Source organism: Larimichthys crocea, chromosome IV (assembly GCF_000972845.2).
Source record: "Larimichthys crocea isolate SSNF chromosome IV, L_crocea_2.0, whole genome shotgun sequence".
Lineage (NCBI taxonomy): Eukaryota > Metazoa > Chordata > Actinopteri > Sciaenidae > Larimichthys > Larimichthys crocea.
The window spans coordinates 3,332,815-3,470,738 of NC_040014.1; the positions used below are offsets into that span (position 1 = coordinate 3,332,815).

At 38.7% G+C, this 137,924-nt stretch overlaps 3 protein-coding genes across 8 annotated transcripts; 1 reads left to right on the plus strand and 2 right to left on the minus strand.

The window, feature by feature from the left end:
- Positions 1-40,856: 40,856 nt before the first annotated feature.
- igsf9a (immunoglobulin superfamily, member 9a) lies at positions 40,857-96,763 on the minus strand. Of its 2 annotated transcripts, none has more exons than XM_027278644.1 (21): positions 96,541-96,763; positions 87,460-87,554; positions 87,141-87,341; positions 77,317-77,463; positions 73,564-73,712; positions 72,734-72,845; positions 69,318-69,459; positions 63,805-63,950; positions 61,788-61,930; positions 60,459-60,599; positions 59,888-60,004; positions 58,580-58,730; positions 58,201-58,312; positions 56,416-56,606; positions 54,033-54,250; positions 53,589-53,673; positions 52,496-52,666; positions 52,075-52,111; positions 49,450-51,747; positions 48,996-49,069; positions 40,857-47,391 (listed from the first exon to the last, which is right to left on the minus strand). In XM_027278644.1, exons 2-21 carry the CDS (start codon positions 87,518-87,520, stop codon positions 47,228-47,230), a joined length of 4,860 nt encoding a protein of 1,619 aa, XP_027134445.1. In that variant the 5' UTR covers positions 87,521-87,554; positions 96,541-96,763; the 3' UTR covers positions 40,857-47,227. The 2 variants fall into 2 exon arrangements, with proteins under 2 accessions (XP_027134445.1, XP_019123635.2); XM_019268090.2 differs by having other exon boundaries at positions 96,475-96,763.
- Positions 96,764-97,273: 510 nt separating this feature from the next.
- tmem230a (transmembrane protein 230a) lies at positions 97,274-103,766 on the minus strand. Of its 3 annotated transcripts, none has more exons than XM_010736752.3 (4): positions 103,626-103,766; positions 101,082-101,199; positions 100,632-100,754; positions 97,274-98,383 (listed from the first exon to the last, which is right to left on the minus strand). In XM_010736752.3, exons 2-4 carry the CDS (start codon positions 101,181-101,183, stop codon positions 98,243-98,245), a joined length of 366 nt encoding a protein of 121 aa, XP_010735054.1. In that variant the 5' UTR covers positions 101,184-101,199; positions 103,626-103,766; the 3' UTR covers positions 97,274-98,242. The 3 variants fall into 3 exon arrangements, with proteins under 3 accessions (XP_010735054.1, XP_010735053.1, XP_010735055.1); XM_010736751.3 differs by having other exon boundaries at positions 101,082-101,196; positions 103,626-103,762; XM_010736753.3 differs by lacking the exon at positions 103,626-103,766 and adding an exon at positions 103,420-103,591 and having other exon boundaries at positions 101,082-101,196.
- Positions 103,767-115,707: 11,941 nt separating this feature from the next.
- adra1ab (adrenoceptor alpha 1Ab) lies at positions 115,708-129,105 on the plus strand. Of its 3 annotated transcripts, XM_027278564.1 has the most exons (6): positions 115,708-115,848; positions 118,166-118,206; positions 118,285-118,357; positions 120,013-120,888; positions 120,976-122,273; positions 127,512-129,105. In XM_027278564.1, exons 5-6 carry the CDS (start codon positions 121,355-121,357, stop codon positions 127,985-127,987), a joined length of 1,395 nt encoding a protein of 464 aa, XP_027134365.1. In that variant the 5' UTR covers positions 115,708-115,848; positions 118,166-118,206; positions 118,285-118,357; positions 120,013-120,888; positions 120,976-121,354; the 3' UTR covers positions 127,988-129,105. The 3 variants fall into 3 exon arrangements, with proteins under 3 accessions (XP_027134365.1, XP_027134366.1, XP_027134364.1); XM_027278565.1 differs by lacking the exons at positions 118,285-118,357; positions 120,013-120,888; XM_027278563.1 differs by lacking the exons at positions 118,166-118,206; positions 118,285-118,357; positions 120,013-120,888.
- Positions 129,106-137,924: the final 8,819 nt, after the last annotated feature.

Sequence of the window (137,924 nt, forward strand, 5' to 3'; positions counted from 1 at the left end):
CCAACATCGGTCAATCCAGCAATCGCCCAATCAAACTGCTCTATAGACTGCAAGCCAGACACAAATGTAGAACCAAGTAATGACACAACTGCAGGAGTGTCATAGTTTAGTATCACAATCCATAAACTCCACCCGGTGGAGTGTGACATTTGAAAGCTGAGCTTTTTATTTGTTGTGGCAGTGACAAGAATGTGAAGGTTTCCTTTTGTTTCTTGCATGCTGCTTTTATTTGTTTTATAGGTAGACTGCTGGTCAGAGAAAACATGTCATTCGAACCACAAAACTGACATAATGCAATAAAGAATAACTGAATAATTAATAAATAATATAATTAGTTAAAGGATCAGTGAGTAAGATTTGGTGGCATCGAGCAGTGGATAGAAAGCTTAACCTCTGCTCATAACTATTACGACTAATGGTCACAGCTGTTAGTGTTAATAATAATCATAACATAATCATAATCATAACAATTAATCAGCTTAACCATTTAATCAGTCTTCTATAAAATCTTTAACCAACTTTAAGAACTGGCTTGGATTACTGTCAAAATCTCTGTTGACTGAGTTAAACACAGTTATTGCAACCCTGAAAAAGAATGATTTAAAAGACCAGTGTGTAAAATTGTGTACCATCTAGCAGTGTCGTTGCTGTAATTCTCTCACTTTTGTTTTTCAGCTCTGGTTGTAAATTGGCATGGATGACCACATAGTTCACTCTGCTGTCACTTATCCTCGACTCCCACTTGATATGAATTTTCTCACGGTCCACTCTTACTTGTATTTCTAACCTTCTTTTAGATGGATTCGGGTCCACTGTCCATCTATTATCTCAGTGCAGATGTTTCAAAGGATAAGCCCCCCCGTGATACAAACTAGAGTTGTTATCAACAAAAGATGACATTTGCCAAAGTAGTGGCAACACCAGAAAATGACTGTGGAGAGTGTTTATTTTTGCTTTTATTATGACAAATACAGCAATACAGCAACAGCTGCCTGACATTTGCCGCTGAGGCCTTTCTGCTGTGTAAATAAATTGACATATTCAAACCCATTTATTTACTTGTCTTGGTGAGACAACTTGAAACATTAATCTGTCTAACCAAACCTTGAGCGTTGCTCTGTAAGATGAACCAAAGTTGACTGATTGTTGACTTTTAGATTGTTTAGCCAGTTGTTCTGCAGAATGCTGCCAATCCATAAAGACATTTAAAAAGGTGAATAGACGCTTAAAGAATCTCCCAGGCTTTTTGGCGGAACAAAGCTCTGGGGGATGCACTGTGAGCTGTTTGCGTAAGTACTCTTTCAGCTAACAGCTTTTTTAGCCGTTCAAGTGGCAAAGCTCAAGAGATAGCACTGTAGGTCTGTCTGTCTGTCTGTTTGTATGCGTGTCAGTCCACCCACTTTGGTCCAGACTATTTCAGCTGTTGGAATACCTCAACAGCTGCTGGATGATTGACGTGTTATTTTGTAGAGACCTTCATGGGACCCAGAATGTTTTTATCCTGTGAAATATCTCAACAGATACTGAATGGATTGGCACAAAAGAATTTGGTACAGCCATCCATAGTACCAGGATGATGAATCCTCCAGACTTTTTCATAGCAACACCATGAGGTTGACATTTGTGGTTTTCTGTGAAATGACTGAATAAATGTCAGATGGATTGAACTTTGGTAAACACATTCATGTACATGGGGATTAACTGTCAAGTACCATCAGGACAAAATATCTGTATGTTTGTCCAACACTCTGATTTATGACCCATAAAGCCTAGTGAATGTCCTGCCATCAGAGTGACGTCATGAACATGTTACCATTAATTTAGCTCACAGAATTGCTAGAATTACCCTAGACTTTAACTTGGATGTGAAAATGGGACTTAATGACAGCCAGCTCTCTCCTTTTCTGTCTTGTTTTACTGTACCATTACTTAACATTCATCCCAGGCAGGATGGTGTTACCCACAGTACACACAAAGAAACACTGTACAATAGGTCTTAGAATACCGAATAAATCGAGTATTGAACAAGCAGTCAGGCATGAAGTACTGTATGAAATTCTTGTCAAGACAAAACTATAACTCAGTGTCAATGACAGTGCAAGTGACAATGAAATATTTAATACCATTTAATGTTGAATAGAGTCCTGTGAGGGTTGGGAGATGAGACTTCAAATGTAGCACTCACAAGATTCTTCTGTGCATGGGGAAAATTCCCAGTGCATGGTGGAAGAAGTGGATGAAAGGATAGGAAACATAAACACTGCATGTTTCTAAGGATGGCTCAGTGTATGAGAAAACAGTTATAATCTCAGACATCAGTGTTAGATGCTGTCAAAAAAACTGGCACAGGGAGACGTGTGGATGAGCATAGCCTCTTCCATTTGATGCTAGATATAGCACTGTCTAGTTGCTGAAAGCTTTTGGCTGTTGTTATGGTTACCATATAATCTACAGCATTATACTGTTCGGGAACTGAACACTTTTGTTTATAACACGAACAGTTAGAGCATGATCGTCATACTACTGAGATTTAGTTGCTGTATGTGAAAAGGGGTGACAGACCTTTTGAAATGTGAAATGCAATTACCAGAAGAAGTAAAAGAAAGATAAAAAAAGAAAAGAAGCTTGCATTATTTTTTTCAAATCAAATTACTTAATTTCTTTAAACATGTAAGTTATTACTAATGTCAGAGAGAATTTACATATTTACTGTATAGTTTAATCTTTTTTTCCAATGCTGCTCATGTGTGTTTATATATATACACACATATACAACAGGTAGCTGTTTACACAAAACAAGTTGGAAAAAAAAAACACTATAATACCTGCATAGCAATAAATTAGCTCCCACTTGGTGTAGTTGGTGGAGACCAATACTGAGCTAAAAACGAGAGCAAATTTTGGACTTGCATTCAACAGCCAGCAAGCAAAACTATTCAGAAGAAATGATAATTATGTTCTGTCTCTACCGGAAAAGGAAAGGATATAGAATATGTTGGTAGCTATGTATCTGTCAGCTTGTTTTGATGATTTTCTGGCCCCTGGTTAAAAAAAGAATCTGTTTTGTAGTTTTACTGCTGAGTTTGCAACACAAAAAAAAAGACAATGAATGACAGACAGGGAGCACCGGTAGTGAGGAATGAAGTTGTTTTCTGATTGTTTTATAGTAGTAAACAGTTAAAGACTCCAAACATATATTTCCTGCTTTATAAAATGTGAGAATTTATTCCTTTATCAATTTTATTTAATCATAAATTCATTGTTTTAGACAGCTAGTCAGACAAAACAAGTCACAAGAAACTTAATAAAACTATAGTTGCAGACATTATTTAATGAATGATACACATTTGATGTCTTTGATGTTCAACTATAGTTTCCTAACAAGTCTGTTAGGCTGCCACATGCCACCATTATCATAAGAGGAATTATTAGCTAATATTAACACCAGAATGAGACATGTGTTTGCGAATTGTACATTAAGTGCTACAGTTTTCGCCCAGGATAATGTAACCATGGCACCCACTGCTTAAACCAACTCCTTTTCTATTACTTTAGTTTCAACAAAAATGTTGAAAAAAAATCTGTAAAAGAAATTACAGATTTTGATAAAAAACTGATGACCTTATATCAGAAATCTTTCATTGAGTCTGTTTTAAGCCTTGGTCTTACAGTCTGGTATGACTGACATTGATAAAAGTAAGACTATTCACCCTCTCTTGCCAGCCGTTATACAAAGAGTTAAAGATGCATCCTTCAGGGCGGAGGTACCAGGACCAGATTTAAACTCTCCTTTTTAGCATGTGCAGCCTTTGTGTTTACCAAAAAGAAAATTCTTGTCTTATTCTTTTGTTTGTTTTCTTTTTGTCTTAAAATAATCCATTCACAGTCACCCACCTAATGACTCAGTAGGTTTTGGAAACAATTTTTAATTTAACGGTGTCTGACTGCACAGTAGAACGAGCTGTTTCCTGCCTTGGCTTACTCAAATTAAATAAATTCCTCAGGTTATCATTACAACCATAAGGTGTAGAGATGGGCCGATTAAACCAACATTTAAAAGGATACATTTTAAAGGAACTGCCTCAAGCAGTGGATTGACTTACAGAGGGAAAGAGAAAGTGTTTGGCTTTAATGAACTTTGGCATCCAAATCTGCAATGTTAAAACCGAGTGCAAACCACCTTGACATTGTTGACCTTTGAGGAAACTGAGAGACCTAGCTGTGTTATTGGACCCAAAACCTTTTCCGGTACCACCTCTTCCGCAAACTATGCATCAATCACTTCCACTTTCTGCTGTGGCTGCCAACTAGCACAGTCCTGCCCTGTTTTTAAATCTTAAGAATGGATACACACATGGCAAAACAATGCCCTTTAGTATCACTTAAAAAAGTAGCTAGTTGAACACGCTACTGCAAACAAACCAGAGTGGAATATGACGATTGATTCTGCAAACCAGTGTTGTTGTTGTTGAAACAGAATTATAGGCGAAGAAGTTACTACTTCTACGCCACTCTGGTCCTGTATGAGTGCACAATCTTCCAGCTGCTGAAAAAGTAATGAATCTTGAGTGCATTGTCTTGTTGTGCCGCTGGTAAATCGATGCTCTTAAATCATTCATTTGGAATAAATCTGGTCTCCTGTTTGTTTCTCTCAAGCAGCATCAACAATAACATTCACATGTTGACAGAATATACACCTCCCATCCTGCTACTTTATTTTTATGTGTGCATCTAATCCCCCGATACCGAATTACCATTCATACTGTTCCTTCTCCCCAATTCCCACAGACACACGTACTGCCTTTCAAATCAAAGCCATTACCACAATCAAGCAGTGAATAATAAATTACAGTTAAAGTTACTGTGTGGTTAGAAGTTGGTCGTCTTGTATTGTACCGTGATGTCAATACTATGGAGAAAACATCCACAACAAAACACACTCACCCTGTGATTGCCTCTTCATTAACATGCTTCTCAATTCTGATTATAATTTCCTAAGTGGTAGATGGGCCTTCAGGATTCAGTGATTCAACATGCACAACTTGAGCATGCTTTGCCTGACGTACACTCCGTGAGACTGATGCCTCTAATTACTGAATGAAATGTGTTTTTTTAAATAGCTATTGAAAAGGACTTCTGAGTGTGGGCATGGTTACTTTATTCAAGGAGAAATTAAACAAATTATATTTTCCATAAATCAACAAAAATAGTACAGTTGTATGATACATAACCTTTTTTTTTCTTTAACAATATCGAGCAAATTAGTAGATTTGCTAAACAATGATGCACTGGTGCCTCTTCTTCTAAATATGAATTACTATTTATTTCTCTCTTCCATCCTTCTTTTGTTGTTTTTTGTTTTTTTGTTTTTGCAAGGATGGCCTATTCATTCAATATTTCCTACTCTTGGACACAGAGTCACTCCAAGGTTATGGGAGACGGCCTGCAATGTCCTTTCAGGTACTTTCTTCTTTAAAACATTCAGTTTTGCAGTTTACACACATAAAAAAAAAAAAAAATGAGAGAGGTCCTAAAAGGTAATGCTTTATCCCGTACGTTTTATAAATATTAATGGCTTAAGGACTATTTACATTCAGTTTAAACCACATACATAAACCTGGAAAGCCACAATAAAAAGCATAATTCTCAAAAATGCCAAAAACTAGTACTTATGTTTGTGGGCAATAATGCACATTATGAATTTGCTGTCAGTTCACTGGCCCGCTGTTGTGTCCAGAAAGCAGGCAACAGCCCCCAGGGGTCCTTTGTTCACTTAGATGTTAGTGCTGTATAAACATTAGGTTTGCTAACAAGCTTTATAGAGACAAAACAAAAGGCGAGAGGCTCTTTGCATGCAGGAATCATATCTGCTACACACATTTGAGATGACACACGGGTAAATACATGCATCTAAACAAAGCACACGCACATGTGCACAGTTACTGTAGCTCTCGCTGTGCGCGTGTTTTTTTCATTTTGACAGAAACTAACAGGGGACAGAGGAACTCCTGGTAGCCTGAGGGGAGTCGGAGGAGGGGTGTTGGTGTTGGGCACAGCTTAACACAACGGATTTCTTAGCCAAGGAAGAGTGCCTCCTGCCAAAATAGCGATGCATTTCAAGCTAAGGGACACCACAGGACACATTTCATGTTTTGATCTTTTTTTGTAATCCGCTTGTGTTCAAAGATGATGAAGCTAACTCGGTGACTCACGTCATAATGAAGCTGTCAGGGTTGGCATGAAATGTAAACTCCAACACAGTTTTTTTTCTGTTCACAGGCCCAGATTGCATCACCTCCTCATAAATTTAGAAGTGCTTCTTAGAATGTGTGATTACCTCCATCAGAGTTCTTCAGAGCTGTTTGCAAACTGACTCTGAGGTTACTATTATAGCTCAATTATAGATATTATTGCTATATAAACAATGGATTAAATGTGTATGTGTAATGTAACATGATGACACACAGTAAAATACTACCTGTGGTTTAAAAAGTTTTTTCGTTTTTTCGGTTCACCCTCACTGCCCCTCATTTCCAGCAGAAGCAGGCAGCTCCTGTGGGTAAATAAAGCTCTGATAATCCCACCGATACTACCTGCCCAGCACCAAACACACAGATAAAGTCATCGACTAAATGGGGAAGGTAGATGAACATTTAGCTGCTAAATAGCTGAAATCATCCTGCAGGGATTTCTAAAAGGAGAGTGAAGTCTACTTACATTTGTCTGGTGGCTACCGAATACTAATGTTGCTCCTGGAAGTGTAAATACACAAAATCTTTGCAAGATGATAATATGTCAGTGTCATAGGTTTATTATAATATATAATATATAGCAAAATATACAACACCCACACAGACACACACACACTTTTGTTACTTTTTTTTTTTTTACGTGTGAAGGAAGTTGGCAACACAATGCATTTTGTTTGGGAATTATTTATTAAAAATGGTAATTGGGTAGACGTACCTGCCAGGTTAGATTCGAGCAATAAGCAAAAGGAAAGAGTGTGTTTGCTTTGATTTTAGAAAAGTTCAAAGGTTTTGAAAATCCATGCAAAGTAGCTTTTATGAAATACCCCACAGTGAGCGAGAGAGATTGAGAGAGAGACAGAGAGAGAGAGAGAGAGAGAGAGAGAGATATACACATTTTTATCATTTTTTAAATTTATTTATTTCTGTAATGAATACAGCCCTGCCGTGAACCTGACCTGTCCAGAGCTTTTAAGGCTTATTTTCCATCTTTTCCATTTTATGTAATTTTATGTAGAGTATGTGAAACACTTAACATACTAGTGCAGACAATAGTATTTTGGTGATTAAATTGAGGACTAAACAAGAGCAAACTGATTATATTTATTCGATATGATATATATATATATATATCGTATATAGATATAAGATATATATATATAGATATAGAGAGATAAAATGCATTGGGAGCGATGAAGAAGAAATAATAGGACAATATTTAATAGACACAGAAACAGTGAATTTTTTCCCCAGTTGACTACAAATTTTCTTTGCATTACAAATGTAATTTAATTTTATGTTTTATATGCAAATGAGGCATTATCTAATTAAAAATACATATACTTTTACAGAAAGTGTTCTGTAAAAGTATATGTATTTTTAATTAGATTTTGAAGCCAGGTCCAGACACATCAGGCTAATCAGGTATATCATAACTGGCTGTACTTTGTGGCAGACACAGACACAAATTATAGGTTACTACAGATTTCTGTAGCAAATGTTTTATTTTTGAAATTCAACACAGCACAGACACTGCTGTGACCTTTCACGACATTAGATTTATGACTGAAGTGTTGAATTGATTTGTGCTGTCATATCGGCCTAAAAATGTCTTCACCATTTATTTATTTTTTAACATTTATTTCTGTCATCATTGTACTCATTAACTGTAAAAATCCAAAAAAACTAACAAACATCTGCCTGTGAGTGCTGTGTGTTTATTTAGTACCACTCAGGAATATCCAGTCAGTGTATTTCTATTAAATGAGCCATTGTTGAGATATTGTAGAGATTTTATGTAAAGGAGAAAACAGAGAATTGTCAAGGCTACTTGCTTTTACTTGACTTGCTCATCTATAAGTGAGGTCGCAAGTTGAGCAACTATATTGAGAGATGTGCAGCTAGTTTGTGATTTTTAGGGCTTCTCTTTCTCCTGTATCTTCACATGCATTTTCACTTTTAATAAAAATTAAGAACTAAGCTCGTGAGTTTAGTCATGACTACCGCAAATATAATTTCCAAAAGGAACAGATTGTGAGAAAATTCAGTTCATGGAATTTAATTATTTATTTATTTCATATTCAGATGTGGAAACAACAAAAAATCAGACAACCAAACAGTTTGGCATCTGCCTTTCTCAGTCGACCAGTGTGCGGTAAATGAAACCACAGTACCATTTCCCTCCATCCTGTTACACATGCACCACAAAATGTGTCGGCGACTAATATGTGTTAATCAGCGGTTATTGTTGCCGATTGAAAATACCTGTCATGTTGTGTTTGTGATACCAAGAAGATAAAAATAGCAGAAAGCTGGCATGTGGTTGGCTCAATTCACTGCACAGTGTCTGAAAGAAGGCAGATGCTAACATGTTGAGCTGTGGGTGTTTTGTTTTTTTTCCTGTGTGTTTGTTTGTCTTGGACACGTTTTTAACGTGGCAATGATGAAAAAAAATTATGAAGAATGGGCGACTGCGAAAAATTAATTCAAAGACAGAATCACAGTTGAGGCTGCACTGCTTTCACCTCAGCTTGACTTGGTCGCCTCCGCTTTTGAGTGGATTAGTTGTAGTTCATGAAAATGGCTATGGATTTTTTTCCCTTTTAACCTCTGAACAAACATCAAATTTCAGTCAGTGGCTTGGCCCTCTCACCTCTGTGTCTGCACAGACTTCTAAATTTAAAAGGCATTTTAAGAGAAGAATAATCTCAACAACTTTAAAGGTCATTTCATGACCTGACTTTAACCATTCTTTGAGATATCAACAAAGTGACTGTGCATATGTTTTTGAAATTTTTATTCTTTTCATGCTCCGCAAGCATAGGCAAACATTTCAATAATACCCTCAGTACTGTAAAGTAGGTGTAATGTGACAGAAGTAGCAACAAAGCACATTTGGAAATCATGGAGGAACCAGGAAGGGAAACAAGGAGGAGGCCTGATATAAGGGTGGTTTTGGTTTTTCAAATAGAAGTGGTGTTGCTACTGTATTTCCCAATCTAATCTTAAGGTGCTTAAGTGCTAATTAGCTAATATCGCACACCATAGGTTATGGTGGTCAAGCTTAGGCCACAAATGTTTTGCACAAGAGACATAGTGTGTGAATATACATAACATGATAGCCAGTCAAAATCAATAAAAAGAGTATCAATAAACCACATTAATTATATGTGTTGATATTTCTCAGAAAATCCAAAGCAGATACTCACATACAGTATAACACACAAACAATAGAGACATGGCAGACTGCAGTTTTTACAAACTATATGTGTATTGCACAAACACATACAACATACAATAATATGTTGCTAGGCAACAGAGTAATTTTTTTCTCCTCTAGTGTGAGAGTTATATGTCCACTCCTGTTTGAACGTCATTCTGCGTGTCTTACCCTCTTACTTAGTTCACTCGGCCTCTCTGTAGTCACACCAGGAGTTAATGACACAAACTCAGTGAAGGTGTTCTGGTCTTGGTTTTATGTTACTTCCTCATACCCCTTTTCCTGGTCGTAACATACCCGCAGCTGGATGTTTCTATTCAGAGAAGTAAGTGCATGGCAACACCTTCTCACTCCCACAGCAGCGCTTCAAACTACAGTAGAGTGTGCACATTTTGCATGTGCAGGGATCTTTGCTCAAGTTGGCAACAATTACTATGCAACATCCAGTTAGCTTGATGAGAAAATTTGCGAGTGAGTTCAAATGGTTGCAGTATGATTAAGTTTTGCACAAAGATAACTTTTGGGGTTAACTAAGTACGTGGTGAAATGTGGGGAATTTAACAGAACATATGGAAGTGTTAAGTGTGTACAGTATGTAATGGAATTAAGATTGTCTTCTTGTTTCACACTGACATGAACAGCAGTCAGCAGAAGTGTAAGTCCTTTGTTTGACCCAGCATGCATCTGTTGCCATTAAAACAGTGAATACTTAAGGTAGACGTGCTGTGTTTTTAACCATGCTGAGGTATAATAATATTAACCTTTTTTTTATTAATTTATTGCATTGTCGTTCTTTAACTACTTGTCCTGGTCCAGGATTTTTCTTGTGCCTTTTCTTTTTTACTCTAACGCCCAAACCCCAAGGGGTCATCATCAGTACGAGTAATATGCGGCCATTATAGTCAATGTTTTAAACCCCACCGGCTCCGCATTAGTCCTTTCAGACACGTTCTAGAAGCGTCTCTACGCTCGGGTACGCATGAATTATGTGTCTATTCTATTTTTGATGCTTGAGGAATGAAATAGGAATGAGCTAATAACTAATGAATCGTTATTAGGTAATAATGACACCACAACTGCCATAGCTTTTTAATGACAGTCTTGTGATTTCAAATTTCTGTCAGCAGCAACTAAAAGAAATATAGTCTAGATAATAAACAAATAAATAATCCAACATGCCATGCGTAAAAAAAGAAAATATAGGACCAATGTCTACTGAATAAGAAGGCTTGGGGTAAATAAAGTATTACCCAGCTAACAAACCTTTTTCATTTAAAAGGAAATGAAAAATGTCCTGCTTGTTATCACTTCATGGAGTTGTCTGATGACAGAATCAAACAAATATGCATGTCAGATGTATGATATGATCTTCTGTATTGAACGATGAAATAAGAGGGAGCTGGATATTGTAGTGTTAGTCTGTTACAGTAGCTGTGTTGAGAGACATTTATGATTTAGTAGACGGACAATTAACAGGTAAATTACCATGTGTGTTGTTCTTACCATTTCCTTGTTCAGGGGCCCCTGTTGCCAGTGTGTTGCTGTGTCTGACACCTCAGAGGCTGCCGCAATCTGCCCGGGCTGTCCTTGCGTGGTGTTTGCTGCTTGCCCTGCTGAAGCGACTTGGGAGCTTGGAGGTCTGAAAAGTTGTCTTATCTCACTTTCCGCCGACCTGTGAACAACGTTAGGTACAGACGAGCCTGTCCTCTGTCGCTCAAAAGAGGACAAAGATGTGACGGTTTCCCACGATGATAAAATATGTCTTATACCGATGACTTGTTGCAGTGCTCGTTTTTCCTCTCCACCATTTTTGATGTGTGTGACATAAATGTAACCCGGCACGAGCTTCTCAGCCAATCACAACACGAGAAATGAGCTGCCTTCCGTTTCATCTATACTCTAGTTCTCACATACATATATTCTCGACAGACAAATATATGAACGTGAGAGTGAGAATATATGTAAATAAGAGATAAAATATATATATGTAAGAGGAGAATATATGTGTATGAGAGGGCCAGAATGAATAATGTCTTGAGAGAAATGTGAACTACTTGCTTGACTTATTCGTCTTGAAGTAAGGACACGTGTTGATCAGCTTCATTAGGAGATGTTGACAGTTGATGGACAGTTGTAGTTGTGCGTGATTGAAGTATATATGGTAATCTTCTCATGCAAAAAATGACGAACAAAAAAATAAATAAATCAGAATTATGATATGACTATAAGCTGATGGTTGGCTGTTGTTTCTGATTAGCTACTTAGATGGTTTGAGTTACATTGATATATGGTCAATGTTAGGGACCTTTTTCATCAATAATACCCACATAGTTTGTAGTTGAGGCACTCTTTCTATGATAATAAAATATAATATAGATATTATATATATATAATATAATATATATATATATATATATATAGAAGATTATAATATGACATGACATGCTCCTTAATTAAGTCTGCTTGTTACTTGAACGTCAAGAGGAGACACCCAATTACAATATACACAGGGCTGTAATTTATTTGAGTCTGAGGCAAGTCTGTCTCAGACTAAAGGCTGCAATATTTCCAGTTTGATTCCAGGCGACCTTTGTTGTATACCATACCTCTCTCTCTCTCTCTGTCTCACACCCACTCTCTTCCTTTCTCCCCTGTTTCCTTTCTGTCTTTTTTTTTATTGTCACTTAATGCTCTTGCAAAAAATGTGAACAAGCCACGTGCAGTACTGTATGTCGCAGTCTGCTGTGAGAGAGCAGCCAGTCAAGGCAAAAACAAGGCTGACCAAAGATTGTAAAAGGGCAAGAGTAGTGGCAGTAATACAAGTCCAGGAGAAAATACAGTGTAAATACATAACAGCTCATGTAACAAGTATGCACAAGACACCAATAAATGCTGAAGCAGGCATGGATGGTTCTGCAAGATGTTGCTAAACGTTTTCATTGACTGTCACACAGTGCTGTATGAAGCATTGTTTTAATTGAAGCACTGCAGTAGTGATGACATATGTCTCCTCTTAAAGGTAAATATTGTACATGTGGTTTTTGACAGTACAAGGTGAACAATGGCATAAGTTGCATGTTGTTAATTCCCTGCCAGCATTGAGAACGTCTCTCCAGCCCTTTACACCTGAAGAATCAAAAGAAAAAGAAAAAAAAAGCAGAGTCAGCAGATCCTGAAGTGGGTGACAGCGAGTTAAGCCTGGGGCTTTGCTTGCACTGTCATTAGCAAAAAAACATGTACACGCATTCATGAACTAATGATATGCAGCAAGATCTGTCAATGCTCGTGAATACACCCGCCCATGCTGAGCAGAATATAATGAAGTACATTCCACGTTTTTACCTAAATTAATGGTTTGATGTCAACACAGGTGTCGTGACAGTCTGTCATCAGTAAAAGCCTGAGTCTCAAGTCACATGGAACACTGTCATCAAATATTACCGGGGTAAAGAAAAGGACTCTAGAGGTCGTTTCAAAGGCATCAATCTATTTCCATTGTTAAAGGGCTGAGGCGGAGTCCAGCTTTGAATCCCCCTGAGGGAAGCGCACAATCATCTCGTAGAGTGATTTCACTCCCACTCTGGCAAACTACACGATGTCATATGCAAATGAAACAAGGATTACATAAATGTTTCTAAATTCAAAGGCATTTCCCCTACAAAAACAATTTTACAGTATCGCCCCACAACACAGCGCCTGACAGCTTGCAATAATAAGCTACAGGAGAATATGGGAGCTGTTGTTTTAGCTCGTGCCTATCTGAGGGCCTGCTAATTTAATTTTAATGCATCCATCTGTGCATTAATAGAAAATAAGGATGCAAACAAAGGACAAACAAATAAGGTGTGGACAATCATAGAGTTTATAATTGCCTATTTATGATAATGTGTTTATGAATATGTAAGAAATAGTTGAAGAAGAGGGTGCAAAACAGGAGTACAACAAAGAGAATTTATAGATCAAAATGTTTAACCTGAGGTAGGAAATGAACAAAACAAAAACAATATTTTTTTCTCTGCTCTAAAGGCAGTTATTAGGAGTACTGCTTTTCGATTCTGTTTGATCCATTCTGCAGTAGATACTGTAGTTTGCCAAGTCCTGCACTGTATTGACTCTTATAAATACCAAAACAGGTTCCTTTTAGCAACGGGGGAAGAAATCATTTTAATGATAATCCTGTCAGCACCACAGGGATCTAAAGGAGCAAACAAGAAAGTACAAAAAAAGGGCATAGACGTCGGTGAAGTTGCAGCCACAGTTAGCTGCTAACTTTCACAAGCGAAACTCTTGTTCATAAGATGATAGAAACTTTATATATGACCAACTTATTAATGTGCTATTTAAAGTTTGGCTTGTGGTGGCAAAGACAGACAGTTCTTTCCGTTGGGAATGTGATAAAGGAAGAAAAGTTTGAGGAATGCATTTGCTATTTAAATGAATATTTATTTTATCTTAATATTATTTCAAACAAATCCTCTGAAGAGACTAATATGAACAGTGTAGGCTATCTGCAGTCATTAGCATCCAAAACTTCATAATAAAAGACACAAAGAGCCACGCTGCGCAGGGTGATAAATTCCTCGATGGGCATGGCTCATTACCAAAAACGCACTTTATCCTTTAAGGACCAGCGTGGCAAGTGCAGTTTACAGTAGTTGCTGACTACAGTCCCCTCTCCACCCTTTCCTTACTAGTGTGAGAAACTACAGTGGTGATGAATGTCTTTTCTGGGCTACAGTACATAGTTCATGGTTCATGGTGTACTCTGGTGGACTCTGTGGAAGACGATGTGTGATGTCTGTACATGTAAAATGCTCAATCCAAGGTTACACAATGACAAAATTTCTGATACTAAGTGATTACACACTAATGAAAACATAGTTATGCATAATATATTATTTTCCATTCATTTTTTAGCGCCCCCTATATCTTACGCTTTTCACCTTTAAAGTCTGTAGCCTGAAGTTTTGCAATTATTTCTTAATTTCTTCCATTTTTTTCCCCTAAATTTAATCAAGTTTAATATTTTCCAGTCCTTGCGCAAGTACTTTTACTTCCCTAAAGACAACCAGGAATACCTTAATTATGCAAATCAAACATGTTGCCAGCAAACATTTTGCTGATAAGATTAAATACATTCCACGAATGCAAAGTAGTTGTATATAAATGTCATTTTTATAAGAAAAATGGTTGCATGGCTGAAATATGCATGTGTGGTATGATGAATGGATGAATGGGAAATGGCTTCTTTTTTTAAAATGCATTTGCAGTGGAACTGTAAAGGCACAGTCACGTGGACAACAGCTTGGGGTGATTTGATTGACAGAGAAAAAAGGAAACTCAATCTTAAAATGACAAATTGACTACTATTAAAAAAATCTTATTTGACTGGTGTACAGCACACATTCACCCCAACAGTAAGATTACAGTACATAGATTTGCTATGCCTGGCAATAAAGAAGGATGGGTATTATGTGTAGGCAGGAGTATTATTCACGAAAGACCATAAACAAACATGACTCTACCCATCATTGCTCAGATTTCCAACCACTCTTGCCAATTTAGCAACTTTGTCATCAGACTTAGCGACTTTTCAGGCTCCGTTCAGTGTCTAAACATCACACAAGAGCCAAAAAACAACGTGACAATTTTAGTTTCTTGTCTTTGATCACAGATCTTATATGATGCTGCTGACTCAAATAACATTTTTGTTATGATATGCAAAGAGTTGGCAGATTAGGCCAATCAGAAGCATGGCTGGAACATGAATGAGACGCTCCTCCAAAATAAACAGGAAAGAAACACTGAGGTTATATATCTTGTGGAGGATGATACCAAGTTCACCTTGAGCCTTTTCATGAGCTGATTCCACAGAGAAGTGTACAATAACATGATAAAACTGATGATAAGATTGATGATAAAAACTCTATTTCAGCATGCCATGGCACTGTACTGATGCTCACTGATCCAAACAAACCCAGGACACACTTTGTTTTCCCTTTCTGTTTCCTCCTGATCTCAAATGGGCTTCAGCTTTTCAAATATATATATGTATATATATGTGTGTCTGAAACTGTAACCAAACAATCAATTAAATCAATAAATCATGTTGATTTAAGTTGATTATGTTAATTATATGTTGTATGTACAGTGTAAATGAATAATAAAAATCATCAACTAGTTAAAATGTGGATAATGAGTAATAATCTAATGCTTTAATACAGTCATAGTATAGCAACAGTCAATTACTCTGCATGTGAAATATACTCAAATACTTTTACTTAAGTAACATTTTCGTTGTCAGAATTTTACTTGCAATGGGGTCTTTTTGATTATCTGATATTAATATATTTACATCTCAGTTATTGAAAATACAGGGTGAATTTATCTGAAAAAGGAAAGGTCATATTGAAGTACTGTTCAACAGCAATAAAGAATATATTTCTATGTGAAGTATGTATTGTCACATTTTATTTGATTTATGTTGTGCAGAACAGAAGTTATTGCAAGACACTTTCCATATAGAGCGAGTCTAGACTGTACTGTAAGTTTTCAAGCAGTTTTTCGTTTTAGACATCATTCCAGGTATGAATCCCCACATCAGCGATAGCAACAAACATATAACATAATGCGTACTTTAACTAAGACGTGAAAAATAGGTTCAGTTGTTTCCATCTTTCTCTCTCTTTCTACTTTTTCAGATTCAGATTCTTTTCTTCCCTCTAAGCTGCTCTCATCATTTACTTTTAATTTGAAACAGACTCTGAAAATGGGATGCACAACCTTTCACATCTTGCTCCTTAAACTATGCCTTGATTCAAATATGTTGATAATAAATCTGTCAGTAGCATCGACTGTGTAACAGTTAACTTAATTAAATGTGACACAGTGAACTGAAACTGAAACTCCTATGCAATTACCAGAAAAGAACTAGACTGTCTCTTTTCAGTTTTCACCTGGTGAGTAAACTGTGATCCTCACTGTGTTGCACCAGTGCACTGAAGGAGCTGCAGCTTGAGCATGAAACCTTATCAGAACTGTCTTAGGATGATGTGATCCTCTGTTGAGCTCTGGAAATCCTTTTATCGCTTGCCCCTCCGCAGATGGGCCAGTGCTACAGAAACATTCAGTAACTTGAAGGACAGTACAGCTTCTGTGTTGACTGCTAGGACAGTAAATAAATGAAAATTGTTTTAAGTCTTACTTGGTGACATTCAGGAGGTGCATCTTTGAATTATACTGGATTCACTAACAAGGACCACGGCAATAGATTCAAGTTTGGATGGGTTTATTGCAAGTGATGCAAGTGTGTGCTGGGATGATGACTTATACTGTAGGAGAGAAGAAGGGATGAAGGGTCGAAGGTATGGAGGTATGAAGAATCGATGGTATGGAGGGTCAGAGGTATGGAGAGTCAGAGGTGTGAGGCGCTGAGGGCTGGAGGTGTTGAAGGTGCGAAGGGATGAGCAGATGCAGGGATGTTGGTTGGAGGGAGGAGAGAATGCTGGGCTGAATGTGAGACCTTTTTCCGTGAGCATAAGACATCAGAGGCTCCTGAATACTTTCTTCCCTCCTGACCTCACCATTGACCTTTAACTTCAGCAATTTCTCCACAACAGGGTAGAGGGGATTGGGGAAGGAGGTATGAGGGGATGAGGGAGACGTCTCCATGATTTGGGCCTCAAGGGAGAACTTGAGACTTTGGAAGTCGGATCGGAGGCTGGAGCAGAGTGTTTTGGGTTTCTTGGATTTCCGGATGTGCAATGCTCAAATGATGAATTGGTACTGTGCTGGAACCAGGGTGAGCCGTTGTGGACTGCATGATGTCGAGGCAGTGGGGCTGTCCTTTATTGGTTTCTGCTGCTGCGCTGTTGTCAGAGTAGGGTGCGGTGGTTTTCTTGGACCATTTGACCCTAAAGCGGGAAGAGAAACACTGGCAACTTATGGGTTAGGGTTGACTTGGCTGAATGTGCCACTGTTGGTCGTTGTCAAGGGTGCTGTCCGGGAGATGGCCGTGGCCTGGATGATGGCTCGAGGAGCTGAGGTTGCTGTGGATGATGAAAATAGGAAGGCTAGAAGGGGATGGATGCTGAGATGGTGGGATGCGTGTGCCATTAGAGAAGCTTGGGGGAAGCGTGACGCTGTAATGGCAGGTGTGGGGTTTGATACAACCTGGCCCTTTGTCAGGGCTGGGGGAGGGGGCTGGCCTCTGGCTGTAGGATTTGTGTTGTGTTGTTGTAGGAGTTGTGTTGATGGTCCGTAAGAAGAAAAGTTCTGTTTTGTTGTCGGTGGAAGGGGATGTGTTGTTGTGCGAGGGACTGTATGTGGCTGGCGACTGTCCAGTGGACCTTGAACGGGTCGGAGAGGGGTGTCTGGAGTCGGCAGCGTCCCTCAGGACCCGGGGATGGGATCTTCCCATCGAGCTGCTTGGTGGTGAAGGCCCGGCGATGTTGGAGCTGTTTGATAGAGGTGGCCGCGAGCGTTGGGGGATATGAACGACTAAAGCGAGACTTCAGGAGTCTGCACTGTCGGGGTTCGTGTGAAAACGGCATTGAAGAAGGAGTGAACAGATGAGGCATGTTTAAGTACATGTGAAATGGAAATGGGATGAATCCAAGGTGTGGACCTTGTTCCTAAACCTAGTTATAAAACTTCATCAAATGTGCATTACAATTATGATGGACACATATTGAACATCACTCAGAGAAAATAACTTGTGTAAATCCTTAAACCTACAATATCTGATTGTATGACCACATGAGGGCAGTAGAAACAAGTTACAAACATAATTTCGACTGATTTGTTGAACAGCAAACTGTTACCTATTTACACATCCCACTGTTACAGAGTAACATTAGCATTCATGCAGTCATATCTCTGTAAATCTGATGTAATATAAGTCCAATATTCACTTACCTTTTAGCTCTGTTTTGGTCTCCACCAACTGCAAACATCTTGTCCTTCAGGTGTCAAATGTTCCACAATGTTTACCAACTATACCTCTATACTACCAACTATACTCTACCTAACTAAACATGTGAGCGTCCAACTATTGCATAACATCAGATGTGTTCTGTCTACACTGAATCTGTTAAATATGCACTCAATCTAAACACACCACATAGCTATCAGCTGTGTGCTCTTGATCAGACTAGAAGGTTGTTATTAATGATTTTTGTTTTCTTACAAGAAATGTCCCACTCCCTGGCAATCTTTTTAAATGAGTAGCTATTGCAGAGATAACTCCTCATTTCAACCTTATTAAACAAACCAAGACGAAGAAGGTTTCATCTTTCTTTTTCTGATCTTGAATTGGCAGTGGCATTACAAGGTCACAGTATGAATGATCTCCACTGGCACACATCTTGTACATATCCTGTTAGTGCTAAAGAGAAAAGAACATTGATTTCTATAGCAACTGGAAATACTAGCATATACTATACCCTACGAATTAGGTCTAAATTACCTGAGATGACACACCTGTAGTCAAACCCTTATTAACAAATGAGGGGTTGAGTGTCTTGCTCTAGGACACACAAGAAGGATATATAAACACATTGATTATCGAATCAAACCCTCAAAAAACAACTCCTCACCACCAACTGTCATAGCCACAAGGCAGATTGAGTCTGAAGATAGCGCTCATACCGCTTTTACCAGATGTAATTAACATCATTGACCCTGCAGTGATTTCATTTTCATTCATTTTGCACAGATTTATTTTCATGAAGACTTTCCTGAAGCTGCTGTGCTGTGCTGACGAAGTGTATATGCTGCATTTTCCTGCATTGCTGCGTTTGTGACTGCGAGATGTGATACAAAAGGAAAAGAGAAGTTGCCAGAACATGTTGGATGCCAGCTGTCGAAAAATCAGCTTGAACTATATGTCAAAGTTCATCTCTTTGCAGTAAATGGACACTACAGCAATGTCAATAAATATATAGCCTACAGTGCATACTGTGTGAGAGAAAGTAACCTCCAGAACAAAGCACAGAGAGCTAAAAAATCACTTCCACAAATAGGATATAGTCTTTTTTCATAAGCATTAGCAGTACCAAGGGAAATGAACACACTCTTGTAAACACATAAGTGCACTATGGCAGCACATTTGTATTAGAAACTCACTGTGAGGGATTGAGTTAAAGTAGTTTAAAATATAATAAATCAAAAATGTTTTTTTTTACATCTAAACAGCATTTAAAATCACATTTTTATATTATGAAGCAGCATAAATAAAATATTATAGTTTTATAAGAGTCCTTCTAAAAAGCATTTTAAAATGAAGACAAACCAGAATGTTTTATGGGTAATGCAAAGGCAAATATACCTACTGTTATCTTCCGCTGAAAGCTCTTCTCGCTAAGATTTCCTTGGACTGCAATGTGCTTGCTCTGCATTTTTCTTGATTTAGGCCCAGCTTATCTTAAGCTTATACAGATGTCAGCAAAAAACCTCTTTTAATAGCGCAAGGCTCTTAATTCATTACCAAATGTAAACTTTGCTGCAGAGTAGAGCAAGATGGGCTGGGGGTAAATTAGAGGGTGTATTCTACTCAACTAATTACTCTGTAAATTCAAGCCCCCCTTGGGAGAAGAAAAAGAATCAAAACACTCAGACATTTCTGTCCGCATTTATTAAATCTATTTACCCAAAGGGTGTAATTTCCCTTATTTTAAAGGCCATTTAATATAGTTGTTTTTTTTTTCTATAACTGAAAAGCGCCTTTTGTTTTTGCCTTTCTTCAGTTAACAAGAACCAAAAAAAAGAAAGAAGTTAGAATAATAATCAGCTTTCAATACCATTGCCTCTGCCTTAAACCACCCTGCCATAAGCCAACCACAAGACACAGAAAGAGTTCAGGGTTGTTAGCATAGCTGTGCAGCATTGTGCATATGCATCCAACCAAACATCAGCTATCAAGAGATGCTGCCTCCTGACAGGTCTATTGCTTAATGATGTTGCTTTGGTCACAAAGAGGAAATATTCAGCCTCTTGTCTCAGGAAACTACGATGATCAAACCCTTTGATGTAGAGCTGTCACCCTGTGAGGCTAAAGGCTGATGTAGGAGAGCACAAGAATCCTGGGAAACTGGTCATTTAACAGCAGGCATCACAGAGCTGAGGATAAGCCAGACCAAGCACTGTGCTCCCTGTCTGGAGTGCTCCTCAGCCATCTTATCATGCCTCAAGGAACGGATTTCAAGGTCAGCTGGTGACCCCTCAACTGTCCACGCTGTCACACTGTATGCCTCGCTCTCACACAGACACACACACACACACACGCACGCAGACATACACCCACGCTATACAATTACCCAAGTAGGACACATTTTGCTCTCAGTGTCACAGTTTTTGTAATGGAAGGCTATCTGATGGCCTTTAAAGACCCCAGTGTAATGGAGACTGACTTACCAAAATGCAGTGAATCTTAAGGAACACTCTGTTGGAAATCTATATTTTTAGTATCAAACACTCACCAAATCTATGCTTAAAAAATGGTTCTGAAAAATATTGTGCACCTTTTGGCAGCAGTAGTCTGCCTCAAATCCATACAATGAATCCCAATCAAAATGTTTATGCAAATATCTCAAAGCCCTCCCGCAGCATAATCCATTACTCTACTGTTGATGCGTATGTTCTGCATGTTCTAAACACTTCAAGCTTCTTTGCATTTTTGCATTTAGCGGTTCTTGAGGGGAGCATTACTTGCCGACAGAGATCTTTCTTTTCTTTTCTTTTCTTTTCCCCAGTGAAACCCCCTTTGGTAAACCCATGCCTGAATGTAAATTTGCTAATTTTTAGCTATAGGGAAGTATGATTTGAGGGATGGCAGCACTCTGTCACCCCTGGATCCCACAAGGGATCTGTGACTGTGCACTGTTTTAGTCCATTCCACACACAACTTCATACCCAGTTTTGCCAGCCAGATTCGCTCAGAGTTCATTCTTTGGTTTATTCGCCTCTACTATGAGTAGGTAGACTGTGTAGTTGAATATAGAAACTTGTGATGAAATGTACATAGTTTTTATGTTTATCTGTCAAGCTCCTTGTTTCTTTTAGATGTATTAATGTCTATATATGTATGTACACTGACTACGTGTCTGTGCTGCTAGATGCAACATATGTCAAAAGTAGAAAAGCTACGTGTTTTCCGTGGAGCAGAGTGAAGAGCTGCTTCTGGGACGCTTCTGGGATGTGCCATGGCGCTTCTGGAGGGATTATAAACATTGTCTAGAATAGCCACAAAAGCTCCAGCAGCCGTGGCGCTTTCCCAGTTGTTCAGGATTAAAATGTTGTACAGACAGTCATGGTTCCCAGAGGATGTATCCTAATGAGTTTATTTATCTTGTGCCGAAGTATTAATCCATCTCATACTTTGGTTGATGACAAAATACTTGGAAAATGATATTCCCATCAACCACAGCTGCACTTTGTTTTGAGCGTTAATTAGCAAATATTAGCATAATAACATGCAAATCTAAGATGGTGAACTTGAATGGTTATGCAAACTCCATCATTTAGTTCAGAGACTGACAGAGTAAGTATAATGTTTTGAAAAGAGCGTTCGACAGCACTAATTACATTTCTAAGTAACCCTGAACTTGTCTTCATAACTTCTTACAAAATTCAAATAAAAAAGATCTTTTAAAATGCATGGTGACATAATTATTGCTTATTATGTTTCCACAGGGCTTTTTGCAGAAAGGAATGGGTAAACATGAGTGTATGAGTGCATGTTATCACCCTGCTCTGCTTATCTGTGTGTTAGGATCTGAACAGAGACCCAAACTGCAGTGTATTTTTGGTCTGCTTGTCATGGGTGGGATGAGGAGTTTGTATTCACTGTATTTTGCCCTTAAATTTTTATTGCATACTGGGAATGTAGAAAGGCAGACTATACTTGTACACTCTAGATAGATATAGTAAAGGAGGGATTGATAAGAGACTGTACTGTTGTCATTAGATACAATAAAGTACAGCATGGTGTAGGAATCAGAATATTGAAAACAATGGTGTTGCGGTGAACATTTTCATTGATGCTGATTTCCAATGGCCTTGCATCTACACATGCACCAACACTCCTCATCATATTCCAGAAATTTATGTATTTCACATTCGTACTAAGGGCTGTCTGTGAACATAAAACACAAAACTGACAACATTCTTTTTAGTTAACTTCCTAAACGCTACCTGCTGTGACATCAGCCACTTCAAACTCATGCTGTGCAGCAAAATTTTCCACAGAACCTAATTTTAAATACTAGTTGAGATTCCAAAAGTTTCCAAAGATACCGAATATGTCAGTGTCTGAATTTGTGTGATACGTGTATAAAATGATGCACAAAAAAATCATTTTGATGCAGTTTGAAATATTGCATTCAGCATAAACAACATCCGGCTTCAATGAAGATGTATGTTGATGATGCTAAACATTGTCACTCTTTCCAAAGAGCAAAGGCAAAAGTCAGGTTTCAAGTTGAAACTTCTTCATTTGTTATTGACACAGTTACAATAAAGCAGTTGTTTGCAGTTGATTCTCAGGCTCCCTCCAACAATACTCTATGGACAAAAGAGAAAAACAGAGACATACTGTATGACATGTAACTTGAAGTAATGCAGTAGTTCAGTATTCATTATAGGAATAAGTATAATATTATGGAATATAATACTGTGGTAGACTGGTACAGCACTGATAGAACAAATAAACTGGCTGGCTCTGTAAACAACAGTAAACATACAGTATACAAACACATATACATGCTTTACTTTGCATGTATATATAGGGTGAAGTGTACTGTCGAGGATTAAAATGGTTTACAAAACTGTGTAGTCACAATCAATTACGTCATTTAAAATGATCAAGCATCACTTTAATACAAAATGTTCTCAGGCCACCACCTTTAAACAAGTTGATTGGATTTGATTTAATTGACTGATTCTCTGAGTCTCATAAAATACACTAAACTATTCATTTGGAACTGATTAATAATTAGATTAATAACTACAATCAAAATAAGGTTAATCAGGTTGGCAGCATTAAAAATCAGCATGTGTATCTATTAAAAGATGATAAAAGCAAAACACACAACCTGACTACATGTACTAACCTAAAGAAAAAAAGCATGTACGCATTTCTGGGTGCCAGAGGGAATGTGTCTCTGTTTTATCTACAAACTGTGTTAAGCATAATGTTAAAAATGGATGACCAAAACAAAAACCCTCAATGAATAACACATTAGTACATGTACATTAACAGAATTAAGCAGTTCTGCTTTGTTGTCAAGCTGTTATTTTTAGCTACATTATGGCCACATGCAGCTGTGTCTACTGGCCGTGAGGTCTTATTCCTGTCATGAATGCCGTTGATCGCGTCCAGGTATTGGTTGGTGACAGCATGTGATGGAATATACACTCCTGTGTTGATAACCAATGAGGCAGACACATCGTCCCTTGTTCAATCCCCTGTAGGGACAATGGCAAAATCTTAGGAACGAGACTCTCTCTGAAATCCATAAGATTACAGTTCCTAGTGTCCCATTGAAAAGCCGTCCTGAGTCCATACAGTTTATCCTCCAGTGACTAGATAGTTGCAAGAATAATACTCAAATCCAGTTTTCTCTTTTCTCCAGTGTCCTCAGCATGACCATGAACCAGCCCATGACTTTGTTTCCAGGCCATTGATATTGTTTGTTGAATGTGGTAAAAAAACAAAACAACCCAACAATCTCATGTGCAAAAGTTGTCTTCTATCATATTGTAAAACTGGACCTACTTGGGTGGTGTGCACATTGCAAAAAAGACATAAATACAAATACTAGCAAAAACCCCAATACAGTTGAGCAGCTCAAAATATAGCAGCCGTCTCCAGTGCCCTGTTCTTTCTTTTAAAGGTCAATCCTCCCTGATTTAAACTAAATTAAATGTGACTATGCTTACAGACTGTATAAAACTGTTTTTACTTCCATTTTACAATATGAGCAATATAGTTATTCTATACAGGCCTGCCACAGGAAAAATAACCACATCACACATATACAAAAGTTCAAAAGTGTATGCATATACAATTCTGTGTTTATACGAAATGCATATTCAGTTTCATGGCCATTGAAGCAGTGAGTGGATTAGAGTGAGTGTTTGCATTGAAACACCAAGTCAGTGCTTAGTAATCCAATATTCAGTCAAACTAAAAGTAACCTACATACAATTAGCATGCACAGCCATTAGTATAGATTGGGTTACTCCTCCTTGAATAACAAAGACCTTAATGCTTTGCCTTGACAGCCCAAGGAATCTATTTAATTGCCTTCCTTGGAGCAATATTTGGCAATGCATGCAGAGACTGATAATCTAGAGGAAAATGGTTGATAAAATACAGTTCCATACAGACCCATTCAGTGGCACAGGAGACAAGAAGACAAGAAGACAAGAAATTAATCTGTGAATCATTTTTATTTAAGAAACAAGACGAGCATGCAATTGTCAAAGTTTGCTTTTGTAGACTTCCTTCCTTTCAGTAGTGTGCTTTCTTCAGTGCAGGATTGGATTGATTTTGTTTTGCAAAGGTGTAAATCTACCAAATAATGGTATTTATCACAGTATAGACAAACGTTTTTATTCAAACAAGTGAAAAGTGTACAAAGAATGGGACAGAATTTCGAACCACTTTTTTAGTAGGTCTATTATGTACATGGGTCATAGTATCAAGTATTGAAAACTGACAAATGCTGAAAGCTCGCATTCCAACCATCTTTAATAATCCTTTTGCTCCTTTTCATCTTTTTTTCTTTTGTTCGATTCTATCTGCAGGAAGGTCTCTCTTCCCTATCTTGCATGTTTTGTCAGGCTGATCGTTATTTGGAGAGCTTTGACTGTGCGCTTTTCCTCATGCGTCTCAGTGCATGGAGACCTGGTTTCTCTCCTACTATGCTGGACTCTTACCATGGTCTCTGCTTCTCACAGCAGTACGTTTTATGTTGCTTCACAGTTTCATTCCCTCATGGTGAATATCAGGTATTCTACTGTCTGTGCCATCTGTGCACATATGACGTACTGTAAAATACTACTGCTTCGCCTGGCTACAGTCACTGATGGCATGATTACTGGAGAATCTGAGCATGATGTGCCTTGATTACCACCAACTCTCTGAAGACAAAATACTGTAACTCTATGTGGCTATTATCACTGGTGTTTGTGATCTGGTATCTTTTGCAACAAGGGGCCAATTTGGGCCAAATGTATGCAGATTTTCTATACTGTATGTGCAAATATGTTCAGACACCACTGGATCACTGGGACACAATTTTCTCAGCAGAGCCCCCCTTGCGATGCTTTGAAAATTACAGAATTTGTTTATCTAATTTGTGCAGGCAGCAGCCATATTTATAGCCATATTTTATATGGCAGCAGCCATTTATAGCAGCCATATTTATTTATATTTTCATTGTACTGTCATACATTTGTCATAGTACATATATTTTCCTGATTGGGGCTGGCTATACAGTCTTGAAAAAAAAAAGATGTTAAGTAGTAGGAATATTTCAACCTGTTGAATGCAATTCATCCATCCATTTTCCATAACTCTTCTTCCTGGAGGCTGGAGCCTATCAGAACCAATTACGCTCTAATTCAGACCTCTGAATAACTTAGAGTTACTAATTAATCTGCAGGAAGGAAGCTGGAGTACCCAAAGAGAACATGCACACACAAGGACAAGCGAACTCCAAAATGAAAAGGCTTCGAATCAGGAACCTTCTTGTTGTGAGGCAGCCATTGAATCCAATTCAACTTGTACTTCCTAAAATCAATCTGTCTTTGTTTATTCTAATGGAGAAACCTGAACAATTCTTTCTAGAACACATGTTGATTTCTATTTCTATTCTACACTTTACAATAATACTTCTGCACTGGGTCATTTTTCACTTGTTGGAAGACAACTTGATTTTTAAAGGGGTCAGTTAAAGAAAGGACATAATAAGATGGTGATTTTTGCAGTGAAAGTTCAAATGCATTTTGATGAAAGGAAATCAGAGCCGCAGGTGGTGAAACTGACAGAGAATCGGAGGAAAAGTGCAGCAGAGTGAAATGAAGGTTATTTGTTGAAGCACGTCTGTGTGACAGTGAATGTTCATACTCACTGCCAACTTTCAGCTTCCTTAATTCTCCTCCTTGCGACTGTTGCACTGGCTTTCTCTCTGTACTATGCAATATGTTTTCTGTCATTATTTCTTTAGAATTAGTTAACAAATCCAAACTTGTGCCATGATATGCCGGATGATGACAATTAATTATTGCCTGTGAAGAGTATATAGATTATGCTCTGAATATGTGGCTTTATTTTCTGCAGTATTATCACTGATATGGTGAGTCATATTGCATGTGGAGCATATAAAGCTGCTGTAGAGAAGGGAAAAAGAGAGAGACAGAGGAAGGGAAGGGGTGGGGGGGGGCAGGGGGTTATTGGGAAGGAAGAACAAAGCATTATCTTACTGATAGGAGCAAAGATGCCTTGTCTGGAGTAAATTACCAGCTGCTACAAGGAGAAGTAGCCTGTGTAGACGGGGATTGAGATGTGAAATCACTCCAGCGGTTTGTTGCCTGCAGGGAACCGTGTGGAGACAGGAGCAGGGCAGTGAGCGATGAGTGGCAAACAAACAGTTCACTGAGTGACATGCAGCGTACGCAGCATGGACAACCCGGGTTGGAGGTTAAAACAGCAAGAGCAGTGAACTCTCCAGGGTGGCAGGAGAATGAGCGAGACAGAGCAAGAGGGAGTATGTGTATGTGTCAGACGTGTATGTGTCAGACGTGTGTGTGAGAGAGAGTGTGTGTGTGTGTGTGTGTGTGTGTGTGTGTGTGTGTGTGTGTGTGTGTGTGTGTGTGTGAGAGAGTGTGTGTGCAGAGGAGGAGAAAGAAGAACAGTGGTGGAAAAAAGTAATTGATGTATTCCCTAATTATGTGATACTTTTGTTTTTGATTAGGTGACATAAATAATCTCTGATTTGTTAGACTACTGGTGGATTAGTTGTGAATAATTATAATTAGAGATAATTGCACATAATCACATGGGAAAAAAGTCTTTCAAAAAATACTATTATTATAACATCTATTTGGAATTGTATAAAGTACTTAATGTGTATCTAATGTTTTAAACACTATTTAACTATTATTACAGTAGAAGTAGAAGTAGTGTCATCAGCATTGCTATGAAAATGTATGCCATGTGTCCTGATGACCTGGCAGCATATGAAGGTTAAAAAAAGAAGGACCTAAAATTGAACTATGTGGAACACCACAATGCATTTTATAGCTTTTCGATGAACATTCACCTATACAGTACCTGAGAGGACAATCAGACTGTGAAGTCTTCCTAAAAGAGGTGAGTGGTCTATTATATCAAAGCCTGCTATTAAATCCAGTTGTACTAGTTTTTTTTTTTTCATATCTATTTGGCATCTGATATTGTTTACAACCTGGACTTGTGCCATCTCAATGCTGTATTTCCAAATTGAAAACCAGAGAGGTTTAACCATGGCGGACTTGAAGCTTGTAGGAAAAATACCTATCTAAAAAGAGTAGTAACAGTAAGTAAATGTTCCTCCAAAAAGCTACAAACTGTTTTAAAAAGCATTGAGGATTTTTGTGATATTGCTGTAAATACGTTATACACTAAAGTGAATGATCTTCAGCCAGCGTTTCTGTTTGAAGGGTTCCCTGAGGTGACATGATGAATGTTGACATTAGATGTGCATTTTGGGTGTGTTATAACAAAATGCCTGCCATACTGTGCTCTTTATAGCCATTTTGACTTTCTGCTCACAAACACTAGTGAAGAAAAATGGACAAATGGAGTGACTGAAATTGACTCTCAGATTGCTGTACCTTATTGATTTATGTGTTCCTTTAAGTGCACATACCTGTTTTGGTTTTGGGGGGTTTTCACAATCTTTTTCGACTATTGGGTATCTAGGTCAGTGGTGCACATGGATAGTCACATGACATGGTCATATGACTAACAGGTAGTCAGGAAGTGAAAAAACCTCTCTTAGCAGAGAGCCCTTTGTCTTTTTGCTTGGTGTTGTGATTGCCCCTCGTGCAGCAAACGGATTTCTGTGGCATCATTTGTAACGGGTCTCACAAGGGTGACAGCCGGATATCTTGTCCTTCATGGAGGGAACTGGAACAAATTGAAGGCAATGGCCAGAGTAGCTTAAGCCCTATTGTGTGCCCTATGCTTAAAATAGTTTTGGCTAGTGCTGTGCCTTTTTGTTTGTGTTTCACTCACGTATGTGTGCTGCTAATGCATGCAATATCTTCCAGTATTAGGCCAAGATTTATGTGCTAATCACCATGTCCATGTTATCATACTGCCTTGTTTCGATTTGTAACTTAATTGTCTTGGTAATTTACCTCATGCCACTGGTTTGATATATTTTATGTATTCTTCTTCTTCTTCTTCTTCTTCTTTTTCTTCTTCTTCTTCTTCTTCTTCTTCTTCTTCTTCTTCTTCTTATTATTATTATTATTAATAATAATAATAATAATTAACTCAGGGAAGCTACAGTTGGTCCTACAAATATTAATAATAAAGGGTTTAAGGATTCCTTCTGTCTCTTAGTAACAGGTGGCATTGTCAGATATGGAAAGATTACATTTTTTAATTGTAAAAACTCATCACAGCACTTTTGAATATTCTGGTTTGATTGAAATGACTCCTCAGCTCACAGAGTTAGATGTGAAAATATTCTGGTAAAATGTTTCAGTCAAAAGAGTCTTGTCTGGTGGCTTTGAACAGGGCACAGATAACAGCTTCAGTTCCCCGTTGCAAACAGCTGTCTGACAAGTGAAGCTGAGAAAATATATTTGAATGTACCCTACATTTAAACTGATATTAAATTTCTCTGTGGCTAAAATAAGTTTTGCTGCTGTCTCCTGTCCATAGCAGTACATTTTTAGCTCCTGTGCAGGCATTCCTGAGGGAGATGTCAATCAAAATTTGATCTGCCCCACCAACACAGTCTAGAGAAAGTCTGAACAGCAAAATCATGTTTTTGAAATAGGCTTTCTATAAACGTTTACTTTCACTCAGATTTTTTTTTTTCATGTTAAATGAGATGGCAAACTTGTATATGATATATGCATTTTAACAATTTCAGACAACATAGTTAGGTGGGGACATTATTCCATGAGAACCTTGCCACATTGTATTTCCCATGCTGTGGTGTAAAGAAAATCTCTGGGTTCTTTCTTTATGTGCTCACTTTTTATGCTCTCTCAATTGAAAATGACCTAAGAAAATGTTTTCTGCCAATGATGTTCTGTCAGAGTAGTAGATCGATAATGAATGTGACATATAGGACAATGTGCGTCTCAGGCTGAGAAGAATGTTGAGGACCCTTCCATCAGCCTTAAACATGCTCATGTACTTTTTATTGTTGTAGGGTAAAAAGGATGTTTACATGTTTCATACTGATGCTCTGATGATGATGGTCTGTGTTTGAAATGGTCTGACCCCAAACGTCATACAGTACATGTTGCTAAAAATATGGCAACCGCACATGGAATTTAAAGCAAGGCTGGCAGCTTTGGGGCCTATTGACTGATACGTTGTTAAAATGTGTCTCTTGTGAAATGGCACAATTTCCATTCTGTCAAAACTGTCACTCAAACATGGAACTGTTAATTAAACATGTAACTCTTTGAAATTGTTTGTTTGGATTGTGTTTTCTTTCTTTAGTCTCCCTGTCATGGGGTGGGGGTTGGTCGGTGGGTGGGAGAGCAGAGAAAGCTGTGTACCATTGTACAATGAATCCTGAATTAAAATGATTTTCTGAAGGTTTAAATGGCTGTGATCAAATTCAAGCATAAAGGTAAATGCGAAGATACAGTAACATTGTCAGTGAAACAATAAAACTGGGATTCTGTATTTTATTAGTTACATCTCTATTGCTAGTTAAGCATACAACTTCATTATAATTATGTGACCTTCTGTCCACCTACTGTCATTCACATGTCCGCTGTGATGCTAGAAATACCATTGTGCGTGAGGTGTCTGATTGCAGCCATTGTGGATTCAAGTCACCTCATGAGTACAGTTTTACCAGGAAACACCTCAAGGCTCAGGCACCCTTAACAGCACCAACTCATTCCAAAATATTTTACATAATGAAACTTAACCTTAAAAACATTAAAGGCACCTTTCAGGTGTTTAGCATTGCATTTTCAAAGGGCTGTGGGCACACAAGCAGGGCCAGCCACTAGCATAAGCGGACAATGTGGTTGCTGTTACGAGAATTTTTAAGGAAGAACCCTTCAATAGGAGGACTGGATTCAAAGTATCAAAGTTAAAGTTGAATTTATTATTCTTGTACAAGAAGGAGCATTTAACAGTGCAACACACAAGAGAGGTTACAGAGGAAAGGCTCCCTGAAGAGCCCTATCAGTTGGTTCTTATACAATTTTCTCAGGATGGGCTGTCTCTCTTGTCCTTGGACTAGTTTTTTAAAAATTATTTCTCTGTGCCAGCCTCAGTGAATACCTGGCAGATAAGGGGAGCGGATGAAATATGCAAAGAACGAAAAACACACACACTCCCTATAAGACTTAAAACATCTGAACCCCAGTATACGCCTAATTTTTATAACAGTTTCTTGCTCCTCACTTTTTACAGTGTTAAACTGACTGACTCGCTCAGGCACTGCCAACTCTAACACAATGACCGACGGACTGGCTCATTTTGAGATGCGGTTTGTTAAGTTTTGTGAGAGCACGTCTGACAAAACATCTGCCGCTCTTCTGGCAGCAACACAGCATCTCTACCTCCATTCTAGCACCGTGAGTTACTATGTAAATGTAGCCTGATTGTTCCTCAATGCTCAAATCTTCATAAGTGCACATGACAAACGGGAAGCCAAATAAAAGGGAAAATATTATGTATATTAAATTGTCCTGTGTGCAAATCATCATCATGTTTTAGCTCTTATTGATCAGACAGGACCTCTGGTTAGTCTTCATTTAGCTGTAACATCTAGTTCTTTGTTTTCTGGACAAAATGATCCTCCATGATCTCTGATGTTGAATGATTTGACCATCTCTGTTGTGTGCACATGTGTGCGATTTGTTGACCACACTAGGGCCACAAACAAAATCTTGCTTAGGGCGACTAAATGCCTAGGGCCAGCCCTGCACACAATTTTTAAAAGGGGTGGTCAAAATGGAAGCAGCAGAGGACAAAACAATTGACTTTTAGTGTTTGGTGTAGGTCAAGCCTTAAAAACACACAATTTCCATCATGCAACACTGTAGCATGTTTTTTTAGGCGCTCTATAGCTGGTAAATGCCCACGTCAATCAAACACAATAAGCGTTAATCAGTTACTACACCAGAACTTGGAAAACTCATTTCACAGTTGTAGAAAACCTAATGTAACTGTTTTTACAGGCTGAGTCAGACTCCCCATGACAAGTAAACTGACCTTTGTGTAACATCATTGGAATGTCTCTTTTTTTATATAAAGTATGACCCAATACCATCATCACAAATGATTGCAACCTTTAGAACAGTTCAGCATGTCCTTCAAGCCTATTCTACTGCATTATACAGGATTGTCTTTTTACCTGGTCACTGAATTTACAGTAGGTATGACAAATTTAATCAGAACTGTGCTTCCTTTTCAGACAGGCACAAGAAAAAAGGGTTTCTGATATATCAGAAAACTCAGGACAGGTTGCAGCCTAAAATGGATACTTCATTCATTGAAGTTCCCCTAGTCTAGAAAGTAGTGTTCAAACTTCTCCCCACACTCTAACAAGATGTTATGTCTGTCTTCTGTCTCACTAGGTGATTTTTGTGGTAAGCAAAAAAAAAAAGTATCACAAGTCAAGTCAGGCCTGTCGTAACCTCAGGCATGTAGTGAATGTCATTCTCAAGCTCCAAATCACTTGATTTCTTGCCCTGTGTTGCTCTGAGTTTAGTTTGCAGAGGTCTCTAAGGTCTGAGATAAATTAAATCCCTATCCTCCATCTCTGGGAGGGTCCTCACATCCTTCCACAGTCCCAGCAGTGTTTCCACAACCTTCCTGCTAAATAACCACCTAAGCACACCAGTAGAACAAGAGGTGCTCACGCTCTACCTTCAGTCATTCTTAGAGAGGCTAAGCTAGGAATTTACCATAGCTTAATATTTGGTCTCTCTTGAAAACTTAAATTCTGGCTTCTGGCAACATCAAAGCACTTTAAAGGCTCTACATTTATCTTAAATTTCAAAAACTTGTGTTGCTTCTGAATCTAAATATGGCCATTAATACAGTTACTATATATATATATATATATATATATATATATATAATATATATATACACTTGTTAAATATACTTATACTATAAATTCCAAAGGCTATGTCCTCAGTCATAACTAGAGAAGGAGCCCTTTTGTTGAGTAACCTTGGAGTCCCACAGGGTTTAATACTTGGGCTTCTGGTATATATCCTTTATAACATGGCTAAGAAGGTTTCTTCTGGCTATCCAATTAGAAAATCATTAAACAAGCTACCTAAACATAGTTTTCGATGTGGGCAATTCATTTTAACCCAGAGTGCCCATTCTATGATTTACTGTAGCGCCCATAGGCGTGTATCAAAACAGGAAAACAAATCCTAGACTTATTATTTATTTTTATATTATATGAAAAGATTACATTTTTTACATATTTATATTTTTTTATGTATTTTGAATCGTCTGTTGCCACCGTGGGTGCTCAAGCAATGGACACGACTGACAGACAGGTTACAGTGTCCAAATTCCTTTTATTGTAACACAGTTTTACACACATCGGCCTATTGCAAGCTTCACTGTGGACGCTGTTGCTCGGCGTACTCTTTCACAGAGCCTGCCATCCAGATGTGCCGTGTTCTCTCTGCTCTCCAAAACCTCTCTTGGTCTAGCACACTGCTGTGTTAAGAAGGGGGAGTGATTAGCTAACTGGATGCAGGTGTGTTAATCACTCTCACCTGACGCTGCTCTCCAGATCCCTCTCCACACCTCTCTCTCTCTCTCTTCTACACCTGTTTTAGTGTAGGCCATGGGTATGTGTGTTTCTTGTGCTATGTTCTCTTATGTAGGACCAAGGTGGCTGCCGGTGCCTGATTGCCCCAGGAGTCAGAGGCGGGGTCACGTCAGTGATGCAGCACCTGGATGTGCAGGGCCGGGATTGGCGGAGCATACTCCACGTACCACCAATCAGAGGACCCTATGATCAGCATCCTGATTTTTTAAACTGGGAGCACCGCAGCATCGGGGCGGCTTGTTTTTTTTTTTGTGTCTTGTGAGCTCACCTTGGTTGGATTGATTGTGAGAACTCGTTCGATAAATGTGGAGATTTGTTTTGTGTGCTTCGGGGACTGGGCAAGATTTAGTTTTGTTATAGCACTGATTGCATGGAGAATACTTTTGTTAGATACACTAGTTTAGGGGTGCTGTTTAGTGATGTGTTTTTCGTTATTGCTAAGTAAGTTAGATAGTGAGGTTTTTCTTTCTCATTTTGTTTCAACTTAGATAGCATAGGCTCTGTTTAGAGTTCTCTTATTGTTATGTTTGTTTGTTATTTTAAACAGCATCCGCTCACCCTTTGTTCCCTTAGCTCCTCACCTCCTTTTGTTAAAAACAATTTGAACTTAATAACTTATAAACTTAAAACTTAACTTAAATAATAAATACCTTAAAAAATACCTTTGTTTATTAAGCACAAGACCTTGGTTACTTACGCACTACCAGATTATTATTGACTGGATTGGACTGGGTGTTTCTGTTTTATTTTGAAAACCTATTGTTATGTTGTCATTTTATATTTTATTTATTTGATTTCTGCTGGATTTTAAAAACAGAGAATAATTCTGTTTGGGAATAAGACAGAACGATTCAAAGTTATTTTCAGCCTTCATGTTCAGGTTGTGAATAGTTAGTTACTATGTTGCAAACTTTAAGATTTAATGGTGTCACATTGTTGTGGCTTCTAGTTGGTCCTTGAATGCTTTGGTGTAGTAAAAGGTGGAGATGAATGCTTTTCAACTGGTATTGAATACAGCATCTAATAAGTATTTTATTATAATGTGTGTATTGTCTTATGCCTTTTACAAAGATGCACCAGCTTAATAATTAACTCACTTAGAAGTAACATATCTTCTCATGTTACTTCTTATTAAAAAAAAGCCAAAATATCATGAGGTTATCTCTTCCTATTACGAGCAAGTAGAGCAGAGTTGTTAGTGATTTATAATTTCAAACAATATATTGTATAGTGATCATTTTTAACAGTGCACTACATTTGCATTGAATTTTTTTTCAGATGCAGCATTGTTGTGAAGCATCCTAAACTGCCCAACAGCCTCTATTTTTGAATTTAAATTGACACACTTGAAGTTTCGCAGACAACCTGCCAAGTTCACAGAAATGTACTTACATCCACCATTAGCTGAGAGATTGTTTGTCTAGTGATTTGAATACCTTAAAATGGCATTTTTGTTGATTTCTGAACAGCTGAAATGCTCCTGTAGAGCCTCAGCAGCGTGTAATACATCATGCACTGGCTGGCACACGTTGGTTCTCTAAATGCTAAACAGAAGAAGGTGGTGAGTATTGACAAAACTAGCCTATTACTGTAAATTTAGCAACGCCGTTATTGTGGGCTGACTTACTTGTCCTTTGCTGAAGTGTTTTTGTGTGAACCCCTCTGAGAATCCTTGAAAAGATTGTTTCCCTTTGTACTCACACTGTGGCTGTTCTGTGAAGATGCATATTTTTTAGGTTATTACACAGTGAAAATTACCTTCACAAATCACATACTATAGCTTTTTTGTGTTTAGCATTGTAAGACTGTCATAACATAAAAGAGGAATTTCTTTTCATCATGTTGGCAAGCTGAAATGTTTCTATCGTTAACAGTAGTGTCTTGTCAGACACATTTACACACTGTAAACTTAGCTGGTTTTAAATTTCTGAATTTGATTTTCCTGTTCTTGTGAGTGATGGCCTGTTGCACTCAAGCAGCGGTGAAGTGAAGCCAATGCAGAACTTCCAAAACTGCAGTTCCTCGAATGGCCACTTGAGGCTGGCTACAGAACAAGTCTCCATAAGACCCCATATTAAAATGTCCAACTTCACAGCAGGAATAAACATGTTCACAACCTGGTACAAAAAACTGTTTTGGTCTCCGTAGCTAATTTCGTCATTCACAATAACTGTACTGAGCCTGAATTTCTACATACTCAGCTGTTCAAGTTATATTAGGTCTTAAAGTTATGCATAATTAACAGGCTGCTTTGATTGACAAGTGGGTTTGGTTACTGATGGCTAGTATTAGCACCCAACCAATGATTCATGTCTTTTGTCCATTCTTAGATTGGCGGAGACAGGTGGTGGAGACAAGACTGCCAACGTGGTTCTGGCCAGAGTCACTACACTCTGCTTCACAACTGCTCTCTAGGAGCCTACTACATCCATACTTTATACTGTCAGTGGTCACTATGATATTTATTATTATACTTTCCATGTTGAATTTTTGCCACCGACAACAGAGCATGAAGATTTCCTGTAATTATCTATTGTACATTAATACCTAACAATTCACTGTGCTTTCTTGTGATTTTAAAGGCACACTGAAATACCCATGGTTTCTATAAATTACATAATTGTGGATTGTTGATTGTTGTCTCAACAGTACACGTAATTATTGCAGGTTTACTTTCTTTGCATTTTGTGTTTCAGAGAAAAGCAGTTATGCACTCTGCTCTCCAGACACGCTTTCTCTGCATCACGTCATAATTGTGACTGTGATTGCTCAAGGACATTCTTGAAAATAGCCGTGAAGAAGACTTGTGGTCAATTTCATTAGTGGTTCCTGGTTTAATCCTGTAGCACTATACTATATAAATTATCTACCAGTGGTGCCAAATGGCCTTTGTCCCTGTTTTCAGCCAGCAGAGTAGTGCCAGCTATAGTGCAGACGAGGACAACCATGAAAAACTTTGTCTAGTAAAGATTTTACAAACTTTTAGTTACACCACTCACAGCGACTTTCATTCAGGATATCCACTTTGATGTTACATTCATTCCAAAACAGTGATGATGTAATCTGATTTAAGATTTTACAGCAGAAACTGGTCTCTGCATCTTTTTTTGATGCCCTTAACTGTGATGGAATGTATCTAGCATCTGTAGTCTTTTCTGTTTGACACAAGTTATGGACAAGTGCAAATGCCCCAAGTGATTTGAAAGACAGAAGTGATAGGCTAACGTGAGCGATGATGGACATACTCAGATGTAATGCACAAATGCCTGTGGTAACACAGTACAGTAAATCGGTGACAAATGTCAGACAAGATATTATATCAATAAACGTGTAAATGCAGATGACAATGAACTAATATATGGTATAAAATATGAAATCATGTTGGAATAAATTAAACTCACTCTATAGATCTCAGCACACCAGACTGATTGCATTCACTTTTATCTAATTTGTTGTTTGGCCGACACAGTCGACCTCACTAAGCCATTTGTAATCAATTTGACTAATGGAATAATCAATTTGTCTGAAACAGTGAACATTCATTGTGTAAAATAGCCTATTGACAGCAGTATTTAGAGGTGAAAACAGACAATTTACATTGTTATCATCACGGTCTATACTTCAGGCCTTGGGCTGTGCATCAAAAAAAGTCTCATGGAAATCACAGAAAATATTAAAGGATGATGCACTGACATCCCCAGACTATCAATTATAAAGTATGAGGCAACAAGCAAACTGTGCCTTTGTGCATTCCTACAGCACAACTGGCTTGTTGTTAGTATCTTTATGACATCTTGCGCTGACAGCACTTTTGGCAACACTTAAATCTGCCATTCTTATCTTTGAAGTGTTTTGTCTGCGGTAAGCATGTTGTTGACCAAAAGACGCTAGCAACTAACAGGTTCCATTTCATTACACAGTATGGATATCACAGGCAAGGTCATGCGACTTATCAAGGACGGTCTCTTTACTCATGGTTCTTGTCTGAGGCGTTCGGAGGGATCTGGAAGACAGAACAAATCAACAGGTGTAATATTGAGATTGTGTGGACGTGATGTTGTGCAGCTGCTCTGAATGTAATGAACAGCTGCAGGCAGCATCCATCTCATCTGATTGAGGACAAACTGTCATGGGAGCGACAGTCAGGAGGGATCACAGCAAACACCGTAAACTGGGAAGAGACCATAGGATTATTTAAACCTGTGAACACCGACCATACCCACATATGACTATTTATTTCTATTGTACATATAAACATATGCATATAGAGTTTGTGTTATCCATTTATACTGAAATTTGCAAAAAAAAGTAAGTTAAAGCAACATTTTTGTGTGATAGTCCTTCAGAGGCCAAAGGGAGGACGTCGGGTTAGGGTTAGGTTTTGGCTGTTGAACATGCACTGAAGACCGGCATGTGTGTAACGTGTGCTGTGTTTGAATTGTAAAACCAGGTTTTTTACCATTCTGAGATGCTGTATCAAACTTCAGGACAAAGTTGTTGAGACATTACTCTTGAAGCAAGAATATCAAGCTCCTGGTGGCTTTAAGTTCATCCCAAAGTATGGCACGACAATCCATCTAGTAGCTGTTGAGATGTTTTAGTCACCAAAGTGCTGACCGAGTGACATGCAGACTAACATTTTCATCTATAGAGGCAGAAAAATAAAAATAAATAGATACTGTACATATGACTCATGTTTTAGTTGAGAACTGGCAACTTGTGCAGGGATTACCGCACCTCTCGCCCGAAGTCAGCTAGGATGGATGGATGGATGTTTTAGTTGACAGTAGTGTGACCTGTGGATACCTTATGATTAATGTTATATAATGTTTATTATATAGATTTAAAAATAAAAATAAAAATCTGGAAATCAGATTTTGGCAGCATGAAGTGTCTGACATCTGAGTGTGGTGAACTTCTGCTGAGTTGTGCCTCTGCAATGAAATCTGAATGACAGCACAAGTGATTCAACTGATCATGGTGTGACAATACAGCACAACATTTTTTTTTTTTTTAGCAACTACACTGCAAATGCAACAGAATCTTATAAATATGGCTTTGTCAGTCACTACCAAGACACTACCACAACCACTACCAAGGCAAGTATTTAGACAAACATGTCCAACTATTGTATGTTCATTCTTAGGATTAGTTACCTTGACTTAAATCTTTTTTTTTTTTTTTTTGTATAAAAGAAACAGCAGTCAGCTCCCCCCACTGTCCTCTTGCATTATTGTCTGACAGTGCTATAATTAAACTGACACATTTGCCTCTTTGCCTACTCTAATTACTGAGGAAGTGTGAAAATGCCCACTCAACTACACTACACTGGTAGTGTAGGTATTTATGCAATTCAATTTGTCCTTTGTTTTCTTTCTTTCTTTTATTCATTGTGTGTGGTTTCTCTGTTGAAGGAGGGGGGTCCATGTTGGAAACGCATGACTTCAAATTCATGATGTGAAAATGACAGGCTAAATAACCCTTTTTTATAATTTGCCATTTCAATTCTCGGATTACTTGATAGACCCGTGAGAGCTCGGCGCTGATTTCGAGAATGACAAAGAGGTTTTGTCAGGCGCCACATGGAGTACAATAACTGACGAGCACTGCTGAGAGAGGCTTATTGCACATCACTGTAGTGAAATTAAAAAAACTGTTGACACGCTAAAAGTAATGCTCAATTACTTTTCACTAATCCATAACACCTTTTTTTTTTAGTTTGTGGAGCTATAGAGCTGTCACAGACTAATACATACATTTAATATAAATGGTGTTTATCACTTAGTTTATCACTTAGATCTTATTAATTATTGCTGTGGTTACAGGTGTGTACTGTATATAGGTGTGTGTGTTTAATAAATATTCAGTACAACTAAATACAGCCTGTTGGTACTGAGAATATTTAATATCCTCCTCAAACACTATAATACACACAATATGTCTCAGACTCCAGGTTGTCCATGAGTGGCTGGAGGGGAGACTGCAGGTAGTCTTCATAGCCCTTAGCGAAGATCACATAAGGATTTGGTGTATGCTAGTTCTGGTTGAGGGATTTCATGTACTGCAGGCAGAATCAAAAGTCCTTCTCAGTGTCAGTCCATCTTGAAAAGAAGGATGCTAATATGCAAATGAGTGTTTGACAAAACAAGTAAGTGTGGGTGCTTTTATTAGACCCTGTATATTTTTTCCATTAGACCTTGCCTGCTGACATAGTGGAACTATTCTTTTTTCCAATAGTGAGCTATGATAATCACACTTGGTTTTCATCTGACTTTCTCCATCTCATTTAGATGGTGATCATGACTATCACCTTTAAAACTTTTAAAGATTTTCTTGTGAGGATCTGCAAACTGAAGGCTACAGCTTCTCACCTTGTTCATACATTTGTTCTATAGTTTGAAAATAAACTTTGGTGATTCATTCCTATGCCAGTGAGCACTTACTCCTAAAATAGCTCCATTTTTCAACGGGGTTTGGATCAACAAAGTTCAATTGATTGTGAAAGTATTTGCGTATGCAAAACCGCCAAAATGAGCAAAGGGGAATACCAATGAGTTTAAGTTTTATTATTTTTCTGGTGTAAGAGAGGATAATCGATCATTGTTTCTTTTTTGCGATCACCTTTTATTCCAGAGTTTGATAAACAATGTAATGTAAAGAAGCTAGAAGTCACTCAAGAAAAAACAACTGAGGCTGGGCAAAATAACAGTACAGGTTTATTTATTAATACAAAAATTAATTACATACAGTACAGTGCTTCTGTTCAAATTTAAACTAATTTGATTTGCGTAGGCAGTAAAAGACAGAGGATCATTAAAGTCTACACATATATCATGCATATATTCACTGTATGTGAATTCTTTAAATTATTTTACAATATTGCATTTTTATTTGAAACCCTGATTCAGGGATTTCATATAAGTAATGTCTACCAAACAAATCAAACTTAGAAAACTTGGACAAACTATAGTTGTCCAAATAAAACAAAATATATATAAATCTTTTATTGTGACATTAGGAACGCACATTTTAAAAGTAGGCCAATGTCTATAATAATAAAGTATAAAAAACTAAAATGTCTTTGTCCAAACACAAACACGATTATCTCCTAATAGAAAACCAGATGTACTGAATAAATCAAAACATTTTGACATAACTAGTACTAATTTACAAAAGCAACCAGTGCACACAAATATAGGCTGGATTGATTTTTCATAATAATGTGTATATATATATATAGTTTCTTATATTTTTAATATAACTGTATATATTTTCTGTACAGTAAAAAATGTGTCCCCCAAGTTTAAAGCTAAAAGTTTTTTTTGTGTTTTTTTTTTTACAGTTATTTCACTTGATGAAAACAGAGTCAAATATTGGTCAAAAAGTAAATTGCTCCGCAATGTCAACCGGCATTTTGAGAAACTGGGTTCAATTATCTGTTTAGTGTGAGTGGATTTTCATGCTACAACTATCCATTATAGTAAGGTCATCAATTCTGCAACACGTGTTTGTTATCAATGAGAGAATAGGAAATACTTAATGTAAGGTTACTTCCCTTGGGATATCAAGAACACAGATGTTTTTTCAAAAAGTAAGGTCTCTTAGGCGAACAGCTAATTAAAGTGAAATAGGGGTTAAGAAAGATTCTGCTGTACTATAAATAAAATACAACAGAGGAAAAGTCATTTTGTCCCTGGTGCTATTATTCCACACTCTGCTGGGAGGCATTCAGTGAGGTAATTAACTTCACTGACATGTTGTGAATTCTCGCCTCCCAGACTGAATGCTGGATGTGCAGATAGACTGATTGAAAAACTCCCACTTAGGTTTCAATCTTTAAATGATCCACGTCCGACCATATTTCTATGGCAATATTGCTGATAATCACACTAATTTTACACTTGGCAGGAGATAATAGTCGCGGCTTATTCTCAGAAACAAGCACTAATTGCCATCCTCATTCTTTCTGTCATGAAAATTAAAATACCTGCTGTAGTCCACTTGAAGTTGAAAAGAAAACACAAAAATAATAATTGCCTGCAAGGTTAAATGAATCACGAATACCCTCATAACAGTGGAACACTATATGACAATGTCACTGCACTGCAGCTAGAAAGTGATCTTATCTGGATTGAATGTACAATTTCTATATTACAGTAACCCCTCAGTGTAATACAAGAAGTTCGATATAGCTCACAATGTGGCCAGATTTATTATTTTGCTTTTACTTTTTACTGCAGGTCTGTTTTAAGATCCTAAATGACTCATAAGTTGTTCCTGTACCTGGGGCTCATAATTTCATCACTGATTAATCTATCAAGTACTTCCTTCAATAAAATCTGAAATAAAATAGTATAAACAGTAAAAAAAAAAACAAAAAAAACTCCTTTAGAATATATTAAATTGCTTGTTTAATTTAACTAAGATTCCATAACTGACTTAACAAAACTGAAAAAACTGAAAATCCTCATTTGATAAAGTGAAACCAGTTCTTCGCTTAATTTTCTGTCAAAGATGACACGAGTTGACGTGAGTCATAATTTAGTGAGCATGGATTTTATGTTGACAAATTTTGGTATTTTAAATGAATAAATTAAAGTTATAAACTCATTGAACTTGGAAACACAGCAAAGATTCCGCTGAAGAGATTAGTACAGATTGTCAACTTTTAATTCAGCGCATGCTGCAGGCCTCCAGGTATCTGTCAGTAATCGTGCTTTGAAGTTTGCAAGAGCAAATGACTTGAGATAATGGAACAAATCTACATTCAAGGAGAGTTTGACTTAAGACATGTGAATGTAACTTTCTGATCTTTTCTGAATCGTATAATCCTTCAGATTTTCATGAAATGAAGTATCACATTAGAATTTTTTTTCTTTTCCTAAATTTTAAAATTACAAAAAAAACTTGAGCGCGTTTTTGCCTTTTTCAAAAGAGTTGATGGGAGATGGAAACACTTAAAAAATAAGTTCTGACATACTGAACATTTAACTGACATGACTGAACAGCTGTTTCTGATCTGAAAGAAAGGAACGCTCAGAAAATAAATCACAGGATCAAATAAACGTCTTCAATGAAAAATAACACTTCACAGACAACCAGTCACTGGTGGGTTGTCAGCTACAGATTGAGCTAAGAAATAACCTAAATCCCAGAACATACAGCTGATAAACTAACATCATGTGCATGGACTGAAAAACAAAAAATGTTACTGTCTGTTTTGTCATATGAATTTCACAAGGGTACCTGTGCTCAGACTGAACTTGTACACATTCATTACTGCTTCCTTTGTTTACTCAACTCCACAGCTACAGACAAGAAATATGTGTTTGTCCCACCTCATAATCCCTGATGTCAAAGTGATATAATAGACTAAATAAATGGAATTGCAGAGCATTAAAACGATGACTGTGACATTACCTCCCATCATTTCGTCGGGATGAGGCTTGTCTGGTGCTGCAGTGCTAATACCATTAGTTTAATTGGAAGTTGGTTCCAGTGTAAGACAAGTATTTTATCAGTCAATGAAGTCAGCTGCCCACTCGGTGTCAAAAGAGCAGAATCAAGCTGTATATCTGAAAACTATCACAGACCGTTTGTCTTCCTGAAGCTGTGTGATGTGTGCTGGAAAATCACTTGTCTTAATCAAGCTGCAACCTCCGGGGCTGTGAAGTGAAGCCAATGCAAAGTGCCAAAAAACTGCAGTTCCTCGAACGGCCACTTGAGGCTGGCTACAGAAATATGTTTACAATCTGGTACAAAAACGGTTTTGGACTCTAGAGGTAATTCACCTGTTCACGACAACTGTACTGAGGTGAATTTTTATAACCCAAATACATTATACTGCAGCTTAAAGTTATGCATAATTAACAACATGGCTGCCTTAATTAACAGGTGAGTGCTGGTACAGGTGGCTTACTTGAGCTCCACATCTTTGTCCACAACTCTTCAGAAACCTACAGGTTATGTCACAGTTACGACATGTATATTTATACTGACTATGATCTTAATATCATACGGCAACAAGAATATGTGTGATTATCTGTACAGCCCCAAAATAATTTAGTGTGGACTTTAAAGAGGAGCAATGGGGTTGTAACAAACTATTTTCAGCCACATTACAAAAGCTTTGGTTATTCCACTTAGAAATATGTGACGTCACATAGTGCCGTGCACCAATCAGGTTGCATCTGAATCAGAATCTAAAGACAGCAGGTGGTTTAGGTTCTGTTTGGTCGTTGTTAATTACATCTAATCAAATGTGGGAATACATCAGTGTTTTAAATTTCCAAAATGGTGTGTAAGTCTGAATTTAAAAAAACAAACAATTTACTCTAACATCACTGTGGCACATAATCAGCAGCTTATTTGCATTTCACTTCATTTCAACTAGCATCCTTTGCTTGCAGCAGAAACAACAACCCCAGATCATTTTAAATTGGTCTGCTAACAGTTAAAATAATTCTAGGTGCTTTTCTGGTATAAACTGGTACACATGAAAATGATGAGCCTTAAAGCCACTATATATAGAACGTGACCCCCAATCCTCCCAACCGCCCATACACTGCTTAAAAAAGACACAAAGGCAGACAGCATGTTCTCACTGGGACTCGGAATGAAGTGTTTTGAAAAATGCTATAATCACGCAGTTAATTTAAATAGAGAGAATCCAGTCTGGGATGCTGATATTCACCTGAGGGACTCAAGTTACTCACTAATTACCGTGAGTTTAGAAATGTACTGAGGTAACATGAGCATCATTTGGTCACACTTCAGTTTCTATATGACATTTCTCCTCATTTCATAAGACCTTGATTGGTTTCAAGCGTCGAGAGTCACTTCCCGGCATTTGCGCATGATTCATTCACTGCTTAACGGGCATAATAAAAGAGTGCTTGCTTTAAAGCTAATCCCCCTAAGTACACACAATAACTGAAAAAGGTAGCGGTATAACAATGCGGTTTATGAGCCCTCGCTGTTGTCCACGTCTCTTTGTGAGCAGGTTTCACTGATGCTTTCTTCTTGTGTGTGGTTGTGTTCTGACTGAGTCTGTTTATCCACATTAATAATAACATATAGCCAGTGGCCTGTGTACATTTATTGCAAGAACATTTCATGATTGAATCCTCAAAAGCACTCAGCATACAACATGCAGTAGTTCCCTGTATGATGACGCTATAAAAGTTTTAGTCCCAAATATCAAAAATGGAAATAATTATTTCTTTTAATATAGAATAACTAGCACATGGGTTATTTTCAGTGTTGGAAGCACAACATTTGGATTCAATTTCAAAAACGTAGGCAAAAAAAGTAGTGCTGACTACAAATCCCCAGAGCGGCACGTGGGGTTTGATCATTTATGGACTTGAGGTACAATATGTGCACACCAGAAAATGAAAATGTTCAACAGAAGTGAAACATTGATTCACAGTAAATGCAGCCTCTATGAGTGAATTCCAATTATAGGATGGATACCCCACAATGCTCTGGTACATGGTGGAGTTCTGAGTTAATTATTTGGTTGACTAATGTAAAGGCCTTGAGCAAAAGCACCAAGCAGGGCATAGTTTTTTTTTCTTTTTCCTCCATTGTTCATGACAAAAAGAGAGCACAGGGCATGGGTATGTTTCTCTCAGCTGGTTTAGTGCAGCTGTGGAAAAATTTGCTAGTTTGACCCCTGTGAACTCGGTATGCAAACTATGCCATGGTTTTCAGGAGAGCTTGTTTTACGCTAATTGCAAAGAAAGATTCATGGCTGCAATCATGTAAATCTACTTGCTTTTTGTCAGCACATCTAGTACGTAATATGCCATGGCATACATACAAAAATAGCCTAATTTTACGCATGATCCCGCATGATAAAGATTTAGAAAAATAGAAATATATGGCAAACCCACCATATTATTAGGATTATAGAGGAGCGGAGCTCATGTCTTATTAAGAGGAGTCAAGCTCCCCCATCGCTATCCATTAGAACTAACAAAACTCTTTCTACACATCTAACACACAAGGTCATACTAAGGTTGTATGTAAAGTACATTTAGGGTTTATCTTTGCTAGTTTTTAAAGTGACTTTACCCCAGTGTCTGGATCCTCTCTATTAATGATACTTCAGATTTAGGTTCATAGTGATGAGACAATTGCAGCTTGAAAAATAATAATATAATAATGAGAATATTGCAAAAGTTAGTTAGAGTCAGTTATGTTTAACTTTACTTTGTATACGTATATGCTTTGGTTACGTAATGGCGTCATACGATATGACTTGCAAATTAACGCATGACACCATCTAGTGATATCTTCTTAATTTTCAAACAGGCTTCAGCTACTTACTGAAAATAGTTAGCAACACTTTTTCAGGTGCTTCCATATTTAACACCAAGTCATATATCATCAATGTCTGATGGAAACCACACATCTCCGCTCTTGGTGATTTTGACTTTTTTTCTATACCTGGAATTTTCAAAACTACTAAGCACAGTAACTTATATATAAACAAGGATCCATAGAGTATCCTCTGAACTTGGGTCTGAAGCTGTGCTGTTCTAAATACTGAAGGGACTGAAAAAGAATTAAATAACTATTTTGGTTAATTTCCAATTATAGTATCTTAGTTAATCTTAATTTGGACCACAAAACAATAATGTTGAATTGTCACAGAGCCCTATGAGGATGTGTTCAGTACTTGCTGTTGGTGTGCCCTCAAACAAGGCTTTTAACCACTAAACTGGTGCCACTTATTAGCACCACTGTTGGTGTGTTAATGTGTATTATCATGCGAGAGTAAAGCAGGTGTTGCTGGGACAAAAAAACAAAACAAAGTCAACCTTGAACCTTGGTAAATTAAAGTCAAAATAAAATCTGCTTTTACGTCTATAATAAATAAACAAGGACACAAGTTGACTTGACCCTCTCCAATTACAGCCCATAATTAGAGGTCTTGCTTCAGTGAACAGGCAGACAGCCCGGGGAGAAAACTAATGCTTTCATCCAGACTGAATTTTTGGAATCCAAAAATCTACTCAGAGTATTTTAAAGGGCAGAAAAAGCAGATAATGATGTCTGTTGGGAAATTACACTTTTAGAATATGTTAAACTAAAACAGTGGAGCAAGGGAAAAAAAACATTTATATACCATTTATCTCCCTTATTGACAATTCATAAACACCTCTTTTGTTAAACTCAAAAGGTGATGGATGATATCTAAAGCGCATTCATCTCCGGCATAAACCACTTACTCAACGATGATTGAGATTGTTTTGTCCCTCACGTGACCACTGAGTCGTCCCTGGATGATGCATGCTTATCAAACTACACACAGAGTACGTGGTGAATCTATGAGCACTGTAAATGCTTTGATACTGGCTGATTGGCAGACTGTCTCAGAAGAAAACGTAAAGAGCGTGGTGTCATAAAGCTCTGTATAAAAGTAGAGGTGATTCATGTCTTAATTACTATAACTGAGACCTATATTGTTGAAACCCTTTTTTTTTTAAGTGGGAGTTTTACAAAGAGACCAAACAAAACAGCCCCCAAAAAGCTATTCTGTACTTTGGCCTTTTTTGGGTTTAAAAAAGACAATTGAATTGAATTGATGAGACAAAAGCTCAGACTTTGCCACATGCACCTTTTGTCGCCTTGTGATGCGAGTCAATAAGTGAAAGGACACACTAGGTGAGATTAGCCGAAGGCTGGCGCTGTCAGAACAGCACGGTGTCTGGTTCTGGCTCAGTAGAGCAGCTGCTTCGATGCCCCGGGAGCAAAGAGAGCTGAGCGCAATTTTTCAGTGCCTTAGTGGAGCACTGCATGCTAGGAAGGCTACAGCACCGCGCGGGCTTCGGTAGATTCAATGAAGGAAGCAGGCCTGTGGGTAAAAAAGAAACATGTGAAATGATCTTTCCTGAGTTACCTAATATTTTACTGCAGATGTTATTTCATTAAATGTCATGGCAACTGTTGGTTTTGTCCCCTCTATCCCAAACACTCAAAGGTCAGGTTGTATGTTAAATATTGGCTTCCGTGTGCGGTTAAGCTTGCAAGTTAATTGGAGTGAGCCAAAGAGTGAAAACATGTGTGACCTATCTCTTAATTTGTTCCTGAAACTACACTAACAAATGTCACCCAGATCACATTGAAAATCGCTAAGTGTTACAGTAATGGTCTGTTAAATGTTGCTGTCATGCTTTACTGCACTGCAAGCCACTGAATTAAAGTCTGCAGATGAAATAAAATCATGACAACATGCGTATGCCCTCTGGCTTTACATGTGAGCCACTAGGGAACAGTATGCTAAATATAAATCATATCCAATTACATATCAAAGTAAATACAGAATATCTACCGTATACCGTCAGCAGAAAATTGAGTCATCAAAAAGTTCATGTTAAATTCCAAATATGTATCAATTAATTGGAACAACTTTTCCTGGAGCCATTTAAGGAACTTTAACTTGCACTTTGCCCAGAGGAACCAGGCTCAAGATTTTCTCCCTCGACTATCATAACCGCTGGTGTGAGTCTCTGCTCCAGGGGTTGTACTTTATGTGTACTATGTGTCTATAATGTGTCAGGAACTATCAGGGCAGAGTTTGCAGTGCTTAACGTTGCAGCTGCTAGAAAAAAATAAAGGAAAAAAAGTGTACAGCTTCATTCACACAGCACCGGGTGCCACTCATTAGAGCAGGGAATGACATTTCTTTGTCTTGCTACCTAGTAAAACAAAACAATGCATCTAATAGCATTGTCAGAGGTTCAGAAGTTCAGTTCTTCAGATGTGGCGGGAACTCAATAGGAAATCAGATGGTACATATATTTCTACTTTTGTTCCTGTGGCTTCATAATTCCTGGAACTATGTGGTCTGAAGAAGGGGTAATTGATGTTCACTGCTCAGAATAGCTTGAACGCTGAAGACTGTAAGTCATTACTGACTGGCCATTTGCTATAGCCATGGCCAATTTAGCTCACGTACTGATGCTGATGCAAGAGTTGCTGACTGACATCATTTCCCTCCCCAGAATGCCACTAATAGGCAGGTGTGCTAGGGCTAGAAGTGTTTTTATGAAGGCATACTTGTCAACTTCTCTTTGGAGGGAAGGCATGGTGAGAAAAGTCTGCAAGACCCCTCTAATGGTATTAATAAGCTAAAAACAGTTCCCTTTCTCAGCTACAATATCAGAGAAAAAAATGTTTATTGTTGTTCCACTCTATAACCCCTGAAAGATCAAATACCCCACTGCACCAAATGCGATGTCCCACCCCAGTCCAGTGCCAATTTCTCCATCTCCAGAAAGACATTCTCCTTACTCATGTCCTGATTTGCCTAATAAACTGAGCTTACCATTAGATAACCCAACATATCATTTTATTTTGCTTTGGCACTGAAGACAAATATATCTCCTTTTTTTTTTTTTTTACCAGTGTTTGTACCAAAACCTGAACAGCATATTATTAAGAAAGAAAACTCCTTACCATCATGGTCTCCAGGCTGTGAGCAGAAATCAGCAGCATCCCACTCATAATTCTCATCGACTGAGACCTTTCTCCTGGAGAAGTCACAAAAGATCACTTGGTAAATAAACACAGTTTGGATGTTTAATGCACACATTAACACCCATCAATGTCTACGAATGGAAAAACACAGAAACGTCCACATCAGGCCGACATTAGAGACTCTTCTCTCAAATAATTACGTTTTTTCTTCTAGGCAAATATTTGAACGTTTGCTGAACCGAGCAGATTGTCTGCACTCTTCTAACAGAGCAATAGATTTTTCTTTATTAAATCTTTGTTTATTTACACTGAAATCTAAAACTTCTCAAACTTATGAGACACTTGTTACTCTGTTCAAACATTCACACTATATTACTTGTCATAGCATGATGTATAGATGCTTCAGTGTGGTTTGTACAGACTTCCTTAATACCTTTGGCTTGGTTCCATTTGGTGACTGTCCTCTGTGCTCTCTTCTACAGTCTCAGGTGAGTTGGTGAAGACTGGGGAAAGGTGGCACATGGACAGGCGTCCATTAGCAGGCTCCATGCTGCCTCGTCCACTGCTGGCGTAACTGCTGTAGCTGCTCCCAGACTCTGGCACTCCCTCATAGCATCCTGTCTCCACTTCTAATACATCTTGATCATTGTCGCCGGGCGGTAAGCATCTGGAGGCCTCCTTCATAGCCTCCAAGGAACCTACTGCCTCTTTCATGGCCTCTTGGTAGGCAATCGGCCATTTGGCAGCGTTATGAAAGATAGGTGCCGCTCTTCTTGGCTCATAGTGGCAAGGATTTGATATGGGCCTCTCTGGATTGCTCCTTAGAGATAAAGGATCCACAGCAGGAGGTGAACGGGAGGCAGCTTTGGTAGCAGGAGGAGAATTTGCAGGCGATTTGGAGATCTTCCTTGGAAGAGAAGTCTTCTGCGGTTCCCAGAACAAAGATTCTGGACGACGGGAAGATGCAACAGAGCAGTTCTCCTGGCTGAGAGAGTCTATCCACGCATCAGGAGGCAGGAAATTACTTTCTTTCCGTCTCCTTGAGTCAAGGCTCTGACTTCGCCGCTTAGAGTCCCAGGTTTTAGAGCCCTGGGACACAGCTCTCCAGAGCTCTGGTTGTGGAGGTCGCGAAGAATCTGGGACCCTGATGATATCATCCACAGAGGCAGGACTGCGGCAGTTAAAGCTTGCACTCCCTCTACTCGTGTCTTCATACCTGCCGCTGCGAGTCAGCGAGTGCCCTCGTTGAACATGGGAGGCAATTCTGTGGTGCAGCATGGGCTTTGTAGGTCGCATTACACATACCTCCAACTCTGGCTCATCCACACTCATCTCCACGCACACATCTTCATCAGTGGGATTGGAGAACACGACCTCCACTTTTGAAGAGACTGGTGCCGAATCGAGAGCTGAATTAGATCTTTCAGGATATTTATTGCTACGGAGGGACAACGTTGAAAGGCTGCCATGACTAAGATTGTTCTGTCTCCGTGCCTCAGAGCATGAATCATTCGTTTGCATTTCTAAGAGTGTGGATTGTGGTGAATTATCATAGCCCTCTGGTGCTGCTTCCACCCTTTCATGTCTCTGGTGCTTTGAAGGGAGATGAGGGGGAGTTAATCTGTCTTTAGAAAAACTGCCCGCCTCCTCAGGTTGAAGGGGTGTTTGTTTGGTGAATGATGGAGCAGGATGATGGTTGAAGGACTTGAAACAAGACGGACTCGCAGGTGAAGACGCACTGACACAGGTGCCGTCCGGGATCAGGGTAGATGGAGAGACAAAAGGACGGTCTTCCCAGTGCACAGAAGATAATGAGAAAGGGCTCGGTGACAGATCAAAGCTCTCCTTTTTGCCCTGGGGGTATCTGTGTGGCAAGGTGCTGCTCTTATATTCCCACAAAAGCTCACCACCACCAGCCTCTCTCTCCTCTAAGCCTGAATGTTCCCTCCTCATTTCTCTCATGGAGCTTCTTTCCAGAGTGTACTTCCGGAGCTCCCTCTCTATCTCCTCCCTCTCCTGAGCCAGTTTTAGGCAATGACTCAGATTCCCCCTCTCCCGCTCGTGCTCCATTTGGAGAACCAGAGCGCTGGCAGTCGTAGATGGCTGACCTAGGCTGGATCGGATATGTGGGAGAACTGGAAATGTGAGAGTTTCTCTCTTTTGATTAGGAATGGTGGCCAAACTACTGTTTGAACACATGCTGCTGAAGTCAGGAAAGCCATCATAGCTCGCCTTCTGATCCAAGATGTAAGGGCTGCGATGGGGCAGGCGCTGGGCCATGTCGCAAATTTGGCGCCTTGAATTGTCCTCTGCTGCTTTGCAAGGTGGCAGATCGACAGAGAGCACAAATGCCTCTTTCCTGTCTTCCCTTTCCGAGTGCAGTGATAAAGACCTTCGGATTTTAGCAGGTTGGTCGTACCTTATGCTTTTCTTGCTGTGCAAACTCAGCGTGTCATTGTCATACGGTGGGATTAGAAAGCGTCCATCTGGACCTCTAGAGATCAATTCAATTGGAGGAGAAATCGGTGAAGAAGTTGTCCTGGTAAGGCGACCCCTGCTGTAATTGGACAAAATATGCTTCCGCCGCTGATGATTTTCAGTGCTGAAGGAGGAACATTCTGTCTGCGAGGAGGAGGAGGTGTCGGTAGAGGAAGTGGTGGGATAGAGGATGCTGGCTGGAAGTAGACTTTTCTTCAACACACTGTCTGGACTGCCGGTGCCTGAAGTCCTTCTGTACGAGAGAGAAAGAGAGAGAGAGAGGAAGAGGGGGAGGGCGAGGTGAAAGAAGAAGATTGTAAGAAAAACCGGAGGTGTAAGAGACAGTGAAAATAAGACAGAAAATAAGATTGAGTGAGAGTGAAAATGGGGGTGGAAGAGTGGTAGACAGAGAGAGAACAAAACAGCAGCAGAAGCAATAGATGATGATGAGGAAGAAAAAAAAGATATGAAATAGAAAACAACCGAAGTGCTGGCATTTCCAACACATTTTAGATTGTAAGGGATGCAGAGGGAAAGGTCAATGGGAGGTATAATAATGAAATGATAAAGGGGTACTTACATTGATGGGGAGTATTTATAGATGGCAGGAGGGTGCTCTGAAAGGAAGGGAGAGGGGCATGATGGTATCTGACTCATTAGGATACAACCACCCTGACCAAGAAGTAAAAACATGATCAACCCCAATAAGAGCCCATTAAAGGGCCTCAGGCACCCAGGCTTGTCCAAAAAGTTAATTACACTTACATTTATCAGCCACTAATAAAAAATTACCCTAATTAGCAAGTAATGTAAATGACATCAATAACTTTTACAACTAAATGGACGAGCAGGGTACAAGATGAGCGCCAAATCCATGCAGGCTATGATTTATATAATGGATTGAAAGTGCCTTCAATATTTTATTGAATAAATGATGATATTCATGATGCAGTTCATCAAAGTGAGTGTCTGCTGAGTCTCTGGAGTGAGGGGTATTTTACCATCCTTCTTTTTTCTGCGTCGTCTGTCCCTCTGGTAGCTGATGACACAGGCGGACCCCAGCAGCAAGACCAGTGCCAAACACATGAAGCCGACCCCGCCCAGAATGCCGGCCAGTAATGGCTCCGGGACGAACTCCAGGAGTTGGGATGTGGCAGGGTAGATCTCCATCCCTGTGACATCGTTTCATCAGTGATATATGTTAGTAAATAAAAATAAAAGCAGGCCAGGTGGGACTATAGTGTCAGCAATAGCCATAAAAAAACTGCAAAATAATTAAATTAAAGAACAAGAAAAAAAACACTTGCCATAGTAGTAACACTCACCACAGCAAGAGTGTAACACACACGCATTTATTAATTTATATACATATTTCAAAATGTTATATTTGTCTATTTTTAGCACATTTATAACTTAATTTATAATTTTCACATTAAGTTAAAATTTCCTTAAATGCATAAACTATAAATGTATAAATCATTATAGTTTGAAATATTAAAACAAAGCTATCTTTGTCAAGCTGTACATTTGAAATATTAAAACAAAGCTATCTTTGTCAAGCTGTACAATCATTTCAACTACAAAAACTTAATTAACATGGACTTTGACTTGAACATAATACACGATTGCTATGAGGGTTGGTATTAATAGTTTTAATCTTCAAGCCTTAAAGAGCAGCAAATCATAAATTTGATTGTTTTGCACAATTCGTACAGTCAGACTCAAAGAGCGGAGTTGTATTAAACAGTATACACTCCTTGAGTGATGCCAGTGGGCATTGGAGATCAGACTGTTTGATATCTCTGTACCATATCTACTAAAATATTCATGTCACATTCACATAAGAATCAGAAAAGACGAGCGCAAATTCTATCTCTAACTCTTTCGAGAAGTTATTAGTGGAGCTATTTCTATCATTCAGGCTTCTAATGGACAGCATTCCCCGGGGCCCTGCTCTAATTTTGGTGGGACACTGGGACCAGAAGAAATAAAGAGGAAACAGTTATAAAAGAAGACTGAGAGAGGAGGATGTGTTGAAACAAGAAGGTGGGGCGGGAATGTGTAGGGGAGCAAGGTTGCTCTTGAAACACCTACCCACGGTGGAGACATTGACTGATGGACTGGGCTCGCTCAGCAACTCCCCGCGACGAGATAGCAGCCGCAGCTCGTACACACAGTCCTGAGACCAGCATCCGCACGCACACACACACACACACACACACACACACACACACACAGGATGAAACCACACTTTGTCAACACAGGACTGTGCCTGCAATGCTAATGAAGTTCATTTGAATTCGTGTAGGCCTATACAGGAGAGAAAAAGAAGGATGAAAGGGGCAGGGAGACGCACAGACAGGGCACACAGATTGAAGGATGACAGAAAAGTGATGGCTGCCATGTAGTGTGCATTATTGAAAGTCTATATAAGTAAAACAACGGAGGTGTAGCCTAGATAAAAAATCTCCAAGGAATTCAACAAGCAGCATAGACTGATTAGTCTCAGAGGGAGCGGTGCAACTGGCTTGTTGTTACCTTGCGCAGACCCGGAACGACTATCTCGCTCATGTTGGCACTGATGTCCTCGTCCAAAGTAAACCACTCCCCTTGCTCGGTGCGGGCTTGGAGAACAAAGCCAGTGATGGGAGGGAGCTGAGCTTCAGAAAGGGACCATTGCAGAACAACACCTGCTGAGCCCTGATTAGCTGACAGTGACGCCGGAGGGTTCAGTTTACTTATCATCGGCGGAGGATCTGATGCAGAGGGAATAAGAAAGACCTTCAGTCGATCAGCCAGATACGCTGTGGCAGAAAAAATGTAATTACAGCACAGGAAATTTCTACTGTCAACCATGAGAGTTTGTGGAGAGCAGTTCTTTGGAGTTCATAAGATGCAATATGGAGTTTACTGAGCAGTGTATTAGGTTTGATCAAACCTAAGGCAAACATGGCACGAGTTCTATTTATTTTTCCGTTCTAATAGTAATACTTCAGAAAGTCTGATTAAAATGGTGATAGTACAGATAACCGTGACATTTTTGGCCACGACAGCAGCATAAAGACTGAAATAAAAAGTGTAACTTACTTTGGCACAACCTTTTTTTTTTTTTTTACAAGCTACTTGCTCCAAATGCTGGAGTTTCAAATTCACACACTATTAGGTTGGAATATTAATTATGACTGATTATGCACCAAAATAAACTGTACATCAAACTAAGAAGAAAACAAGGAAACATTAGTGGAAACATTAGATTTGAATGTTGCATTCTCCCCATGGCGAATCTTTGATCTTTCTGTGAAGCTTGTAGATGTCCGTAAGATCACGAAAATCGTGCCCCCCTGCTGGACAGGTAAAATAAGACAAAGTGTCTACTCACTCTGTGAAGCCTCACTTTAAACTGGCATAGTGGTACTTTAAAGTGAATGTTAACATAGTCTGGCAATGCTAACACTGATCTTTAGCAGTTATCTTTAGTTGTCTCAGCAGCCATCACTTCTTAGCACCCAAATTAATTTTTTTTTTTTTTTAGATTTCTTGTGTCACTGATATTTAAATGTTGCTGTTGTAGTCAGGACTAGAAGCAGACAATGTTAAATCCTGTGCTGAACGACATTTGTTTTTGTTTTTTTTTGACACAATGGCAAAGCAAATTACGTTGTTTGACTGAGGTGAACCTCAACCAACCTGTCAACATTGCAAACAAATGTGAAATTTAATCAACTTTGAAAAGGGAAATATTGGATGACCAAGCAGCAAGTGACTTGCTGGATACATTTTTTAATGGCATCTGTGAAAAATCTGACAAAAGCTGCACTAATGGTCTTTGTATACCAGGAATTGAGGGTAGACAGGATAACTGATAACATTGGGATGACAAGTCTGTAGAGGTTGCAGACAAAACACAAACTACAAAGGTGGTTGGTTACTGTAATAAAGCTTTTAAATACAGTCGTCCCTCGCTATAACACGGTTCACTTTTCGTTGACTCGCTGTTTCGCGGATTTTTTTAGTGTAATTTTGCATGCTTTTTTTGTTTACAGCGTACTGTACAGTATGAATGTGCATTGTGTTCTGCGTCCTAAATTGGCTAAGGGAGAACCACACAAGTGTTCTGCGTCCTGATTAACTAAAGGAGTACTGTACAAAATGGGTTTTAAAAGGTGTATAAAAGTGTGTGGTTAGGGGTTTTACGGCCTTAAAACATGTATAATAATTGTAAAACTTACTTCGCGGATTTCGTTTATTGCGGGTTATTCACGTATCCCCTGCGATAAACGAGGGACCACTGTACTCCCTTTTTGTCACATTTTCATAAATAAGATGACTTATGACTGCACAGTATTTCAATTACTTAAAAAAGCCAACTGTATTTTCAGTTTCAGAAACCATGGTTGCCAGCTTGGCAACCACCAAAAGGTTTTTATTAAGCACTGAAGTCTGCACATATTGAATGTTAATCCATCCAACAGTTGTTCAGAAATCTAAGTTTGGCTAGTGTTATGTTTAGGTTTGTGTTGAGAAAGCTGGCCACCAAATAGTTGAGTAATGTACAGACTTCTTAGCCACAAAGTAGATTTTTTTGCATTTTGTTTGATCTTTGGGCAGTTTACTCAGGGAATCAACTTTAACTTGCTACAGATGATATTTGCTGCTGCTGGCAGCATTTTGTTATTTCAGTTGGTGAAAAGTGACAGTCACCATGGGCTAAAAATGAAAAAGCTGCTAGCTGAACGTTTTATTCACATTCCGAAATGAAAAAGAGTGAGGAAATCCAACACTTGTCTTGAATTCAACACTAGATATTTGTTTCCTTCAGGGGATCAGAGTATTTTCCAAATCTACAACTGGATCCAACTTTAAGCCGGCTGTTGGAAAGCACCACTTCAACAGGGGGGAAAAAAGTGGGAATGATACTGACCCAAAGTCCGGGTGGTGGTAATCTCACTGAAGGGTCCTGTGCCCATTTTATTGATAGACAGGATGCTGAACTGATAGTCGGTGGCAGGGGAGAGGCCTGTCACCTGCAGAGTGGTGCCAGATGAAGGGGGCACGGACACGGAGAACCAGTCCCGCTTCCCATCATTATCACTTGCTGAAATCTTCTTCACCCTGCAGTGAGATGGAGAGAACAGCAGTGAGAACAAAAGGGCGGCGGGGAATTCTGGGAGTTTTATGAAACATGACAGAAAAGTAGGTTTCATTAATCATTCATACTCATCATCAGCTCCGGATTTTGTGGCAGAGACAGCAATGATGTATCCCAGCAATTGTACAGAGAGCTTGCAACTCCAATTATGCTGATTTTTATGCTCCTACCGGAGCAGAGGTTCTGCATGTATTTTTTTATACAGAGCAAATTACTTGACCTGAGGCAGGGAAACATACCTATCCACCCATTCAAAACAGGGGGAACCTTTTATTATTAATGTCAGTCTGAGCATTCAGGGTTTTTTTGTTGTTGTTTTTTTTGTTTTTGAAGATGGTAGCTTTGTCCCAACAGAAGAGTTCTTTTAAAAAACAGCAAAAGAATATTACTCACATCAATATCAACACGGTGTGGATAATTGTGAGGTCCTAGTCCGTCACACACTTGAGTATAAAGTGGCTTACATACACATGTTGTTTTAGTGCTTACAGCAGGTCACAGCATATAATATTGTTGTTGGAGATTATTGTGTCTAAGAGCAAATCATGAGGATACTTTTTCTGTTCTGTAGTACTTGATTTTCTATGTGGATATTTTCCCATGGAGCTTGCACCACTGCCAAACAAAGGCACATATTAATATTGGAAATCACAGTGGAAGTGCCTGCTGTTTTTATTTTCAGGCTTCATGAGAAAAAACATGAAGATTAAAGTTGAAATGTGAGAAAATATAAGAAAACTTTCACAATACACAGTGTTGACATTCTTTAAGTGGGAGAAAAAATGCAAAGAAAAAAAAAGCAACAAAAACATGATCGTTTGTTTCTTTCCTACTAGAGAGTTCGAGAGACTCGAGAGATTTCATAATCTATGGTCATAATATCTCAGAGGCTCACTTCAGGAGGTTTTATATGCTGATTGGCTGATCTGTTTTAATAGTTTCCATGTCATGTATATTTATGTCTATGCTGTTACTTGGTTGTTGTTGGGTTTTTTTTTGTTTTTTTGCTGCAGCGATGACCCAGTTCCCTCTTAAGGATTAAGACAGCTCATCTCACCCTCATCTGATCTGTACTGCTCCCAGGTTACAATGTGATTAAGATAAGCATTAGACGAAAAGGTTTTCTGTATGTTCACTGAAAGAAAAAAAAACACACCCAAAAATAGAAAGTTTCCATTCACTGAACTAAATGAACCTGCTTTTTGCATTCTAACTCTAATACAGGGACTATTTGGTGTGCTCTTATCTTGAAAAGAGAACACATCCAAAACAATATAATTATGGTTTATTTTTGTCGAACTGGCTGCGATTTTAAAAGTGCCGATTCATAAGAAACAATTGTATTATGCTCTCTTTTGTTAGTAACCTCCTATTGTAGCCAGCACGGTCACTATATTATAAAAGCTATGCTCTGCAGCAGTGTTTTTTATTGTAGCTGCCAAGTAGTGATAACAGATAAATGAACTCCTCATTCCAGAGATCAATAGAGTAATACCAACGCTGTCGATGGCTGCTATGGTTACAGCCCGAGAAGAAAGTGGGAGGCTTTACACCCACCAAACTGAAAATGTCTGTGCTGATCCTCCATCAAAGCCTGCCTCCCAGGATATGTTGGCCTCCTTCACCCCGGGAGAGACGGACAGGGAGGTAGCCGCATGGGGACTGGTTCCTGTAATGGAGGTAAGGGAGAGGAGTTGATGGAAATGGGCCAGCACTTCAACTCAACAACTACCTGAAGTTTAGAGGCCATCTCTAGATGTACCACATTTATCCGTTGGAGGCGGATTGGAGGCACAGGCATCTGGGTGTAATAGAGGTTTACGCAGGTTTAAAGAAAACAGTTTAAAAGAAGGAATTTCAATGTGGACAACTCACATAACAAGAAGCTTTACTTTTTTTATGGTTCTCTGGTAGAAATGTTCGTGTTTCTACTCACCCAGGACAAAAACTTCAGTGCTGGTTTTCACTGAGGCTACACGGTTAGTAACGCAGCACTCCCACGTGCCCTGGTGCTCCTTGGTGAGAGGCTGCAGGAGCAGAGAACCGTTGGGTTCTGTGGAGTGAGATGCACGACGAGCCAAGTCGACCTAGCGAGGACACAAAGACAGTTCACACATGGAACCACACTCTTTGGATTGAGAAGAGATGGATTATGTTTTAGACCAATCCAAAAGGTGTCTAATTACATTTCATAACACATGATTATCAAGGTCATTATCAACTCACAAAGTCCATAGCAGCTGCTCACTAAGGAGGAAAAAGCATTGATGTACTGCATGGGCTGTGCATAGAGCATATCGCAACCAAATAAAGGGCAGCACAATCAGAAAGTTCAGCACTGGTACAATGACTGACTCCTTCGAGTTATAGAGAAATGGCAGCTAGAGTAATTTTTCCTCCTTCAAATGTGCCGTGTTACAGTGAGACAGCGTGTGTGGATTGAGTAGTCTTACAAGAGGGATTTGATCAAATCCTTCAGAATTGATTGGATCACTAAAAAGTGGTCTGGCTTAGCGAATAAAGTACAACATATTGAAGAGATGTAGAGGACTGCTGGCGTCCATCCACACCTCCTTCGTTAGATCACGAGCAGGAGGTAGAAATGAATAAATTAGACCTAAATCACGCTGCTTTGGAAATCGAAACAAAGTTTTTGCCAACTGACACACACCTCCCACATGATATCACTTTGCCAGCTATTATGACAAAGTGTCATTTCACATGATGTAGGTTATCGCAGCGCCCTGAGAGATGGAGTCTGACAGAGAAACACTGTGCTGACATGTTTTTTCTACATGCATGTGGTGTGTACCAGGAGAACAGTTAAGAAATTGACATTAGATTACAAATAGAAAATGTATTTTTTTTTATTCATGGTGTCTTTGATGATGCGAACATCCATACTGGATGAATACTGTAGAAATTATAAGCCATTTTATATACCTCTTTCCCCACGGTTTTGAATAATGCAACAACCATAAGACAAAACAACAGACAATTTGTCACTGTCCAAACACGTCTGGACTGCTCCGCATGTTTTAGTATGTGCACGTTTTTGTAAGCATTTTTCCTCATAAATACTGCATGTGAAATCGCTTCTTTGTGGATTACACACAAGTCACTCTGGGTAAAGATTTTTCAACCTTGTTCACTGGAAAACGAGAAAAACAACTGCCCTTCTAAACACTTGCCATGAATAAATCAGGACTGTTTGCTTACTGAATAACCTTACAGGATTATTTACCTTGCTCCAGGTCACTTTATTTGTCGGGTCTTCGTTTCCTTGACATGGGATGATCAGGGTACTGCCAGCTTCCTGTTTGTACTGCTTCTCTGGAGTGACGCTGAATGATGGGGGGTCCTGTAAATTACCAAAGCAATATAGCTGAATCAAGGAGAATGCAGCAAGTGGCAACAATGGATTTTAAGACTGGATTACTGCTGCTTTGGACAAGATTATCTTAATAACAAAAGGATTAGCCAGACAATTAACTCCCCAATAGCGTGGCCATTGTAGTGAGTTTGAGTTGACTTCTATTAATGCCAGAGGGCTCACACGTCGGCGTGAAAAGGTCAATAAAATGTAATTTCTGTTAAGTTTTTAATTCGCTGTGACAGATGCAGTAGTGGCTAATTAAAATACACATAGAGTGGTGTAGATAGATAGATAGACAGTTTAGCAGAGCAGGAAAGACAGATTCAGTGGCAGTTTCTGAGCTTCCCCGCCAGGACTGACTGACAGTTTGTTCATGGAGGAAGAAATGTAGTCAGCCTTACAAAAGATACTAATGATTGTATCTGGAATGCATACTAACCTGTAGAATTACATTCGTTGGCCCAGATGAACCCATGCTGCCATAACTGTTGTATGGAGTACACGTGTACACGCCTGCTGTATCATCATTGACTGTTGCCATAAACAAAGAGCCCTCTGGTGTCAAGGTCCATCCTGGATACTGGAAGAATGAAAGAAATACACTTTGCTCTCACATCAACTCTTTTACATTCAAACAGACAATTGTCAGAAAGAAAAAGGAGTTAGCACGTGCCTGAATGATACATAGCATGAATGGAAGAAAAAGAAAAAAGTTAGAAGTGTGGAGTGAGCTTAAAGAGCTAAAAGGCATCAAAATCGGTAACCACTCCAAAGCCACGTATGAGCTCCTCGCCAGCATTTGGAGGATTTACAGTAATAATTTTTTGATATCTGCCTGCCACATTCCTGCAGTGGTTAAGTACTTAAGTCCCCAGTGGGCAGATTAATTCAGAGCTTCTCTAAAAGTGTGCGTTATTTATTAATGCCATAACCGCTTTTGCAAGATCTAAAGATCTAAACATGTAAAAGATCTTCTGTTCTTCTAATTTTAAAAACTATTTTTATTATATATATATTTCTTTGATCATTTCTTGGGTGAATCCAAACACAGGCAACAGAAATGGGCTTTTAAAATGACTTTTTTAAGAATTACATTTTCATGTCTTTTTTTCTTTTTCTATTAAGCCATAGCAGTGCGTGTTGCGCAAAAGATTCCCGCTCAGACTTAATTAAGTCAAAACTGCTATCATGCTCTCCAGAATAAGGCTGCGAGGCTGTATAACTATGGGTAGGAGAGCTTGTGACATCCAGGGTGGAAGTGGAATAATTGGCAGAAAAACAGCATGACACCAACGCCCATGTCTCACATTGGGGGAATCTATCACATTTCCCGTGGTGCGGAGTCTCATCCACCGACATGTCCATCGCTCAGACCAAAGTGTTGAGGGGGGTGGGGTCAACTCAGCATGTGAAGGCGTAGGAGGAAGAGGAAGAAGTGGGTGGATCTTTAGCGCGCAAAACAAAGAAAATGGTTTTAAAAGCTGCTATTCTGTGCTCTTATTGTAAAGGAAATCAACTGGTTTTTCCTTTTTTGAAAGGTTAAGGTTTAAAATGTTGTTTTAAATTACAGTCACACCCCCAGCCCCTCATCCATAAAGGTCCTTATGCCCATCCCTCAGAAGGAGCGAGATTGAAATGGAAGTGAAAAAAAAAAAGAAAGAGCAAGGGGCAGTAAGGGGTTCCTCTGGGATTGCTTCAAAAGCTTTTAAGATTGAACATATCCTCTCCGGGGTCTGCTCCTCTACCTCAAAGTGATTATTTTTATTACCAAGGACAAGTCAAGTGGTTCTCCATCCTTTGTCCAATCCACATAGAGCAGAGGAGGCTGAGCAGCCACTGGGCAGGTGATCACACCATCCATACCTGTGGGAAGGTACGTTTGCTGGGGCATTTTAAGAGCCTGGGCCGGATCTGCACGGAGGAAAGGAATGAAAGTTGTTAACTTTATAATAACTACTGCAACACAGACACACCTCACTGTTTCAAAACCGTGGGAAACAGCAGCATAATCCATTTTGAGACAGGGTTTGTTTTTTGAATTTTATATCAGCCTATGTTTTATAGTGCTTTAGAGTGCTGTTCCTTGGATTTACAGCTGACTGAATATGCCTGAAGGATTTTACAGGTCTGAAGACAACAGTTAAATCTTCAGACCAAACGTGATTTTAACTGTTAATGAGTTCATTAAGAATCATTTACAAGCACATACATTACAAAGGTCCACCACCAAGATACAAAACACTGGATTGGAAGATCTACTTGAAGGTTAAACAGATGAACAGGCTTCTATTTTCATCAGTGGTTAGTTGACAAACACTAAATGCTTTTTCTCATGTGTATCTCAACATCAATTAATATACCTGTAATTAATACTGTCAGAAAAATAAACAACATAGTTTAGTTTAGGAAATGTAATCTCTGATAAACTTGTTAACATTTTAAAGTGAACTTATCAAAAATCTCTAAATATTGTTAGAGATGACTGCATACCCAGCATCCTGCCTCACTACGGAAGCGCCCTCTGGAACATGTGACTCTTGAATGGTAAAATTATGGCGCTTCAAGGTACCAGTTGCTCTTTGTTTATCGTTTATTTACAAAAAGTCATTGGAATGGGAATAAAGCTGAAAATCTTTTACTGGTTTAAATTTCATTCATGCTGCAGTGATGAAGAAATGTACTTTACACAACATCGATTGCATGTCTGTCCGTCCCTATACAATTGCTCCTCCTGAGCTTTCTTCCATTATTTCCACGTTTTGTGGAGTCTTATCTGAATTGAGGGTATGAAGAAGAATAGCGGGTGTTTTAGGCTGCACAGCAAATGGTTGATATTGGAATATACTGTAGAAATTAAACTGATTTGTCTTGAGAGTGACTGCTGGCAGTGAAACATTACTTCTGAGACTGTATTAAGTTACCCTTTATTACTGACTATAATCTATCCCAGTGTTCTGATTTTTTATTTTTTTTTCCACTGCCAACCACTTCAGGAAATAGACTCTCCAAGCACTGCCATTGTTACAGACATTCAAAAAAAGAGTATGAACCCTATTCAGCTATGGACAGTTCACACAAAGGGCAGGTTTATTCTTAATAAGACTATTGTTCAATCCTAAATGGAACTGGTTCAAAATGCAGAGCTAATTAGGTGGATGAGGGGTACTGATGATCTGCTCTTCTCTTCACAGCCAAGATTACAGTGTTTTTGAACCATTAATTTAACCTCTGCTTACTATTTTGCTGTCACATGGTGGATGTATCCATGCCGTGTGAATTGACACAAAATATTACAGTAAATGTAAACGATATTTTAAATGACATTACAGTGAGGATATAGTTTATATTCATTTGAAATGTTGTAGTATTTTGAAAGAATAATATGTTTTTATTTTTATTGAATTAAAATATGGATATATATACAGTACTATAGAGATTTCTCTACATACCACTAAAGGGAGGTTGCGTGCTCCCAGTGGTACACGTACCATAGTTTGAGAACCGGTGATCTAGCCTATGCTAATTTTGAAAACACAATGGTGTATGTAATAATTCAACAGTTAACAGTAGTTAACAATAACATCAGAGGATTTGTGTTGATCAATAATCATATGTCGATATTTTAATATGTAGTTAGTGTAAAACATAAAAAAAAATATTTGGTTGTCTTCAGAAACTCAGAAGAAACTGTAAAAAAAAAAGAAAAAGAAAGGAAAAATAGAAAAAAAAAAAGGCATGATGTCTCATGAGGACTGATCAGAGATAGACTCCACACAGAAACGTACGCATCACTGTGAGGTTTGCAGAGGCTGTGGGCGGGGTCAGCAGGCCATTGGTTGGCATGCAGGTGTAGGTCCCAGAATCCTCTGGGATGAGCCTGGAGACGAGAAGAGTCCCATCCACCACGATCTTCACTCGTGACTTCATAGACCTTGAGAAAAAAAATAAATTAGACCGGAGCATGTAAGACAACCATCACAGAATAACAGCGAGAGGTAATTCAGCTCTTCCAGTCAAACAGACTCTCACAGAATCAGTGGTGTAGGCGGGTGTTTTTTTTGTTGTTGTTTTTTTTATGTTATTCACCACTGTTTTATTTCATTTCAGTTAAGAGTGGGAAGGGAAGTACCCACTCGTTTTTATACATTCTTACATCTACAGAGAAACTAGAGAGAAAAGCTGAGGAGTCTAGCACGCTGCAACACTGTACAACAGGTTACATATGCACGCTGGTGATACGTGTCCGTGGGACGACTCACACTCACACATTTGGGTTAATTACCATAAAGGGGAAGATGACTCAATGCACTGTAACCTGAATGTTTCACTACTCTTTGCATTGATAAATGTCAACCTGTGTTACTGAAGGCTGTTTTTATTTATGTTCCAATTACCAGGATTTTTTTTATATATATATACACAGTATTAATAATGAATCTAATGACTAATGTGAAAGGGGTCAGTCGCAGTGACAAACTGTAAATGAACTGTGCAGCTCTACAGAGCTTTTTGGGTACTTTTAGCACAATGACTTGGTTTTATGGCTCATTTACTGTGTTTTTCAGTCTCAGTGTTTCCAGCAGCCGCAGTCAAACAGCAAACAAGCTCCCACAGTACATTACCGCCCAGCACCAGAGCAGCTAAAGAGCCGAATGTTTTCCTCAGGACAAACCAGAAGATTTGACTTACATGAATCAGCTGGACACAAGTGTAACTCTTAACGATGCTCCTTGTTTGGTAAATAAAATATTGTCAGACTAAAAGAGCCTGAGCCCAAAATGAATCTACAAATAGTTTGTTTACTCGACCAAATCCTGAACATCTAAGAAAGTGGAAATAGATAATAGTTTATATTTTTAGCAAGGCTAGTGATTTTCTATAGAAGGGGATGTCAGTGTGCCAGTCAGTCCGGACTTGGCTTGCCATGATATTTGGTCTAGATGTTCAGGATCTGGAGTATAATCCATATTATATTAGGATAACTTTACATCAAGTGCCATCATGAGGTCAAAGTTCTTGGCATATAATCAAATACCTGCAAAATTTACATCAACCTTAAGATGCACTTTCTGTTGAGTGCTAACAGTGTTGAGTCAGATTACTTTGAAACAAAGTCAGTTACTGAATATAAATTATAATGGAATTTTCTTTGTAATTAGTGACATCAATTGTATTATATCAATTAGGGATGCACCGAATATTCGGCAACCGAAAGTATTCGGCCGAATATTGCAAAAAATGCCACATTCGGCTTTCGGTGAAGTGGCCGAATAGTAAGGCCGAATAGTGGCGTGAGGCAATTGATGCAATAAAACAACGTGCGCAGTGATCTGGCCACGGTTGCTGATTCTTTTCTTCTTTTCACACACAATAAACCCACAATGCAGGATATAGGAAAAACACAGGCAAGAAATACATCATACACTGCTCTTTAGCGAAGCTATAAACTTCTCTCTAAACTATGTCTCACACATGCGAGGTGCGTTTATTGACCATCGGAATGACTATGATGCCTTCATGAACGTGGGAAAAATGGAAATTCACTGGAAATATAATAAAACTAAATAATATTTCTTTCAAGAACAAATTAACAGTGATTAAAACAACATGGGCTTTCTAACAAAATAAATGAAATAATAATTATACTAACTGGAAATTCTACTGGAATATTTGAAGGATATTAAATAAACATTTACTTTCTTTGAAAAAACATGTCTACAAATTTATTCTAGGCTATTTATGCAATAGTAAAAAAAATTGTGAAAAATTTAACAACCGCATTTCATATTCGGTTTCGGTATTCGGCCAACCACTTAATTTTTATTCCGTTTCGGCTGAAAATTTTCATTTCGGTGCATCCCTAATATCAATCAATACAAATACAATGCACTCCATCATGACTTGTCACAGTTCTTTTTGTCGCACCAAGTAGCACTAAACCCTAAGCAGTAAATGTACGGCGAGTTAATTGAGCACTGGTTCATCATGAAAGAAGCTGAATTATTTAGAAATTACCATATTTTAAAGTAATCAAGTAACCCTTAACGAAGTAAATATAATCTAATTACAAATTTTTTCACATGTAATCTGGGCAGATTATAGTGGATGATTATAGTCACTTCTCTTTTGTAATCTGATTATACTACTACCCAACCCTGAGTGCTAATTAGCAAATGTTAACATGCTCACATGCTAACATTTCATATCATGGTAAATATTACATCTGCTCAAGCGTGTTAGCAAGCTGATGTTAGCATTTACTGTAGCTCAAAGCTCAACTGTAATTTATTACAGCCTCACAGTGCTGCTAGCAGGGCTGTAGCAATAATAACCCAGCTTGCCAACTTTTAAAACAATTTTCTTTTACATGCAATAATTGCACCCACTTCCAGCAGCTAGCGTTTTGTAGGCTCTTAGTCTTGATGCTTAAAAAATAACTGTAAATGGTGCAAATGGAGAAAAATGGAACTGAAAGTATTCAAAGAGCACCTGACTATTTTTAACCCAGCTATTACAAAAGAGCTTAGTTCCCAAAATTTGTCACATATAATCAGAATGTGTGTTCTCTACTTAGCTGTTAACAGCATTATATATTGGCTCTGAAAAAGCCTCTCTGAAACTTTTTCCCTCATCAAAATCGGTTTGAGTATTGATCTGAGTGTAACAGTAATTTACATCAGTGTGTTAGTGATGGGATAGAGGAATGTTCAGGAGTAATAATGCAAATGAAGTCTTCCACCTGCTCAACTGCTCCTGTCCTAGCCACTGTTTTCTAAGAGTGTTCAATATTCTGGTGAATGATGTGCAGGCAATCATGAACCATTCCCCGATCTTCTCCTGACCACTGAGCACTGCTATTGTAAAACCTCTCCTACAGAAAAGCTCATTCGATGCCTCACAGTGTCATGACAATTTTATTTTTCCTTGTTAAAGTACTGTGACTGAAGCTTTTATTGAAACTGTCTATGAATTTTGTATTTTAAGCGTGTCTTTGACAGAGACAATTACACATTGTCTGCTTTCATTTATTTTTAGGCTGTCATTTTTGGGAAAAGGAAGTCAATAAGCAATCTAACATGTACGCCTGGTATATTATTATCATATAAAGTTATTCTGCCTAATGTTTCAGAAAACATTTGCCTTACACATCCAGCAGACATGGAGCAACATTAGCATTCATTTGGAGTCGTGTGTCTGTCTCCACCTTATGTAAGTGTGATATTCATCCTCCTTTTATGTCTGGCTTTGTCTCTCACTAACTCCAGAGAAAAATATCTGGATTGTTCCTTGTTCAACTTTCTTCACCAGTGACAATTTGGTCTACAGTTTGAGCGCCCAGTGGGGTAAATGAGAGGGTACCACACAGTAAATGTGCCATAACAACAAAACAATGAGTTAAAAACACTGACCACTGCTGCAACTTAGCTTTGGAGCTACTTTGTAGTAGTATGTTTTTCTGAGTGGTATATCATAGGTATAAATATGTGTATTTGTATTTGTATTGCTCCATTGTGGTCAATATTTATATATATAGTTGTATTTTTGCATCAATGCAGTGATTTACCTATACTTGATTTTTCAAGTATCTGACCTGGCGAGTTAGCCGAAAACCAACACTCCTGTCTGGTTTATTTTTTTCCATAAAAACAACACATTTTCCAACTTTTCTACAACTTTACTATATAAAAATTTTAGACATTAATATCACAGATCAATAACAATGCACTTCTGGCTTCATACATATATGATGTGATGCTGAAATCATATCACCTTATGGGTGGTACTGCAGTTCCTGCATCTGAACAGACATAACACTGAGATTCAAAACACTGCACCAAAAAAAAAAAAAAAAAAAAAAAAAAAAAAAAAAAAAAAAAAAAAAAAGTTACACTAACTTTAAATCACTGGCAAAATGTCAAGCCCCGAGCAAGTAACCTTAGTGTGTGTTTTTTAATGCGGATTTAAATTTCACATAAGAAGTAGTCAAAAAAAATAAAAAAAATCTACCTTTTATCATCTCAGGAATATTGCAGATGTACAACTTTCTCTCTCTTTTATTCTTTCTCCTGGGCAGATACTGGAAGAATAAAAGCCTTCTTTCATCACTAGTAGGCTTGATTACCGAAAAGCCCTTTTTCTCTGCCGGTCTACTGAAGAAAGCTCTCTAATGCGGCGCTACTTTGTGTGTTGGCTTCTAAAAACATTATCTGCAGCCAAAGTTAACTCTATGCAAGGAAAAAAAAAGAAAACTCATAAATGACCTCATTGTTCATTTTGATGAATACAGTTCTGTTTATGTCCCTTAAAATGCTTTACCGGTAGCTGCATACTGTGACAACAAAAGCAAGAATCTCCCAGGGGACAGACACACCACTCTGTCTTCATAAATGCCAAAAACACATTATGAGTGGTGTGTACTTCTACTTGGTGTAGCACTATCAGGGTTGTATAGTTGCTAGTGTTGCTATTTTAGTGCAAGCCGAAGTTAGTTGGCAAACTAACAAGAGTTTCATAAGCTGACTTTTTTTTTATACCTGACTGGGTTCTGGGTACATAATAAATTACTGACTAATAATAACACATTGAATTGATCAGATTATGGTAAATTTCATCCATCTAATGCAGTGCAGGTTGTCCAAGCTGACTGTCGGTCACCAAAACTTTGAGAAGTTCTATTCAGAATATAGCAACACCTGTGCAAGACCTAAAGCAAAACAGGCATTGCATCTCTTTTTGAAATCGCTCCACTTACTCCATGTCAGTTTTTGTGGAAAATTCAAAAGTTGTCATCAAATTATTCAGTGGACCGGCACATGAGCACGTCAGACAGGCTTTTAAGTAATGTTGCTTTCTTGGTCTAGTCCAATAATACTGGCTTTCATGTATTGCAACTCCATGGGCGAGAACACACCTCTGTGTGGAGGTGGATTTCAGTTTCTATCGTTGATGAAGCAGATTTTAGTGTTTATGAACACAAAGATGCACATTTAGTCTCTATATATCTAGAAATGCCAGAGCACTTTGAGTGAAAGTGGTTGCCAAATGCGTTTTGTTTATATAATATTTCCAATTTTTCTTTTGGACGATTTATTTTCAGTCTTCTCTGTGAAACGTTTTTGTTTTGCAATCTTCCATTAAAAGTTGATTTGAATTTCTGGACTCCCACGCATTTCAACAATGATGAAAAAAAAAAAAACCACACCCACAAAGATAACATTTTACTCCACAAGTTCACTATGTTAAACACTGAAAGGGTACAAAATGGACTGCTCCGGAACAGAGTAATGAGTGCACTCACTCCACGTGATAGACGTTCTCTCCATTTTTCTGCCACACATACGTCATGTTTGGGGGGTCGGCCACCGCCTGGCATGTGAGAGAAGCATCCTTGGACATGTTGAGAGAGGTACTTTTGGGAGGAATGACAATGACAGGCGGACCTGCAGGGAGGCAGATTACCAAAAAAAAAACAATCACAGTTTCACAAAAATGGCTACAATTATTATTTACAGAATTACAGAAAATAACTTGAAAATGTCAGTCACAATTCCATCGGGACTGTTGTGCCCATTTTTCTGAGACACTGGTTTCACACAAACAACAAAACATGTTATTTTTTTCATGTAATTGGCGTTCACTCACTCAAAATATTTCGTTTAACTTGCGTCAGAATGACTTAACTTCATCTTTGAGTGCATGACTGCTTCACAAGAGGTGTCCCTTAATCATTGCTTATATCAAGACAGATGCCTGAGGAACTGCATCAGTGTTTCTCATTGAGACGTCAATGCAGTAACCCAATTAAAAGCCAAACTCCAATTTCAGTAGTCTATTCGCAGATTTTTCACTGTCAGTGTTTACCTTTCTTGCCCCCTGTTCAAAGCACCTCATTTACGTTAACCGCAAGCGCATTAGGAAAGAAATGGGAAGATCTTTGTAAGAGCCACACAGGTGAAAAATGGGAAAAGATATTAAAAGTGTCACAATCGATTCATATAAACACAAGACATGCATCAACTGTACCCTTCAGTCTTTTCTAAATGTCCGAAATGCAATAAAGAGGATGCAGATTTGTTTTCATGAGAGATTGGAGAGCTTTTATAGCAGACACCAATACATCAACAGCTCAGTAACATACTACATAGAGTCTTTAGCTGACGCTCTTTTGGGGAATTGTGATATGTTGTCCTGCAGCGGTTTAGATCTGTCTTAATTGCTATGGCAGCAGCTGAGAATTATATGGTGCTGCGATGGAAGTCTGACTAACCCACCACACAACAGCAACTTTATGTTCACGCTGTACCTCCAAGAAAATCATGTACAGTGTGAAGGAGATGATGGAAATATTCTGATAGAATGAGGTTTCTGTGATATTCCAACATCTGATGTAAATTAGGGGTTAAAAGTATACAGTAAGTCGTGTCAGATCAAAGCTGGGTAAATGATGGAGGGGGTTACATAGGTTATAGTGAATGAAAATGAATCAAGAAAGGGAAAGAAATGTATCAAATATCAAAGACAACAAATGCATGCAAATTAGGAACCATTTAAATGAAAATGTAAATGCCCCTCAGCACCTCTTTTGCTAACCAAACACCCCTGCTCACACCATTTTTTAATCAAAATTGTCACACACAGTCTATTTTTACATACATGCAAGCCCTGGTGGCCCTCTCTGATGTCTGTCAGGATCAGTGGATGGTATACATAGAGTTACCTAGTATAAGCTTCTTATTTTACAGTCTGCATTTGGTGTATGCACATCTAAACCCTCTTTAATGCATATCATTCATTCATTTTTTTCATTAGGATTCGCTAGTTTCCATTTGTGGGTCAGTATTGGGTCAAAATCTGGACCTCTTCTGTGGTTAATGTTGATTTCGCAATGATCCTTAATCCCTGTAGTCAAGCAGCAGAACTTAAAGGTCTGGTGTGTAGGATTTATTGGCTTCCAGCGGTGTAGTTACTGATTGCAGCACACTGCCTCACCTTCTCCTTCCTAGTGTGAATGAAAAACTACAATGGCTGCGTGTGTGTGCAAAAATGTGAATAGAACTAGTTTGTCTGTTGTGGGCTACTGTAGAAACATGGTAGTTCAACATGGCAGACTACGCCTCTGGAAGAGGACCCACGGCTAAGGTTACAAAAACATAACGGTTCCTATTTTCAGGTGATTATACACTAATAAAAACATAGTTGCACATTATATTCCATTTCTGAGCCACCTAAATATCTTACACACTTTAGCTAGTGCTACTGACTATTGGTCCATTTTTTGGTGAACCAGCTACACACTCACCTGTTTTCAGTTCCTGTGGCCTGAAGATAATTCTAGGTTATTGTAAATATAAAACAATTTTCTGTTTGAAAGGTTATGATGGCTGGGCTGGATACGATGAGCATGTTGATGAATGTGCATCAGAGCAAGACAGAAGAAGAAGAAAAGTCAATACATCACTGGGTTAAGTGAGGAGAAACACATATAGTTTTGTGAGAAAACAAGCGGTGGATTTGAGAATAGTGTGTCGAGAATCATGGTTTTCTTTTGCCTATTATACCACAGTAACTAAGGAGAGACGTCAATATCCTTGAGGTGTTGTGCTGTCAACTATGCCAATGTAAATTCCTTGGACAATAATTGCATTCAGCTACTCTATTTGCAAAGAGCTAATAAGTAAGGATTGACGTGCCATATGTCTCGTATTATAAATAACCACATGATCTCTGCAGAAGTCATTACTGATCAACTTTAATTGCTCGATGGATATATGGGCGAGTGACAGTTTAGAGTTTATTAGAGCTTTCAGGCTGACTTCATCCAGATCAGCCCTTAGTCTACTATAATCCATCCATGTGGCAACGGTGCAGAAAAACGCAGCCAGAGCTCAGATAATGTGAGTTAGGCTGAACAGTATTGGGCTCATGGTGATTATTATCCAAAATGTAGCCAGTGTCACTGTGAGATTTGAAAATGATTTGAAAACTCAGGGAGACATTATGCCAAAGCAAAATATTTCCCCATGCACGACGCTTCAGACGAGTCCTGTTTTCTCCGGAGAGAATCAGCAGTAGGAGGAGTACGAGTAGGAGTATAGGGAGAAGTCAGAAATAAATTCCACAATGTATTATGCAGTGCTGTGTCGGTGTAATCCAATGATACACAGTAGCATATTTGCATAATTCTACATGTATTTGTCCTTATAGTGGACTGTAAATTTAGAAATCTGTAACCTGAAAACATCTGTGGATCTGTTATGGGTGTATTAGTACCTGGAAATATCGAAAACATTCAATCTCGTGACATATTTTTGACCACATTCATCCATGAATATTTTTAGAGAAAAAAAATCATATTAATAATTTGATGACCAGACAGAGATATTTCCACTCAGCTACAGCAGCCTAACAAGCTCAGAAACCCTGTCACGTCTCGTGGTGCAAAAGACAAATCACGATAAAGCAACGCCCCCAAAATCCCAAATGATATGCTGTCTCATATCATGACATCAGTGTTATCTTCACAGGAACAGAGTAAGAGTTGAATTCAGTTTGGGTTTCTGTTACCACTCAAATGATGCAAGAGGGAGAAACAGAAATGTAAATTACGGTGACTCCAAGCCAGTCAGGCACACAGACATCACAGAGAGTGAAGGAACTGGCAGGCAGACAGGCAGACAGACAGACAGACAGACAAACCGTCGGGCAACAACTGACCTTTGATCTTCACTTTCGTCACGCGAGTCACGTTTCCCTCAGAGTTGGAGGCGTGGCAGGTGTACTGGCCTCCTGACTGCATGCTCACTGCTCGCAGAGATAATGCTCCTTCCTGGTAATAAATAAGAAATGATAGATAAACTAAGACCATCATGGATAAAATAGTACATACAGATACATATAATAGATAGACAGACTATAAGGTGATAGATAGATGTAGATTTTATTTGGCTTTAGTTCCTTTGCAGATTATAAATCATAAAGATTACAGCAATGTTTTCTGATGTTTTTGGCAGTGTGTAGCTTCTCGTCATATTTCAGGTTTCTCCGAGTTGTTACAGCAGCGCTTGGCAGTGATTTCCCCCCTCGCACTTTTCAAACAATTTCATTAAAATAACTGTTTAAATGATTCAATACTTCACAAAAAAGAAAAGATTAGAAAAAAAGTTTTTTTTTTAAAGTGAATAAGGAATATTTTTTTCCTTATTTCCTCACACATAACACATTTCAAGACCCCTCATGACCCTATGGAGGGTGCCCAGGGCCAAGGATCGCTGGACTAAACAACCTATGTGGATATTAAAATTAGCTCCATCTCGACCTGCTGTAGCAGTAAAATGCTGTTTATGTACTGATAGGTGATGACACCAATCAGAGGGGTCATGTTTGTGCAGAGCAAGAGTAAGTGTGATTGTCATCAATACTTACTTTAATACACTTTGTGGTTGATACTTCTAATCTTGATTTTATTTTAAATGCAGGGCTTTAACTTGTTAATGGTATAGGTAGTTAGGTATGTAGGTAGGTAGGTAAATGTACACTAAACATACCTGATAATTTATGCCTTGAATCGCACTTCCATCTTTTAGCCAGGTGATGGTTGGAGTAGGGTTGCCATTAGCAACACAGGCAAGAGAGAGGTGACTTCCAACCAGAGCCTCCACCGCAGGAGGCGGGGCTTTGGTGAAACTGGGTGGGGCTATAGAACAAAAAGATGACAGTTAACATTTAACTATTCACATCTACATAATGAGTAAATCACCTATATGATATGATATATGAGAATTTCTGTAAAAAATAAATAAATAAATAAAAATAAAATAAATCGGGAAAAGAAGGAGTTCTTCAGAGAGATTCACGTTCGTTCAGGTGAATGAAACTCCTAATGTCAGATTTGGACATTTCACTGACTTCAACAGCAGCAACAAGGGAAAACAGCAAAGAGAAAAGCTGGACTAGCAGATAGTAAATCTGGTGTCCCTCGTTGTTTTTTTTATCAGTTTATATACAGTATGACAGCAGCTCGGCAGCTTGTGTGCAGTTCAATGACTCAAGTTACATTATTATTACACATTTATAGAAGTAAAACTGTCAGTTACGCTGCCTTTTAGATCTGCAATCCTGAGCATTTTGTTGCCACGTTACGTCTCAGCTTTCATCATCAGAGAATAGAAAGCTTTTCTTTTTTCTTTTGGCGCCTGCAAACGCTCCAAACAAACAAACCATTTGCAACTTCTGCAGTTTATTCACGATTTCTCACATTCATACCGGTACCTTAGTATATCAACAAACAGAGATGTTTTTTAGTTTGAAAATGGCTTCATTATTTTCCTTTTTAAGAGAAGAAGAATTATTTTTCTTTTCTGAGTCACAGGTTGAAATGTTTGTTTCAGTATCTGTACACAGAGGGACCTGGCGAAACTCTCATCTATAATTACAAAAAACACACACGCCAAATACTTTCTCTAGCTCCCTAGAAAAAAATAAGCATTTGCATGTAAGTAGTCTTAGTCGCACACAACAGGAGTGTTCATTTAGCTCTGCATTCCCTATCACTATCTAAACTGTTGATACAGAGTGCAGACAAGAGGATGCAGAGCGTGTATCTGCAGTGCACATCACTGAAGTTACATTCACGGCCTCAAGTGCACAGTCACAATCTATTATGACTCTCATCTGTAACCTGACGCTCACACAGACCAGCTCGGTGAAACTTTCACACTTGGCTTTGATCTGTGGCGTGCTGATGCTTTTTGTTCTGTGTATTTGTGCATGGAGTGATAGCAAAGGTTTTCTCAAATCCAGATAAACTTCAAAAGAACAAAAATAATGATGCGTATTTCATATTTAGATGTATTATTCAAAGCTATCAATAAGTATGATGATAAGTCTTGTCACGAGATGATTCGTTCCAAAACCTGCGTGAAGTCAAAAGTTATCCAACATACCTGATCTGTTTGGAAAGCTTTTAAAAAGTATGTTTTTGAAAAGTTATTCTGATTTGAAGTTCAAAGAAGTTTTTAGACATATAGACCTGTAAAGAACTCTTGTTTAAGCAGTGCTTTGCAGAATAAAGAAAAGAAAAGAAGATGGGGTAAATATTTTTAGTTAAAGGTTCAGTAAGACTCAGGGGGCTCTGGAATATGGTAGAAATGGAATATAAATATTCAGAAGTATGTTTTTATTAGTGTACAATCACCTGAAAAGAATAATAAATACTTGTTATGTTTGTATATTTAAAAAAAGACTTCAGACTATATCTACAGATGTTGAACCACCAGGTTTCTACAGTAGCCCACAATCAAACTATACACTGGCTCTGTATAGCTCTGTAAAAGGGTCTTTCACCTTTTTTGTGTTCCTTCACTCAAGAAAGGAGAGTGAAAAGAGAGGGTTGCAATTTGCAACAACACCGCGAGACGCAACTAAGTCCTATACATTGCTCCTTCGAAAGCATGCATTCAATTAGACTTAACTAAACTAATCTGACAAACAAAAGATCTACATATATTGACAATTTACTGATTTACATTATTTTGGCCAATATATGGAAAATTGCTGAAACTGTATTACAGGAAAATTTTTGTAGCACCCAGAAACTGTACCTTCAAATCCTGTATCTTGTCGATGTTTGCCCTCTCCCTTCTACCTCCTTATCCTTGATTTTGTCCCTCGCTACTCCCCCTAAACTGACTGCTGTCTGTCTTTGTCCTCTTAGATTATCAGGGGGTTTTTTTTCCTCTGTTTATTTCCATGTAACATGCAGGGGGTGACTCAGTCTCATCCTCCTTATTCAAGGAGAGTAGTTCCTTAAATTTAAAAAGATAAAATAAAATAAAAACACTGCCAAAACACTGTTTTTTGGCAGACCTTTAATGTCATCTCTTGCTGCTTAGCTGAGTTAAATACTGAGCTGAAACTAAAATTAATCTCACTAAAAAAGTTTCACCTGCAGTGACAGCATCCCCTTAGATAAGTGTTTTCCAGAGCACTTGAATTTTTGGTTCTGACTGATTGGTATAATAATAATAACAATAACAATAACAATAACAATAACAATACTACTTAATATATTTGTCAGGGTGGTCAGTAAAATAGTTCTATCACAGTGGTTACACAGGCCACACAGGCAGTTAACCAGCACTGGTTGCTATTGTCTAGCCATTGTTAGATGTTGTCTCATCTGTGAGTTCAGCACTCCCGGCATTAATCTTTATGATTCAGATCACTGAGTGCAGAAGTTACAGGACCCAATGCTGAGACAGTCTGACCATTTGCAATCTCCACAAATGGACCCAGGGGCCAACTCAGGCTGCATTCAGTGAAGCACCAATGCACAGAAAATGGTGATGCATTTATGTTGAATTCCAAACCAAAAAGGTTTTGGCCATTTAGAGGCAGGTAGAGGACTACTGATTTTCTAGCATGTGGGGTTGCCTAACACGGCACAGTGTTTTCTCCATTGAGAAGGACCTGCAAGAGAAGGTTTTCTTGCACATTGAACATGGGTGCACCAGTGAGGTGACCCATGAAATAGAGAAAGCTAACACTTGCTAAGCCCTCCTCGCGAGCTTAACCATGTTCCTCCGAAACACAACACTGTGTGAGAACTGCCGCTGACTCAGCAGCTGAAAAAATCCGTGCTCACGCTACCATGCTAGGATAACTAAGTTCCACTTAGTGCGAAATGCAAAAAAAAAAGCACAGATGGTTCCCTGTGGGTTTAATGTTGTAAAAAGAAACTTGCTGCAGCGCGATGGCGCACTTCAGTCGGCAGTGCATCGCGGCAGCATCTCCTAGCAACACTGGCCTTTGGATGTCAGTCAATCACTCACCATCAGAAACATCCAACCAAGAGGTTTGAAGATTAGACACTGTTTGCACAAACATATTGAAATATAGTATCATCTTTCTGTGGTAGTATGCACTAGCAGCTATACAAGAGCTTTGTCAACGCAGAATCCAGTCTAAATTATGATTTCAATCAGTATTTAATCAAAGAATAAGGAACATTATGAACCTGACCAGGTATTACTACCACCTTTGACCACATTTCAGATGGTAACAAAAATGATTATAGCTCAATATCCAGCTCTATTCAGCAGCATGCCTACATGAGGATGGCTTTTTTTATTGTGGAATTTACACTGAACATCAAAAGTAATCCATTCTGACTTCCTGTGTACCACACAACGGGGCCAAACCTTTGGTTTTACCTCAGGAAAGTTGAATATAATCTACTTTCAGCCATACAGATATGAAAACAAACAAACAAACAATATTTCACATACACGACTACTCACCTGCTACAGAAAGCAGAGTCCAGGTGCCGTTTTGCAGCTCATCTGTGGGTTCATTCAGTAAGAGTATTCGACATTCATATGAGCCCTGGTCATCGAGGTGCAGGCCCTCCAGCCTCAGGGCAGTGATCCGGACTAGAGACACTCGCCCTGCAGAAACAGAATGCAGTGTAAAAAGGTGAGGGGGTATAAGACAAGCAAGAGCGTGCGTGATGCTGATTTCACTTGTCATTTGTCAGGTCTGAGCTCTGTGTAACTGTTAGGAGTGTAAGGCTTTGTTGTTCTGCTCTCCAATGTAGCCTAGAACAGCTACACCGACACATGCACAAACGCACACAAACAACACCTAACGCGAGCACACGCAAACATTGACATGTGATCCTCCTGGTTGCCAGGTGACGGATCCCTCGAGCCAGAGAGTAGCTTGCCACATCAACCTCTTTTCCAGTCTGCAGCCCACATTCTCCGGTGTCCATCTAGTTTTTACACTTTATCAGACAGACACATGCCCTAATGGCAGCATGGCTGAAGAGAAGCTGTCAGTGAAAGCATTAAGGTATGGCACCGAGTCTTATTTCTGTACCATCTCAAAAATAAAAACACTTTAAAGCACACATACTGCAGTGTGAAAGCCTCGGTGCTGCTGGGATGACTGTGCTGTGATGGTAATTATTAACAGAGGCTCTGATTTCCGGTGACTGTGGCAGGGAGGGACAGTCCTGACAGTCAAAAAGAACCAGGAAGTTGAAGTTAGGTATGTTGGCAGTGATAACACGCCTTATTTACTTTTCCAAGCTGCCAAAAGGGACTAAATCCACAGGGGAAAATATGGGAGGGGGGGTTAAAGTAGAGCAAAATACACATCGGCACACAGTCAAGGGATTAGTGCATTTCAAAATCCTACCCTTTGACCCCTGGCAGTTTTTTTTTTCCCTCCTGTTTCATGTTTACTGGTTGAGCGTGATATAGGTCAACATAGCACCTTAGAGGAAAGGTTGTGCTGAGCCAGGGATGTCGTAGGACCGTGACTGGGAGTTGTCAGATAAAAGGGAAGGGGAAGGGTGGAGATCAAATAAGAGCATGACCAACGCCACTACTGCTGCGGCTGCTGCCATTTGAAAATGCATGATTGCAAGAGATTTGAATGCAAGGTAAATTGAGTGTGTGGCCAGATGAGACAGAGAGAGAGCAGAGAGAGGCCGATACATAAAAGGGAAATTTCTTTGTCTCTTAACAAAGTGAGTGTGGTAGGTAAATTTTAACCTTGGACTTGTTTCTGGCAATAAAACAACATTTCAGTGTTCTTCCTTGCACTCTGAGCCATTAAAGAAAACAGTTATGTATGAGGTAATCCATCAGAATCATTTAGAACTCTTTATCATATCAGTCATGAAGAAAAATCTTTAATAAATATCATTATTATTATGAAAATAAAAGAATGGGGAATAGTAAGTAATAGCATTGGTGCATATTGTTTTTGTTGGCAATTACTGATTGCAGGATACACTGTGTTGCTGATACTGTTTTTTTTTTTCCATTTATATATTTAGTTGATTTAATTCCCCAATGAATGATTTATTTTCAGATATCGTTTGTTCTCCTGTTTTTCTTTTGTCTCAAATTATACAACCAGATGAATGTGGCTGTTAGGCCCGTTAGCAAGGCCGGCTGCTGGCACAAACAGTCTACACGCTGTTTAGGGCCACAGCTGCTACGGGGGAGCCACGCATCCACTGTGACTTTCTATGTTGCTCCCTCCTCACTCTGGACAGTGTTAAATTGATTGACTTGCTTTCACACAGTGAGCAGGAGACTCATATAATTAACCCTTTCCACATGCTCTCACACCACACGTCCATTAACCTACTGCTGCGCGGTGCTGCTCGTCTGTCTGCGTGCTGTCCACAGCGTAATGCTGTGTCGTAGAACTGTTTGACATTTTGAGACTGGGTTTTGTCATCAAAACGTGCCGAGAACACGTCTGACTCGGACAATCTCCTGTCGTGTCCTACACGTGAAATAACGACTTTGTCTGGAGTATATATGTAAAAAACGGCTTTATTCAGCGTCTCTTCCTCCCCTCTGTCAGCGTGAGTTACTATGGTTACAGGGGAAGTCACAAAGCATCTCCCTCATAAAAAAAAAAATAAAAAATAGAATGTTAAGTTGTCCTGTGTGCAAATCATCATCATCATAATTTGGCATTTATCCTTACTCTTACTGATCAGACAGGACCTCTGGTTAATATCTTCATTTAGCTGCAAACTGTCAGAAGATTAATTGTCTTTGTAGTATTCACTTAACATGTGTGACCACAGCACCTCTGACATAATACATGAGAAAAATCTGGTTGTGTTTTGGGGCTACAAACAAAACCTTGTTTAGGACCACCAGAAGCCTAGGGCTGGCCGTGCCCATTATTGCTAATGAGGAGAAATATTAAAAAGGTCCAGTGTGTAACTTTGGGGACATGGAATGTAATATTCATAATCATGCATGTATAATCACCTGAAATAAGTATCTTTTTAAATGTTGTTACTTTAAATTATCCTTTTATATCTACAGTGGGAGCGGGTCATGTTGACAGCCTCCATGGAAGCCTTTCAATTTTTGTTTTTGTCCTTTATACTAGGAAAGTGAGAGTGAGGTGAGGAAAGAGCAGTGTAGTGATGACACTGCTAGATTTAACTAAATTCTACACACTGGACCTTTAATGCTATAATGACAATATTTTTATTTTATTTTAGACTGTTTCTCAATCTATGGTACAGGTACCACTGGAGGTATGCAGCTTTCCTGTAGTTTCCAGCAGGAATACCTGAAATACTGTTTAAAATTAAAATAAAATAATTGACGAAGCAGCACGGTGGTCCAAAGACATGAATTCATTAGATTAACTGGTGTCTAAATTTCCTGTAAGTGTGAATGTGAGTGTGAATAACTGTGCCCTGTGATAACTTGGCGACTAGGGTGTACTCGCCTCCGCCTCTCACTCTAAGTCAGCTGGGATAGGCTCCAGCTCCACCGTGACCTGATGAGGATAAGTGGTTGGAGATAATTAATAATTACAAACCATATTATATTTCATTTGCTTTGCTTTGTTATCAGGCTGCTTTGTAGCCACGCTCATGCATGTAGTGTTTAGCAAGTGCAAACATCTGTGAATAGTTACTCAAATGTAATGGTAAGTTAGTAATTGGGGGTGAAACACTGCTACCATGGTTTCAAATATTAGGAAGTGAAGTGTGGATCAGTACAACCCCTAACAAATTAATTCTTGAATCAGTCAACAGTCAACAATAAATGTTCTTTGTAGGAATAAACCTGTCTCCTGCCTAAATGATCTGAAGCTGGGTCGGCTTCCACTGCTGTATTTTCATGTTCATCATAATAAGGGTACTTGGAGAGACTAAGACTTTTCAGACGTGGTACCCAGGGTAAAGAAATTCTAAGAAAACCTGTATTAGACAGCGGTCTGGGTTAGACCCTTTCCTGACATGATAATAACACTAAACCAGCAGCATATAGATTGATTTTTAGTGTGGAAGAAGATGACTGGCCCACACAGAGCTCTGACCTCAAGTACCATCTAACACCTTTAGAATGAACTAGAACACTTCCTGTGAGCCAGATCTGATCACTGTTGGACATCTAATGCTATTGTGGCTGACTTAGAGCAAATCCCTGCAGGTCAGTTTCCAAAATCTTTTGAGAAGCCTAAAACCAGGAAAGTGAAGGCTGTTTAAGCAGCGGATTAATGGCCGTGGTTTTGGAATGAGGTGTCCAACCAACACGTATGTGGGTGTAGAAGTGTCCACACATACAGTGTACTTGTACTGCTCTAGGGATCACAGCAAGACTAGTTGTTATTGCTGTTGAGCGTTTAAGGGGATCTAAATAAATTGAAGAAATAAACTTCCCTGCTGGTGATTGTCTCAATCTTTCAGGCATTAGGTGTCTTTATGGTTCTGCTGTGAGATATTAACTTCAGTAACTGTAAATGAGAAAAAGCTCTGCTGAGACGGAGACTAAAATGATCCCACAGATCCCAGGACAGGTAACTAAATAAGAGTGCTCCAGCAGGGACTGAAAATGATACTGACAATAGGTAGAATCTCCACCCCCACCAACAACACTGCTCATCTCCCCATCTGCTCACTACATCAGCCAAAGAAGAGCTTTAGGTCTGGCCCAAGTTAAACAATAACCCTCCCATCAGTTCATTTGATGTCACAATACACACAGTTTTCCCCATGCATTTATTTGCTGTAATTACTGTTTCTAACTCAAGTCCCCCAAAGGCCCCCGTCTATCAATACTCTCTCAGGTGACAGAGAAACACTAAACCATTCAGCGGTGTCATGAAATACAAGTCTTTACAAATGAAAAGCCTGCCGACTCTGCTGCCTTTCAGAACAGAGGAGATTATTGAATGAGGCAGTTATTATCTTTAAGACAATTGCTTTCAAAAATGAGAATAAAAAAAATATATGCATTCATGCTGAAATGCTAATTAAAGACCTTTGTGTGAAGTGGTTAGAGATGGATGAAAGAGCATTGTGAAGTGAGATCCTTTGCGAAAATGTATGCAAGAGACCAGCTTTTGTTTTACAGTTGCTTTGACTTTTATGATACTCCTGCTTTACCATTAAGTTGCTTTCATTCCTGCTTTTTGTTTTTCTTCTCATTTCTTAATTGTCTCTTGTAAAGCACTGAGAATCACGAAATGGGTCGAGCGTCAAACTCCAATAACTTCAAAATGTCTCATTTCACACAAAATCAACTTGTTCTGAAGGTTTCAGATGCTTTATACATACTCATAGAGAAGCAAGCTGTTCACTGACAAAAAGGGAACACTTTAAAAAGGCCACAGAGTGTGTTTTCTTTGCTCTCTGTTTTATTGAGAGTGAAGGATGCCCCACAGATATTGATTTTCCTTCTTCTAAAATGGATATGTAACATTTTGGGAATTAAGTTTTTAAAGGATTAAAAAAAAAAAAAAAAAGTCTTTTGCGAAACCATCAGGGATAGTGTCTTGTTTGGTTGGACAGGTCTCTGTATGAAAAATTATCTAAATTCAATACCACTTCGCACAACACAGACGTTTTATGTTCCTGAAAATGTGATATTCACGGGCAGGAGGCCCACATCATCCATAAGAGATGTCGTCAGCTCTTGGCACGCCGTGCACAGCCATTCAGGTTTTCGGTTAGAGAAAGAGGCAGATAAGGTTTCACTCCACGCTGCTTGTTGCTCCATTGAGCTCTTCTGTTCTTGAAATTCGAATTGAGAGCCTTTCTCGCTATCAGAACTGCTGCAACGAACATGAGTAATCCCAGTGTAAACTCTCATGTTTGTGCATGCGGGAATGGGAAGCGTATGAACCATGTTAACTGTGTGTAATGTGTTGTGTCTGCACACAGTCTGCTCCTGCTGATTGTGATGGGATTCACATAGAAAGAGCAGTATATTTATACAGCTGTATTTTTATAGAGTCAGCAACTGTACTGTACAGCTGAGGGACTTCCTGTCCTCTTCACAGAGTAGCTACTAATTCATTGATCTTAACTGCTCAATTACAACAAATACATTTAAACCCTTTTAGCTCTTAACACCCTCAGGGGAACAATCCGAAGGAAATCTAATGTATCTCACACTTTGTGAAGCTACACACACAGTGAAACACAGAGAGTATTGATGGAGAAGGCGACCTGCAATCAGAAAAGTTCAAATTTGATCCTTTTAAGGTGGTGTAGAGAGGGAGGGATGGTAGAGGAAATTGAGCCTCAGCAGAGTGAATCACTCGCCTTAACCGAAAGAATCAGAAACAGCTAAACAACAGTTGGAGTCCGGGTACTGAAGCCTAGCTGTTGAGAAACCAGAGAACATTCAGGACCTGAGGAGGTGAAATCCACACCGGTCGTTCCATCTCTAAAGCATTAGTTTCCCATGCTACACCTGTTACTCCCACACAGGCCAGCACCTGTGAGAAAGCCCAAGCTCAGCATCAGATTGGACAAAGCATCTTTTTCAAACCTTTTGTATCCGTTAAGAACAGCAGCTCTCTGTTTGTCACCGGAGAGGCATGTGATTAGCATACCAGTCCTGTTTATAGAAGGTGCTTTTCTGCACAGGATGTTTTATGGTAGAACTAATTATGCAAAAAGTGCAATTCATGTGGCAAAGGGTATGCCAACATTCTTTTTCTAATAGTATATTGCCCTGCTGCTTCTGAAACGAACATCCAGTGTAATGAAGTGTGACATCAGTGTATGCTGAAGGATCATCTTCAGAGTCAGCGACAAAAGGCTACTGTCTTTTATGAGCCTGGTCTGGAATTAAAGGCTGCACTGCTCCCACTTACGATAATTCATCAGCCAAGGTTCACCCTGACTTTATTGCTATGTAAATGTCTATATCGTATTTCCTGCTCGGGATGGGTGAGGGAGTGGCATTCAACTCAAATGAGAAAGTCCTTTGCTCAATTGAATGCAGGTTCTTATCCTTTGACAAACACGCTCATAAACGCGATGATTACTCTTTACCGTGTGTCCGAAGATTTTACTAATATAGAACCCTAAGAGATAAAGCTTGAAATATTCTATACTTTTCTTAATGTCAACAAATCCAAAAACCAATTAATCCTAGTATGTTCAGTCAAGTCTGGCATAGCATATCCCTCTGTGCCATAGAGCTACATATGTTTCTTCATCACGATGAACATGGGCACTGAAGTTTGTGTTGACTCATAAGGTTTGCTCATGACATATACTGTTCTGGTGCTGTAAATCCTACAGTAAAGCACCAAATGTGTATTAATTTACAGCTGAGAATAGTTTCCAACAAAGTCACTGTGTGTAATGTAACTAAAGACTACAGTGTAATTTAGGAAGGTAAACTACACATCCTTGAGGCAGTTTTAGTAGGTGCTTGAGGCCGAGAGCTGCAGGTAGGATAGTGAAGTAGGTGAACTAAAGCATTGTTCTTTTAAAGCACCATTGTGTAACTTCTCTGCCATTTAATAACACATTTTAAATCGATTTGATGCTACAAAGTGATGTGTAATCAGGTAAAAGTGAAGTAAACTGCTGTGAACTATAGCTGCTGTTAGCTCATGTTAGCTCAGTTTGTTAGTGGACTGGGAGCTCAGCGCACCAGGGGAGGGTTCTTGTTTATACCACAGTGTTTGGGAACAATGGGAAGAGGAGGTTTTCAGGTGTGGGAATGCTGACTGAAGGCTAGTAGCTGGTGCCTTATGCCAGAATCATAGTTGGGCAAGCGGGCAGTGTAACCCGAGTCAGCAGCCTCTATGGATATAATGACAGAGGTGAAGAGGACGTTGAAGGAGGAAGCTATTAAGAGGAAAGGAAATAGTGGCCTAGCCAAGAGTAAATATAGGACTGACTTTTAGTCATTATAGCTTATAAATGTAGTCAGTTGTTTTCATCATTTATTTTTTTCATTAACCCTTCAACACCCACCCCCCTGGAGACACCATATTTTTCTCTTCCCTGCAACACTGGAAAGTTAATCCTTGCGCAATGCGCTGCAATCTTTTGGAAAATTACCATTTTACATTCTCCTAGTATGCCATGCACAGGGGAGCATTGGGTGGTAAAAGAAATAAATTGATAAACTGATGTAAACTGATGAATTGCTTGGCTTAGATTTGTCAGAAAATAACAACAAACGTCCATTTTAAGGTCCCATGAGCCTAGGTGGTTTGTGTGCTCTTAATTGCATATTTTGTATTTAAGTTAAAAACCCAAAGGCAATCAGTTTATAATGATATGAGATGAGAAAGTTTTCTAAATATTCTCATTGGAGAGACTTTAATCTAGAAATATGTGCCATTTTTATTTCATCATGTTAGTTAAACTGTAAATTACACCCTTTTATTTCCACTTAAGGTGCTATACAGTTCACATTCCACACAGTATCACATACTGTATTAGCTTGTTCCAACTCCTCATTGAGGCTGGATGATGTTTATACTAAACGAAACGCCATCAAATGGGAATATTCTGAATGTTTTGTGCATCATTTTATACACATTTCCCCAAAATTCCATCTGACATGTTTGGCATCTTTAGAAACTTTAAGAATCTCCACTAGAATTTTAAATTAAGTTTTGTGAGTTTGAACAATGTTTAGCTGCACCGCATGAATTTGAAATGAGTGATGCAACAGCAAGTAAGCCACATTTATGAGGTTAAATCTCTAATTGTTACATTGTTATATGAAATGTTGATATGTACTGTTCAAGTCGCTAAAATTAAATGACAAGTTGTAGGTAGCTGCAAGTGAAATGGAATGAAATCAACATGCCTGTTTAGGCTACCTAAAGCTGCATTTTGTTCAAATATCACATGGGGCTCAAACAGAAATTCAAAATAGTCGATAAAAGGTCAGTAGTTTGAATTTCTTTTCAGGCAGCTTGATGGAAAAGAAAACAACTCTGACAAAAGGAAGATCTGAGCCACCCAGACATGCTTTACCTTTTGTCCACACTAGTCCCATTGTTTGTGACTTTAAAGGATAACAGGAGCTACATACAGGTATTCTTGGTCCATTGAGGATCTTTTTTCCCCACAGACTCCCATTGTTCTCTGAGCTGTGGGCAGAAAGCGAACAATAGATGATGATGCAATGTGAGAGTTTCAGCTCCTTTAAAAAGCAGCTCCCACTAAGGCTAGTTTGAAAGGCCATCAAGGTGTGGTACTGAATATACTTTGAGACCCAGATACTGGTTACATTCTCCCAGTGGGACTCTCATAACCATCCTCATTGTAATCTATTTCAACTTGGGATCCTTTAGTTACTTACCATCACAGTATACGTATATGTACTACTTGCAAGCAACTGTACTGAAACCCCACTCCCAGAAAAAATGCTGGGCTTTGAAGCCAATTAAAGTGGCCAAAAAAAAAAAAGAAAGTGGCCAAACCATGTAATTGCAGCAATGTCACATGATGCACACTGACCCAAAAAGACTCGGTATTTGGTATTTGGTATTTGGAAAGACTAGAAAAGCCACAGGATTAGATTATTTCATCCCAAGGGAAGCAAAGGGTTAGACAGGCTAAACTGGACGTTAGTGGGTCGGTTGGTGGAAGTCTCTCATATGCATGGTTCTATGGACTGCACAAAGCAAAAGCGTATGTGGAAGATCCCGGTAATTTGGAGAACTTTTTGCCTTCATGCCCTATTGAGCAGCTTCCATACGAATGAATGGATTCCTGCCTTTAAGACTGTATCCATGACTCTTCTTGACTCTTTTCAAAATGTCAACATATCAACACTAGCAGCATGCTACATATAACCTTATAACGTTTGGAAATTCTAGAGAAAGCCATGTGATTAGATCATTTTATCCCAAAGGTAGCAGAGGGCTAAACTAGAAGTTGGTGGCTCAGATGATGGAAGTCTCTAGTGTGCATGTTTTATGGCCCACACAAAGTAGAAGATTATGCTATATGAATAAGACCTGTAATTTGGTGAACTTTTTTGGCTTCATGAACGAAAGGAGTGCCGTCTTCAACATTGAGTTATCCTTAATGCATTCAAGGCATGTCTTTCATGACATGAACAAAAGCAGCAAGTTATGTAAAAAAAAAAAAAAAAAAAAGTTAGTGCGTGAAGCACATAAAAGGTTTGCTCACGAGCAAACAATATATAAAACAATGGCCATGTTAAAAATAACCAGATTAAACTTTACATGTAGAGTAGTTGTATGATACCACAATATGCTTTTTCAATGTCAGTAAGGATACATATGACATTGCAGAGTTCAGTTGGATTACATGATCATTTCCACAGATGCTCACCCTCATATTGCGGATGGACACGAGGAGCGTAGGATCCAAATTTGATCAGGATGGGGATGTCGAGTCCCTGCCGAACCCATTCCACCACGTGCAGGGACGCTGAAGACACAGCAGTTGGGTCTGATGCAGGAAAATTACACTCCAACTCCACCGCACCTCCAACCTTTCCACGTACCTCTGGCCCTGCACCTTCAGTGGTCACTGTTTGTCAGAAGTAAAACAGCAATTTCTTGTAATTAGTTTATTTTACAAGGAAGGATGATTATGGACACATATTAGGAAATAAAAATATCTTGCACATCAAATACTTGATACTTACAAAGTAGGCAAAAAATGGCCACCAAAGTGAAAGTCTGCAAATATGATCTCGTTGACCCCATATCTGTCAGTCATACAACCTGCAGCATGTTCAATCTGTTGGCAAAAGAGACACAATTGTCACAATCACATTACTTCCTTGGCTGCACACAAGAAGACAGCCATCTGTGACAGATTTCCAAACTATAAAGGCTACAGCAGAGCTGTTGCTTCTGTCATAATTTCACAGACAGGGGGAGAGGAGTGCTCAGATTTTTATACAGCGTTCCAATAACTGGAATTCATCCCATATCATTACACAAATGGGCAGAGCTCGCCCTGCTGCCAGAAAACTCCCAGGCCCTATATCCGTTTCTGAAAGTAAATGTCATAAATGTCACATAAATCTTTGGAGAGTCACGTGCGGAGCAACATCTAAGTGTTTTATTTACGTTTGGCTGGAGCTACAGGAAGACTCAGCACTCAAGGGCAGAGATAAACTGAGCTGATGGGCTCTGACCCTACAGCAAGGCTTCAAGGAGTGCAAGGTAATGTCAAGATGCAGCAACCTATTCAATCCAGTCTAAATGACCACGTGCTTGAATGTTGAAAAACCAGAGTGAGGAAATCAACATGATAAGTCAGATTTATGATACACACACTAGAAGTCATCTATCATTTTACCATCAAGCACCTTCTATGGTAGAAACTACCAGCTGTGTGAAATCCTTCCTAAATTACTTAACACCACACATGCTGTTGCGAGGTCCTCCCTTCTACACATTTGTCCTGGTAGGTAGTCCACAGGCCACTTACAGTGTGCCATAGTTGCTGCCGATTAAGGTCAGATTTGACAGGAAATGGGTTCACATAAAGTCTATCCAGACACCAGTCCAGCCGTGCTTGCTTTGGCCCACATGTAGAACAACATCTCATTAAGCTAAGTTAATTACACTATACCCATGCAAAGAGCAATGGCTAATTAACACGTCTACACACTCACAAAGGCAAACATCAAGAAGTGTCCCAGATAAGAACGGGCTCTCTGTTCCACATGGTTCCATCACACCGGCACAGTTGTGAAGCAATTATTCAAATTCTTTGCTCAGAGTGAGACTAGGTTATTTGTGTTATCTTCAAATGAGAATTGCTGGATGATGCTAAATGCAAAACTGTCAAGTATTTGGCTAAAATGTTAAGGTATTGTAAAAGTAGCACAAATGTTTAAAATGACTCAGCAATGTTTGTTACACAGCTATATTTCCTTAGGTTTGCTACCTTTAGCCACCATAAGCTACTGGTCAAATACCAAACCAAATAAGGCTGTGGCAGCCAACGTGTTTTATTGCATTTCATTGCATCACAACTGCACTATTGCTTCTGTCAGAAGGTTACATAGCCATATTTATAGCAATGTAGAAATCCTCCATTACAAATATATATAATTTTACATATTTATAGACTGATTGTATCTTTTCTGAAAATAAACTTTTTCAGAAATAACTTTAGTTCTAAATGTATGTAAAAACTTAAGTAAATGTGCTGTTTTTGTCAGTGTGGTTATGGAAAGTAACCCCAAAACTGATGAAATTAAGTGCACTCACTGCCAATTGTCCATATTGTGGTGTCAAAGGACCTCAATGTAAGGCCCAGCAGAGGTTAAGGAGCGACAGGAGAGTAATGTCGGTGGAGGTGCATCAGCTCAATCACAGCTCATAAAACAGGAACCAACAAAAAAACAAAACAGAAGGCACATATTCCTTGTGGTAAAAAATAACTCACTATTAATGAAGAGAGAAATCAGAAGTTACAGTTTGATTGACAGCAAGTGGCTTGCATCATTTCGGACTGTTGCAAATGGTATCATTCATTAATTTCTTGAATTCTACCACAAAATGCAATGTCAACATTAGCACATAGAGTACTTGTCCTCCATAATGGGAAATTTGTCATTGAATACACATACAACCAAAAAAGTAGCCAAAGTACCAAACTGTGCTATACACTCACCGGCCACTTTATTAGGTACACCTTGCTAGTTTAACCTCCTACTGACTTCAGAAATGCCTTAATTCTTTGTGGCATAGATTTAACAAGATGCTGGAAACATTCCTCCTTTGATGAATGAAAGCATCACACAGTTGTTGCATATCCATGATGCAAATCTCCCATTCCACCACACCCCAAAGGTGCTCTTTTGTATTGAGATCTGCTGACTGTGGAGGTGAACTCCACAATGGTGAACTCATTGTCATGTTCAAGAAACCAGTTTGGGATGATTTGAGCTTTGTGACATGCTGCATTATCCTGCTAGGAGTAGCCAAGATGAGTATGCTATGGTCATAAAGGGATGGATATGCAACAATCAGTCAGCAACAATACTAAGGTAGGCTGTGGTATTTAAACAATGCTCAGTTGGTACCCAAAGGGTGTCAAGAAAATATCCCCCACACCATTACACCAACACCACCATCAGCCTGAACTGTTGATACAAGACAGGATAGATCCATCATGCTGTTTATGCCAAGTTCCGACCCCTCCATCCCAATGCTGCAATAGAAATTGGGACTCTCTATACTCAAATGGTTATTTGAGTTTTGTTGCATTGAGAACTGCCTCTCACTGGATATTTTCTCTTTTTTGGGACATTCTTTGTAAATCTTAGAGATGGTTCTACGTGAAAATTCCGACAGATCAGCAGTTTCTGAAATACTCAGACCAGCCGGCTGGCAAAACAACCATCTGTCTACAAGCCTACATGTATTGAGTGGCTGCTATGTGATTGGATATTTGCTCTAAGAAGCGTTGAAGTAGCTGGTGAGTGTGTCCTTAAATCCTTTTTTACGCATAGTTTCTATGGTTACATGGATGTGTTTAAAACACTCTGTATACATGATAAAAGCCCCATTATAATGTCAAGGTTGATGTATGTACTGTGAAATGAATGACATCACTGTCGTCTGGAGTGATCTCTATACTTCCAATGTATGAGTGAACACACCCTTATCTCAGCAGAAGCTCTGCCCATATCCATGAGGCTTTTATAGGCTTCTTCATTTCATAGTGGGGGCAAAGTCTGATCTGGTGAAAAACAATTATCCTGGCTGTCAACAACTGCAGCACTTGTTCCAATACACTCCCATGCTTCAGCAAACAGCACAGAATACACAGATTTTCCAGAAGAATCACAGTCAAAGTCAAAAAGAAATTCTCAATCTGCGACGCATATGCTGATCGCTGTCTGCTGGAAAGTCAACAGACTTCTCTCACCTTCACCCACATGGCTTCATGCAAAGAAGCAGAACAGAGAGTTTATCCTGAACTTATTGCATTTGAATCAGGTTTTGAGTGTTTGCTTAGACTGAGACAGGCGAGGAGGTAAAACTTCATTATGAAATGTGCTGCTACTCATGTTTTGACAGTGCGGGAACATGAAAGAACGGCACACACACACACACACACACACACACACACACACACACTAAGACTTCCTGGTTGCCATGACTAAGCAGCAGCAACTCTTCCCCGTTTGTCTCATAACGAAAAGATGCTCAGCATCTTCTCCTTATTCTTCATCGTCTGCCCTCTTGTTAACTCATAATAAGAATAGGAATGATCAGGATCAGGCATCTAAATGCAGCTACAGCTACACAGATTAATAAAATGTATTGTTTTTGTTTTATTGCTCTAACAAGATAAGGCTTATTTGCATGTCTACCAAAACAGTGACAAAACAAAAAATGCCATGGAGAGAAGGGGAGCAGGAAAAGTATGGCAAACGCAGCAAGACTAAGGATGAGAGGCGAAAGAAAATCTCGTTAAGCTGCAGGACATTTTCTGTCATTAAATCTGAACCTAAAACTCAGGGCTGACAAACAAAGCAGCCTGCACAGGTGAAATGCTCAGCCATGGTAACACAGTTGGTCTCTAGATATTTCCCTCAGACATATTCTTCCTTCCTTTGACATTGAGGACGTGCATAAACATAAGCACAGTGACAGCGCAGTAGTGTCGCAGTAATGTTTAAAGCTATAATAAATGATCCAATTGCTTACAAAAGACAGTGCCCTGTCTCATGCAGATTTATCGGCTGACAGAAATAGAAATGTCAGTGACAGGCATGCTGTTGAAATTCTGTGTTGTTGTCGTTTTAATATACACGTGGAGAGAAATGGCTGATTAATCGTGACCGAGCCATAGCAACAGATTTATCAGCAGTTCTGCCTCAATACACTTGAAACCAGAAGATAAAAAGGACTCTTCCACATTTGTTTTCAGATCCAATTCCATTTCTTTCACATGGCCATGGCCCAGGTTTGTTTGTGTGTATGCTCAAAACAATACCCCAGGTATTGATTTGGATAGCTGCAGGTACTGTATTCTTTGGGGAATGCAAAACAGAATATTTGTTCAGTGGGTGAGAAGGGTTTCAAGGCTGTTCGTATCTGCCAGCAGGTTTAATTGGACATTAACCTCTGACCAAAGTGTGAGTAGTGGGAAAACACAAGTCAAATTCTTAATGTGCTGTGATCTAAAAGGGATAGACATTGTCCGACTTACAACGGACAGTTTTAAAAAAAAACAAAAAGGATCAAAATCGATACAACAGAACCGGATTTATTTCTTTTAACTAGACAGGCCTAAGAGGAGAGCAACTCAAGCCATGACAGCTCATGTTTTTGTTCTCGGAGCACCAAAGCAACACAGAGAAGCTCCAAACTGCTGCGAAAGCAAGCTATCCCTCTGCAGGAGGCACTTCTTAGCCAGCCAGGAAGTCATGCTCGCACCCCTGGAGCTCTCTCAAGAGACAGGTTTTTGTAGAGAAAAGGCTTTTATTTCCCTGTTGACGGTTGTTTCGTCTTAAAAATATCACACAACACAAATGTACATAATAAAGTTTTTGCTCCCATAGCACCAAAGCAGCAGAGAGAAGCTCCACAAACAAGCGCAGTGGGAAGCTGCCGCCTGCAGAGGTTGCTTGCAAGCCAGACGGTCAGTCAACCTCCCAGGTCAACAAACAGGCAAGAGGGAAATAAAAGCTTCTTGTCTATGAAACTGGTGGAGTGGTGAAGTAACCCAATGCAGGGGATGTTTCTAGTTTCTGAAGCTTCTCTCTGCTGCTTTGGTGCTACATGAACAAAAAATGTATAATGGCCATTTGTGTTTCTGGAGCTCCTAGCATAACAAATACCAGCTCAGCTAGTTGCACACCAAAAGCTCTGACAGCAGAAACTAAACTGACTCTACTAACGGGGTCAAATTCTGGCTCCAAATGACATCACCAGATCACAGCATCTACAGTATATTGAGGAGTGGAGATGTGTCGACCATCTTATATATCCATCCATATATCATAATGATCTGTTGTCCTCAGTCTGCTGACACCGACTCAAGTGACATCACTCAAGGTAATTAATCTGATTTTGTGAAGCTTCCTCTGGAGCAGCAAAAGTTTTGTACGAATGCAGCAACAGTCTTCAATTAGCTTATATATATATATATATAATATATATATATATATATATATATATATTATATATATATATATAATCTATATATATCTACCATAATACATATACATATATACATATACACACACACACACACACCAACCCAAGATATCCAATTTACAATCACAAGACTCATTACAGTCACAAGTCCCATTTGAGAAGCCAAAACCAGAGTATGTTTTGCATTGTTGCTTAAAAGATGACTTATTAAAACACTTATTTAAAAAAAATAATTGTTCTGTGGATAGCCTGATCAATCAATGATCAATGACTAATGGTTTCAGCTCTATTGTAGAGTGTGACACAGACCGCAAAACCAGAGTTCATTAAACTGTTCTCACACAGCTATGTGTGATGGCTCCCCACAGACTTAAAATCAAAAATCTCAAATGGTGAGAAATATGAATATTTATTGAGTATTATATTTATTTGAATATTTATTCATGCCCCCATATTTAAAGGGAATTAATTAGGATAATGAAACATGATCAACCATAAATGAAATTCAGCATTCTCAGAGACTTCGTCATGAAATCTACTCATGAAAGCCTTTGAAACTCAACCTGGACAGTGACTGAACATCACGTTTATGTAACATTCCAATAATTCCAGCTTTACACATGGCTCTTCTTTGCTTTTCATATTTGTTATATTATATTTATCTGAGTTCTTCTTGACATGGTAGACATGTCGCTTTTTCTTATACCAGTTCTTTGTTGCTCTCTGTTAGCCGACATGCTTCAAAAAACACACGTCGCAGACAGTACTGTTTGCCAGTCGTCACTCGTGGCTGAAAAATGCTGCTCATTGGCATTCAACCTGCTGTAACCCACTGCTGCAGCAGTAATCATTATTCTGATTTAGTTACTTAAGAGCTTAAGCTCTTCTCCATGAGGTGCTTACATTATTTTGTCTTTGCCCGTGTAAATGTATATTTTATTTTTTTGGTAGCTTGCACATGGCTTAGAAAAGCCTATTTTCAAATTCTACCACATGCTTTCCATCACAATATGAAAACTGTGCCTGGCTCAGTTTGATGTGCACTTAAAAGAAAATAGCACAGATTGAAAGGGTAAGGGAAAAAAAAGACAAATAAAGAGGTTTCCGCTGTGTGGGTATTGCATTTCTACGCTAGTACAAACATTAGGTATCTTTTCTATGAATCACAGAGCAGGCAGGCAAATCCAGATGAAAGGAACAATCTTTTTGTTGATTTAATCCATGACTTATACTTCAGTCATATGCAGAAAAGAGAAGACGTCAGGGGTTAAAAGCAGTGAGCAGGCAAAGTCACTGTCATGGCTATAAAGTCATGTCTAAGTCCTAAACTTTGTGCCATTATAAACTCTTCACAAAATTATTTTTGAAATTTGCATTTTTTTTTCTTTTCATTAAACTATTTCTATGCAATTATCTGTCGTTTCTGAGCAGAACGTTTTGCATGTAGCCATCTGTTTATTGTGGGGGTTTTGTTGGCAAAGGCAGTCTTTACGTCTCAATCTGATAATCAGAGGTATCGTCTGTTGTCTGTGTGCCGGTGCCAAACACACCTTTCCCTTTCCCTTCCAAAACGATTGGCTGCTGTTAAACTGATTCAAAGCATATCTGTTGTCAGGAAAATGGAGCACTTTTAGCACACAGTCCACAAACTCTGGTTAAAAATTGTGATTTTTCTCTAAGACCAACCTTGACTTTAACTCAAAAGTGTGTCTTTGGAAATGTCTCATTTGAATAATACAGCCCTTAAACAAAAATGCATTTAATTCTGTACCTTTAAAGAAGAGCCCTGAAAGACTTTTTAAATTTTTTTCCCCAATCAACTTCTTACTGAGTTATGAGGTCTGACATGACCTTTTCTCACAAAGCTGTAAAAGTTTTGGTCGTTTTACATTGGCAATTTCTGTTTTCCTTTTTTTTCTCATGCTGGTTTCGAGTGGGTAGGGCTCAGCTAGAAAAAGGATGATGTCATATATTTGTCCACCAATGAGCAGGTAGCAACATTTGACTCAGAACCTGATGATAGTTGATCTGCTCAAACTGCACCCACCCAACACAAATGAAGCAGATAGAGTTGCTAAAAAGTTAATAAATAATATCCACAAGAATCTTTTTTATTTGCTTTTTGATTACTCAGTAGTAGTCATCACTATCAGTCTCATGAGGAAACACTCGGAACTTTCGAATACCGGCTCTCTGGTGGCAGGACCAGCTGGTTTTACATTACTGCCAGCTTTAATTACGTGTTCAGTTGCTGGTTTCCATTCATGTCATTTACTGTTTTGCAGAGAATTTCTGGGCCCGGATAATTCACCACAGTGATCACTATGTCTCCTTTAATGTTTGTCAAAGTTGCATTATTGTCAAGTGGCAATTCGGTGAATAGCTTTCAAATGAATCTCCTCTCAAACTACACTCTAAATCAGCATTTCAGCCAGCTTTTGAGTGATGAGTAATGCACTGGGATAGGCTTAAGTATGCAAAAACACTGCCATGGGCTTAATAGTGTTTTGCATGCTTTAAGTATTAGAGCTCAAGTGTTTACTGCATCCATACATTTCATGTGGTGTGAAACAAGTTGTCATTGACAAAAAAAAATATATATAAATGAATTTCCTCTCACATTCCTATTATTGTGTGAGCTTAGATTACGGGAAACTGCACCCATCTGGCACTTTAACACACTCAATCAAACCAGAAATAGAATGTGAAATGATTAAATGAGCCCAGCCTGGAGAAGTTATGAGAATATTTCTCCCATTAATGGCGAAATGAAGACAGACTCTGGTCTCAAAAATCAAACAAAATCAACAGAAAGATGAGATTTCATATTCTATCTCTGGCTCTATATATTTCTATAGAGAGTAGAGTAGAGTTCTACATGTATCCATGTAAGAAATGATGTCTAGCTACCTGTTAAATGTAGTAAAGCTGTGAAACAATGAAAGGCACAAGCTCAACCACGACCCTTTGAAAATACATTCATCTGAATGAAAAGACGCTTTCAAACAATATATTAAAGTTTAAAAAGAATCCACAAAAACCTCCATAAATATGAATGAAGACGACAGGCAGCAAAGTTTCAAGTTTTCCAAGATCTATCTACCATTTTTACCCTGTTTTATTGGGTTCAAAACTCTGTTACAAAGGTTGCCACACCATTAAAGCACAATTAAAACCATAAATGTCTGAGGGGAGTTGGTGGAAAACAACAGAGAGACAGTATGAATTATTAACACAGACTCAGTTGGTATTTTAAGGACGTGAACAGCTCATGAAAAGGGACTGAATGCTGAGTTCAAGCTCCACAAACTTTCTGTTCAGTTTCCCATTTGCTACTATAATGACAAGCCCCCATACAAACTTCATTACTGACTTTCAAATGCATGCCACAGTTCAAGGCATTTGAGAGGAAATTTTCGCACCCCCTCCAGCAAGAGCTCAGAGCATTAATTTCTCATCCTTTCAAAGCTGCTGGGTGTCAGAAACACTTTCAGAATCATTAACTGCTGTTTCTTTACTTTTCCTACCTGTAGCTCTGATACTGGCAGCCGTTCACGTACTTCCTTTTTTAAAAACACATCCTTGTTATGTACCTCTTGGTCCAGCTTGTGCCTCAGTTTGCTCCGTGTGGAGATCAGGTCACTGTCTAAGTAGACTAAAGCCAGGCCCTGTTCCTTTGTGGCGTTGCAAACTACCTGAAATATGAGCGTTGTCTTTTTTTAAAACCCGCCGGCAACAGGTGTTCATTTCACGTACAGGTGACAGTGAAGCATCGCCGCACTTTGCTGCTCCCTGGCTGAGCTCCTCAAAGTCCAACCCCCCCCTCTCCCGTCCTCCCCTCCCCCGCTGCTCTCTTGTTGTGTTCAAAGGAGTCAAACCACATCAAACGTGAGTTACAGCCACAGACATTTAAGCTCCTTTAATGTTTAAGCCAATGCAGATTTAATTTTTTAAAAAAAGAGTTTGTTTGTGAAGTCAGTAGATGAAAAGGAGAATTTTGTTTTAGCTCTTAATCCCCTGATGGCACCCAGTTTAGTGGTAACCACAAGAGGGTGTCCTTTACCTGATGTTGGAGGCCAAACCAGGACAAAAAGTTTAGTTTTTTTTTACTTTAATATCTGGTCTGTCTTCTTGTTTTTAAAATGAAGACAAATTACATCATAAAATAAGAAAGTTCTGGATCTATTTATTATCTTTTGGTGTTTTGTGTGTGTTCCCAGAGCCTAAAGTCTAGAGTAAAGTCTAAGTATCATTATGTTTCTTTATTTTCTTTAATGGTTTAATTCACAAAGAACTTGGCTGGAATCAAGAATCACAGTAGCAATGTTTCAGATCCTCGATCAGATCTTTTATTTCATTTTTTTAAAATCAAGCAAATGCATGTAAAAATACATCTTTCTTTGATATTCAAAATCAAATAAGTATGCACAAACAGCAATACTGAAAGTAATACATTACATTCCAAAAATATACTGTTCTTCCCACAAAGTACTCAATCTTTGGATCTTACTGCAAATATATACCTTCAGGAGAAACATAGCCCCTATATGACAACAGTCACATTTAAATATTTGTTTAAGATACACCAACAAAGAACACAAAGATTCTCAGTCATCCAGGTTTTTCGAGCAGTAGTAAATTAAAAAGGCATCTATGTAGTCTGTGTAGTTTCACCACTCATCCGAGGTTTCAATGTCTTATTTTTATTTATATTCTGTTTATGTTCTGATCATAGACTCTGGAGGACCACAGCAGAAGCAATAAAATCAATATTTTGTGTCAAGTTATTGATTTCTTTAGTAAGTAGATGTGTAATAAGCTGGATAATATACAGTGAGAGGGTCATTGTTGTGAAATAAACCCCTTCAGCAACAATGATCTGCTTGCTGTACATTATCCCTTACTTGAATGAGTAGTGAGAATTGTACATCGGCAACATGTCGCTGTACTGTAGCAGGCTGGCTCCTCTACTCTTTAAATCACTACACGTGTTTGGTTCACTGTTGCTGAATATATACAGTAAAGCTTCTCACGTCCGTTAAGCTTCTTGTGTAGAGGATAATATGACACAGAGCAAAAAATAAAAATAAAAAAAAGATCAGCAAGACAGTTTTAATCCTGCACGGTGCACCTGTGGACAAAGACGTGTCTCTATGGCTGGACACTGATACATTTTTTTGCCTTATTCGTTACATACATTCAGAAACTCAAAAGTAAACAGAAGGAAACAGTCTCAGGATACACAGTGTGGCAAAAGGAGGGGATTCCCCCGCCAATCTGCAGCTGCTATCTGACTCAGTCACCAAAATCTGGGATGTCGTCGTAGGAGTAACCCCGGTAACCCTTGGCGGCGTAGTAGGCGATTCTCAAATGGTAAAATCCAGGAAGGAAAACAAGTAGCCCTATGATGATGACAGGAATGGTGCGGTCTGGATGCTGGAAACGACAACAAGAAGCCTTGTGATGAGGGGATACAAGTAAACATTTCTTTGTTTTAACAGCCACAAAGCTCTGGAACCTCCATTTATTTTTGGTAGATATATACTGGGATAATAATGTGGTGCTAGAAGAATCATCCCACAATTCTTAATGTGCTCAACAGGTTTTAATATACTTATCAACACATCGCCTGCCAGCACCCCCGGAATGACACAGATGATGACTTCATCTGTCTGAGGTCTGGTTTTATGGAAATCAGCCCTCATTTCATATACATAGCAGCTAACCACCAGGAGGCACAGGCAGTCTCTGTCAGTGCCAAGTGAAGTGTTTGATTTCACCACCAGATGGCAGTCTTGTGCACAGAGTCACTGTAGCCCTCTGTTTTAATGTTGTTGTTTTTTCAAGTTGCACTGCTGCATTGGCCTTGACTATCGGTGTCACTTTATTGTAGCTGCAAGCACTTTAAAAAGTATGTTTGTCTGAACTATGTACAGCATCTATTGAGATGTATGTGAGGTGGTTTTAAAGGATCAGTTCAGCTAAATGACAAAAAAAAGAAATTACAAATCAGCGTACAAAAATAAATAAAACATGTACTTTTGTAGTTTACCAACAACAACACTTATAGAAGACTGTTTTCTTCTTGCTTTTATCTGCATCTCACAGTCATCAGATGGAGTTTGCTCTGTTAGATTCATGTGATGACAAATGAGTCATCTACAAAAAAGTGGACCATCTGTTAAGATTTTAATTGAACAATGTGCAAACATTCATAACAGTCCAGTTGACCAGAAACACTGTTGTCCGATACACACAAACTCTCTGTGGCTGCATTCTTTCAGCCTAAAACTCCTACAATGTCTTCCAGTAGAACCTGCCTGCATCCCTTTTTCCGTAATCCACTGCTTGAACCTTGCATAATTTGTGACACTGGATATGCTATTCTAACTTGTGTGGGCTAATTGGCAAGTAGACGTCTCAAATACTTCGCTGCCTTCATGTCAGATCAAATTTTCTGCAAACATATTCTGAAGACTGGAAAAAACATTAACATTAACCTCCCACTGATAATTACAAATATAATATGTGCAGACTCTTATCTCCCACATGGAGTCATGAATTAAGGAAGCAGAAACCACAGCAGGGGGATCCACCAAAATTGGCACTCCAAAGTATAAAATATCAGAATCATTAGTTATATTTACACACACACACACACACACACACACACACACACACACACACACACACACACACACACACACACACACACACACACACAGAAAGAAAAAAAACTGGCAGTAGGGCAATAAAATGTCAAGACAACTGTTCAATTACAGCTATTTAAAGACGAGATTAACAGCAGTGTGAGTGTTTTAATTACTGCTAAAGCAGGCTGTGTTGGCTCTCCTGTGTGTTAAAATTAAGGTTTGGTATCACACTGCAATATATATATATATATATATATATATATATTTTTTTTTTGTTTTTTTTTGTACTGACTGAAATGTTTTTGTACTATTAGCACCAAGTGTGGAAAAGTATCAAAGTCTGGCACAGTCTGATCAGAGCAATTCATTTAATTCATTTAACTTGTTTACTTATTCTTTGATCAGTTCGCTGATTTCTGATTGCTACCTGTTTCCCCATGTTTCTATCCTTTATGCTCAGTTAAGCTAACTAGTTTCTAGCCATAGCGTCATATTAGGTGTGCAAACAATAGAGTGACATGAACCTTTGATCTAATGCTCAACAAAAAGTGAATTAGAATAAGTCAAATGTCAAACTATTCTTCCTACCAGCCTTGATGAATCAAAATCTTCAGGTGTGTCAAGAGACACATTTTGGACGTGTAAAAACAAAGATGTAAAAGCTTCTCTAGTTCACATATTGGAGCAACATAAACAAAGATACATTGCATCTTTTAAACTAGAATTAGACTCAGAAGCGACAGGAGGCAGGCAGCTCCGACAGAAACATTTCTGTCACAAATGGATAAAATGGAAGCTGAGTTGTATTGTGGGAACAAGTCTGACAGCCCGACAGCATATTTACTGTCAGTTTTAAGGAAAACAAACATTTTGGGAGAATGTGACGCGCTTGACAATCAGATCTTTGGAAACAGAATATAAAATTGTATTTTGACATATTTCAACTACAGCTCCACTATACTGACTCCAGACAAAACCCAAAGAATTTTATTTACCAAACATATTTTATTACATTAACTGACCAAACTCACCTCAACGTGTATGGTTCCTGACAGAAGAAGAGCTCCAAAGGTTATCAGTAAGGAGCCAATCAGAAACAGGAATATAGCCAGTGCAATCGCCTTGTATGGGACCTTTGGCGGGCTCTTCTTGAACTGTGAAGTGTAAACAGACACAGAACAGACATTATTTATTATCAGACGTCTTCTCATATCTCCTTTAGTATAGACTCTGGCACCTTTCCAGGAAGTCATTCATTGCAATGTGCCTCCAATTAGTTGCCTGTGGTAGTAAAAGGTTTACTGATAACCAGGCTTCTGAACAACCTAGAGAGTGGCATGAGACATCGTGGGATAAGGTCATATTATAAAGAGTACAGTCTAGACCTGCTCTGTATGAAAAGTGTCATGAGATAACTTTGTTATGATATGGCGCTGTATAAATAAAATTGAATGTTTGCCAAAGAACAAGAAGTCTCTTACCTGTAAGTCTATGTAACCATCATCATCGGCAGCCAGTCGAGAATATTTGACCTTGTTGTTGGATGTTCCAGCACCCAACATATTGTTTCTGGCTGCTTTCATTATGGCATTGGAGCTGCTTGGGGAGAGAGACACAAAGAGGTAATCATCCATAATATCTCCACTGAAATCTTTGATTTCCTTATTTCTTGACTTTACAGTATTATTTGCTGCTCGTGATTTACAAAATATGGCCCAATACAACCAGAAATCTTAGTAAGTTAGGTTGTAGCTATCACTCAATTAAATTATCGATGAATTTATATTTATATTATATTATATTGCTCGATGAATTTATATTGTCTGACAACATGCTGTATATTGCCCTAACCCCACTTCAAGAAAACAGTTTTAAAAGATACAGAGCAAAGGTTGACCAACGTGAATACCTTTGGCAGACTAAATAATTAACAGTCTGAAAATACTCAGCCCCTCTTCTGATTTCCACAATGCCAAATCTCCTTGAGAATGTAACATTTTAGTCAGCCTCTGTCATGACCCTCCACCTAATATTCATTTTCAATGTTTAAAGAGAGACGTTCAGTCACCTTGCCCTTGTTCTGAGTGTTTATTAGTAAAAATGTTTGAAGCACACTTCCTGAGTGTGTTAGGAGACTTTTGATCCTTAGAACAGCGACTGGATGAAGCATTTGGTTCTTAAGATATATTCCCCTATACTCCAAGGAACCAATAAGCATGCAGCAGGGAAAAAAATCTAATATTTTTCTGATGAGATAAATTAGTATTAATCTAACGCACCTTTTACAGCCATGAGGAATGCGGGTGTTCATATTAACCAATGACTATTCCATGTATTTATTCCACACAAGGCAGTTAGCGTCAACAAAGATGATACACTCGTAAATTTAACAGATTATCACGCATCTGCACACGCAGACAAGTGTGACTATGCATGTGATCTTCCTCAAGGCGTACGTTTTGTTTATGTTAGAGATGTTGGCACTGTGAATCTGTGCACTTGAGGCCCCCACTGGAGACTGAATCCATGAATAAAAACTGTTGTTCCTGCTCGAGCAGAGTACGGAAGAGCTTTCACAAACATTCTGTTATTTTGCTAGCAGCTGTCACATAAACTCGCCACAGAGCCTCAGTGACAAGAAAAGCTTCAAGTTATAGCTGTTATGAAGACACAGCACTTTCTGCAGCAGGAGGATACTGTGGATTTATCACAAATAAAGGAAAAGAGGTTTTCTGGATGTGTCTTTATTATCTGAGAAAAACACTATCACAAACATGAGGAGTATTTGCTTGTGTTTATCTGGATTGGATTCAGAGGGGGAGTTCCTAACATACCACTGCACATCACATAAAGCTGCTTTATGTTCATACTTTTAAACCATGTGTATGGCAGCATCCGCAGTCTATGTATTTCTCAACTCATTTCTTCTGGATTTTAGATCGCCACCTGTCTGTATTTTGTAAAATTTACAATGTGCATGTTTTGTACATGAACGTACATGTATTACATGTATATATATATATATATATATATGTATATATTTGGTTGTACTTCACTGTGGTTTCCCTTCAGTGCTGCAGGTACTGCGCAGGATCCTGAGGCCGTGTCCTCAGAACAGTTTGTGGGAGTTTGAGGGTTTTTAAAGTTACACATAAATTATATGGCGTGTGTGAAAATGCCGATATTTGCCTTTACGTTTAACAGACTTTGAATAAAATAACAATTCATAATGGTAATGTACAATACAGGGATTTAGGATTTGTAGACCATTGTAGACCAGATTTGTAGACCAGAACTACTGTAGTCCATAAGGAAGGGAGATGATTTATCAAAATAAATAATGACAGAACTTTTTCAACACAGGTGTTGGCAATGATACTAATTAAGGCCGCGTCCCATTCCTGTCAAACAGAGTCAGGGTGCTGCTGTGGTGCATGGTGCCTCGCTGAGAAAGTCTCTGCTGCACTAAATGGAACCGAACCTTAATCATTGGAAACACCTGGGCTGACCCTGCTACTTCAGGTCCAATGCGCTGCTGGGAGAGATTTCTATTCAATTTAAGCAAAGAAACAAGAACTACGACAAACACAGATGTTCCTATGTGTTATTTATAATAATATTTGTACTCCCTCCTGCTAGTACTGCAACTGTACAAGTCTTACTGTGCCGTCCCCATAACACATTTATAAAAAGAAACGAAAGCAGCTCTGCATCCCTCACAAGTCTTAGTCCTCCATTTTATGTTACAGAGAAAAAAAATCACAGTTGTGGCTAATTACAGACGGCACTGAATGAGAAGCATTAATGACATTATATTACCTGACGGGTTTGTCCAGCAAACAAGTAAAAAACAAAGATGTTCACCGCCGAGTGGAGGACTCAGCTGAGTTGTTTATGGCTGAGTTAATACACGCTCATAAGTTACGTAATTAGCTGCAGCGTTAGCTTCTCTATCCGCTAGCTGACGTAACGTGACGTGCAGGAATGCGTCTATATCAAAGTCCTTTATTTCAACCTTACCTTACCTTTACTTGAGGAATAGCAGCGTGAATGTCTGCAGGCTGCTCCTCCACAGTGCCACATCTACTTTGTTGTCATTGATCTGTCTAATCTGCGCCAACTTCCTCATGATCGAGCAGTGCGCATGCGCGCAGATTATGTCCTGTTTGTTATCCTGTTGAGGTTCACAGGCTTCATGTCCAAGGTGTTCGTCCACATCCTGGAGGATTAAAGCAATGTTCACTGATGTGATGGAGGAACAGTCACTTTCTTTGAAGTCTTTGAAGTGATAACATAAAGTTTAATACAGTTATACTATTTCCTTATGTGTACTATCCTCTGCACATTTTTAATTCCTCTGTACATATTTAAATCCTATGCAAATGTTTAATTTCTATCTTATATTGTTAATGTATTATTAGTATCTCAATATTACTGCATTATATTAGAAATTGGGGTTAATTTTAATCAGTTCACACTGTTTTGGGTAGTGTAATCTTTATATATATAAAAGATAATCTTTCATATAATGTATAGATTGAGTATGTAAAATTCTTATTCTGCAAAGTATACAGTAACAATAGCTGTGAAAGAAATGACAATGAAGTAGTATATATTTATTATATGTATGTAGAATAAAAATTAGAATACAATCTTAACACAACTGTACTTCTGTACTTCAGTTTAAATACATTTTTCTACAAACAGAAACTACATTGTCCAAAAATGTGTCCTTCAATGTCCTCACACAAACAACGGAGGTCCTTAGTCCTACACTGGTTTTCCTCATTTCAAAAAGCACCCCTTTGTCATTCAGTGAATAACAAAATAGCTAAATAAAGTTCAATTGTTTTGTTTTTTCTTTTTTTTTTCTCTGAGTTTTTGTCTTTTTGTCTCTGATTTATGTAATCCATGAATACATGCAAGTGGTAACTGAAGGTTAGGCATCTTCACAATCCACTCAAAATTCCAGTCATGCAGTCTTCAAAGAAACGCATCATCCTTCAGTTTGTCAAAGCTGTTTTTCTTTCTGTAAAATGTCCATTGCAGTGTCTTTATTTGTGGATATGTTTACTGCTTTATCCCTTGTACTTCTCTCTGTAATTACGTTTAATTCTGTTTGCTGATTGGCTCTCCAGATGTTCAAGTCGACAGTAAACAGCACTGTAATTTCAGAAAAAGGTCTTTCATTTGGAGTTGACAAGATTGTCTGTGGCATTAACTTTAAATTGCTATGAATGCTGATGGTTGATGCTATTGCTGTTGCTAAAAGTAATTTTCTAAACACATAGATATATGTATTCAGTATATCCATCAGAAAATTCAGTACAATGAAAGGATGGCTCATCCTTCAAACCCACACACACTCTTCAGCTCTGTCATAGAAAATAGATATACTGCAGCCTTTAATAAACAGTTTAAACGTTGGTACTAGCTCATTTCTATCCTGATGCTGTGAATGCACTGTGCACCAGCATAGAGCTAATTCATTACTTTGTGACTATGACCATATTATCTAGCATTCTGTATGTGCTTTAAGGTCCCACTGTCAGCAACACCTTTCCACAAAGCAACACTCTCCACTTGAAATTGATTTTTTAGATAGTGTGTAATACTAATACTTGTACCAACTGAGAGTCAGATAGCTTTGTTAGATACAGACGTTTAGATTTGAAGGCAATAAGAACATTTATCAGTCTGATTAGGAGGAATGCATAAGTTCGATATCAACTGAGGAGAAATTATTACTAATGATTGCTTCAGTGCTAAACCAATCTAAACACAGCCTTTGCACACTATCAACAGCATTAACCACCCTCCTCCAGGCACATTTCTTCTATCAGTGGGAGTCAGAATCAGATAGGAAGGGAGTTCACACAGTTCAGGAAATACTGATGCAATTATAAATGATCTTTCAAAGACAAATTATGAAGCTGCACTACTTACAGACCTAAGAGTTTCAGGTACAGCTCAAGTTTTGTTGTGCATGTTGATGCATAATGATATTTAGGTAATAAAGAGACTATACAAATGCTAACATCTACTGAGGTAAATACTAACAGTTTGCTAATTTGCCACTAGCATGCAAATATTTGCTAATTTCTATGAAAGACAAATTAGTTGACACTGGTGGGATTTGTAGGTACATCAATGTAAATCAAAGTATTGCACGAATGAAAATATTTGACTTGATGGGGTTCAAGGAGTGATGGGACTCACCAAGTTCATCCTGAGAGGGGGAATTTTGTGACAATCCATCCAATAGTTAGTGAACATATAAGTAGAAACAATGTGTTGGTGGCACTGAAGAAAAAGTCACCAGGATTCAACCTCTGGGAACAATGGATGTTTGTACCATGTACGATGTTAAGACATTTCATTGGATAAATAAAAACACTGACATATTGGTGGTGCCTTCGATTTTTTTGTACAGAATTTCATGTCAATCTATCCAACAATTGTTGAGATATTTCGGTCTGGGTTAAAGTGGTGGACCGACCACCTCATAGACAAACCATAGAGCCACACTGCTAGAAAAACATAAATATTAAGGTCTCACAGGAAGCACTATTCATAACGACACGTTTCACATTGAAGCACAACACTGATCCTGAATTCAATACTTTTAAAAGATCCATTGTGTAAAGTTTAGGTAGCTCTATTACAAAATGTGGCCAAAATGGAACATGCATAATTATGTTTTATAAGAAGCTATGTTTTTGTTACCTTAGAATGAACCTTTTCCATCTACAGACACTGCAAGTCGACCATGTTGAGCCTGGAGTTGACTGTCTTTCTGCTCATGGCAGGAAACCAGGAAAATTTGCAGAGAACTTACTGCACTCAAATATGAACTCTATGCTATCATAAATAAGACAGAAGAGTCACGACTACACTACTTAGATCATTGTGAGAAATCCAGACCGAAATGGGCAATTTAAGAAAAAAGACCTGTGGAAAACTTTATATCATAACTATCATCCAAGCCAAACAGAATGAAATACCACCTACACTTCAAATGACATATCTTCCTTTCTTTATTAAATCAAAAAGCACAACACCGGACCCCTCCACAACAGAGAAATTTATGAACAGGTTTAAACTCGAGGAGCAAAGTAAAATGCTAGTTAAAAGTGACTCCAGGAAAACTTTCTGAGTTTTACAAACGTCTCTGCTCAGCTAGATTACCTGTATTTAAAAGAAAGAAAGAAAAGTCCCAAACTTTTTTCGTTGTTTAATAGCCAGTCGGATACATTTAATAAAACAGATACAATCAAATGAACAGAAACTCTTGAGGTGCACACTGCATATGCAGCAAACCATCTATCAAACGCCTGGTGGCACTTTAATAACGCAAAAACCTGTTTCAGTCGCCGGTCATCAAAAAGTACTGAATGTGAACATGTTGCCAACGTATACCTGCTACTATGGAAAATATTACAGGGCCCGCACCATTTTATTCTTTATATTCACAAGATGTTCACTCCTGCTGTTGTTCCTGCAGTCATAAAGTAAAACTCGGAGATGAACACGGAGCCCCGCCTGCTGTGGCAGAGCTGGCAGGACATCCTGTTCACCTCGACAGGGCCTATAATGTTCCTTCGGTTGTGTTGTATCGTTTTGTTTTGCTCATTCTTCAAACTGTGAAGGTATGAATAGAAATAATATGGGGGATATATTTTCTTACATTTTACATTTTTTGGTGATTTCTTTAAGTTTTTCAGGGGTTTATGTAGACATGCATTTACATCAGCACTCATCCCATTTACATGTAGACAAAATATTAGAAAACCCAATAAAATTCCAAGGCACCTATAACAATAGAATCAATGTCTTTCTAATCTTCATGAGGTAGGATTTCTTGCAGGGATTTTGTATGACATTAGTTTTAGCTGGATGTAATTAGCTTAACTGGTATCTGAATGTATTTGTTTCCCCTGTAGATTTAGGTAAAGAGAGTGTTGTGTGTACAGTTTGCATATGCACAGGTTATTTTTGTGTCCCTGCATGTGTGGGAACCGTATATGTTTGGAAGATACACATGCATGTTTGTGTATTATTGTTTAACATTTTCATTTCTTTCCCCTTTAAGCAGTGGTGGTGGATTAAATTTGATTTTCAGTATGCAGCAGTTATAAACGCATCAAGTAACCTGTTGCGCATCTAGGTGTAAATCATGAATATATTCATGGAATAATAAATAAACAATTTTTTTTAAAAGTCAAATGGCCCAATGATTTATCGTAGACATGTACAGACTGAATCAGTTACCTATTTGCTTATTCAAATAAATGTAGCAGCCACAGTATTGGCAGCAATTAATAAGACATTCTTCAAGTTGGCTTAGCCAAGTCTCTGCCATTAATTGCATGCCATGGGCTGTTTTCAATTTCATTTCCATTCGTGTTTCTTCCTCTTCTTGTTCTGACTGTTGATGTATATATCCTGGTTTTCTGTCAACCCCAGAGGCTTTATAAGTTAATGAAACAAAAGTGCTCATTTTAAATTCCATTTGCCCATCTCTAAGTGCATTTCATGATTAATTGGACCCACTATATCTTTTACCCCAAACAACTCCCCCGGTATCACAGGCATCCACTAGCATCTCTGCAGAGCCATGCCCAGTGCAGTAAATCAAATTAGGATTGACATCATTGCTTAGAAACTTCTACCTTGCTGTGTGCACAGTGTGTCATACGTTTGATGGATGTAAGTGCACCATCAGCCTCTTATTAAAAATGACACAAGAGGGCTGCACCTCGCTCAACTATCAGAGCTCAAGCTTTTGCTGCATGAATGGCGGCTAGTTAGGGTATTAAGTGGGTTGCAGAGCATGCTGGGAAAATAATAATGCATGCCTGCTAGACTCACAGGTGTAGGATGTTTAAGTGAGAGCATTTTCAAAACTGCAGATCATCATTTGGAGCTTTTTTTATACTGCGATATTAAAACTGCATTTATGGAGTTTTGCCTCTTGGGAAAAAAGTACTTTAAAACAAGTTGACAGACCAACAGCCCTGGAATTATCACCTTGTTAAATTGTTTTATTGAGCATGGAAGCATGTAAACATTCACCTAATTACACATCCAGCAGACACAGTGAAACTTCACCATTTGTTTGTGACCATCTAATGAATGAAAGTCCATATCTACTCCTCTGGAGATTTACTCCTGAGAAAAATATCTGTCTCATTAAGCGGTTAAATGTCTTCACATGCTAGCTTCTAAATGCTAAATGAGGCAGAATGTATTGGCAAAACCAAAATAGTTCAAAGCTAAAAGAGGCTAAAAGACCCATATCACATTACTCTAGTCATTTGAGTCAGTGTTGATATTGAAAAATGATTATTGCATTTTGAAAAAAAAAAAAAACACTTGGCCGTTGGTACGCCTGGTAGGCGTGCACGCGTCTCATCATCTTCTTGGCGACATTTGGCAATAAGGCAGAATAAAATTACCATATTAAATAATTCAGCAAACTATTTGCATCGTCTTCGAGTTGAGTGTGACAAACAAATATCCATCCACCAGACAGACAGTCGTGAAACCGCAGTATCGCTCCCTCTTTCTTCAACCTTGTGCACTGAGCTCTTCAAGACTGACTCATAGGACAAACAAAACAAAAAGAAGCCTCCAAGCAGTTAACCAAGTGCCCCATATGTGTTTATCATCAGTTGCAGCAACAGTTTTATGTTTATGCAAACATCATACCAAATGTAATACGTGATTTTATTTTATAGCCCAAATGAACACAGCTGTGAAATTTAGAAATGGTATATTGTTGTGGATAGTGACCCACCCCAGGACATGATGGAAGAAAGGCTGAAAAAAATACCATATTAGATAGCAATAAGAGACTGTAGAGATACTGACTGACAAGATACTGTATCTCTTGCTAATGTAAATCTGCAATGAGGAAAAACAAATCTGCATATTGTGGAGGAGGTTGAAAACAGTCCAATACACAAGACAATAAGACACAGAACAAAGATTTGGACTGAATAATTGAGACAAAGTTTCTGAAAGGTGCACCAAGGAATTGAAATGAAAGAGTAACAACATGGGTTATAGTAATATGGGCTGTGAGTTTGATGCATTGGATAATACCGTAGTTATTTTCCTAAATGTCAATAGAATGTTACAGAGGTGAACATACAAACAAAGGAGTAAACATCTCTCAACTTGATGCCCAATTTCTCTTCAATTTCCCCCACCAGTGAAGTTGGAGGTAGCCATCATCATTTAGCTAAGTACATTAAAAGTTTAAGGAGTTCTGTAAATAGTTTCTGAATGTCATGTCTCGTTTTCTCATTAAAGAAATCATCCAGGATGCTGGTGTTCAGCCAGCCTCCCTCCTGCATTTAAGCAGCAAACTGGATGAACAATTAGGCGCACTAATCTCATGAGGGCAAGCCTTTACCTCCCTATGAATAATTTAGCATTTAACCAACTGAAGCTGATAACAACGAAATGTATTTCACTCTGCCAAGCGGAGGCTGGAACCATGCACGTTAACAGTCCCCTGGCAGTGAAAGGAGAGAGTAGGATTTTCCCGAAATGTAAATCAGTTTAATGTGTGAAGTCTGCAAATGTAAGAGAACATCAGTTATGAGAGGATGCCCTGAGCGCTACAGTGCACTAACAGCTTACTGAGATACCTGTCTACCCAAGGCGAGGTACCTGACCTTTAAAGTTTATTTTGTTTTTCTTTTTTACTTTTTATTTTGAGAAAAACAACAGGTTAAACTACAGACAGGAACCGAATAGCACAAACAGAAACATTTCTGCCCACTGGATAACCATAAAGTTTGTCTTTTTTAGATCAAATTCCGGGCAACAAAGTCATATCTGTCTGTTATTGCAGAAGCACCAGCGTGAGAGTCCATTTTCAAGCAGCAAATCACAGGTCAGGAATGAGAGGGGAGGAAATAGCAAGAAGAAGAAACCCCTCTGTTAGTGAAGTCTAAAGTACAGTTCAAACCTGAAGTCATTCTCTAAACTTTAAACAAAAATGTCAAGCTGTCATTTCAGGGCAGGAACACAGAACTCCTCATTGTCTCAACTCAACTGATGCAAATAAGCTTACAGTATATGTTCAGAAATATGATTTGAAACAAATGTTTCCTCCAAAAAAAATAGCTTAAGGCGTCTCTGTGTTTACTCTTCTTGCACAGCCAGCCATGTGCAGATCACTGCCATCAAAATTCAGCAAGTCGCACAACTCTTCTCCAATAGGATTTATTCCTCAAACACAGTCAGCTCACCTGCCTTTATCAGGGTTTTATGTGAGATCAGCTGCATTTTTTTCATTCAGTAAATTATGATATGCAGGTGCAGGGCTGCACTTGCCAGTTTATTAGGTTGTGTGGTAAGCCTGTGTGATCATATATTGACACACTTTTAACCATATCTTTCATAGAGATATTACAAGCAAGCAATAAATAAATAAAATGAATTTTGAAATTTTGGGCAATTTTGCTTACATAACATGTCTAGACTAGTGGAAAAAAAGCCAAAAATATACATTCCAGTGTTTTTTCTACTTCACTTTGTCTACTTGCATCTGTAGACTTCTATTGCAGAGACACTGCAGACGAAAACATTTTTATGCACTGGTCAGTTTTGAAATTTTGAGCTATTTTGTGGAAAGATGTAAAAATGTACCCTATTTACCTGTAGTGTCCTGCAAAATGTATGAACTTTTACAATGCATATTACTGAAAGCAGTTTTCTCATAGTTTAAACCATGAACCTCCCAAAAACCTTCCAGTTTTATTCCTATCTCTAGTCTCTTACCTTCTAAAGGAGTTCACACAGGACTTTGTTCATATATCCTTCATAACCTAATTTATATAATATTTTATTATATAAATATATATATTTGTGATAAAGTGTTACCCAATGCCACAAACCTAGAATAACTGGAACCAGAGTGCTGTACCTAAAGATACTTTTATTTACATATAAGAAAATACTTGTCTCCTTTCTACTAGGGGGGGTGAATGAATGATATACAGTAGTTAATACTCCAGTCAAGTCAAACATGAAATGATCAAAAAGACAGCAGGAAATAGAAGAAAAAACTCTGTTAGTGAAGTCTAAAGTGCTCTGTGAGAGCTGGAGCCATTTTCTAAACTTTGAACAGAAATGTCAAACCGTCATTTCAGGGCAGGAACATAGGGCTTTTGAACACAACTCCTTATCTGAACTTGACTGATGCAAATGAGTGGATAGGTTCCAAAATAAGATTTCAAACAAACATTTTTTCCCCAAAAAAAGCACCTTAAGGCTTCTCTGTGTTTACACTTCTTAGACCCTCCACATGGAAACTTGACACATACCTTAAAGGTGTGTGTCTTGAGACCACATTGTTTTTATGTTTACTGGCGTTTGTTTTTGTCACCAGCCAAAGTTTCCTTCTATTTCTGTTTTTGTTCGCTTTAATACAGCATGTGTGTCTATTGGTTTTCATATCACTGCCATCAAAATTTCAACAAGTCGCAAAACTCTTCTCCAGTAGGATTTATTCCTTAAACACTTCCAGCTGACCTGCCTTTATCAGGGTGTTATATGAGATCACCTGCATTTTCTATCATTAAATTACAATATATATATATGCAGAGCTGCACTTGTAGGTCAATGTACAGATTAACAATTCTTCTGTAAGATTTTGGACTATGTTGTCTAAAGAAAACACCCAAATACAAATTCAGTGGTTTATTTTACTTCACTTTGAGAATTTGCAAATGTAGACTTCAAGGTAACAAGGTAAGCTAGGTTGGATGCATCCAATTGATGAAGGGTATTGGTGATATCTATTAGTCAAAACTTTTTATCATATTCACTTGTGGTGGCCTGAAAAATGTTTGTACTTTTACAATACATCTTTAGACAATTTTCTCAAAATTATTTTTTTTGGCAAAGTCCGAGCAATATCTCTCCACTTCAGTAGCACTTACACACACCAAATCTTCCAACAACATGGGACTACAGTGACTAGATTACATGTTTCTTGGCAGTTTTACCTCCATAAAAATCGCTCCATGCCTTAGTCCCTTACATAAATATGAAGAGTCAAATCAAACATCAAACAAAGACTGGCCTGAGTCAGTCTCTCAGATGTGTCTCAATGCAGGAAGAAAGGCCCAGATGAGCTTCGCTCCACTTTTTATAGACTGGCTCAGGTAAGTCTGTATAGGCAAAGCAGTGCTTTAGGCTAAATGCTAACGTCAGTGTGCAACCTTGGTCACAGTGACACTGTTAACATGAAGTTATGTTTACCATGTTAACTATAGCTGAGCATTTAAGAATTTGCTCATCAGTACTGAATCCAGACCACAGCTGGGGCTGATGGGAATGTAGATCTGGGGTATTCTCATCACCAAAGTCAACATAAACTTTGTACAAAACTTCAAGGTAATCAATCCAATAGTCGTCTGGAAATTTCATTCAAAAAAGTTAACCTCATGGTGGCACTAGAAGAAAATCCCCAGCATTACCAAAGTCATAAGGATATCATCTGAGAACCATGAGTGTCTGCAAATAAAAAAAGTGCACATCCTTTCAGTAGACAATGAGATATTTAACTTGAAAACTGAAAATTTCGAACTGCTTGTGGTGCTCGATAGAAAAGTCTGAGAATCATCAAAGTCTTTGGGGACCTTGAATGTCTGTACAAAATTGAATCCATCCAACAGTTGTTTAGATATTTCATTCTGTGGTGCACCGACAGCCTGACCTCCATGGAGCCACACTGCCAGCAGGGCTAAAAGAACTTAACATGAAATAAAAAACACTAATCAACACTTCCCTCCATTTCAAACAGTGAAATAATGGAATATAATTTCTAAGCCTCTGCAGAGCCCTGCCCGGGCAAAACAAAGTGTATGTTCCTCACAACACTCTGGGAGGTTTGTCCTGTGCAGTATTCATGACATGAATCTAAATAGGCAGTTTCTGCTCTGTTCTCAAAGACAGGAATATATATCAATGTGCCTGAAGCCAACACTCAGCATAACGATCCAAATATTGATAACAAGATTGTGAACTACACCTGGCAAACCTTGCTGTTGTATTTAATCAGAGGTGAAAAAACAAATCAAAGAAAATCTAATCAAAATCCAAGAAATATATATATATTTATTTATTTATTTCACTTTTTGTGATCAATATAAATTTCTCAAGTTCTAGAAAACATTTCAAGACAAGGTCAAGACAAGGATGTCTAAGGACAATTTAAAGACACTGAGAGTAGCAATATAAACTCATAGACTAGAAAGATCCATACACTAGATCAATACTCCCGGCGGCAGCAGACTTATGAGACAACTCTGAGGTTTGAAGATGCATCACCCTGGCATTCGAGACATGTGGATAAAAAATCTCAGAGCGAACACTGCTACCAGGGCCCTAAGCGGCATCTGAGACACCTGTGATCAGGTCACAGAGCTGCCACAGAGGCCATAAATATCTCTAAACAATAAAACAATAATCTGAGACAAGAAATAGCCTATGTGTCATCTTTGAGGTAATACTAGACCCCTCCCAACCCAGCTCAGTAGATCTGAAATCCCTCCAAAAAGTAAAGCAAGGCACCACCAGGACTGAGTCATCCCCTTCAGCACATGGCCCTGCACATATTGCTCATCTCCTGACTGACTAGAAGTCCTCCTAACAGTGTGTCGCCAACTTTGGTTGGAGACACACTGTTTGTGTTTTGGCCCACAAGACAGTGTCCCAATACACAAAGCCAGGTCCACAAAGAAATAGTTTGATAGAATTTGACTGGCTTGTACAGAGCAATGACCTCAACCCTGAAACATCTCTGGGATGGATTGGAACACCAACCGTGAGCCAGGCCTTATCAGCCGCCATCAGTCCCTCCTTATGGGAGCATGAATTCAGTCTGCAATTTTCATTGCAATCATCTCAGAACATTTTTAAATATCATGTGTGCAAATATTCAGCCATATGTTGGTTCACAGGAATAGGAAAAACTGGTTCAACCTCTGGGGAGCATGAATCTGTCTAAAAAATCTTGACGATCTGCCAATTAGCTTTGGATATTGCTGGAGCACCGCTTGAACTTTGGACCAACAGTGATCCAAATAGAAGTCAGTCACCAAAAACATTATAATTCACCCCCAGGAGACTATGAATATATACAGTGAATAATGATTTGTGGAAATCTAGCCATCAGTTTTTGATTCAACTTGTGCAATAAGTCCCTACCCACACAAATGTTTTCTGCTCTGTCTCTTCTGTGGTTAAAGTTCAGTTTCCTTTCAGAAACTAAAACTACTTTGTTAAGGTCAGAGAAAGGTTGTCATCGTGGTCAAAAGAATCCAACACTGACTGCCGATAGAAGACAGGATGTGAAATACAGCCTCCTGTGTTACAGTCAGTTGGTCACTGAGTTGACCAACGCTAATCTAACCTGAAAACATGAACAAAGGTCATTTTAAGCATTTAAACTAACAATAAGGGCTGCTGTTATTCTGCTGAGGACAGTGTCACCTTGTCATGGAGCAAGTTGTTTTTCAGTAAAATCTAATTGTAGAAATTTGACAATAATAAATAAAAAATGAAAAAGGTAAAATTATAAACAGAAAATGTCCTTGTCCTGTGCAAACCACAAGTAGAAAATAGTCTGTTTGCGGCAATTTTACGTGGAGGATTAATTCACATTTGGTGCTCTGTATTTCCAGAAGCCAGACAGTGTATACTGAATGCTGTGTATTCAGGGTAATAAAGGAACATGTCCTTCAGTGCAATGTCATGCTTCATTGGTGTGTTTTTAATCTTCTTTTTTTTTAACAATGGAACTCTATGCAAAGAGAAGTAACAACACAGACAATATTAGTAGCAGTCTATCACTTGGTAGGCCTACAAGAAATGCTTCCCTTCCATGTTACTTGTAATAAACATCTGAAAAAAAAAAAATGTTTGCCTAAGTCATTGATGATTATTAATGGACAGTAAGTGTGTGATTTTGTCAGTTGGCTCGTGAACGCACCTTAATTAAGACACACGAGCAGCTCGGGCAGGGGGCGGGGCCTGTGAGGATCAGGTCGGTTGGTCCTCTGTGACTACTTTCTTTCTCACCGGACGAGGCAGGAGGGTGGCAGGAGGGAGCCGGGCTCCCAGCGCTGTTGACAGTGGCGGACACAACAACGCATGGCCGCTCTCAGAGCAAATGAGCTGAATTGTTTCCCTTTTTTCAAAACTACAGTGCAGTGTCTGAAGAAGGTAAGACTCTTCTTTTTGATTTTCCTTTGCTCACTTCACTCACAGACTAAGTGGCTTCTAATTTCCCTAATGGCTCATTGTGATTATTTGTGATTATTTGTAATCAGGTGGAGAATGTTTTGATTGTTTGGGTTTTTTGTCTAATGAGCACATTGTGAGAATTGCTTTACCTTTCACCATCAGTTAGTTGGATAATGCAAATTCATGGTGAGTGTTTGTTTATTCCTTTCATATTTCAAAACATGCAGAAAGATCTCATATTTATAATGAACAGGCTCATTTAGATTTATATTCAAAACATCCTCCCTCAACAGGTAGGCCGCCTTAGTCTATAAATACAGATTAGGAATCGGAAATATGAATATTTTATGAATATAAAGAAAATGATGAATGGTTGTAGAAGAGGCTGCAGAAGCTTGTGGTTTGAAGCTCAGGGAAATTAAATAATTCTCTAGGCTTTATTTACCGTTTGGCAATAAACACTAACAGCACAGCCTCTTCAAATGCATGAAAGTCAAGTCAAGTCAGTTTTATTTATAAAGCCCAATATCACACATTTGCTTCACAATCTGTAGGGCATACGGCACCCTCCGTACCTAAAGGTAAGAAAGCTTATGATAAAACAGCAATTTGTCCTTTCTGTAGGTCACTGTGAAGCTATTATTCACGGTTGAAAAAACAATATGGTTTATGTCAGAGGTTCTGAATTATGAACTTAAAGTCAAGTCCGCCCCCCCCTCTCCTCCTCCCCCCTCCAGCAGTGCAGCCTTTTTAGAAATGGACTTCAAATGTACAGTAATTCATCATGATAGTGCACTGCTCCAGAGAGCTGACAGAAACTGTTACATTACAGTGTTTGTAGAAACAAACAACATATGAAGTCTACAGTGGCCCACATTGCCAGCCGAATGGATATTATGTTGAGGAGATTCATGTGTGTGCTTGAGAAAGATGTTGGATTCCATATATTTGATGTGACGTTTGCGACCAGAAGGAAACTTTCATTTTCAGCTCCAGGAATTTGAGTGGTGCAATTGTGGAGAAATATTTTAAATATTTAAGAATTGTTGTGAATTATGGCTTCAGCACTTTTGACAATGTTTGATGTTTCCAGCTTGTCAAATGTGAGGATTTGCTTCATTTCTCTGATTTTTATTGTTGTAAATTTGTTTTTGATGTGGATTTTAAACTGTATGTAGTAAAAAAAAAGAAACTTGGAAACTGACCATTTTTTATTCACTATTTTTGGCATTCATATTTCATCAAACAATAAATCGATACAGTACACAAGTAATAATGGCAGCCTAAGCCCTTGTGCACAAAAGATAGTAGGTGAGCAGGTTATAATAAACATCGACTATGATAATGAGGTTACAATAACAGCCAATATGATACAGTGTGATAGAACAGGACCTCCTGATCTGCTGCGTAGATGAAATGTTGGAAAGAAGACTTGATGTGCACATTACCCTTGTGGTAATACTGCTGTCCTATGCCTATAAAGCGCTGTTATGATTGAATGTGCCCATGGTCAGGCTACATTAAGCCATTTGATATGCTCTCTAAATATTGTCTGTCGTAAAACAAAATCCTAATTATGAGTCCAATCATAGATTTAATTGGCTGACTTGCTTCAGTTCTGTAAAGACCACTCAGACGGAGAAGGGAGGGGAAAGTTTCTTCAAGGGCAAAGCACCATCTTTCCATGAGATCCACTAATGCAATAAGATGAGCAATGCACCTTTGAATTTTAGATGTAAATGGGAGTGTAATGATGTTCGCTGTTAGCTTTTAATCAAATATCATCCTGCAGAGAATGAGGGATGTATGCAGTCTCGTTATTGGGATGAGCTGTTGGTCAGCTGAAAGAAAAATGCCTTTATGGAATATTTTCCAAATGAACTGAGCAAGCCACATTCTCAGAGGGCAGTGTTTTCAACTTGCTTGTTTTCTTGTGACCAACAGTCCAAAACCTCAAGGTATTGCATTTATGATGCTATAAACTAGAGAGAAGCAGCAAATTGTCACATTTGAGAAGCTGTAATGAGAAAAAAATATTTGGTATTTTTGATACTTGATAAATGACTGAAACGATCAATATTGAAGCTCCAAAAAGGTCAATATGTTAGACACTTGGACATTCTTTGTATTCCTCCTCTACCTTGTCAGTCAGTCACTTAAGTTTCATATCTGAAGAGATGCACAGTTGTATGTAAGAACGTGTCTTACCTGTTCTTGCATTCCCACTCCCTTTTGTCAAAACACGGGCAGCTTAACTACATTTCTATTTTGTTTGACAATCTTCCTTTCTTCACAGAAAGGGTGGGACAGGAGTCAATAACGGAGCAGACCGAAAAGGTTATCTAACACATTTCACACCTCTTTATCATTTTGTCACCACACTGTAATCACCATGCCACTTCCATACTAACACAGGCCCGAATTAAACGGGGGAAAGACATGAAGAGAGACATGTTCAGAGAGGAAGCTGTGTTTTTTAAGCCTCAGGGTGAGCACCAACACAGCACATGTAAACAAAATGTTTTAGACAAACAGCTTCAGAATTATGGCAAGCCAAAGGGGTCATAAATCGGGCTTTTCGAAACACATTTTGTAAGAATTCAACACGTGTTATAAGCTTATTTCACACGTCCGATTGTTATTTCACGCGTCTTATTCTTCACGTTTCGTTACTGCCGTGAAAAGTGCCGTTGTCCATAATGATAATGATCTCCTCCCACTGATTCGAGTCCAGAGCAGTCAAACACAGATTTCCCTGTGCACTGATCGGCCCTGATGAAGCCAAGTTTTCTCTTAAAAACACCTTATAGTGTTTATAGATATTGCTCATATCTGTCAACTTAACCAAGAATAAAGCCTTGTTCACTTCAGATGCTTGTTTGTTGTTATTTAAAAAAAAAAAGATTTAGACATCAACCACATTTATATGTTACTTGATACATAATATTCTATGAATGTGGTGGGTGAGTGGTGATGTTGCCTGCTTGCTATGTCTGCTGCTCTTTTTGCTTGGATTCGAACCCTGAGTGACCTCAGGTTTTTTCTTTTTTTTTTCTTGAAGAGGTTTCCCTAGCAATTCTTAATCTTTTCCCATTTTTATCAGCTTTGCTTTTTTTTCCTCTTAGTCCTTTATTAAAGAGCGACCTCGTTCACACGCAATTGTGTTGACTATAGGTGCAGCATGTGGTAGCCTTGGGACATCAGCTGTCAATTCATCACTCAACATGATATCTTCCTTCACTGTTGTTTTTTATTTCACTTTCCTTACCCTCCTGTCTATTAAGTTGACAGATATGAGCAAGCAGTACTATAAGGTGATTTTAACTTAGCTTCATCAGGGCAGATCAGTGCACAGGGAAATCTGTGTTCGACTGCTCTGGACTCAAATCAGTGGGAGGAGATCATTATCATTATGGACAACGGCGCTTTTCACGCCAGTAAAGAGACGTGAAGAATAACAATTGTACACATGAAATAACAATCGGACGCGTGAAATAAGCTTATAACACGCGTTGAATTCTTACAAAACGTGTTTTGAAAAGCCCGATTTATGACCCCCTTTGGCTTGCCATACAGAATATAAATGTATCACCTGTTCCAGAATTGCTGCTCATGTTGTCTAACTTCTTTTTGCCTTCAGCTATAGATTGCTCTGCTTTGAGATGTAAAGCACAGTGCTGCAGAGCTGCATAAGAGTAATAATACATTCTTGCATTTCCCTGGATAATAATGCTTGACCTTTCTGGAATTGTTTCCACTTCTTGTACCTCATCGTAAATCTTTTTTTTTTTTTTTACAGTAGCACAAGTCGTCAAACTCAGGTGGTCTCTCTTGCTTCTTTGCACAGGCACTTCACCACACAGAGAAATCTCATTACCACCAAAAATGTATTGTAAATATCACTGCGCTTAACTCTTCTGCTGAAACAGTCTGAGATATCAGTTCACCGCCTATTTCATTTCCACTGCCCCTGTGGCTACTGATCCCAGCATCAAGTTTTTATTGGGTGAATTCTGTTCCACCTCGTGGTGGGATGTGGAGTGATCAAATGTTTTGATTCTGCATGAACATGTGACAAGCGTGACTCCGCTCTCCAAAGGCTTTATCTGAGCTGCTTTTTGGTTCTTCCTTTTTCCTCACCAGGGTTTATCTCACTCACTGACATCCCAGTTCTCCAACACGTTCAGTGAGAGTGGTACTGAGTGGGACTATCAGTAGCCGAAGTCTTCGCCATAAGTCTTCAGTAATTTAGTGCCCTCCTCAAGGTTCAATTCCTGGCCTGTCATTCGGCGGTTGAGTTAGAGCTCAGCTCTAAGACCTTCAAGGAAGTCATCAGAGGCTCCGTCTGAATGTCTGCTCTTAAAAAAAAATAAAATCTCTGCTTTCATTAATCTTTGTATTCCCTGCATGGCTGCCTGGTTTTCTCATAATGCCACAGATGATTTTCTTTTTGCCCCAGGGATTATTATTGCTGCTGTGGTGTCCTTGTCTCTAACCCTGTTGTTTTTGATTATATTTTTTATCTTTTCTTTTTTTTTTTTCTTTTCTATTATAATCCTCGCCCCCCCCCCCCCCCTCGCTGCTGAAGAGCTCTACGCTTTCTCACAGTAGTTACAAATGGATGTTTTGTTATAATCGATCTGTCTGGTTAAATAAAGGTTAAACCAGAATCAGATATTAATAATAGGATGGTTAATGGTTGTCAGTTGTTTGCTTGCAGAGTCAAAACGACGAGTAGGCTGTAATGTTTTTTTGGATGAAAAGAAATTGTGAATGCCTCTTAGCTCACTGAAGCATAGCCTCTGTTTTCTCTAATGCATCTGTAATGAAGGGTGAATAATTTGCAAATAGAGAGGCTGTGTCCTCTAAAAAAGAGACTATTAAGTTGTATTTTTAGCTTTTAATCATGACTGAGGGCTGTTGAGCAATATTCTTTTTTCAGAAGTTTACCTTAATGTGTTATTTTATGTGTAATGTTTTGATTTGCTCGTACACTGCCAAAGAAAGGAACAGCATAAGGTAATAAGCCTGTTTTGGGTTTTCATAAAATGCTTGGATATGAATATGTTAGTAAATTATGTTTTATCTCTTTTCTTGTTTTAACAGGTTTACTGCAATAAAGCCTTTCAGGCTGGACGTGATATCCCAAATCCATCGGTGACTGCCACATCAAACATGAATATTTGTCGTTTCTATTAAGCTATTCTGGACTCAATGTGACAAACAGTGGTCAGTGTTTCTCTTTCTAAAGATGACATTCTGCCAAGGAACCCTGGCCAAGGCCACGTGATTGGTGGCACGTTGACAACAGCCACTGCATCTACAAATTAACTTAAAAGGCAGTTTATGCAGCAGGAAAAGCTTTTATCTTCTGCATTGGGAGCAGCAGAAAAAGGAAGAGTTACTAAATCTGTAGTAATTAAGGAACAGATGTCGCCTGAGTGTCATCAATCTGCAAGAACTTAATAACCCCCAACAGATTACAATGGTTCCTGCTGAGAACGTGACTGTTTACTCTGGAGCAGATCGCTGTCCCAACTGCAGCTCCCCTGCCTACCCGGAGGTGGACGTAACCAAGGTGGTGGTTTTGGGGATAGTGCTGGTGGTGTTTGCGGTGTTCGGGGTCCTTGGCAACATCCTTGTCATCCTGTCAGTGTTATTCCACCACCAGTGGCGCTCTGTGACGCACTATTTCATTGCCAACCTGGCTGCGGCAGACCTGCTGCTCAGCTCTGCTGTCCTGCCCTTCTCCGCCACCTCAGAGGCTCTCGGCAGATGGGTGTTTGGTCGGTCCTTCTGCAGTGTCTGGGCCGCCCTGGATGTCCTCTGCTGCACTGCCTCTATCCTCAGCCTGTGTGTCATCTCTATCGACCGCTATCTGGCGGTCAGCTATCCTCTGCGCTACCCTGCCATTGCTACAGGGAGACGAGGCCTGGCTGCGGTGGCTGCTCTCTGGGGACTTTCAGCAGCTATATCTGTGGGCCCTCTGTTTGGATGGAAGGAGCCCGACCCAGAAGATGAAACAGAGTGCCGAATTACGGAGGAGCCCGGCTACGCTTTGTTCTCAGCACTGGGATCTTTCTATATACCTCTGGCCATCATCCTGGCTATGTACTGCCGTGTTTATACTGTTGCAAGGAGAGAGACAAAAACTCTTAGTGAGGGAAGTAAGGGAGATGGAGTTGAGACAGAGGGGGTGATGCTGAGGATTCACAGAGGTAATGCTGCTCAAAAGGTGAAGCAGGAGGATGAAAACGAAGTTACCGCGAGGCATAAACACGCCACTTTTTCTCTGCCGAGTCTTTTGAAGTTCTCAAGAGAAAAGAAGGCAGCCAAGACTCTTGGCATTGTTGTCGGGTGCTTTATTCTGTGCTGGCTGCCTTTTTTCCTGGTTTTGCCCATTGGTAGGTACCCCCCATCCACTTCTGTTTTTATCTTGACATAACCCCAGTTTGTGCCTTTTCACGTATTATTAGTATATTCACATCACAAAGCTGAGGGTCTGTTTCTCTGAAAGACAAATCCCTAGAAATCTGAAAACATCCCTTACAGCTCTTTTTAATATAATTTTAGGATCCTCAAAGACTGTCTGGATCCAAAATTATTCTGTCTGCAGGACACAAGGTTTTTAATGTGTTTCCTGACTTGTGACTCTTTTCTTAAACCTGCAGCACCAATGCTTTTTGGACGCTTGTGGACTGCTGAAAAAAGTTTTTAAGTTTCTTAGAGGTAAATGTAGTACAATGTCTTCATTGTGAAACAACTAGCATTGCTGAGTGCAGGACTGTGACACTGAAGTCCAGGGGTCAAGTCCAGACTCAGGCCTCTTCTAAGGTTTAGGCAACAAAGGAACAAAAGATCAGAATTTCATAAAGAAAAATAACCTTTTCTGTGTTGAAACAGACCATGATCTTTTCTAACCTTTGACCAAGTGCTGCCAATGCCAAAGCATAACCAGAAAAAGGTTTTAATGATGCTGGTGATAGTTGATAATGGATAACAAGTACATTTGCGGTTAACATTTTACTGATTTCCTTGTTCAACAAAACAAGCTTACTGATATGTCATACAAAATTCATCAAGGGGGAATCCTGGAACCCATTAGCCATCATCTGAAAATGATAAGCTGCCATCTACCATCTTTGTGTAGTTCAAGAGCTGCACTTTTGGAAGCTATAAAATCTCTTATGCAATAGTATTAAGTGTTGTTGAACAATTTTCTGTGTTTTTAAAAGGCTTCACACAGATATATCTTTCTGAATAACGTGAATGCAACGACAGTGAGCTAATAAAAGACACAAAATGGTGCAAAACATTTTGGAAAATTATGAAAAGGAGAACTTTAAAATGACTAATCTGCTTTACAGTTTCAGGAAATAATGTAGTCTCTAAATCCAAAAGGGATTTAAATTATTCAGAAATTAATTGAGGTCATAATGAGAGAAATAATTGTTTCTTTGATATGTCTAGAGGGCTGCTTTATTCTGAAAAACATATAAGATGTTAATTAAAACTTTAGCAGAGGCTAAACTGAACAGAAATGAACTGACTGTGTGTTATTGCTGCTGCTGTAGTCAAACATTCCTGGAGATACAAGCTCCAGTTAACAATATCAGGAGCTCGGGAAAAGGTAAATGTCCAGTAAGCCAGATAGTCTCGACTTTATCTTTAATAAATTATACCTACATTTTGTCACACTCAAGAAGCAGATAACAGTGATGTTATCATAGATGTAGGAGTGAACAGAAACCAAGCGTTGTGAGGCCTAATCTCAAATCTTAATTGGGTCTGAAATAACTCGTATGGCTTGACTGAGATAAGTGAATGTCACTGTGGACCAGTGTGTATTTAAAGGTAGTGGTCTGTCAGCAGTTACCTCCCAGGTCACAGATGGTGAGATTATTGCTGAAATGTGTATTTGGTTACACAGACTGTAATCTTATTGAAGGAGGGAACAGTTTATTATACAGGATGGAGGAGACGTGGATGAAACACATCATCTGGACAAATAATACGTGTTATTCTTTCATTTTCCAGTGTGTACATTCATAACTAGGCCCAATGTGTAATCCAAATGTAAACAAGAGGTTTGCTTTATTGAAAACTGTGAGCTGGTTCGTTAATTAGATTGTAAGGTCTTTTAATACAGGGATTAACATGATACAAAAAATAAATCTAAGTCGTTTTAGTTTAACCATACCAACTCAAGGTCTACTTTTTTCATAGCTGGAACATTTATCCAATAGACTGTTGACATGCAAAAAGCACAGGTGTAAATTAAAGATGGCTTAATTCCATTTTGCTGCTTTGGTTTCACGCCAGCTCACTGTCACACTGCCATAGTTTACTGACACAGTTGAATAGAGCAAAGCTATAGTTAATGTTATTAGTAACACATGTTTTTGCAAAACGTTGGCTGTGAAAAAGGCCTAATTATTAATTATGCGTTACGCAGAAGCCTCTTGAATGTAACGATTTTCCGCTTTGCACTATTTAATGTGATTGTAAATTGAATATTTTGGAGTTTCTTTGTTGTAGAGCCTGACTGGCATTCAGTTTTTTAAACTGATTTTAGAGTGTAAAAATTCACAGATTACTGACATGGTGAATGCTTGAGCTGGAATGAAAATAGACTTTTCTGTGTGGACTGTGCACCTTTTTGCACTGCACTATGCCAAAGTACTCAGGAGGCTGCTTTCTTAAACCTTACCCTTTAGCCTGTGATGTTACTCACTGCTCTGACAAATTATAGCTGACTCGCTAGTAGTGACAATATGACTCCACCTCTGTGTGCTCAGCTGTGATGCACTGCAATCTGCTACATGTGCTGCAGACAATGCTGAGTATTGTAGTGATAGTGATGGCCCACCAAATCCATCATGTCCTGCCTAGTGCTGAACTGAGTTTGATAAGTTTGTCATATTCAAAATGCAAATGTTATTTTTGGTTTTCTTTTACGTTTGTAATGTGTCTCTCCAGAAAATGGCAGTTTATTTTAGTAATTGTCATTTTTTGCTTGTTGATGTGTTCATTTTTAATTATGTTTCTTGACACCAGGTATATTCAGCTGATAGGACTGAAGTTCCCCAGTGTTAAAAGACAGAGTTGCCATTGCTAAGAACTGCTTCTTCTCTCAAACTGCTACAGTATCATTAATTGCAGTGGATTCTACTGGATAAACTTTGTAGTGACACTAATATATTACTACTACTTATACAGATATAGATTCAATTACATAGAAGTTACATAGAATGTAAGCGGCCACAAAGCACAAACATAGCTGGAGACTGGAGAGTATAGCTTAAAAAGGCTTATTGAACAAAGCCAGAGGGGTGAACAGTGCAGGGGAAGGTGGATGCCAGGTGGTGAGGAGAATCTAGCAGTGCAGGGCTGGTGGCGGCTGATTTCTAGAGACAGGAGTGATAATGAGATAGGACTAGACATGGCAGGCAGGAATCCTGAGGCACAGAGAGGGTTAGCAAAAAAAAAATCCAAAAAACTGGAGCAGAGACAAAGAGTACTAAATTTGGCTGTAGCATTGTTACCGCAAGGGAGGCTGAATGATCCGGCAGAGTCTGAGGTTAAACTGGGGTCATATACTGCACTGGTGATTGGATGATGAGAAGTGAAGATGATCAGGCAGGTGAGAGGGTATCAGAGGTCACGCCCGGCAACACACAAACACAAACACACACAAACACACACACACACACACACACACACACACACACACACACACACACACAAGACGGACAGAAACACAAAGGAAACAAGGGGAAAATATTAGAGTGGTCTCTTACACGTCAATAAATTGAGTGTGGAATACCATAATATATAAATGTAAGTTGTACATATTGTTTTATATTATATTTTGGAGGTTAAATGTTGGCACAAATGCTCTGCATGGTTGCAAGAAGAAAAGCAGTAAAATGTTGTGTCTGTCATTTCCAACAGCTGTACTTGAGACGACACTACCCTGCCGAAATGATTGCAGTACGCAGGAAGTACAGTGTACTAAACAGAAGTATACGAATTAAGACGGATGCTTAATTTAGCATGTTAGCATGATAATATCTGGCAAATTATTAACAGCCCATCCCATAGATGTTAACATGTTTTACTCAATTAGTGAAAACACCTACCAATGGCTTTGGTTGTGGTGAAAGGTCAGGAGATCACCAAATTATTAGGATTCATCCTCTGGGCCCTGGGGATATTTGTACCAAATTTCATGGTTATCTATATGACAACCAAAAATGTCAACCTCATGGGATCACCAAAATAAGTATGACCATCCAACTGACGGACAGACCAACACTGACATCCATAAAGTCATACCACTATGCTCAAGATAAACCTAGATCTAACAGCAAGCCTCCTGTGGCTTTGCTCTATAGCTACAGCTATTGTGATACACAAGCTGTTTAGCCCTGAGCTATTTGTATAATGTGACTTGATGGCATGTTTTGCTCCATGAACACATCAAGACCTTCTTCCCTCACCAGCACCCTGTGCTTTGAAAAAAATTCAATTACAAGCAGCCAAGTAGACCAAATAAAACACCACACTGGAGCAGAATGGGTTTCAACTATGAGATGAAATGGAATGAACCAAACTATTGCTCCCTGCTATGAAAGCTATTATAGATAACAAGCGTGAGGCTTAATGGGCTGTAATGCTAGGAGGCATCCTCAGTCACCCTGTAGCCTCCCAAGGCAGCCATCAGAGAATAGTTCTGCATTTCAATTGAGACAGACCTTCACAGCTCAGAGCACAGTGCTCATTCAAACTCTGAGCAAATGATGTGTTTGAAAAACCTCTGAATCTTTTACTTTGCATTTTTCCCGTGCACTTGGAAAGCCTGTTTTGTGCTCAAAAGCACTTGGAGCCCATCTTCCCTTCAGCACAGTACAATATGTTTGCCAGCTCATAAAATGAAGGGACTGCTGCTCATCAATGGCATCATGTTTGAACCCACTGTGAAGGATTGCTGTGATTAAAAAAAAAAAAGAAATGCAACAACCATTAAAGCATTAAAGCCTTGAGTCTGGTATTGCGGACGTTACCATCTTGGTTTTGCAGAGTCAGAAATGACCATATTTGGATAAGACTGTGGGGCTTCTGTCAGCTGATTTTTCCAGGAAAACTTGGCAACCTGCCTGCTCACACTATTTGATGTATTACAGTTAAGCGGCACACTAAAATATGTTTCACAAATGCTTTATCACCTATTTTACTCATAATGGCATCATAATTTACATAATGAACATCATGTTGTACGGGAGAAGACTTGAAAGTAGCGACTGAGACGATAAACTCATGAGCAAACTGTTTCCTGAGGTAATAAATAATAAAGTGAGAAGTAGGGTCATTTTTACATCTAACTTGATGCAATCGGACCTAGAGCTGCCCCCTGATGGCCATCGGAAAGAATGCAGACACTTTGGCTTTGGCTTGACTTCACAAACTGGGAATCTCTGTCCACTATTTATACTGTTTTATAATGTTTTTCTCATACAAATCAGTCTGGAATTGAAAAACCTTTATTTTCTTTATTTTTCTGCTTTATAGTTCTAACTGGTACTTGAAGTATTAGTCTGTTTCCAATCAAATTTAGATTTGTCTCTTTGTGTGTTTTTTAGGATCTATCTTCCCATCCTGTAAGCCTCCTGAAACCATCTTTAAGATAACCTTCTGGCTGGGTTACCTCAACAGCTGCATTAACCCCATTATCTACCCATGCTTCAACCGGGAGTTCAAGAAAGCCTTCCAAAATGTGCTCCGTGGTCGCTGCCTAAGAACCGGGATGCAGACTGCCAAATCACAAGGACACATGAACACCCACCCCTCCAGTCTAGGCCCTACATCTAATACCTCTGTTGTCTCAGCTCAAAGCTGTGTCAATCTTTCCTCGTGGTGTTGCTGCAGGGCACTTTCAACCTCTTCCTCATCTGTCGGTGGTCCAGATCAGGCTCAAAGTGCACAGATCCAGAGTAAGAGTCTGCTGAAGGCTTGGTGTTTCTCTGCAAGTCAAACGCCGGTACCACAGAACCCCTCCAGTCAGGAATCAACTAAAGTCTTGCGCCTTTCTCTTGGCATTACAGGAGAGGCTGTTTGATTGGCATGTTGAGATAATGGAGGAACTTCCGAACATCCGATCTTGTACTTCAGTTTTGCCTCGGGGGACACACTTACGTACAAGTTTCTATGTATATGTATGCTCCTCAAATACATCAGAGGAAGGAAAAGACAATAGTCACTTGACTCCAGAACAGGCTGAGGATAACACTGTTGCCTTAAGGCTTCATGCCCAGTGTGTCAAAGAAAATATGACTTGTGTTTGAATGAATAACATCCAGCTGTTCTTGGACAGAGTATTGCATGTGCACGCAGAAGACTGAGGAGTAACAACACACAGCAAAAGACTAGGAAAATCTACAAACCTCTTTATTAATTATTTTAAAATTAAATAATGTGACACACAAACCATGTTTGAAGTATGAATACTAAGATAGTGTTGGTACCCATCAGTGCTTGGTGAGGAATAAAAGGTATGATAGCATCTTACTGTAATGACATTTTAAAAGAACTCTTGAGACATGAATTCTTTCATCATTAGCAGTTTTTTCTGCAGATTGCACAAAACCCTGTAAGGACAAGATACTTATAAAGATAATAGATACATAAGATCTCATTAATCCCAGAATAATTAGCATTCACTGACAGCTCAGAACAAGCTGAGTGTATTATATGTGACTTGATGGAGAAAGAGAAATATCATTTGTTATTTAGGTATGGTTAAATACCATAAAAACCTTACAGTACAGTACGGTTTCAAACAAAAGCCCTTCATTCAACCCCAGCAGAGCTTTTAATGTTCAGTTTCTGTTGTTGCTGAGGCTGTGTGGGTGTGTTGAATCCGCTTTTAATGTTTGATATCAAAGCTTCTGGCATTGTTAAATAAATAAAAAGGTGTCAGATGTAGTGTCTCTCAGTATTTGGTGACTATGTATGACTGCTAGTTTTCTGCCGGTACAGTTCTCCAGAGACATGTTTTCCCCATGCAAACACAAGGAAATTACAGATTTTTCTGGTTGTTCTGTTGCAACTGATGCATGAGTAATTCAAGCAGTGCCTGGCTGACATCTTTGTTCATCCGTCTCTGTGTTGTTTTTTTAAAGCTGCAGTGTTGATTTTTGTCTTGTAGGAAGCAAAAGAACTCCAAATAAAGCTGACAGACGCACAACTTATGAAGCTGTTGTGGCTAGCATCCTTGACAACATTACAATCCCAGTTGAGTCTTGTTTGTGTGAATGTGAGTCCAACATTCATCCTCCTTTTATAGTTGGATCTCCACAGATTCTTAAAGTAAATATCTGGCTCTTGAGCTGTTAGATTTTCAGCTTTCTTCATGTTCTGTCTGCCATTTGGTGGTCAGAACAGTCAATGAGTTTACCAACTCATTTAATCTCTATCAACAGATATCTGCATACAAATGCAGAATCTATAGGCCAAGAAGTTTTTTGAAGAGTTCAAGTTTCCATTTATAGTCCAAGTAATCTGACCAATCTAGAGCTTTTTTAAAGTTATTTGCCGATATCTGTTCAAAGAGATTAGATTAAATGTGTCTTTGTCGTCATACTCGCCTCTGCGCCTCTCAAGTTGCTATCAGATTGTAAAGGAAGTCTCAGCCCAGATATCTGTTTTCCAGGTAAAACAATGATAGTTGTCAGAGGCGATAGGTTTCAAGACTGCACTCAATGAAATCATTGTCAATTCAGAAACGGTTGATTAATGGAGCTTTAAATATGACTTTTCTTTAGTAGACAACTTGGAAATGAGTTCTAAAATCGTTTTCTTATTAAGGACATTATTGTAGGGTTGTTGGTATTCATTTCACAAACCATTGCCCTTGTCCACAGGAGGTGGACAAAATAAAATTGTGACATTATGAAATGGCAATTAACTTTAAATAAATTAAATCAGTGGAGCAGCAGAAGTTACAACAATATATTACTGTAACTTTTAACAAAACAACACACAAGTAGACTCTCTCTAACACTGGAGCCTCAGTTAATTAAAATCCAGACAGATGACCAGACAGAACGAAAACTGAAAGCTTTCCAAAAGGTAACCTTTGCAGGCGATTGTGTTGGATTGCGTTGTACTTTCTTTGTGAGAGTCTATGTGACAACCTGTCCTCTGTGAAGTGATTTTATTAATTATCAAAACAAAGCACATTCATCATCGAAAATTGTGATCCATTGTCAAGATAATTTGAATGTTTCAATAAAAAAGGCATGTCATGAACATTCACTAATAGCTTTAATAAACATGTTTAAGGTGTCTTCAGGCTCCCAAAGCACACGATCCTGATGTTGTTTTTCTTTGCTGCGTTTGAATTAAAGACATTTTTCTACCCTGCAGATAACTTAACAGTGATGAATACCTGAGAATTCTTATCTAAGAAAAGCAGGATGTTGACAGACTTTCTAGAAGACAAATGATCTGTCATTTTACAGTCGCCTTAGGTTAGGAAATAGGATGCCTTCATTCTGCATTGCTGTACTTTACCACTAACATTACGTGACTGTTCAGGAGGATAATGTCTCTGCGGAAACTCTTTAAGCTCCCACACTTTACAATAATGCTGTCTGAGACAACTAATGAATATGCAGCTCTTGTTTTCTGAAACTATGCAGCCAAAAACTCAATGTTACACTGCATTAGGCAACAAGTTGCCATTACATAGGCATAAAAAAAAGGTATATACCGTACATACAGGTATAGTCTCTATCTATCAGCAGATAGAATAGTAGATAGAATAACATTTCATGCAAACATTTGTATTACATTTGCATATTTTCCTTGGGAAATATCATTTTAATCTCCAGTGACTGTTTCTTGTGAATGTCAAAACAACATGCACAATCAAAAAACCCTCCTATTTTGCTCGAATTCACATCTTTACACAGCAGACGCTGCCTTGTATTGGCTTCCAGAGAGAAAAGAAAAACAAAAACCCTTAAAACTAATGATTCATAACACAATATCAGTGCTGGAGGGACCCTAGCAGAGGCAGAATCATCAAACCACTCTGTGCTTTGCTTTCTGTGTGGGCACAACCGTGCTCAAGTGAATTTGTGTCCAACCGTGTGCGTACACCTGTATGTGTTTGAGGGCAGTTTGTGATATTTTTGTTTTTGTCTGTGTGAATAGCAGTCAAGTGTTGATGTTCCTCCTCAGTACAGATAATATTTATGGAAATGAATTCATTAGATTCCTTTTAAGCATGCAGCTCTCATTTTACAAAAAAACCCCACCAAAAAACAGTGCAGGATTCAAACAGTGTTGCAGCAGCTGTCATAAGAAGGCAAACATTGTTGTGATAAATGGATCCGCGTTACAACTACTGGAAAGAAAAGTGTGTGCTGTTTAACTTAATCAGTTGACTTAGCAGAGTGATGCTTCATTACAGATGATTAATACGGATGCTGAGCAGCAGAGTAAAGCAAATGACAAGAATTGTAACTGCACCAGGATGTCAAAGAGGCCTCATTATTTGCGATGATGGGAAATGTAGTTCAAGCTGTGTGTCAAACCAGAAGACTTGCCTGGAATTTCCTCTGAGAGTCCTCTTCTGGCAACAATAGTTTGTACAGTAAGATTATGTGGGAAAGCTATGAAAAAGTTTCTAACTACATCATATCCACCCACTGCACAACTACTTAATGATACTCTTGTGTGCCAGATGCTCTCAGGTGTAAATAATAACATAGGTGTCTCCACTGATGTTTGTGCAAATCTACTAAATGGAGTAGCCTACTTGCAAATGCGAGTCTTGGCATTGGCGTTGCTAATTTCCCCACTCTGTTATTTACTTGAAACATTTTCTGTTCCACTGAACGTTAAGATGATATGTTGCAACACAAAAGGTGATAAATTCCTGTCAGTCAGCGTGAATTAAATTGGACAAGGTTCTTTTATTTAAAGTTTTATGCCAAGGCAATCTTTTTTTTTTTTTGGCAAATGTTCTTCCTGTGGAGCAGATTTAAGTATTTATTTAGTTGGATGGATTGGACCACAGCTGCATACAAAATGTTAATACAACTAAAAATGAATAACTGCTTAATTTGTTGTGTGCATATACATTTGTAGTCTGTAAATGTAAATGATCACATACTCTGCACCTTTTACTTTTACAGTATATTTACATATTGGTTCAGTCTCAGTCTCATCAATCATGTTGACAAAGACAAAAGGAGAGTTATTACTGGACTTACATTTATCTGAACCAATGCTAATTTGTCGTGTCTGTTGAATTTGTAAATTGTTTGTTGAAATGCTGACAACTCTAATAATCCAGATGTCCTTCATTTTAGCAATTATACAGATTTAAAAGTTTGGAAAAAAGTTAATCACGTTTCTTTATGCGAGTGCTTCCATCAGATTGTCTTTTATAGACATAGTCTATATTTTCAGTCCACCATGAATTGAATTGAATGAATTATGGGTGCAAGGTCTATCCATCTGCAAAAGTTGCAGGAGGTCCTCCCTTTTCTCTTTCTCTCTACTACTGCCAATCTGTAGAATGATAGAGTTTAGGAGTATTGAATGAGCTTCTTATGTCTTCCACAGGTCCTCCTCCACAGAGTCCACTATGTTGAATCACCATGTTTCTACAGTAGCCCAGAACGGACACACTAAACACTGGTCTCAGTGTCTAGTCTGTCCATCCTCCACTAGATGCCACTAAATCCTACACATGGATCTTTTAAATAAAACACTATTGAGTTAGACGAGCTGATATCATACTTTTGCGTATTCAATTAAACATGCTAGCAAATTTAGCTACTAAATATAAATATGAAGGCAGGGGTACAGTCATGTTATAATATTGCATTATAATCACACTGTATTGTGACTGGTTGTCTTCCCACATAATTTAATTCATAAAAAAAAAAGCTCTAAGAAAAGGAAGACAGCTCACACTCATAAGTTTCCCAGGGTATTGGGATGATAATGTGGGTTGCTCATAGACTAACATTTGACAAAATGTGATGCCTACACAGATGTTTGCACTTGTTTCCTCTGATTAAACCTCTTCTAGAGACCAATTGTTCTAACTGTTACGCTGAGTTGGGTCACCTCATGTTATTTCAAGCACAGCTCCTCCAAACTTCAACTTGAGCAAAGGTTTATCAACCACTAAAGAAACCTATATGGCCATGTGTGCAGGTCCTTGAAGATCTTAAAGAAAAACAAATCCTGCATCTGTTCCATTGAGTGAAGCAGGCAGTGCATCTGCAGGCTCTTTGCCAGAACCAAACAGTGACTGAACAGGAATACAAACTAGTTTATATAACGGTGTGGCATGATGTTAGTGCAGACGCTCAAGTAAAAATGAGCTTTGTTAAGCTTCCTCACATTTCTATTCCGCTTCTAAGAAAGTTAAAGCACACAATAAAAGAAATAACACAACACAAAAGAAATATTTGAATGACTCCACGCATTCGTTGCATAAATGAAGAAAATAACTGACCTCTTCTGGAGTTGTTAAAGCTTACTGTGTGCATGGACTTGAAATAACTAAATTGAATGTTGACAGCCTTGAACACAAATTAATTAGCAAAGACTTGAAGTCTCTGTGTGCAGGAGAGATGCATGTCATTGAACGTTTCTTTGAAAAGCAGTCAGCTGACATGTGGTGCACTGAGGTCTCCTTCCTGATTTGTTCAAGTTACTCTGGACGGAACACCTTTCACATCTCAGCTACTCGCATAGTGCCTAGGCATACAATCTCTTCATTTTGCCTCAAATTCTGTGCCTCAAATATCAGATAACATTTTTTCACAGTAACTGAGCGGAGTGATGGACTCGGAGGTGTTTAGTTTCCTTAGCAGCACAGTGATGATGCTATACATAAAAGCTTGTGGAGATAAAAACAATGCTGAGGCCTGTATTGTAGCCTTCAGGCAGCAAACAAGCATAAGCCATTTTTGGACTTATTTCTAAAATCCAGGCTGGTGTTGAAAAGGTCAGTACACTTGTCCAAAGGTCAGTACACTTGTCTGGTCAGTGTTCCATTTCATCTTACAGCGCACACAGAATCAAGGCAGCTTTAAGCGTTCCACTCAAATAAACACTGCGCTGACTGAATGGTTCAGCAGGTTTACAAAAGGTGTATACGGCTCATATCAACCTTGAGGTTGTTTGAAAGTATTACATATTGTACTTCATACTTTCACACCTCAGAAAATCTAAAGAAAAAGAAGAGAACATTGCCAAGCTAACAAAATTTTACACCCCTGTGAAATTCTTTAAATGAACCAATGTGAAGTGTTAAGATGTTAAGAAGTGTTACCAGCCTGGATTGAACGGTAGAAAATGTTTTCAGGTAGACTCGATGGCTAGATACAAAAAGGTTGAACCTTGATTTGAATGTATTTATTCATCCAAAATCAGAAATTTTATTTGATTTAGTCATTTAGTAGTAGTTTAGTAGCTCAGGCTGTTTTTGCTGGATTTGCCTTGAGAACTGGAGGGTGGCCGGTTCAAGTCTAGCATGGACCAAAAAATGGAAGGTGGAGCTGAAGAGGTGCTAGTTCACCTCCTGGGCACAGCCGAGGTGCCCCTGAGCAAAGTACTGAACCCTGAACTGCTCCCAGGGTGCTGCCCACACTCCACTATGTCTCCACATTTGCATTGCAAGTATATATTTTATTCTACCCTATTCTAGAGTTTGTTTTGTTTGACCTACAAATTCAAAGAGCAGAAATTGGCTTAACATTTTATTTAGTTATTGTCCTGACAGAATTTGTTTTTGTGCAGCAAAGGTGACTTTTTTATTTTAAGCATAACCCCTACCACCCTGTACTGTCATGACACTGGGAAAAGCAGTCTGTTTTGACATATTTTGGCAAAAACATGGGTGTTGGGAGCACACTGAGCAAATAAAGAAGTGGATTATGCAGCTTGAGAGGTTTAAGAAGATTTTTTATTTTATTGCACGGTGAAAGCACTATTGGAATCTGTCATAACAACCACAAATCTAAGATGACACCGTCTTTGTGCATGACCGAGCTACACAATGTTTTTTACAACCAGCCTTCATACTCCAACCATATGTTATGTAATTTATAGGCGATATGGCTGCGCTATGCAAGAGTAATTCGTTCTGTCTTCCCGTGTTCCAGTTTCCCCCCTCAGTCCAAAGACATGTAGCTCAGGTAAACTTTAAACTGTCTATGTGTGTGAATGCGAGTATGAAAGATAGACCTGTCCTGTCTGACTGAGTAGGGATTATCCCCACCTGAAATAGGCTCCACTCCTCCATGACCAGAATAAGTGTGCAGAGAAAATGAATAGATGGATGGAAGCCATTCAGATGATAGCCAAGTGATACAAAGAGTGAGTTTGAAACTTGCAACTTGTGCACCCTACTGTGTCAGATCCCTGACCTGACATAAAGAGGCCACTAGAGGGCCCTGTATGACATTAGAGGGACCACCATGGTGATATACATTGGCTAAGACAAACACACTTTCAGATACTGTGGATCCTCTTTGTGAAAATCTACCTGTGGGCAGAGAACACACTTGATAAACATCATATTTAATCATTTCATGGATTAGAAACAAGACGTATCTCTCATAACGGAAGCTGAAATGGCCTTTAACCACTTTCCTTTTAAAATGAAAGCTAGAATTAAACACAAAGAGAAAATCACTGACCTATGGGAAAATACAAAAATTACACTTTTCATTAAATCTTCATTCAAGTCTTCAAGTTAATTCACTCTGCGTGTGTTTTATCATCTTTTCTTGCTGTTTTTCATGTGCCTCTAAGGAAGGAACATGAAAGTGCCTCTGAATTCAAAGAACGCTTTTATGTTGGAAATAGTTTTAATTCATTACATGGCAGAAAATTGTGGATTTTGGGAACAGGGCCTGGTAGGTTGATAGTTGGTTACCACTTACTATATTCCACATTTCAATGCTGGCTCATGTGTCAGTTTAACATTAAGATTACTGTGATTGTTGAATGTATTTTATTATCTAACTAACATGAGTGATTTATAATAAAAGCTGCAGAAGATGTGCCACAGACGTCTCTATCTAACTGCTGAAATAATAAGACATGAAGCAAGGAGTAGTGAGTGAACAAGATGACAGCACTGCCACCTAGTGGCATGTAATGCATCATCCTAGTAGTGATTTACTGCATGAACTATGCAGCAACAGAGAAGTTCATGCTGAAGTGTGTTGTTTAAAATGACCAATTTATTGTGACCTGGTTATCCAGTCAAGCTGGACACTGTCCCAGCATGCACTGAGCACAAAGTGGAGTCTATCACAGGGCTAATGGATGGAAACACATTCACCTACATGCAATTTAGCCTTTCCAGGTCACCTAACCTGAATGTCTTTGACTATCAAAGGAAACACACTTGGACACAGAAATTCTCAGTCAGCCTTGTTGGGTCACGACAGATCAACTATAATCATGCAAACTGCTCTAGAAGGAGGCTTTACCAATAACAACGTTGACTTCAAAGATTTGCCATTACTGGACTATGTAGCTTATGCAATTTTTTTGTAATCTAAATGACTGCATTTACCTTTCAGCACTGCTTCTGATGGTCAGTAGTTCTATAGTAGAGAATAGTAGAGATATACAGTAGAGAAACATGATATTTGATGTTTAAACTGATAAACGTCATTATTTTTTTGTGAATATACACTCTTCTTCACACACATCTGAATTCGATGCCTGCAACATGTTCCAATAAAGTTGGGACAAGGCAACAAAACGGTGATCAAAATCACCTGTGGAACATTCCACAGGTAAACAGGTCCATTGGTGACAGGTGATAGTATCATGAACGGGGCATCCTCGAAAGACTCACAAGCAAGGAGGGAACAAGATCCACCACTTTGTGAGTCAGTCTCTGTGTACAATTGAAGAAAAGTATAGCTTTCACTATCTGTAATCCATAATATGATTAAAGACTCAAAGAATCCAAAGAAACTTCTGCACCTAAGTGGCAAGGCCCAAAAACCAACACTGAATGCCTGTGACCTTCGACCCCTCAGGCATGGCAGAGTCTGTGTATCGACAATGGTCTTCCTAAACCCATGTACTAATATCCTTTATACAATAATGTTGGAAGATCATGGATGTCTAATGTTAGGTTTCAGCCTTGCCCCACATGCAGACATTTCTCTGGATTCTCTAAATCCTTTAATCATATTATATATTTTAGATGATTAAACTATTGGAGTATTTGTCCACACAGTTTTTTCACAAAGCTCACTCCATCCTTTTGAATGGCAGAGCCTTTTGAGGATGCCCATTTTGTACTCAATCATGATACCATCATCTGTTAGCAATTAACCTGTCCAAACTGGTGTTTTGATCATCTTGTGTCGCTCCTGTCCCAACCTTTTTGGAACATGTTGTAGGCATCAAATTCAGAGAGTATATTTACAAAAAACAATCAACCACATCAGTTTGAACATTAAATATCTCGTCTTTAAACTAGAATATAGGTCAAAAAGTATCTTTCAATCATTGCATTGTATTTTTATCCACATCCCAACTTTTTTTTTGGTTTCTGCTCTTACTAGTTTGCTTTTACACGTGGTTGGACAGCGCGTCAATAGTGTAAGCACTGCATGAGGTTAGTTCTGCAGCTATTCCCTACAGAGTTATCCTAATATGACCGTTTCTGTGGCTTTTAAGATCTTTCAGTTGGTTTTTAGCCATGAAGAAAAATATTGCGTCACAGCTGAGTGGAGGTCCAGTTCAAACACCCATTGATTGAGTCAGTAAGATGATTCAGTAAACTAAGTTCAGATGAGGACTTGGTGTTAAAAAAATTCATTCGTACATGTGCTGAACACCTCTAATGTTGCATTTCCTTCAACAAGTAAGTGTTCCAAACTGGCTGTGATGTATCCGTGGCCAAAAGCCAAACGGCATTCCAATCATCCCGTCTGACTCTTCTTTGATAATATCCACAGACAGAAGCAAAGAAAAGGTCCTCTTAATAT

Coding starts and splice junctions, on each gene's coding strand:
- igsf9a (XM_027278644.1), bottom strand. CDS start 87,520: ATGGGGTCAACGAGATCATATTTGCAGACTTTCACTTTGGTGGCCATT. Junction 77,464..87,140: donor TGTCCATCCGCAATATGAGG/GTGAGCATCTGT, acceptor CTGTTTCTGCAG/GGCGAGTGTCTCTAGTCCGG. Junction 51,748..52,074: donor TATAAATACTCCCCATCAAT/GTAAGTACCCCT, acceptor TCTCTCGTACAG/AAGGACTTCAGGCACCGGCA.
- tmem230a (XM_010736752.3), bottom strand. CDS start 101,183: ATGAAAGCAGCCAGAAACAATATGTTGGGTGCTGGAACATCCAACAAC. Junction 100,755..101,081: donor ATGGTTACATAGACTTACAG/GTAAGAGACTTC, acceptor TACACTTCACAG/TTCAAGAAGAGCCCGCCAAA. Junction 98,384..100,631: donor CAGGAACCATACACGTTGAG/GTGAGTTTGGTC, acceptor TGTCGTTTCCAG/CATCCAGACCGCACCATTCC.
- adra1ab (XM_027278564.1), top strand. CDS start 121,355: ATGGTTCCTGCTGAGAACGTGACTGTTTACTCTGGAGCAGATCGCTGT. Junction 122,274..127,511: donor TTTCCTGGTTTTGCCCATTG/GTAGGTACCCCC, acceptor TGTGTTTTTTAG/GATCTATCTTCCCATCCTGT.